Consider the following 144179-nt stretch of genomic DNA (forward strand, 5'->3'; position numbering starts at 1 on the left):
AAACACTGAGATTACCAATTTACACTGACAACAAACTTACCAATCTTACAGGATAGAAGAATCCAACTGCGTTCTGTTACATTATTAAATTAAAATACACCCAAAGGCTAAATGCAGCCATAAATTTACTAATTGGGCTTGAGACGCCGTGACCGGAAGTATCATGCGTTCCATAGCTTTGGAACGCACCTTCTGACCGGATGTAGTCATCCACAGCGCTCAAATGTACACAGTCAGTGCAGCGTATTCACAGCTGCTGCAGAACAACCCGGAAGTGCGATGCGCTCCACACTCATGGAACGCAACCCGTATATGTATGCGGATAACAACCGCTATAATATGAAATCACCATAGGCAATTTACACGATCTAATAGGTAACAACTATCATATATATCTCAAGCCATACATAGCATAGGTCAGCAGGTCACTTGCATTTACAAATTTTATTAATAAAAAACATTAATATATGAAAAAGAAAAAGAAAAAAATCAAAGAAACAGCATAAAAATGCAAAATATAGAAAAAAAGAAAAACAAAAAAGTGAATAACAATACAAATATTGCACTACCCCATAGTCCATTGATTCTCATGCTCATTTAACCCTCTAGAGAAATACATTATAGGCATTGTGCTCATTTAATCCCCTTGGGACAAGTGTCCCCAATTCAAAGATCCATCTCGCCTCCTTTCTTTGCAGCACCTTCTCCCGATCACCACCTCGTTTTAGTGGTGGAACATGGTCGATCAGCATACATTTGAGACTTGCTACAGAGTGTCCAATCTGACAGAAGTGTCTCGCAACTGGTTTGTCGGATTTTTTATTCTCCAGTGCTTGGCGTATCGATAGACGATGATTTGCCATTCTGTCTCTGAATGATCTCGTGGTTAAGCCCACGTAATAGAGTCCGCAGGGACAGATTAAAATGTAAATCACATACGATGAGGTACATGTAATCCGATGTTTAATCGGTATTTGTTTTCCACTGTGTGGATGCGAAAAGGTACGTCCCACTAACATGGAGCAACAAGTTGTGCAATCTGCACATCTCACACAATCCAATCTCTGTGTCGGTAGCCAGGTTGTAGCGGCCAATTTAGGTTGTTTAGTTGGACACATAAGGAGTTGTTTGAGGTTAGGTCCACGTCGGTAGGAGAACAGGGGTGGTTTTTTGTTTAGCCCCTTCATCTTCATATCAGACGTGATTAAGGACCAGTGTTTTTTGACAGTCCGCTCAATGTCCTTAGAGGCAGTATTGTATGTCGATGGGAAAATCATCCTCCCTGCCTCCAATCGCTTTTTTGCATTACTCTCAGTGGTATAGTGCCTTTTCTTGGCCTTATTTAGGCACCTCTCAATCGTTGCTGATGTATAACCTCTGTCAAGGAACCTGTTACGCATCTCATCGATCTGAATGATGGTATTGCTGCTAGAGGTATTGTTCCTTAGGACCCGCATAAATTGTGAAATCGGGAGGCTCTCTTTTAAAGTGCTCGGATGACGGCTGGTAGAATGTAGGAGGGAGTTCCTGTCCGTTTCTTTACGGAATAATGTAGAACACAACTGTCCATTTTCACGGTAGATTGTAACATCCAAAAAGTTAATCAAGTTTATATCCACTGTGTGGGTAAAGCGTATAGGGGTATCTAGAACATTGAGAAACTCTAGCATTGCCACAAACTCTGTCTCAGTGCCACTCCAAATAATAAAAATATCATCAATAAAACGTTTGTAACACAAAATTTTAGAACCAAACATAGGCATAATATGCTTGTTTTCGTAGTCATGCATATACAAATTAGCATATGACGGGGCCAGGGATGACCCCATTGCGGTCCCCGTCCGCTGCATAAAGAATTCATTATTATAACAAAAATGATTCTGACCCAGTACCAGCTCTGCCAGTTCCAACAAAAATTCAATCGGTGGACCTTCATGTCCGCCACCAAGGAGACCAGCCCTCATTGCACACAGCCCACCCTGAAGGGGAATGACCGTGTACAGCGAGCTGACATCCATGGTGGCAAATAGTGCGGTTTCAGGGATATCATTTAGTTCACTTAGTTTCTCCAGGAAATCAGTGGTGTCCCTGATATAACACCACATCCTCTGAACATGAATCTGCAGGAAACTATCAACATATTTCGCAATCGGTTGCAGAATATATATTTATTTACACCGCCCCAGATAACATCTGCACTTACCCACAGTCTGTGATGGTGTACCATACCTGTATTGCGCAAGGAACACATGGCGCCTTACTGCTCAGAATTTCATCGCTTTTTGGAGTTTGAGTGGAAGAGTGTAAGAAGCCTTAATGGGACATGTGAAAACATAAGATTTTTGTCTATGGAATTTCATTGCTTTTTTTTTTTTTTTTACTTTTTTAGCAAGCAGAATTGTTTATATGTTTAACTTAGGTCAAACTACTTTGTTGCCTTAAAAAAAGAAAAAGAAAAATAGCAACATATAAATTCCAATTTTTTATGCTTTTGTCTTCATATTTTACTGGGATTGGGATTCAGTTGGGATTCTAATTAAATAGGGGACTGCATAGGGGCAACACACAAGGAAATGGGCACCTTAAGGGGGTAACACACAGGGGGCAGTGACCGTAGCATCCTGTGTGTTACACCTATTCAGTCCCCTGCACCCTGTGTGTCACCACCCCCCACAGACCCTGTGTGTCACCACCTATACAGTCTCCTGCACCCTGTGTCACCCCCTACAGTTCCCTGCACCCTGTGTGTCCCCACATATACAATCCCTTACACCCTGTGTGTCACCAGCCTACAGTCACTACACCGTGCGTGCCACCCCCACCCCCACAGACCCTGTGTGTCACCACCTATACAGTCCCTTGCACCCTTTGTGTTACACCTATTCAGTCCCCTGCACCCTGTGTGTCGCACCCCTAACATACCCTGCATGTCACCACCTATATAGTCCCCTGCACCCTGTGTGTCACCCCCCTACAGTCCCTTGTACATGTCACCCCCTACACCCTGTGTGTCACCACCTATACAGTCCCCTGCACCCTGTATATCACACTCCCGCAGACCCTGCATGTCACCACCTATACAGTCCCCTGCACACTGTGTGTCACCATCTATACAGTCCCTTGTACCCTGTGTTTCACCACCTATACAGTCCCCTGCACCCTGTGTGTCACCCCCCACACAGGCAACTGCACCCTGTGTCACCACCTATACAGTCCCCTGCACCCTGTATGTCACCCCCTACAGTCACTACACCATAGTTGCCTACCCTCCTGCATTCTGCAGGAGACTCCCTGAAATAGCAGTAATCTCCCTCTTTCCCTGATTTCACTTAGCCCACATTACATTTCTTTGGGAAAAAAGGAACGAGAGATAGATACATTTGCATTGAATCATCAGTGCCATTACCTTGCACTTTACCAAGTATAGTATCTCTTACTAACTGCTTTGGGGCTCATCTATATTTCAATATAAGTCATTTTAAAAGATTCCTCTCAGATGTAGCTTCTAGGTGCCACGTTCACAATCTCTTTTCACAATCTCTCCATACATGGAACTAGACACACCCTTTAAGTAGAGCATGACACATCACCTCAATGGGGCACTGTGCAAAATTCTACTACCAACTACAATCTCTGAGGTATAGCCCCTGAAACACCATGCCCCCATCTCAGAAGTTCCCTATGGGAGAATTCTGTTTGTTCGATTCAGCCTTAAGGTGCCCATACACAGTGTGATGACCGCACCTGTTATGGGCTGGTTCGCATCGCATCCCAACGCATGCATTTTGCATGCGATTTGCGTGCGATCCGATTTTCCGGGCTGTGCCTCAGTGCCCAGTCTGGCAAGCCCGGAAAATTCTCGGGATTGCCACTGTTTAGAGCCGGGCAGTGCTGCTGAGTTTCAATCGCTGAACTCAGGCAGCTTCAACGCTGCCCGACTCCCTCCCCCTCCCCTCCGGCTTTTCTATTTAAGTCCCCGGCGCTGGCTTATGACAAGCCGGCTGCCGGGGACAGGGATGGGGTGCAGGTCCGGGCAGCGGCTGATTGACAGTTCAGCAGCGCTGCCCAGACCCAGGGAGGCAGTGGTGTTTTTTTTTTAAGGGAGCGCTCCCCACAAAAAACTCACCCAGTGGGGAGTGCTCCCCAAAAAAAAAAAAAAACACCCCTGAAGGGGTTAAACCTTAACTATTAATATGTCTCAGTTGTTTTTATGCCTAATTCAGCATTTGTTTGTTAAATATTTATTCCATCGTATATAAGTGTATGCACATATTTCAGAAAAAAATAAATATATTTTTTGTTAATAATACTGTTTTTTTATTACAGAGAAAATAGAACAACTATAAAATCATAACAAAAATACTGAGCTCGAAAAAAAAAACTCTCCGCCTAACAATGGCGTTTTCACAAAGGAACCTTTCTTCTTTTGTTATTATAATGATAGTCAAATTAATTTTAACACTCTTATTACATGTCAGTAACAGTGAGGCTTTTGTGTATTCTGCTCCTTATAAACTAATAACCTAACTGTACAGAGCCATTATGCCTTCTAACAATAACTTGGATATTGTTCTGCAAGGTGGGAAAAGCTGAGACAGAGAGAGATTGGCTGCAGTACCTCTGCCAAAAATAGGGATTTGTCCAAGGACTAATGTCAGGTGAGGCCCAAGGATTTATTTGAACTGTAATTGTGAGTGCCCGTCCTAGGAAGGAGGCTGCGAGCAATGACAGGTGAGAAGGAGCCGGGACATGGAAGCTGAGAGGTCATCCTAGGAAGGAGGCTGGCAGCAATGATAGGAGAGAAGGAGCACGGGACATGGAGGCTGAGAGGGACTGTCCTAGGAAAGAGGCTGGGAGCAATCACAGGTGACATTGAGCCTGAGACACAGAGGCTGAGAGGTCCTGATCTAGGAAGGAGGCTGGGAGCAATGACAGGTGAGAAGGAGCCCAGGACATGTAGGCTGAGACGGCACGTCCTAGGAAGGAGTCTGGGAACAATGACAGGTGAGAAAGGGACAGGGAGGCTGAGAGGGCTCATCCTAGGAAGGAGGCTGGGAGCAATTACGTTTGAGGAGCCCAGGACATGGAAGCTGAAAGGGCCATCCTAGGAAGGAAGCTGGCAGCAATGACAGGTGAGAAGGAGCAGGGACATGGAAGCTGAGAGGGCCTGTCCTAGGAAGGAGGCTGGGAGCAATCACAGGTGAGAAGGAGCCTGAGACATGGAGGCTGAGACAGCATGTCCTAGGAAGGAGGCTGGGAACAATCACAGGTGAGAAAGAGTCTGGGACAGGGAGGCGGAGAGGGCCTGTCCTCAGAAAGAGGCTGGGAACAATGAGAGGTGAGAAGGAGCCCAGGACATGGAGACTGATAGCCTAGGAAGGAGGCTGGGAACAATGACGGGTGAGAAGGAGCCAAGACATGGAGACTGAGAGGGACTGTCCTAGGAAGGAGGCTGGGGGTAATGCAGGTGAGAAGGAGCGCGGCACATGGAGGCTGAGAGAGCCCGTCCTAGGAAGGAGGCAGGGAGCAATGACGGGTGAGAAGGAGCCAAGACATGGAGACTGAGAGGGACTGTCCTAGGAAGGAGGCTGGGGGTAATGCAGGTGAGAAGGAGCGCGGCACATGGAGGCTGAGAGAGCCCGTCCTAGGAAGGAGGCAGGGAGCAATGACAGGTGAGAAGGGGCCTGGGACATGGAGGCTGAGAGGCCCATCCTAGGAAGTAGGTAATGAGCAATGCAGGTGAGAAGGTGCATGGGACATGGAGGCTGAGAGGGACCGTCCTAGGAAGGAGGCTAGGGGCAATGCAGGTGAGAAGGAGCATGGGACATGGAGGCTGAGAGTTCATTGGCTGGTGCTTTATCTTCTTTCACTTTATTTCTACTTTATCTCTTCTCCGGGCTTAATACATCTGCATATAATTTATGACCAGTTATTTATATAGCGCACACATATTCCGCAGCGCGGTACAGAGAATAGTTGACCATTCACATCAGTCCCTGTCCCAATAGAGCTTACAATCTATGGGGCTGATTCACTCCTGTTCATTTGGGTCCAAATTCGGCCCCGTTTTTGATGGTGGGGGGTCTTGTGAACATGCAAATATGGCAGTGGGCTGAAGCAGGGGAACCCCCCATAAATACACTGGGTATTTCCCTGAGAATGCAGTTGCGGCATTGCCTGCTCGGGGCGGGCGGCTGATGTCATAGAAAGTAAGTATAGACTTACAGAAGGCTGATGATATCATCTGATGGTCAGCAAACATCGAAAGATTTCGCCTCCTTTCGGCCACATGCGAGGGAATGTGGTCACATACACACCCCCTCGCATGCTAGAGATGGGATTCGAGTGCCGGGGCGGGTGTTCGGTCAGATGGCATTTACCTGCAAGTGTACACAGCCTAGTAAGCCTTGGTCTGAATCAGGCCCTATCTCCCCTCCCACATGTACACGCACACACAGACATTATAGGGTTAATTTTGTTGGGAACCAATTACCCTCCCTGTATATTTTTGGATTGTGGGAGGAAACCGGAGTACCTGGAGGAAACCCACACAAGCACGGAGAGAATATACTGCACAGTTAGTGCCATGGTGGGAATGGAACCCATGACCTCAGTGCTGTCAGGCAGTAATGCTAACCATTACACCATCCGTACTGCCCCATATATATAACACATGGGCCCTTATTCTGATCGGTGCGGATATATCCGCGTGCGTTCGGCCCGCCGATGTTTTGTGTCTGCGCATGTGCAGAGGCGTCTCTGCGCATGTGCGAGCGGGGCGTACGGCGAAATTCCGCATGATATGTGAACACTCCGAACAGGGGGTGGAGAGGGGCGTGAAGGGCTATTTGGGCTCATTACCATATGCATACGCCCCGCGTTTCATGGGAGTTCCCATGAAAACGCTGGGCGTACGCATGGTAATGCGGCCGTGACGCACGCGTAGGGGGCGGACATATGACATCGCCGGATGTCAGCTGCCCGCCCAGATTTCTGCTTTTGCACGGAAAAATGTCCGTGTGGTCTGAGGTTGCGGGAGCTGGTGGAGCACTCGGTCCTGCATTCGATGGTCTGCGACCATCGAATGATGGGGGAGGTTCCCTGAGATGGAGGAGGCGTATTCCGTGAAAAATACACGTGCGGTCCGTTCGGACAGCTTCTTACCGCATACGGACGGAGTTGGCGATCCGTATGGAAGGCGGGGTTTCGCACGCACGGTCCTGGCCGCATAATCGGCTCCGGCCGCACCGATCAGAATAAGGGCCATGGTGGGAATGGAACCCAGGAGGCAGTAATACTAACCATTACACCATCCATGCACATATGACTACAAGTAGTTAGTCCCCTCACAGACAGAAAGAAAACCTGCCGCAAGTATCATCAAATGTGAGACAGGCTGACTACAGAAGCCAATCCCGGGGCATTTTTTTTTTGGTTATGGTATGCCGTTCCGACAGTCGGGATCCCGACAGTCATTAGCCCGACGTCGGGATCTCGACTGGCTGGACTCAGATATTGTGGCCAGCACAACAACGCCCCTTGCATGCACTGTGGCTCGCCACCTATTCTATTCTCCCTCTATGGGGGTCGTGGACCCCCACAGAGTGAGAATTGCCAACGGCCGTTGGGAACCCGGCCGTCAGTGTTTTAACAGTTGGGATCCTGACGTAGGGTTAATGACTGTCGGGATCACGACTGTTGGTAGCACCGTCCGGCACCCCTTTTTTAAAAAAAAAATCCCGGAATTGAAAAATGCTTAATGCTTAATTCCCTATTCAAAAAAATGCCGGAGCGGCCAGGAGCTGTGCTGGCGGGCAGCTGTGAGGCTGGCGGAGCATCTTGTCATTCTGTAATGTGGTAACTAGTTATATAATAAAGGGGTCCGGCTATGATGTGGATCCCTCTTCTATGTGTACCAGAAGAGGGGTCCGGCTCGGATGCTGCTCTCCAGGAGATTGTGTTATGAATGAAGCGTTGATCTGTCTGGGCTGCTGATGAGGTGCGAGAGAGTCATTGCCTGCTGCTTACATCTCCCTGACAGCTCCAACACACAATACTGAGCCGTCGCCATGGCGATTGTATACAACACAGAAGATGGGGTGAGGGGGGAATTCACAGTGACCGCCAACAAGAGGATAACCCCATCACTGCCAGTGCCTTGGGCTGATGGGTAGCTCAGGAATGGCTGCTCATGATGTGCGCATGCCTATACTGCTTTCCGGATAGCGGAGGTCATTCTGATCTGTACTCCTTACCCGTGTGTTCGCATGGGGGCGCGATGTTTTGGTAGTGCGCATAAGCATTAATGCGAATGTTCAGGCTCTGTGTTGCAAACTGACGCGGGACTTGTATAGTTGCTGGCCCGTTCGCACGGAGCAGCGCGGGCCGGGGTCATGGGATGGCGGGCACGAGTCACGCCTATGGGTGTTCCCATGCTAATGGCGCGGTTCACATAGCAGAGTACCGCAAATTTGTCACCAGAGAGTGACTTAGATTTGCAAGCGCTTGATAAATCATTCGAGTGACCATCTAATGATTTCAGCCCCGCACGCAAGGCTGCGAATGGATGTTTATGCAAAACATCCATTCACAATTGCGCACGGGGGGGGGGTCTGGGGCGAGTATTCATGCAGGCGGCGTGAAACTTTTAGTTGGCTAACAAAGCTGAGAAATTTGCAGCGGGGGGGTTTCGTGAATCGCGGGAGGGGGCTTGGGTCCGCGAATCGCGGAGGGGGGGGGGGGCGCGAATCGCGGGGTTGCCGTGAATCGCGGGAGGGGGGTGTCACGTGGGGGTGTGTGTGTGTGCCGCGAATTGCGGAAGGGTCGTGGGGGGGGGTCGCAAATCTCGGGAGGGGGACAGGGACGCGGGGGGTGCTGCGAATCGCGGGAGGGGGGAGTAGCGTGGGGGCCTGCGAATCGCGGGAGGGGTCGCGGGGGGGGGCGCGAATCGCGAGAGGGGGGGGAGTTGCGTGGGTCCCGCGAATTGCGGGGGGGGGGTCATGGGGGGCCCGCGAAACGCGAGAGGGGGGGTCACGGGTGTCTGGGGGGGATGCTGGCAGAGGGGGGGGGGTGCGGGAGTAATGGTGGATGGTGGCTGTGGAGAAATGTTGGATGGTGGGAGTGTACTGTAGCCCTGACTGGGCGGGGGGAGGTGATGTCAAGGGGGTGGAGTGAGTAGAACACTGGTCTTTTCCTTAGGGGGGGCGGGTTTGTGTATCCCGCTGGGCGGAAACGTTATATACAGATCTGGCTAAGAGATTATCATAGTATTGTGATAAAATGACAGATAAAATAGGTGATATGCATAGGATAGGCAAAGGCTAGCCAGTAATAGATTTTACATAACATTGCATTGCGCCTGCAGTCCAGCCAATCGAATCTCTTAAGAGTTGAAAAAAAAATAATAATAAGTGGCCGATTTAGACTACGTTTGTTAGGTTCCGTATTCGGCCCTGTTTTCGATGGTGGGGAATATGCGCACGTTCAATCTCCCTGTGCGAACTTTGTCAAGTATCATACTCGCTGAGGAGTTCTAACTGTGAGGGGCGGGCAGGGAGCTGGAGCAGGGGAAAGCCCAGTGTTTTATGGTCATATGATCATCGGGGGGGCTCACAAGTCTTAAAAGGGGTGTGGCCTACCTGGAAGGGTGTGGCCTCATGGCATGCCCCCATTTTCATCTTAATGTAGGATGTGCAGCACTCGGGCCTGCGCATGGTAAAGCCATCTATTCTCAACTGAGGACACTGTGGACTAAAGGGTATCATCGAGCCAATATTCATCCAATAAATTCACTGAAAAGTAGTGATAACAAATATGCGGACATCTTGTGGCTTGAATGGAGCTACTGTCATAAACTGAGGCGCAGGGTGCAAGTCTCTCGGCTCTTGGGAATATATATACTGATTTTTGGTTTAGACTTCAAAATGGCTGCCTTCAGATTAAAAAAGTCTAATCTAATGTGCTTTAGGCGATCAGGGCCTGACTGGGGCTTGAAGTAGGGATGGCCACCGACCATTGATGATTTAAAATTCAATGTGGAACACTTTTGCCATTCAAGGGTGGAGAACCAAATGGTTTCCTACCATCGCGAAGTAAGGATTATTGCTGGTACACTGATTTAGCCCCGTCCCTGACACTTTTGCAAAGCTCCGCCCCCATGCTCTTATTGGCCCACAACCTACTGTACTGTAAAGCAGGGGAGACTATCGGTTGCTGAAACCATCAATCAATGGTACCATCGATGATAACCATGGATGGGTAACCCACCGATGGCCTTCCCTAGCTTGAAGAGCCCAGCAGCATGGGTCCACTGATTAGGTATGACCAGCTATTTCTATGTTGAGGCCTGGAGCTGCAGCGCCATCCATCCATTGTTAATCTGGTTCTGGCGGGAAGTACTATGACGTAACGTGATTGTGGTCCCTACTGTGTGGCGTAACGTGATTGTGGTCACTACTGTGTGACGTAACGTGATTGTGGTCACTACTGTGTGACGTAACGTGATTGTGGTCACTACTGTGTGGCGTAACGTGATTGTGGTCACTACTGTGTGATGTAACGTGATTGTGGTCACTACTGTGATGTAATGTGATTGTGTGCACTACTGTGTGACATAAAGTGATTGTGGTCACTACTGTGTGGCGTAACGTTATTGTGGTCACTACTGTGTGACGTAACAGGATTGTGGTCACTACTGTGTGGCGTAACGTTATTGTGGTCACTAGTGACGTAACGTGATTGTGGTCACTACTGTGTGGCGTAACGTGATTGTGGTCACTACTGTGTGACGTAACAGGATTGTGGTCACTACTGTGTGGTGTAACGTGATTGTGGTCACTACTGTGTGACGTAACAGGATTGTGGTCACTACTGTGTGGTGTAACGTGATTGTGGTCACTACTGTAACACGTAAAGTGATTGTGGTCACTACTGTGTGACGTAACGTGATTGTGGTCACTACTGTGTGGCGTAACGTGATTGTGGTCACTACTGTGTGACGTAACGTGATTGTGGTCACTACTGTGTGGTGTAATGTGATTGTGTGCACTACTGTGTGACGTAACGTAATTGTGGTCACTACTGTGTGGCGTAACGTTATTGTGGTCACTAGTGACGTAACGTGATTGTGGTCACTACTGTGTGGCGTAACGTGATTGTGGTCACTACTGTGTGACGTAACAGGATTGTGGTCACTACTGTGTGGTGTAACGTGATTGTGGTCACTACTGTGTGACGTAACAGGATTGTGGTCACTACTGTGTGGTGTAACGTGATTGTGGTCACTACTGTAACACGTAAAGGGATTGTGGTCACTACTGTGTGACGTAACGTGATTGTGGTCACTACTGTGTGACGTAACGTGATTGTGGTCGCTACTGTGTAGTGTAATGTGATTGTGTGCACTACTGTGTGGTGTAACGTGATTGTGGTCACTACTGTGTGGTGTAATGTGATTGTGTGCACTACAGTGTGGTGATTGTGGTCACTACTGTATCACGTAACGTGATTGTGGTCACTACTGTGTGGTGTAATGTGATTGCGTGCACTACTGTGTGGTGTAACGTGATTGTGGTCACTACTGTAACAAGTAACGTGGTTGTGGTCACTACTGTAACACGTAACGTGGTTGTGGACATCACTGTGTGATGTAAAGTGATTGGGGGAACTACTGTGTGATGTAATGTGACTGTGGGCATCACTGTGTGACGTAATGTGATTGTGGGCAGGGCCGTCAAAATAAATCTTGGGGCCCGCTACAGAGATTTATCTCAGGACCCCTCGACGAGGGGTCACTAGGTTGACAGTCAAGAGGTCGACATGCATTAGGTCAACCGCTGAAGGTAGGCCTTAGGTCGACATATGAAAAAGGTCGACATGGTTTTAGGTCAACACAAGCATTAGGTCGACATTCGGAAGGTCAACAGAAAAAAAAAAAGCATGTGTTTTTCACTGTGTTTTTGAACAGACGTGTGCCGACAGTCTGTATTCCATACCCTACCATCCACCAGGGTGTTAAGAGAGAATATAACAGTGTGCCGAGCGTAGCGAGCCATGCTAGGGGATGCAGTGCACTTCTTCAGTGTCCATGTTGACTGTGTCGACATTCGAGACAAAAAACTGAAAACCCATTTTCGACCTTTAGACTGTAGACCTTCCCAATGTTGACCTAATGCTTGTGTCGACCTAATGACCCATGTGGACCTAAAGTCATGTCGACCTTTTTCATGTGTCAACCTTCAGTGGTCGACCTAATGCATGTCAACCTTCATTTGGTCGACCTAATGACCCATACCCGCTGTCAGCAACGGGCTTCTATGCCATGGGCGACATCCAGTCTGCGCATATGCATGACAGCTCCACCCAGAAAACCCGGCAATGCCCGTAAGGGTGTGGATTATTAGGTCGACCACTTTTGGTCAACAGTGAAAAGGTCGACACTGGAAAAAGGTAGACACACACTACAAGCTATCTGAGTAGAAAAAAAATTGTAAATACCTCATGTTGACATTCATGCATTGACCAATGGAATGTCAACCTTTTGCTTGTGTCGTCCTTTTGTGTATGTCAACCTGAAAACTGGAACCAGGCCAGAAGGCTTCCCTGAAGCCAGGAAGGCAGTGCTGGGTTGCGGCCCATCACTGGCAATGGGGACCATACAGCTCTCGACAACTTAGTTTAGCGCTAAGTGACCGCCAGGCTTTGCCACCATAGCAGAATTACTAGGTTATGCGGGGTACACACCAGGACGACCCGCTCACGATGCACATCGTGAGCGGGTCGTCAGTGTCTCGTCCGACCCGCTCACGATGACGCGGGAGGGCACGACCCGCTCACGATGTGCACCGTGAGCGGGTCCGATCCGATGGCGACCCGCACCCGGTTCTATGGTCGTCATTGAGATCCTACCTGCAGCAGGTAGGATCTCAATAACGACCGACCGACCCGCGGGACCGCGCATCGGATCGGAATCGCTCCACACCAGGTCAGAAAAGGGCCCAATCAGCACACAATCTACATCCGATTGATCGGAATTGGATCTAGATTGTGCTGATCGGGCCCTAGTCGTCCTGGTGTGTACCTAGCATAACATCAATGGCATTGGCACCCCTGGAGAAATCTCTGCATGCTGGTATTAGTAGTCCCACAACAAACTGATGTACACAGGAAAAGACAGTTGGGAGACATGTGGGGCAGAGATGGGGGTACTAGATGAGTGGTACCCTGTCACATAGGTACCAGTGTTACTATGGGGGTTTGATACATGACTGTTGCTGTGAGGGGAGGGGGCGGAGTTCCCTCCTTCCCCTGTACCATGACGTCACCCTCCTCCACAGAAGCAGGTTTCCCTGGAACAGCTGAGAGCCGCACGGTGGGCGTGATCTGGGGGAGGTGTGGGCGTCGCTTTCGGCCGTCGTCGGGAGCGAGCGGCCGCATAGCCCCGCCCACCTCACTCCTCTACGGCGGCTGGGAGCCTTTTTCTTGGGGACTGCGACGCGCGCGGCCGACAGCCAGACCAGCCAGCCAGCCTCGGGAGCTCGCACCTTTCACCCATCCCGCGCTCAGTGTGTCCGGGGCCGCGCATGCGCGCTGCGGGCCTGTGGTCGCGGGAGAGACACAGAGAGAGACACCGGGCTGCGTGTAGCGGTCTAGGCGGCAGCGGCTTTGGGAGAGGAGCTGCTGCCCGGGAAGGATCTACGAGTCGGTGCTGTGATTTACCGGGAGAGTCAGTGACCCACACGGAGTGACTGGGGGAGCCGGTACCGCGCTCGGATGCCACTCCCTGTCTGCGCTCCGGTAACCGGGGAGAGGAGAGTCTCCATTCACTAGTGCAGAGGACGAGGAGAGCGGGCAACATGAGGTGAGGCGCCCCCCTATGCCCGGTGCGACTGCAGCGCCCCCCGGGATGGATCACCCATTCATTTGTTCTATATGGTGACAGACAGTGCGGCCTGCCAAGAGGTTCTGCAGCAGCTGCCGTCATGTGACTGTGTGCTAGCCCCCCTGCCTCAGCTCCTGGTGCCCCCACTACTGTAGCCCCAACCCCCTCCCCCCCCGTGTCCTAACCTTGTGCCCCCCTCCTGTTACCCTGTTACCCACTCCCCGTCCCCCCGTCCCAGCTCCTGGTGGGGGCCACCACCCCTGTTACTCTCTCCTGTCCAATCTCCTTGTGGCCCCCACTACTATTACTGCCCCCCCCCCCCATTTACTATGTCCCAGCACCCAGAGTGTCCCACTATCCCTGTTACCCAATACCCCCCCCTTCTTATCCAGCTCTCAGTTCCCCCATCCAGTTATCCACTAATACCCCATCCCCTGTCCCAGCTGCTGGTGGCCCCCAATACTGTTACCCCCCCATGTCCCAGTTCCTTGGGGCCACACTTTTCTTATCCCCCTTTACTCTTCGTATCCCAGTGTCCTACTACCAGTTACCCAATACCCCCATCCCTACCCCTATGTCCCATCTCCAATGCCCCCTCCTGTTACCCACCACACTCCCTCCCCTGTCCCTCTCCTGGTGGCCCCCAATACTGTTACACCGTCTCATTTACTGGTGGACCCCACTCCTATTAACCCCTTTATCCTCCATTTCCCAGCCCCCAATGTCCCTTTACCCCTATTATGCCCTAGTCCCCCCCCCCCCCCCCCATCAATGTCCCATGCCCTCCTTCCCCTGATGCCCCCTACTAAAGTGTCCCAGCTCCTTACGTTACCAAACTCCTGTTACCCTCCCCGTATCCCAGCTCCTGGTAACCCCTTCTCTATTACATCCCTTGGAGACCCAGCTCCCAGTGTGTCTCCTAGCTCCCAGTCTCCCCCACTCTTACCCCCTTTTGGCTTTCTCTTACACGTCCATGCTCCCATTGCCCTCCCCACTCATTTTATTCCCTACCCTGTGTCCCAGCTGCTGCTAGTGTTCCCCACTCCTGTTGCCCCCCTCCCCTGTGCCCCCTACTCCTGTTATCTCCCCCATATATCCCTGCTCTTCTGCCTCCCCACTCAGATTACCTCCTAAACGTCCCATCTCCAAGTGCCCCCTCCGGTTACCACCTAACTATCAATTGTTCCAGCTTCCACCGTTTCTTCTCCTGTTACCCCCAATCACTAAACGTCCGTCCTCCTGTTACCCTCTAATCACCAAGTGTACCAGTGTTTCCTTACACTCACCCAAGTGTTCTTTCTGTAGTCCATAACTACCCAATGTTCCCGTTCACAGTGAACCATTCCTGTAACCTCCCAATTTTCATCCATCTACCTTTGATAATTCTGTTTGGGGGTCACTCTTCTAGGTATTTTTGCACTGCAATCACTTGTTTTGTTTTGTACACCTCTTCCCAGACAAGTACCCGCTCTCCTGCATGGTGCTTCCCCCTCCTGTACCCCATATACATGATCAATTCCAGTGCTTGACCTCCAGCGACGTTCCTGTCAAGCATTTGCTCTTTCACCCTGGTGTACATCCTAATCCCCCCCCCCCCACCCAGCATTGGTTCCTCATTGTACTTACTGCATGTTCTGCCCTGTACTGCGTCGCCCAGATACTATCCAAATCCAGCACCCCAAACATTTGTACACCATCTCCCCATTGTTACACCATTGCCTTCCCCCATATATCCTGAGAGCGCTGTACTGGTGTGGACTATGGCCCATAGCGCTGTACATTGCCGCTGTCAGTGATTGCGTAGCCTGTGTACATGTGCCTTATGTGTACACACTGCCAGGTGAATCAGAAAACCCCTTTCATTTGCATTGTGCTTCTGTTAGTGTATCCCGTCAGGGCACTGGTCCCTGTACCATGTCTGGCTTAATGTGCAGCCTGAAGGAGATTTATGATTTGCAACAATGGCTATGTTGTGTTTTGCCCAGTATCCCCTTTATATAACACGTGGCCACCTCTAATACCCGCGTTCCCCTTGCAGGTTCTTGCTGAGCAGAAAGCCGTCCTCTGAGGCCTAGAGCCTCCGTATCCTGCTGCATGCTGAGCGGATGGGTAGGTGTACCTGGGCATATGGCTGCTTAGTGGCTCCCCCGAGTCCCTGCAGGCATATGTCCGGGTAATAATTGACTCATGCAGTGTGTGGAATTTGCTGTGAATGGGAAGGACAGCTGCTTCACCCCTCTTCCTCCGGCTCTGCGGTGGGCAGTGTTATTCATGGCTGTATCCATGTATAGCACTGTCTGATCAGGCTGTGTCATCGGCTTCCCCCAACACGTTTCGCTGCACTCGGAACCATGAATGGGTTAACAGGGTCTCATTCATAGGGTGGCTATGTGCTGTGCCGGCTCCAGGGAAATCCCTGTGCATTGTGCTCTCCATGTATGCAACCTGAGTGTTGTTATGGTAAACTCCTAATTTTACATGACACGTGACCCATCCGGGGTAGTTGGGGGAAGGGGGGGGTCCCTGGGGTTGGGTTGAAACGGCACGCTATGAATGGTTGTATGTCTGTAATGAGATTGTGATGTTCAGGACAGGAATTTCCTTCTGTGCTTGCTGAGCGTTGGTGACTGTGTGGTCCTTGTTGCCATCGCCGTTTGCTTATGACTGGTTGTTATGCGTTTCATTTATATTCTCTTTTAATGCACCGCTGCCCTATTTACCAGATGCATTCATTCCCCTCTTTATCCCCTATGGTTGCATGGAGACTCTGCAATTTCTACCTCGGCCAATGAGTGACCTGTGCTGGCTGCTGTCAGCTGCAAGTGAAATGCTGTTTTTTTTTTGTTTTACTTTTGCCGTCCCCTTGTTTGTTGCATTGCAGCAGATGCTGTAACACCCCCCCCCCCCCCCTTCAACGTGAGATCAATACCCCCTGAGATCATGGTAATCCCAGTAGGTCTGTATCTTATCACTCCCTGTGTTCATAGGTAATTTCTGTGGCCATCACAGGCAGCAGGCAGATGCACTGGAGTTTGTTGCTACGCTTCTTGTCTTTTTTGGTGCAGCGCTCCGTGAGAAATGAGACCTGAATGCTGATGTATTATGATGAAACGCTATCTCCCATCTTCCCGGCCTGCCCTTTAAGGTTAAACAATTGGGTAAAACAAAACTGCCTGGGCAGCGTCCCCGTGGAAGCATACAGCCTTACAGGCGGTTACTGTGCCCGTTCTGTTAAAGATTAATGACAAACAGTTGCTACAGCCTCTGTAATGTAACCTTGGAGGAGTCGCTTACAGTAATACACCATTCAGACAAAGCAGGTGACAGCACCACTAGGTAGGGAATCCTGTGTATATCATGCGGTTATGTATTCACGCGGCAATGTACTTTTTTCTGAACTGTAAAACGCAGTTGGTTGCACATAAACCATTTAGCGGCCTAGTCGCCCGCTAGGAACTATTGACGCCTTTGTGGCGTTGACTGTATGCGCACCTTAAATCTAGGCCTGCCCGCGCCCCGTGTGTAGGCCACAAACTTTTTAAGTGTTTACGTATATGCAGGTGCTGTTAATGCAGATTCAGAACAACACTGGGACGGTTTTCAAGCAGAGAGGCGGGGGAGGTAGGTGGGGGGTGCCCTGCTTGTGGTGGTAAGCCTTTAGTTTCTGTTATCAGGGGTTAGAGTGTGCAGTGCTGACTGCACAGATGTCTCTGAAGTCCCATCTCCAAGCAGCTGGATACTGTCATCATGAGATCTGCCGCAAAACTGTCCAGTCAGCACTGTGGAGGCGGGAGGCACCGTTTAATGTACGTATTGGATGTTCACATTAAGCGGCTGAACTTTAAGGGTTTGTTTTACACCACAAGGGATTTTTAGGAGGCGTTTTTATAGCTTTAAAGCTAAACTAAGGTTTGGGATCTGAACTATGGAAGAAAATGAAACCCTTACCGTCCGCTCTTTTCTCCGCTTCGTCGCTCCTGTTCAGAGCAAACGCCGTGGTAGTGTCATAATGAAGATGGCTTACCTGCGACAGGTGAATATTCGGCCTGCGGTCAGTTTGGTTTATCTGTGTGTGTTATGTCAGCATTATGGCTTCTGTCGGCCATGGTGAGCCGGGGATGAAAGGCTATAAGGAAAACCTGCGGTTCTCTGTGGATAATCGGTAAGGGCCAGTGTATTTTCCTCCTGGCTAAACTTTCTCATTCAGGTGAACCATAAAGTTGGTGGAAGGGGGAGGCTAAAGGTTTCTTTGTCTGTGCTGATTGTTTATGAACACTGTGGGTGACCTGAAACTGGGGCAGGGGTAAAGTCACGGTCCTGTGACCCAAGTTACACAATGCATTCTATAAGATGATGACTCTCACTGTTTAATGATAGCTTGGCCTGTGCTGTTTATGGCAGGGAGTGTGATTACTTGTGCAGTCTGCATGGAAGGGGGCTCCGTACCTTGAAAATCTTCCAGTGCTATGCACCCGAAGTCCGGCCCATTTTATGCATGTACAGAAGTGACCGCACTAGCGCATTATGTGACTGAGCAGCATCACTGCCAATCACTTTGCATGTATCAGAGGTGTAGGGCTGTAACCCGAGGATGGATGCAAGTAAACCACGCAGTGCTGCGCTTAGTCTGTGGTATCATACTAACCTTAAGCACCCAGTACGCTTTGAGTGTCTTTGGATGCAGCGACGATGTTAAATGGGAGTTAAATTAAGCTCCAGGTTCGAAAGCCTGAGACCCTTTTGAGCACCCCAACATCTCCTTGTTCAAAATATGCGCTTAAAATGCCAGCGTCTCTCTCATTTGTGATATAAATTCAAATAAAAAATATTGTGTAAGTAAAAATTATATTTCCTGTGTAAGGTAACATGACAGGTCATTATGGTCCGACTCATTCCGATCAAATTCACTTGGCACTCGAAGGGTTAGTGACAGCCGCCTCAGGACACACCTGTAGCGCCCGATGCGGTATTTGATGGCGGTAGTCACATTTCACACCTGGTAAATAACGACTGTATTCTCCGCTATGCAGAGTGTGACACGTCCTGCGGTGTCCCTGACCCTTATCCATACACTCAGATTGGTGCTGGTCACCGGCTGGCACTTGCACCAGCCCTGGTGCGAAGTTTGTCTGCTTACAGCCACTTGCACTTACGTGGCGCCACAGTCTGTGGACCCACCCACGCTGAGGGTTGTTTACATGAAAGTGACTTTTGCATCTGAAGCCGGGAATGTACATGTGAGCAGAAGGCAAGCCTTGTACTTCCATGTGTCCGGGCTGTACCATCGCGTGTGCTCCGATACATCCCTCCAGATACTCTCCGTCAACAGGTGTATTCTCTGCATTAGTCCCATAATCTCTTGATAGGCAGATTGTTACCGGGGGGGGGGGGGGGGGGGGGGAGGAACCTGTCATAAATATGTTTCCTATATCGCAGGGACGTTTCTGCTCATCTGTCTATGTCTGTCCCCCGGAGGCACGTCGCACAAAGGGAGCATTATGGACAAACAGCTGCCGCTTATAAATGAGCAGCAACATTACATTTTTTTTTACCAGTCACCTTTCCTGATGTCCTCTCTCTGTACAGGCGACGGCCCAGCTGTTGTCACTGTATGCTGGGGAGCTGTGCGGGGCAGACAGGTGGATTGGGCTTATTACCCCCTTCTGCCCATTGATCAGCTCCTTTTGTTCCACCAGCTATAAAACAGGAGGTTATATCAAGGGTGGGGGTGTTTGTTTTGTAAAATTCCGGTTGAAGGCGCCTCTGCTTCCAGCTCGGCCTGTGTCTTAGTGCTGTGTAAGCGCTTCTTGTTTTACTTTGTGGGTAAACTGAGTACTTAGGCCGGTATTGCTGTGCACACACGGTATCTGGCTGCTGTGTGATTAGGCTGCTAGGTTGTGGTGACAGGGTACAGCAGCACATTGCGGTTATCTGTCTCCAGGCCTGACACACGCGTCCTCACTTGGTCGGTGACACCCTTCTCGCCATGTGTGTAACTGTGCACTTGTAATGTAGATCTCTATCCCATTGGACCCCCCCCCCCTTCCCCCCCGCAGGTACCAGGGCCTAGAAGGCCTGAAGCATTGCCGTGTGATGAAGTTGTTTGATCAGACGCTTAGAACTGATCCGTGATAGGTTGTTCTGTGGTGCTTTTTTTTTATTTTTTTACTTTCTATCCACTGGGTATACACATTAGGTTGACATGGGGTTTTTAAGTTTTTGGGGGTTTTTACGTTTTTTGGGTTTTTTTTTGAGCCGACATGTGCTGACAGGCGGTCTTTCATGCCCTACCATCCACTAGAGTAGGCATGTCCAACCTGCGGACCTCCAGCTGTTGTGAAACTACACATCCCAGAAGGCCTTGCCACAGTTTTGATATTAGGGAATGCTAAAACTACGGCAAGGCATGCTGGGATGTGTAGTTTCACAACAGCTGGAGGGCCGCAGGTTGGACATGCCTGCACTAGAGCATCGAGGGAGAATAAAACAGTGTGCTAAGCCTATCGGTACATTTTGGCGGTGACCATGTCGACATCAGGGACAAAAAAGTAAGCCATGTCGACCTAATATTGGACCACTCAATGACCCATACCCCACCACTGGAGGTCAGGAACAGGCATTTCGGCTTTCTACAGTATAATTAGGATTGCCTTTTTGTTTACAATATTTATAGAACCTCAAAACCTAAAATCAAGTTACTTTTATGTAGTGTGCCTTCATGTATGCAAACTGGCAGAGATATATGGGTAGGTGTCAATCAATGGAAATAGATAAAGTATCAACCAATCAGCTGCTATCGTATTTCGAACACAGCCTGTAACGTGGCAGGAGTGGAATAGGTTGATACTTTTATCTCTCTACTCTCCAAGGTTTGTTACCTGTAAAGTACAAGCCAATCTGCTTCTGGTGGCCATTTTACAAACACTTTATCTCTCTCCGTGTTGTGCTAAAATCTCACCCAGGGCCAGATGTCCTAAGCCTTGAAAAGCGATAAACTTCCTGCCAATCGGCTCCTAATTTACATTTTTTCAAACACTGTGGTGACATGGCAGTTAGAGGCTGATTAGTTTATCTCTCTCTCTCCATATTATTGCTTTTCAAGGCTTAGTACATCTGGCCCTAGCCGCAGAAGACAGGGTGACTTCTGATACCCTATGCTCCACTGATTCTCCAATACACACAGAAACCGGAGCCTGGGTCCCTGTTATGCATCATGTATGCTGTAAGTGGAATAGCAGTGTGCGTAATGCAAGCAGATACTGTGATACAGTAGTCATTTTAGGAGCAGTAAGCTGGTGCTTCCCTGTCTTGGTCCCTCAAGGTACCCTACGGTACAGGTTCTAAGGCTATCCATGGTTGTGCATAGAAGGTCAAATCAAATTGACTTAAGTACTAAATAATATACCTGTGCTCAAGCATGGATATCCTTAAAACCAGAACTGTTAGGGTGCCTTGAGGATCACGTTTGGGAGCCTCCGCAGTAAATGGTTGTTTTGAACACGAGGTAGGCCGTGTTCTTGACAACCTACGATGATGCAAACAGCGGTGCTGCTGCATTGGAAAGTGCCAATGGTGGGTGTGGTCTATTTCATGGATAGCTCCACCTACAACTGTAGGTGGGTTCGTAGATGAATTTAAAGGGACACGAATCTGACTGCTGAAAAGGGCTGGAATTACAATGCTTTGCGAATTCCATTACCTCGGAGTACACGATAAGAGAGCACCTTCAGATATCACAAGGGGTGTGCATTACATTTTCGGATGTGAGCACTGACCGTTCTGGCAGGGTTGACCTATAAGAAGCTGTCCACCCTGTCTGCGGCGACGAGGAGCGTTTGGAAGTTGCGCTAACAAGGGAAAAGTGGCTTTAGCTGTACTGAAGCAAGTCAAAACTATTTTTAGCCGAAGCAGCGGCTTTTTAATGCTAATGTATGGAAAATGTGCCAGATTTAGTGTGTGAGTAGTTCTCGTGGAAGCCAGGAATCAGCTCAGCGCCTACAGGACTTCTGTGAAACTTGATTCAAAGTTGGCCGCAGACTATTCCTGACATATTGGCTGAAATAGACTTTTTTGTTCCCTCTCCAGTTGTTACTAATTTATGTTTCATTTTAGCTTTGGACACAATGGGACGGATTCGGAGTTGGGAGAAAGAGGGAAAAAAACAAAAATAGGAACTGTTCACTTGGACAAACCATAATGCAATATAAGGGATGTAAATATATTTACAATGTTTGCATGCAGGGTCGATACTGGCGGCTTTTGCATGTAGCCCGGGCAGCTTTGTTCTTATACTGCAGTTTAGAACTGAGAGGGGACACACTCCTCGCAGATCTAACATGCAACAGTTGCGCTCTACTGCGTACAACACCAACGTCCCCTCATTGGTGAATCAGGCCCAGAGTCACTTTCTTCCAACTCTGCATCATTACAACCGCGGGTTTTCGCTTGTTACCCCCAACTAGCGGAGAATGCTGAATGTGGGGTAACGTGCCCCAGTCCTAAAATGACCAAGTATTTGTGAGCTGATGAGTCGCCGTTGATTTTCTTGATGGCTTCCTAACAAAATGTGTTTCATTTAGAGATGAACAGATCATTTGTCATTTGAAGCCGTGCTCTTGCTAAATGTCTAAGGGGGTGATTCAGTTCTCTGCGCGGCTTACTATGGGCTTTTGGCTCAGATTTATGCAAGTAACCACCTGCGGTATCGTCCAGACAATCCCCAGTGGAATTTAGTTAACATAGATTGGAGGAGGCTGAGCTAGTTGTGGACTTATCCACGCAGTATATCACTGGGGTGTCGCTCTCTGCTGTGGTGCTTCTAACACAGCCTGGTCTGTATTTCAGCACTGATATGTTGAACAGACCTGTGCTATAAGCACCACAGCAGAGAGCAAAACTGCGGGCAGCGAAGAGGAACTGCACAGGTATTGAAAGAGGCAGGGTGCTAGAATGAACACTACCAATGTAACTAACTCATTGGCTGGAGCTCCTGTCCGTTCATACATTGTCGCTCCTTTACTGTCATGGATGGTGCAGCTGTCTGCCAGCAGTCACGTCGGCAACTCTTGGGGTGAAGATTGTCCTGTAACAGACGAGATCACCCTCCGCACTCACAGTGGTGCCCTGCACTAGACTTTTAGGCACCCAACATGGAAACTGCAGGGGGGATTTGTGAATGCAGTTGGCCTGGGTCTGTAAACCATCACTTGTGTTGTCATGGCTCTTGCTATCTATTCCTTCCTCTTGCGAGATCTATTTTTGAGCACGTCTGCGTTCCCTGGCTCCCAAATTGTCTGATTCCTCCATTCCAGTCCACAAAGAATTCAGGAGCCAGCAGTGAAATGTTACTTTCTGGACTGTTTGCTCCGGGAAAACAGCTTAAGAAGTGCGGACGCGTGAGCGTCAAACCAGCTGGTTACTGGGCTTTAGTAGAAGAAATCTGCTCTGCACTGTCCCCCCTACCCCCGAAACCGGTTCCTCCAGGATGTTTTGAATACTTTGGTGTTCTGGTAATTTGCATCTTTACTCTGTGTTTGCGTTGTGTTTATCTGCAGCACAGTTGGTGCAGTGGTTGGCACAAATGCAGCACTGAGATTCCTGACCAAGGCATGATCTGTGTGGAGCCTGTCCCATGTCCAAACTCATAGTGGTGGCTTAATACAAAGAAAGGATTGACCCCAGTTCGTGTGTCTGTGCAAGGGGATATAATGTGCAAGGGGATATAAAGTAAGTGGGTATGGCTTATTGGGTTGAGCATTGAAGGTCGACGGGTTTGGCAGGTTGACACAAGCATTAGGTCAAATGGGGGACATGAGTTTTTCGTGTTTGACCGTATCCCGAGTAAGCTCCCCTGGGGCCAGAGACTGGTGGGAGTGATCCTCTGTAAAGACCTGCGTAATGTTTGGTTTATATACCGTAATAAATAAGTACATGGCGGTGAAAGTAGTATCACACTTCAGTAAATTATGAAGCATTTTCTGGAGTTAGGAACAGAGGGCAAACAACGGTGACTCTACTGCAGGGTGGGTTCTACAAACGGATCTTGTAGTGCTATTATAGGTGCGCTAGGGAAAGCCGTACGGCTGAAATCTACAAAATGACAGGTGTGGATCATTTTATCGACCATACTTAGGTCGACAGGGTTCTAGGTCGACATGTGTGAAGGTCGACAGGTGTTTAGGTCAACATATGGGTTAGGTCGACATGGGTTTTTTCACTTTTTTTTTTACCCGAATGTCGACATGGACACAGTTGGAAGTGAACCGCAGCCCCTCGCTTCGCTCGCAATGCTTCAGGCGCGGTGCCTCGCAGTGCTCAACACACTATTTTATTCTCCCACCGCGCCCTAGTGGATGGTAGGGCATGAAATCCCACCTGTCTGCTCAAAAAACTGTGAAAAAACCCATGTCGACCTTGTCCTATGTCGACCTAGAAGCCTGTCAACCTTCACCCATGTTGACCTAGAACCCTGTCGACCTAATGAATGTCAACCTAAGTGCTGTCGACAATACGACCGTATCCCAAAATGACACCAACATCTTATGTTTAAAAAAGAAAAACTCCTGTTGACCATTTCCGTGTCATCCTTTTACTTGTGTCCACCTCTTTTTTTTTTTTTTTTTTTTTTTTTTAACCTTTCGCTTGTCAGGGTCAACTCAGATACTGATAACCTAATAACTGTCGCCCGATGATCCTCACCTGAATCTTTTACGGGGCTGCAGCATAGAGCTTACAGTTGTAGGACAATGGGATTTCAATGTCTATGTTGACAGTTACTCGGGTATACTAGGGCTAGGCTATACCTATAAATGGTTGTGCCTAGATTGATATTGACAGAAGTTTGACACTATATAGTGTCTGTCGACGTATATAGACATGGCCGCCGTATTAGTGTAGCACGTACCCTCACGTGACTCGCTGCGCTCGGCGTGCTATTCTAATGCAAAGTATGAGTGAACTCAGTCTACACAAAAAAAATAGTTCTACCCTTTTAGTGTCAACCATGTAAGTGTCGACCTATTGCTTGTGTCGATGTTGACCATTCTTAGGTGTCTAGTGACTGTTGACCCAGGGATCTGATACAGAGCTTTCCGTAATCAAATACAAAGGGATTAGTTTCTTTTTCCCCTGTATTATCTAATACTGGTGCCCTCCCCCATTCCACGGCCGCACTCTTCTCTGATATAAACCAGAGAGGTCCTTGTGAGGTGGGCTTGCTATGCAATTGTACCTGTGTTTTGTCTCCTGGTTCGGATTTGTGTTTTGGACGGCTGTAATTCATTGTCCAGTAATAGAACGGTTTGCTGGGAGTCTGGCCCAGAGGCGGCCTTACATCCTCGGCACAGTGTAATCCCTCTCAGAGACGTTCTGGATTAGTACATTCACACAATTTACCTTTTAATGATCCCTGAATGTGGAATACCAGGTTCTGAACCTTAATCCTGCACGTCCTCGCAGTGCATGCACACAACATTATGTAGTTACTGTACAACCAAGGCTTTTCTAGTGTGGTGTTCACACGGACCATTGGCAGGTTTGTGGGCGTCTGTAAGGATGTTACAGAGTCTGCCATCAGGACGCACATGACCGTTCTCCATCTTGGAATTGTGACGGTCCATTATTGGCTAAATCGCTGTCTAGACAGTTCCGTTAGCGATATACCTCATAAAAGAAGTAAAAAATTTTTTATTATTTTTTGTACGTTTGATTAAATGGGGGGAAAATGGAAATTAACCATTGTGTTCTGCTGGTTCCCCCAGTCCTCTTTCCATAGAACCCAGTGCTCAAAGCTCATCCCAGGGCCATACACACTGGGTGTATTGAGCTGAAAGCAGCTGAAACTCACCCTTCTGATCCTCTCCAAAGCACCCTCTCTACTCTACCTCCGACCTCATTTCCCTGCGCACCACCTCACTTCTCCTTGACTTCACTTGCGATAACCCTAGTCAGTGGAATGCTCTCCCTCGCGACACTGGAGAATAACACATCGTTTTTAATTACAGACTAAAGATTCCTATAAACTAGCTGATATATTGGCCTTTCGATCGAACGAACCATATATCGTTGAAACATTGTGTACCAATGACATATCTGTAAATGGCTTCATTCACAGATATATTGTGTTGGCAGTACCTTAAATGAGTGGTTTGTGCATCTGGGCGATGTGGCGATGCCAGGTGGCACATCGGTTATTGAATTGACAATTTCCTTGTGCAGGCATATTGTTTCCCAAACAGAATATTTGTGGCAAATGAGAACACGTGTTCTCTAAACACCTAAAGATGTTCCCAGGCGACTGGTCGAACATCTGGGTGGACATCCTTGTACCTGTTATACTGAAACTTTATTCCACAGCTACGATAGGGGAATATTCGATTAGCACACGGGTTTTGTGGCTGGAGCTGTTCAGTTGCGACAAGCCGGTGACCTAGGTGTGCGGGTATGAGCATAAATTCACAGTAGAGGGTGCGACTGGGTTACTCATGGGGTTCCTATTCCCCATAACGATAATTGCAGTGGGATCCAGTCCATTACCAGCTCCCTGTACTGATTTATAAAGGGCTTCCTTTACCTTCAGCCATTCAGAATACATATTCATGAGAATGTAGCCTATTGCTGAATGTAGCCTATTTTATGGGCCTTGCTGATCAATCAACGGTGGAGGTACCGGAAAAGGAATCCGAGGCAGCTGAAGGCCAGAGAGTGCCTCTTCTCTCCAGCTGTCCCAGGTTATGAGAGATCTCTCCAATAACCAACCACCAAACAATAACTTCATGTGCACTTTCCAAATTATTTTATTAAAACTTCTGTGTGCAGGCGGAATAGGGCTGTTTGGTTGCTTGATATTTTATTTTCATTAGAATGCATCTAGTGCATATCTGTATGTGTGATGTATATCTGTACTGCCATTGTTGCCCGTTTTGACAACCCTTTGTATTACAGTATGTGCATTATTTTTAATGTCTGTAAAGCGCCTTGAGTCCTGTTGGAGAAAGTGCGCTATATAAATAAAACTTACTTACTTACTTATTTTTAATCACCCAAACCCCCATTTTTTTTTTTTTTCCTTACCATTTAATGGAGATATTCGATTTTTTTTTTTCAGGAGCAAATGAACCTACCAGTATATAGTTGGAATGTGGGAGGAAACCAACGCAAGCACAGGGAAAATATACAAACTCCGCACATTTACTGTCATGGGGGGAATCTAACCCATGGCCTCAGTGCCGTGATGCTAACCATTACGCCATCCGTACTACTGTTGTTCAGTTACATCTTATATTACGCTTGAGGTTGAGTGACTGTCCCGTTGGATTGTGACCACAGTGCTTTAAATGTGTTTTACTACAGAAGGGCCCAGGAATGTTTTACACTCATGTCAACGGAAGCCTGCGTGCAAAGTCCATGTATGATTCTGTACGTCAGCCTGGCGGGCTTCTATATATGGATGTGGTTCTCCCCAGGGGTGGGCGGATTGCTTCATTGACTTCCTGGTTGTTATGAAGCCAATGGGATGCGTCCTTATAATATGATTAGCCTGTCATATTTGTAGTACGCTATATCACATGAAAGCTAGCAATACTATGATCTATACTTCATGAGAACAGGGAGGATAGTCCTTGTTGGGCTGTTTTGTGGTCATGCTAAATGTTTTGAGCTTTTCGTTCTCTTGCCGTAACTGGTCATGCCCAGAAGCCCGGTAGCCCCTTGCCACCTCTGATCTGTCCATCTGGCATGTAAAACCCCTGCCCTCAATCCATCGTCAGCGGTAACTTGTATAGAATTTTGTTATAAGCAGAAAAAATGGTTCCTCTATTCAGACTTGCACGTGTTCTATGTGAGAGGGGGCAAAGGGTACAGAGTTCTATGCTGGAACACTGGCACTTTCCTCCTGAGATACAACCACAATTGTGTACGTCATTAAGGGCCAGATTTATCAAGCTTCAAAAAGTGGTGAAGAGTGATAAACAGTCGGCCAATCAGCTCCTACCTGCCATGTTACAGGCTGGGTTTGAGAAATGACAGGTAGCAGCTGATTGGCTGGTGGAGGTATAATGTGCGATGGCGGGAATTGAAAGAGCGGCCTCGTCTGTTTACATTCCTATTTTACTTACTGCCGTATTGTACCTGGTAAATGCCAGGATTGAACATTCTGGTACAATTTCAGAACATGGCCCCCCTGGGTTACCATAACTAAACTGCTTCAGAACAGTAAGATCTGCCTTGTGGCCTCTTTGCTTGCCACGCTTTGGACACTGCTCCACCCTGATTGCCACGAGTTACTATTCCCAATAGATTTCCACGTGGATGTTGTTCTGAGGCAGTTTTGTTATGTCAGCCCATGGGGTCCCATGTTCTGAACTGGAGCCAAACCCCCCTCATCCCCACAGACACCATTTGTTTTTACCACGGTGTCTTTTCCCATTCCAATCCCCAATGCCATTCTCATGCCCCCTATGCATGTCTGACTTGGGACTGACTAGTGGAGGATTATGACATACATGGTGTAGTCCCAGCATATTCCATTGCCTTCCATATTAAACATCCAGCGGTCAGCCAGGTCTGTGTTCTACGGGCTGCCATGTATGGATTCGCTCTCATGCTTGGACACTAGGACACATTTGTGAGAGATGTCTGGTACCAGTAGCGTCGTTCAGGGACCTGCGGACTCCCTGGCGCCCTCTGTCTTGCGTCACATGGCATATTCAGGCTAAGGGAGATTTCAGTAGCCGTTTTATAATCCAGTAGTTAGAATGTTTGATTAGGCGCCTTGACGACACCTCTCCTGGGACCTGTCCTTCCCTGGCATATTCCGCTGCTGCTGTTGGCACCATCGTTGGACTCTGGCGTCTGGCTAAAAATATTCATCTATTTTTCTTTTTGTCCTCCTTCATAGACGTTATGAATGAACATTGCCCCTCCTGTATTTGGAACTCTTCTTCGTTATGCCGCCTCTAATTTAATCCCTTTGACTTCATCGTCCTGATTTATAATGCAGTCCTGTGACTGTCTCCTGTTAATGTGCCGTATCGGGTCGGACATTGTGACTTGCATATTAAAGGGCTGATGCAGAGGTGAACGGACCTGCGCGGCTCTGCTCTGCGTATGCTCGGTAGCTGAGCTCATCGAAGCGAGGACTACGCTCTGCCATCTGCAACTTGATCGCTTGCGGCTGAAACACTTGGTAATGGTGCTCACAGGCATCTAAGCTTAGCGAGGGTGTGTAAACATTATGCTGGGCTATGTATAGATTAATGGTGGAAAGGCCTATTTTATGGCAGCTTGCACCAATGAAAGGGCTGGTGCCTGTGCACATCTGCCATGATACAGAGCACAGTGTGTCTGTGTAGATGCGGGTAGCTGCCATACTGGGCAATAGTTGCATTTATTCCCCATGCACAATGTTTCCACAGCTCACCTGGTCCCAAGCTGCCATAGATCCTGTGCAACTGATACCCAACACTTCCTAAAGGTAACTAACCGGTAATGTTACCTCTATCTGTGACAGGTGAGGCGCCACTCCGGACAGATCTGGTGAGCCGTCTTGTTGCGTTTTAAATTCCAGGGCTGCAGCGTCCATCCTTATTTTCTGTGCATGCAGAAGGCCTGCTAAAGCTATCCCAATACCCCCTGCCGGGAATTCCAGTCCTGCTATGGAGAGGAAACCGAGATAATGCTGATTATATATGACATGGGGAGTGGTATCTTTAATACTTGCTACTGGGTGACCATTGAATTCCCAGTGTCGTTTTCTTCCCCTCCTCCCCTGTGTAAGTGTATTAAACCTTCATGCCCCTGAAGATGTAAATCTCCCCGATTGTTGGGTTTTGTCTATTTTAGAAGTTACCGGATCTTACTGTAATCAATACGCGGCACTAGACGTGGCTCCGTTTTGGGATGGCGGGGCCTTACCGCAGAGTAAAATTTCAGCGTTTGGTTTATTTTTGGGAATGGGCGCATTCCTCACCTCTCTGGCTGCTGCAGTATGTGGAACGAGAGGATCCTGTTTAAACATGGACCGATATAGATCCTGCTAAAATCCCGTATCTTAAAGGGGCCGTGTACTGCGGGAGTAGCGCTCAGCGCTGATTTCTGCTGCGCTCATACGCTCTTCCAGCAGGTATCACATTCACCAGGATTTAGGTTCACTGGTATATGTCGTTAGGTCGACACTTAAGGTCAACCCGCATTGGATCCACCACTATAGATTGACAGGGCTTAGATTGACAGGGTCAAAATGTCGACGCAAGCATTAGGTCGACTATGCGAAGGTCGACAGTCAAAATGTCTACATGAGCGTTTCACTTTTTTTTTCTTGAGCCAACGTGCCGACGGCCGGTGTTTCATGCCCTACCATCCACTATGGCGTGGAGGGAGAATAGAATAGTGTCCGAAGCATGGCAAGAGCAGCGGTGCACCGATTCGGTGTCCATGTCGACATTTGGGACAAACGAATGTCGACCTTCCCCTTGTTGACCTAATGCATGTGTTGACCTTTTGATCCTGTCGAACTTAGCCATGTCAATCTTTTTCATGTGTCATCTATGCACGGTCTACCTTTTTGTGGTTGACCCAATGCATGTCGACCTTAATTTGGCCGACCCAGTGACCCATATACCCGTTTCACTGAGCGGTACATTTACTAAAGCCTCTGAAAAGAAAGAGGTTGTTGCCTGTAGCAACCATCAGATTCTGTCTCAGTTTCTAGAATGCAATAGAGCAGGCCTGTCCAATGTTGGCCCTCCAGATGTTGTGAAACTACACATCCCAGCATGCTTTGCAATAGTTTTAGCATTCTCTAATAGCAAAACTGTGGCAAAGCATCCTGGGATGTGTAGTTTCAAAACATCTGGGGGGCCAACGTTGGACATGCCTGCAATAGAGGAATGATAGGATCTGGTTGCTATGGGCAACATCCTCTTTTAATTTTTAAAAACATCCGTAAGTTTACCTGTAAGACTTCAGAGGTGTAACATGAGTGTTAGGAATCCAGTGCCAGTCGCGCCGCCATTTTACTGGAGACACGTGTATATTAATGTCTGTGAGCTTCGGTTTCTTCTTTATATTCAGTGCATTCTTGGATGCTGTGGGGGAAAAAACCCTTCTCTCTGGGGTGGTTCCCTTTAAATAACAATAATTGAATAACTGGTCTAGCCGCATCACGTTTGTCACCCAGGGGGAGGGGGGGTTGTGGTGTAACAGCCATAGCTGGTACTGCGTCTGTAATAGTTCTGACTTGTGAGCATTTATGAATGTAACTTGTGTGACGAGCCTGTACGGACAGGTTAGAGGTGGGACCTCTGCAGGTTACATTGTGCAATGCAGCATGAAGCCAGCGGGAGGAGGACATGGCGTGTGTGGGTGTAATTGTCTCTCTTCCAGGAACATATTACCAGTTACTGTAGTTTGTATAGAAATAAGAGCAAGATATATTGAGATGTGCAAACTGGTAAGAGGGTGGTCAGCCCTCTAACGAGGAAACAGAAAACCTGGTATACCGGCGCTGGCTGTAATGTATAATACCACGGTTTTCTCCCTTTATACAATTTATTATCACAAAATGACTCGCATGAAAATAATCACATTAAAATACATCAAATGAAATCATGGGGCTATTGAGGAACACTGGAGTATTGGGCATATGTCCTAGGACTAGGGCCTCTTCCAGGAATGCTAGACAGCTCAGTTTATTACCAGCTCCTGATAGTCGGGTTTTCTCCAATCCTGTGGTGCTTTAGGATCATCGCTGTGGTCCCAAAAGATGGTAGCACACAAAGGGGGGGGGGGGGGTATTCGATCTGCAATGATATTTTCTGACAGGGGAAATATCTACACTTAACGACCGCATTGAAGGCTGTCAGATCCGACTTTTTAAAAAAAATTGGATCTGTTTTGCCGGAAATGGCCGCAGATTGTCGAATTCACGGCCGTTTTTCGCCAATCTGCATCCGGTTTCACCAATCCACGGACCTTCCGACACTCCACAGCCAGAACTCCGGCTGTCGAGTTACGGTTGGACCAACCTGAAAATGGCCCCGGGATTCCAACAGTCGGAATACCAGATTGAATACCTGCGGTGGAATTTCTCGTCTGACTCCTAATCTTACCGGCGACGTTTCCCCTTCTCCCAAAACACAGGTCTTGAACGTGAATGTTCTTCGAGCATGCCCGATAGTAACTACAGTGTGAGTGGTTGCTAGTTGTGGTTTCCAGTATGAGCGTCTCTGCATCCTGTTGTGGCATCGTGTCTCTGGTGATGTGGTATCGCTGTGCTTTCACTAGTGGGAAGCCTAAAAATTTCATAATCTGGTATTAACCCACAGAACACGCCGGGATGTCCATTCCCGTGTCTCCGTAGTGCCGAGCCTGGCTAAATCCAATTTCCTCTACCAATTTTATATAATGCACATTTTTTTTTTATTATGGTGTTAAATAGCCTTTGGCTTTGACCGTTGTACATGGATTCTATGATATGTTCACAAAGTGATTTTGGCTATAGGATTGCCTGACAGCAGCTTGCTGTACAAAGGGGCAGATGTATTAAGCCTGGTGAGGAGATAAAGTTGGGAGATAAAGTAGAAGGTGATAATGCACCAGCCAATCAACTCCTAACTGTCATTTTTCAAACGGTGGCGTCCACGGTATTTGCAGCAGTGCAGTTAGAGGCAGTTTCAAATTTATTTTCCCCCCAGCCTCCATATGTGGGGACTGGTGATATGATGCTGGTTCTTCACGGCCCAACTCTTTATGGCTTTTCTGATGGCCCGTATTAATTTGCAGAGACCGTTGCTAAGACGAGACGTCCCGCCTCCTCTGCGCTTTGTGCCGCATATAATCTCTGCATCGGAAGCTTGACCGCGAGTGGCTGCCGTTGATACAGCTCCGGTACATTCAGTTCACCCTGAAATAAATAGCTGCTGTACCTACTAATATGCTAAGATTGTATGCAATTGTGACATAGTGCTTGACTGCAAGGGAAAAGCTAATGAAACTAAATATAGCCTGTTTTTATGTCCTTGCAGTGAACAGAGCATCTGCCAAGCCCGGGCTGCTGTAATGGTTTACGACGATGCCAACAAAAAATGGATACCAGCCGGCGGCTCAACGGGGTTTAGCAGAGTCCATATCTATCACCACACAGGAAACAACACGTTCAGGGTCGTGGGCAGGAAAATCCAGGATCACCAGGTACGTCTGACACGCATTCACCTTCCACGTGTAGCCGCCTCACCTTCCACGCCCGCTTCCTGCTCCGTCTTGCCCAGACTGGCGTGGCCCACCTCAGGATTCTTTATACTGTAACCAATTTTAGCTTTGTATTGTTGCTTTCTAGAAAATTCTCTGGAATTAAGAGTGCTTGGTACTTGTGTATTATCACGGCGCCCGTATCAGCGTAGTGTTCCCATGGCTAGCCGGAGCTTACGTAGTTAGCGTAGTGTCCCTGTCAGAATAAGCGTAGTGGTCCCGCGGCCAGCGCAGTCAGTACGTTCGTGGCTAGCCGGAGCTTATGTAGTTAGCGTAGTGTCCCTGTCAGAAGTAGCGTAGTGTTCCCGTGGCCAGCGCAGTCAGTACGTTCTTGGCTAGCCGGAGCTTACGTAGTTAGCGTAGTGGTCCCACGGCCAGCGCAGTCAGTACGTTCGTGGCTAGCCGGAGCTTATGTAGTTAGCGTAGTGTCCCTGTCAGAATCAGCGTAGTGGTCCCGCGGCCAGCGCAGTCAGTACGTTCGTGGCTAGTTGGTGCTTACGTAGTTAGCGTAGCGGTCCCACGGCCAGCGCCGTCAGTACGTTCGTGGCTAGCCCGAGCTTCTGTAGTTAGCGTAGTGTCCCTGTCAGAAGTAGCGTAGTGTTCCCGTGGCCAGCGCAGTCAGTACGTTCGTGGCTAGCCGGAGCTTATGTAGTTAGCGTAGTGTCCCTGTCAGAATCAGCGTAGTGGTCCCGCGGCCAGCGCAGTCAGTACGTTCTTGGCTAGCCGGAGCTTACGTAGTTAGCGTAGTGGTCCCACGGCCAGCGCAGTCAGTACGTTCGTGGCTAGCAGGAGCTTACGTAGTTAGCGTAGTGTCCCTGTCAGAATCAGCGTAGTGGTCCCGCGGCCAGCGCAGTCAGTACGTTCGTGGCTAGCCGGAGCTTACGTAGTTAGCGTAGTGTTCCCGTGGCCAGCGCAGTCAGTACGTTCGTGGCTAGCCGGAGCTTACGTAGTTAGCGTAGTGGTCCCGCGGCCAGCGCAGTCAGTACATTCGTGGCTAGCTGGAGCTTACGTAGTTAGCGTAGTGTTCCCGTGGCCAGCGCAGTCAGTACATTCGTGGCTAGCCGGAGCTTACGTAGTTAGCGTAGTGTTCCCGTGGCCAGCGCAGTCAGTATGTTCGTGGCTAGCCGGAGCTTACGTAGTTAGCGTAGTGGTCCCGCGGCCAGCGCAGTCAGTACATTCGTGGCTAGCTGGAGCTTACGTAGTTAGCGTAGTGGTCCCGCGGCCAGCGCAGTCAGTACATTCGTGGCTAGCTGGAGCTTGCGTAGTTAGCGTAGTGTTCCCGTGGCCAGCGCAGTCAGTACATTCGTGGCTAGCCGGAGCTTACGTAGTTAGCGTAGTGTTCCCGTGGCCAGCGCAGTCAGTACGTTCGTGGCTAGCCGGAGCTTACGTAGTTAGCGTAGTGTCCCTGTCAGAATCAGCGCAGTCAGTACGTTCGTGGCTAGCTGGAGCTTACGTAGTTAGCGTAGTGTTCCCGTGGCCAGCGCAGTCAGTACATTCGTGGCTAGCCGGAGCTTACGTAGTTAGCGTAGTGTTCCCGTGGCCAGCGCAGTCAGTACATTCGTGGCTAGCCGGAGCTTACGTAGTTAGCGTTGTGTGGGAACCATTGACCATTTTTAACCTGCCTGACATGACAGGTGTGAATGTGTTCCTGACGCACCCCCCACTATCCATGCCAGCCCGAAGCGGCGTGGAGTTGACTTTATAAAGTGTGACGAGCGCAGCGACCCACTGAGCCTGATGAATCGCGAGCGGACGCGGATTACACGTCACATAATCCGTGTCCCCTCGCGGGGCTCGCTACGCTGGTCACGCTTCGGGCTCGGTGGCTCGCTGTGCTCGCCACACTTTATAAAGTCAACTCCACGTCGACGTGGATAGTGGGGTATGAACAGGTCGGGAGGACGCGTACCGCTGCCCCTCGCCACGCTTCGGGCTGGCGTGGATCGTGGGGGTTTGAAATGGAGGCATTTGCCAGTATGTATCATGGAGCACTGGCAAATGCCTCCTTTATTGTGCATGAGACGCATGTGCTAACAAACCCCTAACCCTGACCGTCTCCCTGAAGCGGACACGGGCAGGGTTGCTGTATCCTGCCGCAAGAATTACTTAGACACACAAGCGTATGAGATGCTCGTTCGTCTCAGGCAGATGGAGCGCCTCTCCGCCGGCGCCCACATGATCATCCCTCTGCCCGCGTTCGCCAGCGCAGGGGATCTGGCAGTTACTGGCATTGTGTGTGAGAGGCGCTCACTAGGCTTGCCAGGGATGCCGGGGACAGTACGGTGACTACGCTGCCTGACTGGGACACTACACTGACTATGCAGGGCTGTCGCGGGGACACTATGCTGACTACGCTAGGCAGCCATTGGGCTACACTGACTACTGACGCTGAAAACGTAGCATAGGGTGGCACCGTGATAATACAGAAGTACTGAGTTTTTTTTTTATAGGTTTTAGTTTGTCCGCCAATTCCCCACCCAACCCCCCGGACGTAAACGCCCTCCTTGTTTTTCATCCGCCTCCTGTATGTATTGTGATACACAGCAGGCGGTTACTCCGCACAGTCAGGTGCTGCGGAGAGAGAATGAAATGTGCTTCCTCCTTTATACAATAATAATAATAACGGAACATGTAACTTCAAATGGCTTAAACGTGTATACGGTTATGGAGCGGTGATCACCTGATCCCCTCTAACAGGAGGAAAGTGCTGCTATTTATTATACTCATTCACAGAAGGCGTTCTAAGTGGATTACACAAATACATTGATAGTTGTGCTTTAATAGAAGATATTATTAATTTATATAATGTTATACAAGCAATGTGTGATCAACTGCAACACTTCCTGCCCGCCTGCCGCGGGGGAGCTTACAATCTAATTCTCTACGGCACAAACGTCAACACTAGCGGAATACGGGTCTAAGGTTCAACTGTTGGGAGAGGACTGTAAAACGTGGTGAGGACATACAAACTCCACACTGTTTTGTAGCATTTTGTGTTGGTTGCCGATAGACCAAACTAAAACCGTGTAAATGCCTCTTCTGTCATTCTAGGGGGTTAAGCAGTGGTTTACGGGCTTCTCAAAAGGGCAATCAAAGGGTTTAAATAGCAATAATGTGAGACCCTTAAATCCTGGATTGTGGAAACCCTTCTCTACTAGGTGCAGAAGGTTCTGGGGGATATTCAATCCGCCGCCGCTATTTCCTCCGTCGGAAATAGTGGCGAGAGCCTAATCAATGCGGTCTTCCCGGCAAAACAAGTCCGACATTAGAACAGTTGGGCTTATTTTGCAGAGAACGGGCAGGAAGTGTCGAGCTCACGGCCGCAGCTCGTCTATTTCCATCCGCTTCTCGCTGCCACGCCCCCTTCTCGGCGCTTGGCAGACGGGACATTGAATCCCGCCTGCAAAATGAGAGGCGAGCCGACCGAGCATGGGACAGGGTGACATGACCGGACATCGAATACCCTCCTCTGTCTCTGCAGAGGACACACCCTCGCAGAACTCCGCTAATGTGAGTGTCTCGTCACACCCCAGTTCTATGTTTTCCACCCAAACTGTAGATGGGACTGCAATGGGTAAGACTCCGTTACTTGTCAAGTGCTCACTGTGCGAATCTAGGCAATGCAAGCTCTGCAGATGGACGGAACGTCTACTCTGTATCGGCCACCATACTGTTAATCGGATTCAGCAGAGAGGGAATAGAAACGCTGCACATGTTACTTTCTCCTCCGTGTAGCCCGTACTGGGGACATGGGTTTCAGCACATGTATAGCTGCCATGTGGGTCCTGCTGTGGCTCTCTGCAGAACCTGAGGGCTCATGCTTGCTGTGGTGTGAGTGTGGATGTGTTCCCACACTCTGCGTGTAAAGGTGCGGTTATCACACAGTGAGTTATGAGAGGCATTTGTGTGTAAAGTGTGAAGCTGTTTTGTCAGCTGTGAGAATGTGGTCAAGGTAAGTTCAAGGTTGTAACTCGCAGTGCGGAACAGTAATGGGGGGGACGGATGATTGAGCTGCAGGAGAGATTACGAATGTTCACATTGTTCTGATCCTAAATTTAAACGGACAGTATCCTAAAAATATTCCACACCTCTGATTACTGCTGTGGGTACGAAAAGTTTGTGCGATAGTTCTCAGTGGTTTATTTACTAAGATGGGAATTCTATTGAAGATGGACAACCAATGCTATGGGCAACCGATCAAAACCTGCTCATTTATTAAGCACCATCTAGAAATTAGTAGATGGGATGTTGCTAAGGGCAACCAATTAGAACCCATCTGTTATCTTCTAGAGCAGGGATGGGGACCCTTCGGTGGAGAGTACTCACCCCGGGTTGCTGGTCCTCGGTGCAGGCCGGGGATCCACACAGGCGGCGGGAGCAGATGACGCAGCTCACTGGCTGCAGTGAGGGCGCCAGCGAGCTGCATCATCTACATACGCCGCCTGTTCTGTCATCTGCGCTATTTACATCCAATCGGTCATTTGACGCGTTGAAATTGGTGGAATTAAGCCTAAACCGTTCTGCTGCGTACCCAGCATTACACAGCCCAAGACTATAAAGCCCTGTACACACTGTGAGATTTTGGCAGGAGATTTTGACTAGCTAGTCAAAATCTCCTACAAGGTGGGACCTTTCCCCAGTTAAAACGGATTTGTTTCGTTACCATCTTGCAATCCAAACACAAGTCTGTTGGGGGAATTCAGTTGTTTGCACCATTGGCTGTCTGTGGCGGAAACACCATGGAGCCATTCAATTGTTGCTCTGTTCAGGAGGAAACGGCTGCCGGTGCTGGCAGTTTTGCTCGCAGACACTTTTGTGGCACACATTAAAAGAACATTGACTCACCCCTTGTTATGTAAACCTAGTCCTTATAGGTCTCGTCTTAAATTCCTGTGAAATGTCCAGCCTGGCAGCTTGACCAGTGCCGTAACTAGATATTTGTAGGCCCCATAGCAAAATATTGTAAGGGCCCCCATGTATCACCCTGTGGTGAAAATTGTATGCAACACCTGTAGCTTTGGCAGAGAAGGTGGCCCCTTTCTTCTCTGGGCCCCATAGCAGCAGAACTCAATGCACCTATGGTAGCTACACCCCTGTATATAACACATGTAACTGTGACAGGGAAGGTGGCCCCTCTCAGCTCTGGGCCCCATAGCAGCTACACTCCCTGCACCTATGGTAGCTACACCCTGTATATAACACATGTAACTGTGACAGGGAAGGTGGCCCCTCTCAGCTCTGGGCCCCATAGCAGCTGCACTCCCTGCACCTATGGTAGCTACACCCCTGTATATAACACATGTAACTGTGACAGGGAAGGTGGCCCCTCTCAGCTCTGGCCCCATAGCAGCTGCACTCCCTGCACCTATGGTAGCTACATCCCTGTATATAATACATGTAACTGTGACAGGGAAGGTGGCCCCCCTCAGCTCTGGGCCCCATAGCAGCTGCACTCCCTGCACCTATGGTAGCTACATCCCTGTATATAACACATGTTACTGTGACAGGGAAGGTGGCCCCTCTCAGCTCTGGCCCCATAGCAGCTGCACTCCCTGCACCTATGGTAGCTACACCCCTGTATATAACACGTGTAACTGTGACAGGGATGTGGCCCCTCTCAGCTCTGTGTCCCATAGCAGCTGCACCCCCTGCACCTATGGTAGCTACACCCTGTATATAACACATGTAACTGTGACAGGGAAGGTGGCCCCCCTCAGCTCTGGGCCCCATAGCAGCTGCACTCCCTGCACCTATGGTAGCTACATCCCTGTATATAACACATGTGACAGGGAAGGTGGCCCCTCTCAGCTCTGGGCCCATATCAGCTGCACTCCCTGCACCTATGGTAGCTACACCCCTGTATATAACACATGTAACTGTGACAGGGAAGGTGGCCCCTCTCAGCTCTGGGCCCCATAGCAGCTGCACCCCTGCACCTATGGTAGCTACACCCCTGTATATAACACATGTAACTGTGACAGGGAAGGTGGCCCCTCTCAGCTCTGGGCCCCATAGCAGCTGCACCCCCTGCACCTATGGTAGCTACACCCTGTATATAACACATGTAACTGTGACAGGGAAGGTGGCCCCTCTCAGCTCTGGGCCCCATAGCAGCTGCACCCCCTGCACCTATGGTAGCTACATCCCTGTATATAACACATGTAACTGTGACAGGGAAGGTGGCCCCTCTCAGCTCTGGGCCCCATAGCAGCTGCACCCCCTGCTCCTATGGTAGCTACACCCTGTATATAACACATGTAACTGTGACAGGGAAGGTGGCCGCTCTCAGCTCTGGGCCCCATAGCAGCTGCACCTATGGTAGCTACCCCTGTATATAACACATGTAACTGTGACAGGGAAGGTGGCCCCTCTCAGCTCTGGCCCCATAGCAGCTGCACTCCCTGCACCTATGGTAGTTACACCCTTGAGCTTTGCTGCCCGGATGCTGGGGGGAATACGGTCACTAGGTCGACATGAGGTTTTTTACGTTTTCTATGGAACAGACATGTGCTGACAGGCGGTATTTCATTCCCTACCACCCACTAGGGCATGGTGGGAGAATAAAATATTGTGCCCGAAGCATGGCGTGCACATTTCTAAGTTTTGTTTCCATGTCAACTGTTGACATTCGGGACTAAAAAAAAAAACCATGTCGACCTTCATGAATGTCGACCTAGTGTTGTCAACCTCGTTGCTGTCTATCCAATCTATCCAATGATCCATGCTGGGATGTCACCGGATATGTTTGCTGACTTACAGCTATGTCGTGACCCCCACATTTTTCATTTTTAGTGACTTTTGTGTCACCCCTATGGTTAATGATTGTAAACCGGTGTAGTGCTCCCTGGACTTGTGCTACGGTCCCTGCCATGGATTAAGCGGTTTCTTCCTGCTGGTCGTTCAGTGATTAACTTGTTATCTCCCTTGTTTAAATTTAAACACATTCCCTGTGGGAGCTGGAAGATATGAACATTCCACAGACAGTAGCGACACTGAAGATGTGATGAGTGCAGTAGAAACACACCCACCCCCCCCCCCCCCCCCCCCTCAGTCACATTCACTTTACCAAACACTTCAGCTTCTGCCAGATCCAAATGGTTCCTATGTGTTATATAAAGTGTGTGACGGGATTCAATCTGTGTATGGATGTAACCGTAGGTCAATTGGAACCGCTCATGTGGATAAAAGAAAGAAATAGTGCAGAGATGGGTTGTAATTATTGCAGATACAACATTCATTAATGACTAGGATAGTTCTAAATGTATAAAATGTGTTCTATACATATATACAGGACTTAAGTCAATTTTTATAATGTTGCCAGTAAGCACTTTCGAGGTTTTGTTTCTACCCCCACTCAGTGTTCAGTGCAGTTGCCGTTGTTTCTCCTCTCCTCCTCTACTCTTCTCCTTTCGGTCCTGGATCTGTACACTTTAAGGTGGCCATACATCAGAAAGCAATCATACAATCTCAATGGATTGTAAAATGGATTGTATGCAGATTGTTTGCACACAATCATACAGTGCCAGCCCCGGGAGGTTGGAGGATTGGTCCGCTGATCTGGCGTGCTGCCTGTCAAATCAGTTGGGATTGGGAGCAGATTGCATGTACTTTTAAGCACATGCAATCTGTCTTTAGATGGCTCATACAACCAGAGTCATGTGACACCCCCTCCCTGACTAGCAGAGAATTGAGGTGCAGCTTCCGGGCGGCCTGTGGCAGTGAAGATGCCGGGAGCCGCAGAAGTTTCCAAGTGGCAGACGGGCGGGTGGCTGAAGAGCGGTGGATGTCCTTTTACAGACCGTTTCAGAGGATTGCTTCATTAGGGCTATTTAATAATGGCATAACACAGCAGATGTGAGCAGATTGGTAGTTGCTGGCAGCCTGTAAATTTAAATAAAAAAAAAATGGATTTTTGGTACTCCTATCCTTTTGATCCTAGTAGGCCAGCCCCCCTATTTAAATGAAGCTTCAATCCTACAATCATGCAGCAGATGGATTGTATGACTGATTGTATGACAGATTATAAGTACATTGTGTGTCCAAAAACCACCAAGGACTGCCAGGGAGTTGAAGGGAAATTGGACACAATCATGATTGTAAAGACCGGTCTTCCTGATGTATGGCCACCTTTACAGTACTGTGTATGTCTATTATATTGCTTTCTGTCATAGTGTGGAATTTATTTCACTGATGGTAATGCACTTGTGTACCATATGACAGCTGCGTGCGGACCACTGAGAGAAAAGTCAAAGTAGAATATCTACTATAAATGTATTGTTACTGTACAGCACATCCAGCTGTTGTGAAACTACACACACATGCCTTGTCATAGTTTTAGCATTCCCTAATAGCAAAACAGTGGCAAGGCATGCTGGGACTTGTAGTTTCACAATTGCTGGAGGGCCAAAGTTTGGCCATGCCGGCTGTACAGTATCCTGCAGCATTAGTGCACAGGGGTTATCTGGTTGTCTGTGTTTCGGTACAATTTCTGTCACTTTCATTAGTATAGAAGATAATTACCTAAGAATTAAAAAAAATTAATTGAACTGAAAATAAATCTGCATTTTTTTTTATGTCCGAGAACCAACATTTACCTGTGATCTGCAGACAATTTATTTTATTGGTGTGGCCTATTAGAGAAATGTTCCTGGTCTGGTTGTTCCTTCTGGGTCCGGGGGTGTATAGCGATACTAACCAGCTTCCATTACGGAGCTGAGGGTTATGTAGGGTACACACCAGGGCGACCCGCTCACGATGCACATCGTGAGCGGGTCATCAGTGTCTCGTCCGACCCGCTCACGGTGACGCGCGGGTCCGATCCGATGGCGACCCGCACCCGGCTGTATGGTCGTCATTGAGATCCTACCTGCAGCAGGTAGGATCTCAATAACGAACGACCGACCGACCCGCGGGACCGCGCATCGGATCGGTATCGGTCCACACCAGAACAGAAAAGGGCCCAATCAGCACACAATCTACATCCAATTGGTCGGAATTAGATCTAGATTGAGGGGATCGGGCCCTAGTCGTCCTGGTGAGTACCCAGCATTACTCTGTTGTCGCTTTCACCAAGGGGAACCTGACGTTCTGCATTGTGTCACTGGGTGGAGCTGTGTGCGTGTGGTTTTACCTGTGTTCTAATCCTATTGTTTGTGTGGTTTAGGTGGTGATCAACTGTGCCATTCCTAAGGGGCTGAAGTACAACCAAGCCACCCAGACCTTTCACCAGTGGCGGGACGCAAGGCAGGTGTACGGGCTCAATTTTGGGAGCAAAGAAGATGCCAATGTATTTGCAAGTGCCATGATGCACGCGCTCGAGGTGCTGAACTCCCAGGACTCGGGTGAGCAAAGTGCGCACTATATATATTACTTACTGACTACTGCACCCTTTACACCTCCTCAGTATCCCGCTCGAGCCGATTTACATAGAAACCAGTACGATTGTGTTCTGATATGTCCGCGCAGTGAGGTTTGTCGTTTGTCAGGTTGGCGTTAATGCATTACGTTTGGTTGTACCGACCAGTCATCCATTTAGCCAAGCTGGGTACACACCTATACAGTAATCAGGCAGGTTTTCCAGTTCCCGACCTGTTATGAGATGTCTTGGGTTTATACAAACCTACGATCTTGTGTTATCAAAAGAGAACTGATGGCCGACCTAGTATTCATCAGCTGTGATGGTTCCGTGTGGGACAGGACCTGGAAGTGTCTGTGCACACAATCATTGTGCCCAATGCTGCTGCGGTCACACCCGTTTCAGCTGACGGTTTCAAGAGATGAGGATTGCAGAACGAATGGTGGATTGTACTGGTGTGTGAGCGTGAATCTGCATGTACTTCTGTAATTGTCGGAAGAATCGGATATTAGGCCCGATTTCTGGTTCACTTGCAAAAGCAAATTCTCTAATGGACAAAACCATGCTGCACTGCAGGTAGGCAGATGTAACCTCTGCAGAGAAAGTTATATATGGGTGGGGTTTGTCCTTCAAACGGATATCTTTATTGCAGTGTAAACATAAAGCAGACAGTATACCCTGTATAGAAACCAAATAACTAACCCAAATATAACTGTCTGCACATGTTACATCTGCCCCATCTGCAGTGCAGCATGGTGTTGTCCATTAGAGAGAGAATTTGCTTTTGCGAGTGAACCAGAATCAGGGCCCTTGTGTATGATTGTGCAACCATGAAAAGTGACAGTTGGACAGAGAGAGGCTGCCGCGGGGTCTACAGTAGGACGTTCCTGCATTGTTCTCTGTAGATTCACTGTGCTCTCTCCCCTCACCAAACTTAAAACCTCACGTATGAGGAAAGGCAGAGCTGGCGTGTCCTGGCTCCGAGCTGGGTGTTAGATGTGGTTGGGAGCTGCCAGCTTGTCCCCTGCCAGAGGAATGCTTGGTCACAAGCCCTCCACTGTCTGATGCCGTCACGCTCGGATGGAGATGGGACGTCCACTGATGCTGTCTCTGCCGTTTCCTCTCTCCTGCAGATAGCAAACACTCTCATACAGTTCTTACCCTAGGCTTATAGTCCTGTTGTGGGCTAGACCTAATATTCAGCCTATTGCCTCACTAGTGACCTCACAGAGGCACAGTGGCTCGTGCCTCAAGTGAGGTTTATAGCAAACTCATTGCCAATATTGTCAAGTGGTTGCTGCTAATGTTACCATAGACTAAAGGTGTATACACACTATGCAATTACGCCCAGTTTGTACGCTGTTAACAATACTCGCTCCCGTGGGTCACTCACCCTGATCTGTACCTGCAGCTCGTCAGCATGTATGGAGTGGGGACCCGATGACATCACTGATCACTGTCGCTCAGTGTATATGCACCGTATCGCTCACCCGGCAGTTTAAGGGGATCGCTCGCGGAGCGTATTGTACGGCGTGTCTAAAGTTAGGTAATACGCAGATAATTAGTCAGCAAATTACTTGCTTTACATTGTAATTGCCTTATACTAGAATTTCCCAGTTGGGTATATGGTTGTTACAGCAATCGGTCATTCTTTAATGTATACCATTATTATTGTGAGCGTTTCCTCAGGGTGTTTGTCTTCCTGCAAAGAATTGTATCCTTCTTTGTGTCCATGTGGTGAGGAATGTGGATTGTAGGCTCCACTGGGCCATAGGCGTAATGTGAACCACCGACCGAATATTCTGTTTAGAATTAAGAATTATATAAATAGAGACAATGCTGCAAAGTGAATGGCCGTATTGCGTAACCGCAAAGGGTTTTCTGGCGCACACTTAGAGGCAGGCATATTCCACTGCAGTACCTATATGGGAAGGGTTTCCTGGTGCACTGCGTGTCCGTACGGATCCGGGAAGGGTTTCCTGGCACACTGCGTGTCCGTACGGATCCGGGAAGGGTTTCCTGGCGCACTGCGTGTCCGTACGGATCCGGGAAGGGTTTCCTGGCGCACTGCGTGTCCGTACGGATCAGGGAAGGGTTTCCTGGCGCACTGCGTGTCCGTACGGATCAGGGAAGGGTTTCCTGGCGCACTGCGTGTCCGTACGGATCCGGGAAGGGTTTCCTGGCGCACTGCGTGTCCGTACGGATCAGGGAAGGGTTTCCTGGCGCACTGCGTGTCCGTACGGATCCGGGAAGGGTTTCCTGGCGCACTGCGTGTCCGTACGGATCCGGGAAGGGTTTCCTGGCGCACTGCGTGTCCGTATGTATCAGGGAAGGGTTTCCTGGCGCACTGTGTGTCCGTACGTATCCTGGAAGGGTTTCCTGGCGCACTGTGTGTCCGTACGTATCGGGGAAGGGTTTCCTGGTGTACTGAGTGTCCGTGCGTATCCGGGAAGGGTTTCCTGGTGCACTGTGCGCGGCAGTTGTCCATCACACTTGCGCGTATTGGAGCCATTGGTCAGGATGAGTCCACTGGAGCTGATTTCCTAACCCGCAACCAAACTGGAATAATCCCGCTGTGCGATTGCAGGTGGACCTTCTATAAATAGATATTTATGTTGGCGCAGGGGTGTAATGTCTGTAACAGTATGACTTGATGCAGGCCTCCAGTTTATATAGTGAGGGGATTTAAGGTCAAGATGAAAGAAGGGCGAATTCTGAAAAATTGTGATATTTTTTTTTTTGTAATTGCTTCCAGTTCTATGCAGTAAGCTTGGGAGACCCATTTGCTGCTCTCATGCTGCCCTCTTGTGGCCATTTATAGGACAGACGCCTGTGTAAACAGAAACCATTTTCCTGTGTGTTTAGCGTGATCTTGCTGGATATTGGCCAAGGTCTTACGTTATCCAACTATGCTGCAGCCAGACCTGGATGTTGCTAATCCTGTAGTGTGACTCTGGGCCGCGTGTTATCGAGTGCAGAAAGGCACAATTAAAAACAACAAACTTTAAAAATGCACAAAAATCTAATTTCTGTGGTCACTTCCTGCCTCATTGATGTAGACCTTAGAGCAGGCTTGTCCAACCTGCGGCCCTCCAGCTGTTGTGAAACTACAAGTCCCATCATGCCTTGCCACAGTTCTGCTATTAGGTAATGCTAAAAATATGGCAAGGCATGCTGGGATCTGTAGTTTCACAACAGCTGGAGGGCCGCAGGTTGGACATACCTACATTAGAGGATCTTCCGGCCTGTTCAACCAGTTTTGGTTTGTCTGTGGCAAATATAAATCATTTGGTACAATTTATAAACCCATAAAATAGAGGATGAATGTTAATATCTTGTACCAGACAGTCTATCCAGCTCAAGAACACCGTACCCATTCCTTACATTGGCGCTGCCCTCTGCAGGAAGTAACGCCTTACCGTTGTGTCAGAGAGTCTCATCTTTAGGACTGTGCCACCAGATATGGTGAAATGTTCCTGCAAATGCACATGGTCTCCTAGGATCCTTCCAGGAGCTGGGATAGATTTTTGTGTAGCCGGGCGAGTACCAAATACCACCTGCAGGAAAGATGCCAGGCAGTGGCTTTTATGTCTTTGGCACAAGATGCCCTCTTTGCAGTCTCCGCTATTATGTTAGACCACTGGTCTGCCTATAAGAATTCCTCTGTGTCTCCTATGTTTGGGCGTCAGAATGAGCAGCGCAGGGAAGTACTGAGCACCAGATCAGAGGGCATTCCAGTCATCAGAAGGGCTGGTGCGGAGAGCTGGTATACGGCCATTAGGCAGACACATTATGTCAACATGCATTGCGTCAACCACTGAAGCTCAACACCATGAAATAGGTTGACATGGCTAAGGTTGATAGGGTTGGATGGTCACCACAAGCATTAGGTTGACTATGGCATGGTCGACAGTCAAAAAGTCAACATGGTTTTTTTTTTTGTGTGCTGACAGGCGGCGGTATTTCATGCCATACCATCCCCTAGGGCAGGCATGTCCAAACTATGGCCCTCCAGCTGTTGTGAAACTACAAGTCCCATCATTCCCTTATCCCCTTGTGGCCACTGTACCCCCCCCCCCCCCCCCCCACATTCCTGTCCACTGACATGTTTTTTTGTATCCATATATTGTTTGATTGACAGCCACTAGCGATGTGATACTTCACCACCAACCTGTGGCAGCCCTGCAAGTGACCCAGTTTGGGGACCACTGCACTGTGGGCGCTGGAGATGAACATCTATTCCTATATGCGGTAATATACGGCAGAGCATAAATTATATTTTAAGAATAGCGCTATTGATTTATTTAGCTAAATGGATGTCAGCGTTGTCTGCTTTGGCCCAGAGCCGGTCCCCCCACCCCCGTGTGCTGCTGACACTGTTGCTCTCTAATGGATCTGTCTGAAGGACGCAGCCACTTTCTCGACGGAGGTTAATGAATCGATATTTGCAAACTTCACGTAATGTTTGCTAATATGCTGAAGCTCTTCCTTTTCTCTGAGAGCCCCGGGTTTACATTAGCCCCTGTCGGAGTTAGAAAGCGGTTAGGATTATGGATATAGAAGCATCAATAATTCAGTCGTTTCAGGGAGGTGCAGACCGGAATCTGACTTCACAGTCTGAGCTGAGCAGATACAACAAGCGGCTGGCCAAGGCGAGCCTCCGCTCCCATCGCTATGTGCTCCCCAGCCTAGGGAAGCATCCTCCTTACAATGGTCCTGTTTCTGCACACCAACGGGCGCCGCGAGGTGAACCCACACCCTGCCCATCATGAGCCAGACCCTCAAGCTTCCCGCGATGGGATGTGGAAGTACCTCTGCTGTCATAAAGGAGACCATGCCCATATATTCGCCTGTAAGTATCTGTGCGGCGTTCCTTCAGTACAGTACTTGTAGCCCAGGCTATTGGCGAATACAGCGCCTTGTTTACCGCATTACCCTGTGTACTTCTGCGCTGATGTCATTGCGTTCTGTAATATTTGCAGAACTGGGGTTTCTTGTTGCAGCCCGTTTGGATTTTGGCAGCATATGGAAAAGTTAGGTTTCAATGATTAAAGATTTGCTGTTCGGTCATCTGGCCGGTACTATGCAGATGTGTCTCTGTATTTGAATATGCACAGAGAGACCCCGCTTCCACTGTATGTGTGTCATTAGCTGTGTCCCATTGTCTTGTCTTCAGTTATAGAATTATTATATGAATTCAATGGTAGCTCACTGGGGTCTGACCATTGTGCAATGGAAATAAGATTATTCTTTCTTATAAATAACGGTGATAATTTGTGGCCTGGCATAAAGTCGTTCTGTAGTTGTATTGTCCGATATTAGTTCTGCGGTTCTGCTTTAGCAATAAATGTACAGACTTGAGCTGCACAGAAGCTTTTACATTAGAAAGCTGGTTTCTGGTGTTGTGTGTCTCGCTCCAGGCAGGACCATGGATCCCAAAGCAAAGGTTTCATAGTAACACCTAGAATAATCATTTCCTGGGCGGCTCTACTGCTGCGTCGGCGCATGTAAGCCAGCGTTATGGCACCATAGAGTCCGATCTTGGAGCAGAGGTCACTCACAGTGCGCACAGAATATAGAATAAGGATAAAAGAAAGTTTAAACAAAAGTTGACAATCTGGAACGGTTCCCAAGGTGCAATTACACAGGAGTGAGGGTGCGGTGATGCCGCCATTACTGTAAATCGTAGTATCGTTTGCGGTCACCAGGGGGGGCTGATACAGCTGAAGGCTCGTGCTCAGTAATAAGTAGGGGGTGCGGGATTCAGATTGCAGATTATCCTAATGAGCACAAAGTATTGGTGACAGGAGTCAGTGCAGTTATTACTGGGACTTGTGTATACATATTAGAACTAGTAAGCCCACGCAAAGCAAATGCTTCGAAAGCTAACCTGCCATCTTGTGATCAATGCCATGAGGTGCAGCATACACCATCAGAATAGTGCCTGCCTGAGTCCACCTGGATATTTGGTCCCATACAGTTTCCCACTGTTGTATTGAGGGACTCCAGCATGACAGGTGTATCAGGAAATTGGGTTTGCTTTCTGTTTACCTACAGTAACTTCATTTTACAGATCTGATCTATTTTAATTTTCTTTTTTTTATTCCCAGTGTTTCTTTTAGGTGAGTCATATCACTGTTCTCTTAGTCTGTTAGATGGCGCCTTTGTTTGGTGATTATGTACTGTCGGTGCCTAGAACTCTGGGCTTAACCGAAAAGCATGCTTACTGTCCGTGCCCTGTAGCTTCCCCTAAAGGTGCCCATACACGTTACAATTATTGTATACAATATTGTATACAATATCGCATCTCATCCGATCTCGGTTTTGTGATGAGCTCCGATGAGATGAGATCTAGTACAAAAAGCATGTGCAGCACATACTTTTTGTACTAGATCTCATCTCATCTGATTTCATCGCAAAACCGAGATGCGATGAGATGCGATATTGTATACAATATTGTATACAATAATTGTAACGTGTATGGGCACCTTAACTCTGTGTGTAATCGAAATGTATGCATACTGTCGGTGCCCTGTAACTACCTGGAACTCTGGGCATAACTGATGCTTATGCTTACTGTCGGTACCCTGTAGCTGCCCCTAACTCTGGGTGTAACCGGAACATATGCAGTTTCGTTTAGTGTAGATTATTAGCCATGCTGTATCAGCTGCCGTATAATTGTTTTGATTTAAAAAAAAAAAGTGAATCTTTTATTTTTTATGTATAATCCAGACTAATGATTCCCAATCGATGACTGATTGCGCTTCAGACACCGGGTATAGTTTTGCTGTTTTAAATTGTCCTCATTTGTTTCCAGGTCCAACGTTGTCCCGACAGAACTCTCATATACCCCAACAAGTGCAGAATGGGCCATCGCAGGAAGAACTGGAGATCCAGAGGAGGTACCGGAACCGTTTCGCTAAACACTGATATTTCTTTTGTTGGTTAAAGAGAGAACTTGGTGTGTAGCCCAGAGGTTCCCGAATCCCGTTCTCAAGACACTCTAACAGTCCAGGTTTAAAGTATAAGCACAGATTAAACCACCTTACCTGAGGTACTAATTAAGTCACCTGTGGCCAAACCTGGATATACTTAAAAGCTTGGGGTGCCTTGCGGACCTCGTATTGGGAACCTCTAGTGTAATCTTTGTCACGGTCGGTGATGGTGCTCGTAGCAATGGGAAGTGGGTCAAGCGGGTGATTGTTGCCCCCACTCACCCACTTTGTAGTTCTCTCCATGTCTTCTGTACGGATTGTCTAAATAGCTGGATTATCTGGGTTAATAAACTGTAGAACTACAGTGGTCGACACAATGACTCATACCCATTTTTGTATGCAGCTGTAATACCCACAGAAGTAGTGCTCGCTGTTGAATGTTATGAGCAGTTAGGAGGTGATGGTGGTATGAGGGGCATAGGGATGGAGGGCCCTGCTCATGTGACAGCAGACAGATGGGTCACACAGAGGAGACACCATATACACCTCGTGCGCACACAGAGTTGGGAAGATCCCATGCTAGATCACCCCCGTCCTGGTCGGGCAAAGAGAGACCTCTATCATCTCTATCATGTGATCGTATGTAATGTTCTGTCATTGGAGAAACAGCTCGTGCCCTAGCCAATCACATTCCTGGTTACTTGCACCATAGACTGTTGATAGGTTACATTTCTTTCATTGATTTTATAACTGTAAAAAAAAAAAAGTTGTTAAAGGTCCAGTGAAGCCACTAAGAGGTTAATTTACTTAACCCTTTGAGTGCCAAGGTTGCTGTGAGAGACCCTCAAAATATCCACTAGAAATGCCGCTCACAGCGACTGTTAAGCCCCGTACACACGGGGGGAGATATATTGCTCAGGAATCTATTGCTAGCAATAGATTCCTGAGCAATATATTGCCCAGTGTCTCCTTTGCATCAGCGACCAGTGATGGTCGCTGATGAAAAGGAACCTCTGCTGGGGGAGCCGCAGAGGTAATTAGCTGGTCGCAGGAGCAAGCTCCTGCGACCAGTGAATGGAAAGGGGCTGAAAACGGGAGCGCGCACCCGGCGATTTATCGCTGGTGCGCACTCCAATCACTGGCAATATGGTCGCCTGCGACCATATTCCCAGCGATTATAGCCCCTATCGCCCCCGTGTGTACACAGCTTTATTTCCATATAAATAAATACAAATACAGACAAGTCAATTTAAGTTTAGTTAAATATTGTATCAAATAAAAGAACCGTCGCTGTGAGTGGCTAGGGTTAGGCTGCGGGTTGGCATAGGTTTTGACGACAGGGGTGGTACAGCGGTTGGGTTACTCTGTTGGGATTCTCAGTATGAGGTATTTTTTATATATCCCCCATTATCTAGCACTTTCTGTAAAATGATAGTGTGGTTGCTATGGGCAACACTCTTCCTTGCCCTTGTTAGTTTTAATAGAATGAAAGTATTATTTCTAAAAAAACAAACAAAAAAAAAAACCTATTTGAAAGGGTGGCGCTGGGCTATCTGGCATTACTCTAAGGCAGAACATGATCCTGAGTCTCTGACAGTCTCCTAGGTAACAGAAATGCTTTGCACACATTGGGGCTAGGGAAGCCAATCCCGGAGCATTTTTTCAATCCCGGATTTCGGGATTGAAAAATGCCCAATCCCGGGATTCCCGGAATCCCGGGATTGGCTTCCCTAATTTAAGAAACGCACCCCAGCCGCCCGCATATTTACTTACATGTGGGCAGGGGTGCGGTGCGGCCGGGTGTGTGGGTGGGCAGCCGGCCAGCCGGCCGGGTGTCTGTGGAGCCAGGCAGCCGGGTGGGTTGGCGGGCGTCAGGGGAGCCGGCGGGTGGATGGGCGGGGAGCCGGCCGGATGGGCGGGGAGCCGGCCTGGAGGGTGGGTGGATGGGCGGGTAGCGGCTAGCGGGGCGGGCAGCGAGCCGGGGGTGGGCTTCTGGGGAGCCAGCCGGGTTGGTGGGCAGGGGCAAACGCATGCTGCACAGAGCCACACTGGCTCTGTGCAGCTGCTTGGCCTGCGCAGCGTGACCTCTGTACTCGTCACGCTGCGCAGGGATGTACTACCGGGAAAGGGAGAAGCCGGGCAGTGTCTGAGCACACGCTCAGACGCTGGCCGGCATTAGACTGCGCATGCGCAGTCTAATCCCGAAATCCCGGGATTGGAAACTCCAATCCCGGGATTGAAATCCCGGTGTTTTAGGGGCCAAATCCCGGGATCCCGCCGATCCCGATCCCGGGATTGGCCACCCTAATTGGGGCAGATGTATTAATCCTTAACAAGAGAGAAATGCAAGGGTGATAGGGGGAGATAAACGTCCAGCCAATCAGCTCCTTACTGACCTTTTTTCAAACACAGCCTGTAACATGGCAGTTAGCAGGTGATTGGCTGGACGTTTATCTCTCCTGATCACCCTTGCATTTATCTCTTGTTAAGGCTGAATACATCTGCCCCATTGTCGGAGTCCCAATTTAGTGTGCGTCACTTGTAATGGTCATCCATAACTGATAGGCTGCCTCCGTAACAGAAGCCTGTGTCTCCATAGGCATGGAACGTGGTGTTTGTAATCACAGGAAGACTGACAACCACCGGGGTCTGCCAGAGATCTATAGAACGTGTCGGCAGCTGTACAGTTTGTGTGTGGTGGGATATTTATAGCGTACGCTGTCACTGCTATTTATAGTGCACTGGAGGCAATAGCTCTCAGGCATTCCTCATAGCACTACACATAATCTATGTAGAAGTTGAGCCGAAATGTATTTTGTGCTAGTGATGTAATTGCCCGGGATTACATCAGGACACGCGGAAGCGGATCCTGGCCTTCGAGCGAAGCGCACAGCTGCGGGTCAGCGGTGACTTTGGTGCCGCACATAAGGGGTCAGACTGGATAAGATCCAACATCATTTAGTTGTACGCTTCCCAGTGCCGGATGGTTCATGACAGATGCACACATATTACTCAGTGCCACCAAATACATACAGACGAGGCTGCCGACACCATACAGAAGACCGAGATGGTTGATCCTGAGAACTCATTTCTAGGAATTTTTTAGGGTAGGGAGCCGACCACCGGGCAGGGCATTTTTATTTTTTTTAATCGGGAAGGCACACTTTTTATATTAGAAATTTCCATTAGAAACAAACATATATAAAACAATTACACACTGCACTTGGATTATGCCCATTAAACTTTATCATACTCTGCTATACCCATTACATATTCTATCGTAATGATAATTACACATTATACCACACACTGTAATGCCTCTTACACATTATACCACACCCCGTAATACACATTACACATGAAGGCACACACCGAAAGTTCTCAGCGTCATGTCAGCACATTGGGGGGTGGCGTAAGGGCACGCACCGTGCCACACACAAAAAGGGCAGGGTACATTTTGAGGTTTTAAAAACGGGCAGGGTGTGGCACCCTGCAAATAAGCTTAGAGGGAACACTTAGAGAGTACAATACACTTAGAGAGTACAATACAAATCATCCTGAAACATAGATCATACTGTAGATCTCCTTTACACGTCGGATTTTGTCACCACCTCAGGAACCCTTTGTGTAAATGTTTTTATCACCACCTCACAAGCATTACACGTGCTGAACTAGGCCCAAAACTGTCCGTCCTTCATACAAACATTGTCAGCCAACAATATGGCAGCTGAGTGGTTTGTAGACAACTGGAGCATTATGAAATGAGAATGTAGTTCCGTCTGTCAGTGACCTCAGTGCTTCCCTCTGTCAGGGGCCAATCTGTTGCTCCTGTGTAATCCCCCCACGGCTGGCTTTGGCCAGGAACACATTGCGGGGATGGCATCAGCGTGACACAGCGCAGCACTGGCTATTTATAGCCTGGAAGTCACAGCTGAGGCTAAACCTGCTTATAAAGAGAAAGTGGTGGCCGCGAGGCAGGAGTTACCCGGTTCGCCTCCAGTATGAAGCCCTATGGCTGCTACATTGTGCTTCAGAACGGAAATGGACCAAAGGTGGACCGACTCCTGCTGTAAGTACGACTGGAGAATAACGGAGCACAGACTGGGGTGTCCCGAAGAGATCTGCTAAAAATAACCCCCTCAGCCATCCCTTCACATGGCTAAAATAACACTGAATGTAGTGGTCTATTTACTAAGCCAGAGAGAGAGAATCAGCCAATTACCTCTTACCTGTCCATTTTCAAACACCGGGGGAGGTGTATTAAGCCTGGTAAAGAGATAAAGGTGGAAGATAACACACCAGCCAATCGTCTAGGTTTGAAAATGACAGTTGGGGGCTGATTGGCTGGTGCTTTAATACATCTGCCCCACAGCCTGTAATGTGACAAGATTGGCTTGGCATTTAACACTCTCAGCTTAATCTCTCTCCCAGTCTTAGTACATAGACCCCTATTCTCTGCTCGGAGACATTATTAGCAGCCAGCTTAGCGTCCGGGACTTGGTACGTCATCGCAGTCTGTTGTGACCACAGCATTAAGTCACGCACCTGCCTTTACATACCAGCAATGCTAATAATAGCCGGACAGAGCGAAGCCCTCAGCTCTGACGTCCTCCCGGGCCCGTCTTCTATAATAGGTGAATAGGGGAAGATGACAGGAATCTGTACCTGTTCTACAGTGATTGGATTGTGATCACCGTGGTCACTGGCCTAATATGGTTTCCTGTATGGAAGCAGCGGATAGACCCGAAGATGACCCCTGGGGGGGATTGTTGCTCACAGCAGTCAAATAGATACTGTGTGTTGTTGCAGCCTTGAAAATGATAGACAGGATCTGATTGGTTGCTGTAGGCAACATCCTCTCGTTTTCATTTTTAAAAGCTTTAGTAAATGTATTGCTAGAAGGAGTTTGCTAGATGCTCCATCTCCTTACTTGAATGAGACTATCAGAGTGGGATACGGTCATTGGGTCACCAACATGTTGGTCGAAAGTCAAAAGGTCGACATGGGGTATTTTTACTTTTTTTTTTTTTGTGCCGACAGGCGGTATTTCATGCACTACCCTCCACTAGGGCATGGTGGAAGAATAAAATAGGCGAGCCATGCGAGGGGACACCGTGCTATGTTTCAGTGGCTATGTCGATTCTGTTGACATTCGGGACAAAAAAAAACGCATGTCGACCTTTTGACTATCGACCTAGACTCATGTCGACCTAAATGCTGGATATGGAGAGAGGGAGCCGCAAAGACAGAGATTTTAGGTAGGAGCAGATAGGGACTGGGGGTGGGGTGCAGTTTGTGGACTAAAAACTGTCACAGCTCTCAAAGTGACAGTACATTGCAGAAGCCATCATTTTTATGGCCTTTTAACTAGTCACACATAAATGGCACAAGGCCGTCCATCGGAGCCTGTAATTCCAATATTACCTTGAATCCATTAAGGGGAATAGGAGCCAGCTCTGTGCGAGTGTTACAGATGGCTGGAATAAGCAATCAGCAGTATATACATAGTGTGTACAGGATCTGTTTTCCATATATAAACATCACATGTGCATTATAGGAGGTGCGCCCCTGATTATCCCGGCTGCTGCCGGGTAAGTGTCTGGACGGGAGCTCTGTGCCGTCCCCGTGCGGCCCTGACAAAGAGAACTGATTGTTTTCCTTCTAAAATATTAATGGAAGTTGAGCTGAGCATTTATCCAGTCACCATGGTTCCCTTTATTCCCGAATAACGCTTCTTCTCCTCTCCGTCTGTACTCAGGCAGCTTCAGGAACAGCAGCGGCAGAAGGAGCTGGAACGCGAGCGGATGGAACGTGAGCGAGTGGATCGCGAGAGGCTGGATCGCGAGCGCTTAGAGCGCGAGAGGCTGGATCGCGAGAGGCTGGAGCGTGAGCGCATAGAGCGCGAGCGGCAGGAGCGGGACAGGCTGGAGAGGGAAAGACTGGAAAGAGAACGCCTGGAGCGTGAGCGCTTGGAGCAAGAGCAACTGGAAAGAGAGCGAGAGAGACTGGAGAGGGAGCGCCAGGAGCAGCTGGAGCTTGAGCTGCAGGAACAGGAGCGATTGGAGCAGGAGCGACAAGAGAGGGAGCTGCAGGAGCAGCTGGAGAAGGAGCAGCTGCAGTGGGAGCGGGAGAGGAGAGTGTCCAACACTGGTAAGTGCCGCTCCGCAACTGAGCATCTCATACACCTACACAGGGGTGCATCGTGCCGGAACACTGGGGATGAGGCACACAGAGACCTTTAGTCGTTGTGGGGTCATGTTAGGTCATGCCAATCTTTGGCACTGGTGGTTCCGTTACATGCCACAGGTTGATTTTTTTTGGGCTGCGAAGTAAATGGATGATTTCAGGAAACCCTGGTCAGAGTGAACGTTTCAGTGACCTGTTACAGTGATGTCATCTGCGGTGTAATTTCTGTGATGTCACTGCACTCCCCCAGCTTGTTTATTTTGTTATAGATCAGACAAGCCTGGCCAACTGTTGTTAAACTACCCATCCCAGCATACCCTGGCGAAATGTAAGCATTCCATAACAGCAAAGCCGTGGCAGTGCATGCTGGGACATTGTAGTTCCAAAATATCAGCAAAGCCTCCGTTTGATTAGGCCTGCTGTAGAATATGGGGTTGGGCACCTTTCCTATTAAGGTGGCCATACACACGCAGATTTATCTTCAGATCTGGCTGGTTGGAACAAACACATGGTTATGGATGAGAGCAAATGACAGTTGACCATTTGCTTGGAAATGCTGGAAAACTGCCAAACTGTCACTCATCCATAACCATGTTTTTATTCCAACCAGCCACATCTGAAGAAAAATCTTACTAGTGTATGGGCACCTTTACTCTCTTGCTGACTTTTCTCATTAATCAAAAAATATTGAGATTGGGATATTTCTGCTGGAAATTCCTGTAGAACTTGCATGATGTTCACCTGGGAGTTACCATGGTAAGCGAGGGGTGGAAGTCTCACTGTGCACTACATGCGCAGTTTCCAGTCTGTGGGGTCATTTCATTGGAACATACCAAATTATTTATTTAAAAAGGTTCCCTACGGAATTGCTCTTATACTTTATGCAAAGGGATCTTTCAGACTCTTGCCGGCAGGGTGCTCCCGCTGATGCTGTAGATGGGTTGTATTGGCGGGGGCGTGCAAATAGGAGAGGAATTAGTATTCATACTTGTAGACACTGAGACACCATCTGACCAGGGTTTCCTACATTATTGCCTTCGGATGCCGGTTGTGGTTAAACGTTTGTCTGACCGTTCTGATGACTTGGTAAAGTGCTAACCTACTAATGCTGTGCTCTAATGATGTGCGGATGCGTCCTGTTACCCCCACACACACATTGCTGTCTGCAATATAATACACGTCAGCCTTCTAATAACTTGCTTAATTAGGAACTTACTACCCGTGATACCAAGACCCCTGGGGTGGGATGTGGTTACAAACAGCTGCCTCCTTACCCCCAACTGGCTTCAGGGTAATGTGCAGCCCTATGGGGCCACCCATACAGTCACTATCATGCCACAATGACTGTATCGTTAGCCCTGTAGCCTTGAAAAGGGCTGCACGCTACCCTGAAGCCAGTTTGGGGGGGGCGGGAGCCAGCTGTTATGCTCAAGTGTTAAGGACAGAATCTTCCGATTTGAGATTTCCTGTCGTCTGGTCACTCAGCTGGCTGACGGCAGATGCAGCACTGGGCCCTCAATGTATGCACGCTCCGACCACATGCGAATCGGGCCCCCTGTGCATTTTGTTGTGGAATAACTCACAGCTTGGTAATATGATGCTGTGGCGTACTGGTCAATGAAACGCGTCGGGACACTACGTTGGTTCTACCACTGGACTGATCTTTACACAATCACCAGATTTTTAATAACTGATCAGAAGGCATGTAGGCATGCGTCACAGGTGTCACAAATAAATGAAGGGGGGGGGGGGGGAGACAGGTGAAGCCTCTGAGGGGTGATGTGGTCCTTGCTCATATTGTCCACCACAAATTTTGCCCAATAATGGCTGGTATTTATGCTTTGGTAGATCCTGTAGCCAGATGTGGCTAGACTGGGAGTGGCTAGACTGGGAGTGGCTAGACTGGGAGTGGCTAGACTGGGAGTGGCTAGACTGGGAGTGGCTAGACTGGGAGTGGCTAGACTGGGAGTGGCTAGACTGGGAGTGGCTAGACTGGGAGTGGCTAGACTGGGAGTGGCTAGACTGGGAGTTTTATATCACGAAAAACACCAGGTCACAAATTCCAGCTTTTAAAGTGCAGTCCTCGTCTGTATATCATGAGCCAGCAAAGCCAGTTACTTGATTATAAACAAGGTGCGAGAAGCTCTCACGCACAACTAGCTACCGCCAGACCAGCTGATTATTATTCACAGCTCTGATTGGGCTGCATGGAATAAATGTGCTAGTTCTGCTCTGGAATGGTCCATGAGGGGGGACAGTTGGGGTACAGCTTACGTGGCACCGCAATAGTAACTCGTTCTCCCTGTGAACTGCTGGAACCTAGCTGGATGGCACCCTAAGAATTATAAATGATTTCTATTTAGGGGCAATGTGGGACCCATCAGATTCCGCATGTCGGGGCTCCAATGTATAATGGTGAAATGTGGTGAATTCTGCAATAACATCTTCTTTATCTAATCTTATACTATCTAATCTTATACTAACCGTAGATCTCATTATAACTTTCTTTGAATGCTGGTTTGGTTGCTTCATTAGCTCCTTTTTTTTCTCTTTCTTTTTTCTTTATTTTCTCTTTTCGTCCTGTCTGTCGCTGTTTTTTTACTCATGCATCCACACCAGACTCATCGTTCGACAGTTCTTTATATAACGCTCAAAATCTCGATTTCTCGAGCTGTCCGCCTCACTCGGCATCCCCCATTTCTTACGCTAAAGCCATGTCCATCCCCATCTCCTCTATATGTACAGACTCCATTGCCGACTACGTCATTGTGACCTCTCAGTCCATTAACTCCACGCCGCCCACACCTCCTCTCCGACACTCTGCATCACGTTTCGCCACATCTCTAGGCTCCGCCTTCCATCCTGTCCTTCCCCATTATGCAACGGTTCCCCGACCCATAAATAAGGTCGCCCGACCACCTTCTCCGGTGAACCCTGCCCCGCCACCACCCCCGCCTCCTCCTCCTGTGAAGCCTATCTCCTGGTCCGCTTCTAATTTTGCCCCGCTACCTCCATCCCCGCCTGTAATGATTAGCAGCCCTCCTGGGAAGGCAACTGGCCCACGTGCAGTCCACCTAGTCTCTGCTTCTCAGCTGGCCCTCATAACCGCGGCGCCTAACGGGCATGCAGATATGTCCTCATTTGAATTGTCGTGTGCTGCCACGCCACCTCCCCCACCTCCATTGCCATCGTTTCCACCTTTTTCCCTGTCTTCATCTCAAGCTGTCGCTCCGTCTCCAAACACTCCTATTGTCTCAGCTTCTTCATCCCAGCCTAGTGTTGTCCCTTCTCCTTCTGCAGCCTCCCCCGCCTCTGTTGAAAATTCTTTAAACTCTGTGCTGGGAGACCCCTGTGCATCTCAGCCAGACCTCACCGCCACCTCTCAGCTGATTGACCCCGCGTCCCATCCGGGTAAGGCTTTCTGTCGCTGCGATTAACTGACTAACCTTGACTTGACTTCGTTAAGCTTGTGTTTTATAGAGGTCCGAAACTACACCCACGTCAAATAATTCAAAGGCACATGTGAATGGCGTATACACAGCTATATATGCAACCCTAGAGCACTGCCTATTCCCCCAAACACATGCAGTAGGTTTAGAACCTATTGTGTTCCTATAACCTCTGAAGGGGGTTTCAGCAAACCCTTCTGCCACCTTATCTGTCCACAATTAAGTCCGTAGAAATTTGTTAGTCTTCAATAAGGATGTTTTTTACCTACCTGTACATTACACAATAGTATCTTAGCAACAGCGCCAATTCTCCCCAATGGGGTGGCATGAAATGCTAATGGGTGGTATTGCAAATACCATGGTTTCCAAAATAGATACACTAACCCCTTATGCCAGGACTACACTGGTAGGTTGTTTTTTTATTATGCCAATGTCTTTCTGTGGTGCCAAATACAGATGTAGTTGTTTTGCAGTGAGTTAAATATGATGCATTTTGCAGTATGACTTCAGTGGTGTGTGAGCGCTTCCAGTGTAATCCTGCCTTAACCAACCAGTGCCCTCTTGTGGTTTCTTAGCAATTTGCACACTTTAAATTTTGTAGTCCTAGTTCCTTTTTTTTTCTGCTCAATTATGTTTCTAATTTAAGAACAGACAATATTATTATTTTATTACTGTTCTGTTTAAGACCAGTGAACCACTACAAAGCCAAAACAAAAAGACGTTTATAGATGGCGGAGAAGGATGTGTAATGTGTGCGTACCTGCTCTGACGGTAATTTATTTCCTATAGGTGTGCTACCGGGACCTCCATCACCGCCTCCTCCACCCCCTCTGCCTTCAGGTTCAAGCTTGTCTCAAGTTATTGCACCCCCACCTCCTCCTGCTCCCCCTCTTCCCCCTTCAGGTCCCGCACCCCCTCCACCACCTGGGCCTCCACCACCCCCTGGGCCTCCACCACCAGCGCCAATGGCTGCACCTCCTCCGCCGGCTCCACCTCCTGCACCGCCACTTCCATTCTCTGCGGCTTCCATGGGCTCAGACGAGAACCGTCCATTATCGGGCCTGGCCGCTGCGCTGGCTGGAGCCAAGCTTAGAAAAGTCTCCCGGGTAATTACATTGTAGCGTACTGTGTACCTAAATATTAGTCCGTGCATTTACATTTTCCATTAACCCGTTATGTTGTTATTAATAGACTGAAGAAGCTGCCAGTCAGAGCAGTGCAAGTTCTGTAGCTGCCGCTCCGAGTCCCGCTAAAACGGAACCCAGCCGCGGGAACGGTCCCCTTCCAATGGGGGGTAGCGGTGGACTGATGGAAGAGATGAGTGCGTTACTAGCAAGGAGGTGAGTTGTACTAGAACAATTGTTGCGCATTAAACTTTATTAGTGCGGTGTATGCTCGTTTTGTGCACCAATAGCCAGTGGCGATGGGGGGGGGGGGGCTAAACATTAGAGGGGAAGGGAGTTCCAAAAACAAAATGTTTCGCTACAGATTCTACTTAAATCATTGTTTCAAGTATTCTTGTATTTGTTATTTGGGAATTGGTGTCCATTCTATGTATGTGCGCCTTCATGTGAGACTACAACCATTCTGCTGGTCTGCTGGAAGATCTGGCTGTTTTCACACCAGTAGTCCTGTACAGTCCAGCAGTCACGGTGCAGCTACAGATACTACTCAGCACAGGGCGGTGGTGTACGGGAGGCTGAGAGGGTAACGCCACAGATTACAGCTGCAAGATCACATAGGACAGATAGTAATAGATGGATGATATCGTAGTAAGAATTGAGGCCACTATACAGCGACCATCATATTTCTGTCTTTTGCAGCTTTAAGGTTACAGCGCCATAGGTGAAATTGTCCTTTGTTCTTTGTGTACCACTATACAGCGACCCATACAAAGCCGATAACAGCCATAGCTTGTGATCCGGAATGGACAGATTTGTTCATAGTTGTATGGCGCCAGCATATTTCACTGCGCTGTACAAGTGGGAACAAACAAACGTAATAAAACGGAGTAATAAAGGGCAAACAAAGCAGTAAGAGGGCCTGCTTACAGGCTTACACGCTATTGAATTTGATGGCACCTTTAATTCCTATTGGATAAGCTGTATTAACGCATTATTTCTGCTTGTGTTAGGAGGAGAATTGTGGAGAAGGCGCCAACAATAGAACCGGACGTAAAAGAAGAGAAAGTGGTAAGTGAGAGTCCGCGCCGTACTCCGCTGCATGCGGCTGCGTCCTCCCTGGTGCGGCTGGGTGACGCCGATCCGCGATGAAGTGGCTGAAATCTATGCCTGGCTATATACAGTGTGAGCAAGTAATAATGGAGTCACCGCCTTCTTCAAACCCCCGGCGGTTCACATGAAGGCCGTAACACCTGGCAAATGTAACCTAGAATGACGGGAATGTCAACCTTCCCGTGATTCCTCTTTACCACTTATAGACATTGGTAGGACTTAGATGATGTCCTTATTCTAGAGTTACTATATGCCTATGTCCCTGCATGTTCTGGATTAAAGGGTCAACGGTGTCTAGATAGACAGTCAATAGGTTGACAACAAATGGGTAGACACATGAAAAAGGTTGACGTGAATTTTTCAACGTCGACATCTGGACCCCTAATTAGTGGAAGCAGGTACAATGTTAAAGTATGGAATCAATTCTAAAAATCATCATCCACTTGTGTCGACCATGTGCATATGTGTCTATGTGCATATGTGTCTTTGGGTGTCTATGTAGACACTGTCGACCCATCATCTGGAGAATAGTGAGGGCCCAATCTACCTAAAATGTCTTGTCATACAATAAAGCTATTAATGGTCTCATATCTCAGATATAATATATGATTATGTTATATATGGTACAAGAAGACTAGCTTTCGAAGCATTAGCTTCAAGCAGGCTTGCTACCTTGTGATTGCTTCAGTGTTTGTGCATGTGAGAGAAATAGATGTAGTTACACTCGCTGCCAACAGATGGCAGTGTTTCGGAGACAGACACTAGATACATACCAGAGACCTTGTATAACTACATCGCTGGGTGGGGATTGTTTTTAATACTATTTAAAGTGCATCATTGCGTACCTGCTTCTCATTAATGCTTTGTTGTCGTCCCGGTAATGCAGGAGGAGTCGGAGCCCGCACCTATAAAAGCGCCTTCTGCTGGCACACCTGGTAAGCACTAACAAGCCATAATTCATCCCGTGTCATCTCACGGTTACCGCCGACCCCATGGCTGCTATGTTATCACCCAGCAGGCACACGCGGGAAATTCCCCAGTGTCTGTAGAAAAGATCATTGATACAAATACGGGTTTGTTAAACGTTTGCGGTCAGTAACTTCCTTGCTCTTTATCTCCTACAGAACCCACGCGGAAGCCTTGGGAAAGAACGAACACAATAAATGGTAGCAAATCACCTGTTATCTCCAGGTACACATCTGTGGATGTCATTGTTTGTGTGGTATGCACGCTTGGCTTTGTATCTGTGCACTTAGTCTGCCAGTCCCGGCTGGTGCATATTATGACGTATCTCATTCCACCGCTCTCCCGTATACTAACACTTACTAGTCTCAAAAGTGACTGTTTCTGAATTCTGAAAACAAAATCTCTTTCCAGACCAAAGTCTACACCAACGGGGCAGCCCAGTGCCAATGGGGTTCAGTCAGAAGCCTTGGACTACGACCGATTGAAACAGGTACAGTAAAGGGCTGTGTTCTGGTCTCGTACAGTTTTCATCCACCCTGCGTGTTTAGGAAAGTATCGCACTATCTTCAGATGAGGATATCGTGGAACAACCGTCCAGTGGCACCACAAATGCTGATTGCTGTAGCCACTAACCTAAACCGTTATTTGTGCTTGGCATAAATTGCTACATATGAGATTGGGCACTGCTGGCGCAGGACTGCTCCAGGGTGCAGTCCTAATGTTGGCTGGGCTATTCCACATACGGCCCTGCAGTTACTGTGAAACTACACATCCCAGCATGCTCTGCCAGTGTGCAAGTAAAACTGTGGCAGGGCATGCGGGGATGTGTAGTCCTGCAGCAGCTGGCAGGCTGAATACCTCTGCCCTAAACTCCATACTTGTTTGTTACCTACATTACTGTTGCACAGTGTTTAATTTCCGTCGGGTTCTGATATCTCTCAGCCCCCCGTGACAGTGTGTCATTCTGGCAGCAACATTAGGGCAACGGACCGTTATCTGTTGCTGACACTTCACATGTGTCTGTCTGCAGGCTGCATGGGAGTCTGTGTTCTAGATAAGGGAGGGAGACAGGAGACCGTACCATGTCCTCTACTCAAAGCGTTACAGTACCCAAGGATTAGTGCACCTCTCGCTCTTTCTGTAATCGCTTTATAGATCAGTAGAATTTGTTATTCAGTCTGTAATCTGCTAGATTCCCTGTTACCAGGCGACTTGCATCCTGCGGTCACTGACAGATGTGCATTTCATCCTGAGTCAGTTGTGAACCCGTGATGTCACTATTCCACAAGCATGACCTCACTCCTCTCCATTATTTAAGAATGAATTTGATGGCATGTTTTACACCTGTTCATGGTGGCTTTGTGTATATCCCTCAGTGATCGCGAAAACCCCCCAAAATTATGGGTCCCTGGGACCCCTCACTTACAAAAATCGGTGTCCTACTTGACATTTTCTGGGTCCCAACAGAATAAAGCCTCCTCTCCCCTTCCCCAGCATGGCACATACAGAAGCCTCCTCCTCTCCTCCATATGGCATATACCCTAAACCAAGGGCCAGCCTGAGCCTATTATTTTTTTGGTATGCAAACATAGATTTGGGCACCCCAAAACTGTGGCTATTGTGGGTTGGGGGGGGGGGGGGTCAATTGGCAATTTACCCACTCACATAAAGCAGGATACACATATACTAGAAAAAGGCATGTTGGAATAGAGACACCTGTGCTGCACCAATCAGGATTCTGCCACCGTCCATTGTTTCTAGAACAAAATTAAAAGTAATGGCAGCAGGAACAGGAGGGATAGGGTGAGTGAAATCCCAGCAGAGTCTATAGGCTCCTCTCCTACAGGCAGCTCTGCCTGTTAAGAGTTAATTGGTGAGCTGCAGCCTCTCTGCCAGCCTTGCAGTGAGGGGAGGAGGGGACAACTGGGCCAATAACAGCCAGCACTCAGAGCCTGGAGGATGTGACAGTGACACACACGCGATAAATCCCCTTACATGACACAGCGAAGCAGCCTGCTAAATGGACCACGCACCACTCTTACCTCTACTTCCTGCCCGGGTCTGCTCCATCCTCACTGTCACACCTCCCTGGTTCTGGCCCCCAATTCTGGTTTCAGTTCCTCGTGCTCCGTCCTCACACCAGCCGCAGCTCTGTTCCCCTGCTGAGCAGCTGCTTCTGGTGTTGGCTCCAGCCGTCTGTTGTTGAGGCGCAGTGCAGGAGCTAGCTTACGTGGCTTCCATGCACTGCTGCTTATGACTCTGCAGTGACAGGGACACTTTCATTTTCACGCCCAGCAGATGTGTGAAGCGGCAGTCACACTGTGTCTTCACCACGGTCGCATCACAACTGAGGGGGAAACAGATCCCTCCGCCCTTGTCACACATATTAACATGGCATGCATGCTGAAATGGGCGGAGCGAGTCCCAGGGGACCCAGCCATCCATAAAAAATGAGTCCCTGGTGCCCAAAAGTGGGTAAAATACTCGCTATAGCGAGTATTTGCGAACCCTGTCCCTGCATGGTTCTGCTTATGGGGAAAGAGTTTGTTTAGCAATGATAATGTGTAAACCTAGAACTCTGTTATGGCTTTTGTATCTTGCTTTTCACAACGACGAGAGCTGCAGGGGGCTCATATTTGTTCTCTGGTCAGCTTTGAATATTCATGAGCGTTAATGAGGGGGGTGGGGTACTGGCGATAACATGATCAGTGTGCCCGCTAAGCTACTTTATTGTCTTTAAACTGCCAGCTTTTAGGACATTGGCTCTGAGTGGTCACATGATCTCTGTATCACCGGAACACTCTCAAGACACCGCCAGAGGTGTCCTGACATTTATATATTCTGTGATATTAATGCTAGAATTGGCAGAGCTGTATTTGGGGTACACTTTTTTTTAAATGACTTGTTTGTGTATATAGTAGGTGAAGGCTTTACTTGTAATAATGATTTTATTTCTCTTCATCTTCAACAATTAGGACATTTTAGAAGAAATGAGGAAAGAATTAACAAAACTAAAAGAAGAACTTATTGATGGTGAGAAATATAAATGCATTTACTGGGGATGGTTTTACCAGAGAGAGAGAATGTTTGTGGCCTCTACTTACGCAGTGACCACCACAGTATCTGCTCCATAGGTCAACAGGCAGTGGTCAATGTCAACCCATGAAAAATGTTGACATGAGGAGTGTTTGTTTCCTTTTAAACTTTACCATCCATGTGGGCTTAAGTTGGCAACGGTAAAGGCTGGCGAGCGCAGCAGTAGTGGTGTGGATCATGAAATGGGGCGTTGGTGCACTAATTTGGGGTATGCGTTCTGAAATCTGCAAATGGACACACAAAAAGTGACCTTATATCGACCTTTACATGCGTCAACCATTCCCTTGACAACATTTTGCTTGTCGACCTATACACTGTCATCCCTTTCTACAATTAGAGATGGCCACACACTACTGCTTTGTACAGGTCTGGGTTCTATGAAGGCCTTACAAGGCCGCCACTGGGTGAAGGAGACAACTGTGTGAATCAGGGTTTCTTTATTGTAGTTCACATTAAGATCTCTGGCCCCGTGTGTAACAGCGGGAGATGGGATTCCCATGAGTTTTCAGGTTTGGGGGCAAGTCTGACTACGTGGTGGGGTAGGTTTAAAGATCTAAAGACAGCATGTAAAAAGTCCTGCAGATGGGGAGTTTGGTGATGTAGGGGAGGAGAGCAGAAGGTTATTGCCCAAATGGAGAGGACTAGTAAGGGGCCTTACTGCTTGGCGAGGTTTGTGAATTCAGAACAGGAGGTTTCACAGGTCTATTACAGGGTGAGTGAGCTTGAATTGCATCCTTTAGGGCATGGGTAGCCAATGGAAAGCTTTGTGGAGTGTCACAAAGAGAGAGGAAGCTTGCATTCTCGGTAGATAGCAGGAGTCAGGCATAGGCCAGAGAGATCTTGCTGTGGATGTGATGTGATTGGACAAAGCAGTAGTCATGATGGGTGGAGTAAAGTTCTCCTATTTAAGCAAACTTTTGGGCACTGAAGGTGTATGGAGTAGCGATGGGAGTTACGATGAAGATGTGACCAAGAGAAGATCCGGGGTCCTGCTTGGCAAGTTAGATATCAATAAAACATGGTGGTCTGTTCATGTTCTAGTCCTAGTGGCTATATATATATATATATTGCGTTGTATCATTGCGATATGTAGGAATACACGCTTACTTACCTTTCTGGAGAAGCAATCTGTACAGGGAGAGGTGGTTGTGGTCAGAAAGCAATATGGAGGAGTTGGAGAATTTGGAGGCATCACAAAGGTTTAAAGAACACATTGTCAAGGTTATAGGCACTACAGTTGGTAGAAGAGGTCGTTGGTTTGTAGGCAGACTGGTTATGTCAATGTCTAGATCCAAACGGCAATGATGAGGATGAGCGAGGTGGGGCGGTAATCTGACAACATTTAAAATAACACTGCAGCTGCCGCCATGATGTTTGCATCTCTAACCACTTTCTCTTTCTTTCAGCCATCAGGCAAGAGCTGGGGAAATCAAACAGTGCGTAGAGGGGAGGGACAAGCATCTGCTCCCATGTTCTAATTAGTAAGAACTCCTTTTTCTAAGCTGTTTTAAAGGCATACTCTACACCCGGGGAACAGCATAAAAAGAACTTATAGAGACTTCACTTTGGATGTATACAAAATGATCTCCTGGTTTTTCTGCATCATTTCTTTTTTTTTTTTTCTGCGCTTCGAGAGCCAAGGGGAAAATGGTCTTAAAGTTTCGAAACAATTTTGCAGAAGTTACTTTATTTTCCCGTCCTATGAGCTTGTAGCGCATAAACCAGATCGCAATTACGCGGAAACACGAACGGCAAGCGTTGCACATAACTCCAATATGTAATCAGCAAGCGGTCCAGCAGGTGATACAGTTGTGTGCTGCAAGTGTAACTCAGGTTTGTCTTCCTATAATGTTTGATATTTCCACGTAGTAAGATAACACACTCGTACACGTATGTTGTAGAATGTATGATCTGGAGGTATGTCCTGGGCACATGAAGACGTGTAGTCACAGCGCAATATTTGGGAGAAGTTTCGGAAGTGTTTCCACATCGAGAGGGTTTTAATTTTATACATATTTTTTGATACTCTGACAAAGATGCCTCTTGGGAATTTTTTTTTTTATAGTTTAATTTAAGATAACATAAATGCCTTCATAACTTGTTAAAATGCTTTACCAAAACAAAAACCTATTTTACGAAAGAGAGATCTGCATTAAGTCAAAGGTATGGTTTTTAAGGACTCCCTTAATCCTGCGTAGGGACAGACTCTGTCAACCTAGTAACACGATGGAAGGAACGTCCGTTTCATGACGGACTCTATGACTGTCCTTTTTTGTTTCCCCAAAACGTTTCTCTCAAATCTCGCAAACATGGGTTTGAGCTTCCCGTCGGGCTGAGTGAACAGCGGCCAACTTGTGACTTCTCCCTGTCTTCATGATCAACGTACCAAACAAGCAGTTTTGTAGGTTCTTGTTTTTGACCCTTTATTATGGCATTTGATAATGGGAGTGGGTGATGCTAAGGATTGGCATGTCAGAGGAAAGATTCATTTTTTAAAACAAAGCTGGTCTATTTGCACGATGACCGGTTATGGGGGGAAAAAAATTCAACGTCTAACTCTTTCGCCGGAGAAGTTTCAAAAGGCATTCAGTTAAGAATGGCGCTGGTGAGTTATGTTGTAATGTAAGGTTCTGAAGGACGTGTTAGAAGAAGTTTGCAATCTTAGCCTTGTTTGGAGCCGTGCCATATGGAAATTCTACTCGGAGAACAGATTTCACTGCAGCTCAGGAGAAAGGAAAATGGAAAACTGACCCCCCAGTAAGTTCTAGCCGCCAAAGCGAAACGCGTCAACAGGAAGCTTTTCACCATGGACATCAATCGCTTTCACTGCTCATCTGGTACTTGGCAAACACAGAGGCCCGGACTCTATATACAAAAAGAAAAAAAATATTTATACCAATATCACAATGTACGAAGCCGCTTTTTCATTATCCCCAAAAACATTTGTGCATGGTACGACGTGAAGGCATTGTTGACTAATGCAACAAGCTTATCCAGGACTGGCTCGCCCCAAAATGCGTTTGAGTCGTCACCATCTTTTTAATAACCGTTTACTTCTGTTACTGCAGACTTTTTCAACAATTAGAGTTCAGCCATGTTATGTAATGCTATATCCATGTGTCCTTTATTTTCTACTTAATAAGCAAGACTAAGCCAACTCATAAATATGACACATGACTCAGAGCAGTCCAAAGTCAGACAGTCCATGGGTTATAATGCCCCCCCCCTTCGCGTATTGAATGAAACCAGTTTATGCACTAAACGTTTTTGTGCCTTGGTCTAAAATGAACATGATTTCAGTTGTAGAGTAATCCACTGTCTTCATCTCGTGTTCACATCTCGTGTTCACATCTTGTCTTGCATATCCGTTTCATTTTATTAAATCTCCCCCTTGCCCAAGTTCCCTCCAACCCCTAAGATTTTAGGGGGGTTATTTTTTTGGTGTTCTTTCAACGATTTCACAAATACATTAAGTTTAACAGTTACCCGCTGGTTATTGGATCATTAGAGATTTCAGTGATTCAGGCTGTTACCGATTCATCTGGGGAAACATATTGTTTTGTCTTTTTAGATGTCTTAACCCGAGGACGATTTTAGATGTCCTTTCCACTTTTTCTTTTTTCGCAACACTGTGACCTAAGCTGTGATTAAAATAACCAAGGGTTTTAAAATAAAAAAATAATTCGAATAACCATAGAACTGAATGTACAAATCAGGTGCTGATGCTGAAATATCTCGTCCCCTCCTATATTTTAGGTGTCTCATTTGAAACCGGAGTCAGAACACTTAAACGAATGTCACCTTTTTTTTTGCTTTCCACTTCTAGTTTGTTTTTTGTTTCTGTCATCTTTGCTATTTTTTACCATTATGTTGTTGTTGTTTTTTTGTTTTTTCTTGTTTTAAATTTACTACATGCTAACTTTTTTGTTTTTATGTTGAGCAAATTAAATAAAATTGCAATATATGTGTTTCCACTGTTGGTCTGATGAAGGCTTCTAATCTTTGGACTGCTGTAAAAAAAAAAAAAAAAAAAAAGGTTTCCGCCAGGTATACTGAATGTGATAAAAAAAAAAATAACAAAAAAATGAATGCCCTATAGATAACTATATGGTATCTCTTCTATGAGGTTTACATATTGCTATTATTATTTTTCTAACTTTGAAGATACATTTTACCAGAATTGACTATGCTCCGATAATGTTAAGACTGTAATATGTATAAATGAAAACTGTATATAAACAATGCTGTGTGTGCTTATCTTGAATAGGTGGAATATAGGTGAAACACGCGTGGTTGCAGGATCTTTTGGGAACAAATGGTATTCCAGTGAATTAGTAGTGTGACCTGCGTTGTTTGTCCTGGTGCAGAGTTTCTATTTAATTTGAGTGCCATCGTTGCTGTGAGAGCTCCTCAAAATATCCGCTTAAAATACTAGCGCCGCTCACAGAAGCTGATCTTATACTGTGTTTTCCCGATAATAAGACACTGTCTTATTTTTTTTCAACCCACAAAAAACACCATAGGCCTTATTTTCAGGGGAGGTCTTATTTTAATGCATGCCCCTGTCCTCCTTTTAAACATGCCCCCAGTGCTCCTTGTAAACACGCCCCAGTGCTCCTTGTAAACATGCCCCAGTGCTCCTTGTAAACATGCCCCAGTGCTCCTTGTAAACATGCCCCCAGTTAAAGAGAGGGAACGTACCGTAGCCTCCTTTACACACCTCTCCTCCTCTCTTGTCTCATCAACGCCAGCGCTCCGTGCTCTGCTGCAGCCGCTCTGCTGCAGCCGCGTGATGTGCGCGGCGACGTCACGCGGCTCACGCAATGCATCCCTGGGACCGGCAGCAAAGCGGCATCTGTAGAAGCCAGAGGTCTCTAAATACCTCAGAGGTGATTGAAGATCACCTGGAGGTTAGCGGGGTCTAGTATTTGTTTGCAATCCACAGGATTGAAATTTGAATCGGCCTTATTTTCGGAGGAGGTCTTATTTTGGACACATGTCCAAAATCTGGGGGAGGTCTTATTTTCGGGGGATGTCTTATTATCGGGGAAACACGGTAGTATAAATAAATATAAATACAGCCGAGTCAATTAATTGAAGTTGGCTGTATTTGAAAAAAAAAAAAAACTCATAGGGTTAAGGATACGTAAAGAACTTATTGAGCATGTATTTGGGTTCCATGTGCTCTAGAATTAAGCGCATGCAAGTATGGGCCATGCTGATGTGGCCAGTGAGCGTGCATAAGCCTTTGGTGGCAAGAGTAGGGCTATAGTGAAAGGGATGACGGCTTTCGAACCAAACGTGCAGAGATGGAACCCTGCTGCGTAAGGGTAAAAGTTACAATCAATCGTATATGGGTCGTTAGTCTTCCTGGGTTCTCTACCAGTAAGAACCAAATTCAAAATGCACCAACAATAGTACAATCAGCTGTTTTAGGTCATGTTGAAGGTCAAAACAGGGAACACTAACCAATGCGTTTAGTCTCGCAGAGACTTTATCAGGGGTTATAGACCCCATAAGAAAGTAATCTTAACTCACAAAACTTCATATAAAGTTTGTTTCAATACAAAATTAAAAAAAAAAACACTTTTATATGCCGTCAGAGTGAATTTGACTTACAGGATCTCATGTAAATAGTCTCAAATGTCCGTAACAAACTGAATTCAAATATACCCAGTTATTTCCACACATGTGCACTTTAGAAAGTGGTAAGCCTATTCCCATCTGTCCGCTGTTTCCATGGTCCACAGCAAGCCCTTACTCCTAATGACCTGTGCCAGATTGCTTCCTGCAATAAAATTCTGAAGGCCAACATTTCCCAAACCACCTGCAATTTAACTTTGGCTTTCTTCCTTCACTGTCCTAAGTCCACGCACATATAGGTCGTGTCTCAACCAGGAGCTGGACAAAGACCAAAGTAAGTAATTAAAGCCTGGACATTGGCCCTGGCTGCAATGAGTGGCCTTGTTACCCTTCAAAATAGCAGAAACGTTTTAAAAGAATACATTGAGGGCGAGATGCACTAAGCTCGAAAAGTGATAAACCACCAGCCAATCAGCTGCTAACTGCTATGTCACAGGCTGGGTTTGAAAAATTACAGGTAGGAGCTGATTGGTTGGTGGTTTATCACTCTCCTTTTGATCAATTTTCAAGACTTAGTACATCTGGTCCAGTATAAATTTGGCTGCTTCTGCTATGATCCCCTCATATGCATGGGCTGGAGGGATACGGTCCAGAAGTTATCCAGTCATCAGATATACCGTGGCTAGGTTGACAGACAAAGGGTCAACAAGTATTGGTCGACATTGGCAAAAGAGTGACACATTAGGGTGGGGGGGGGTGCACTCATGCAAGAATTTTAAAGGAAGTGCAGAAACAGAGAGGAGATTGGTGCTTGGATCATTCTCCCATCCATATACTAAGTGCAGGGAAGCAAGTTACTACTTAGCGCTGGTTACCCCCTCCCCCCCCCCCCCCCTTTCAATATGTCTTATGTACGTGTTTTTGTAGAGGTTGATGGTTTCTAGGGATAAACTAGCAGCTTGTCTGTTTCAAAAGCGCCCGGATCAAGTGCCATTCATTTCTAAGACCAAAAGGGTGTCATTAGTTTTTCATGATTTTTTATTTTGTAAAACGCTTTGTTCATATCCGCGTGGGAATAGAGTTAGATTACAATGGTGTGCTAAGTGCAGAGAATCACCGTGCCCGACACATGGCAAGCAGAGCGGTACAGTTACACGGTGTCCGTGTTGTCGACAGGCACAAAAAAAAAACAACATGAAAAACGCATGTTGAGCTTTTGTCCATGTCGACCCAATGTATACTGACGTTTTTGTCCATGTCAACCTTTTGTATGTAGGTCATAACCAGTCCAGATGTGCTCTGAAGAATGAGGCGAGTTTAGGGGTTTGTTTGCTTCCAGCAGGTGGCGTACTATGATCATGAATGTCTAAAAATATGCAAAAACAAAACCGCTTTGTTATATCCTTAAGCATACTGGTACAATTTAGACTTTCATTCATAAAACAAATAGATAAAACAAAACTGTGTGTGTTTTATATATATAATAAATATATTTCATATCAAGTTGAGGTACACTAAGTTCGGATATAAGGCCCAGACCCAGGTCCAGGTGACATGAATCCCAGTACAAGTGCAATAGCTGAGTTGCAGCCTGTTCCACCCAGACGCTATAACAGCCCCTAACACCGTAAAAAAATAAATACATTGAATTTCCTACAGACCCCATTACTGTACAGCACAGAGAGTAAAGACAGAGGAAAACAAAGTGTCTAATACATTGTACCAGGTGAATTCATTATTAACAATTTTAATAAACAATAAAAAAAAAAACCTGAAATAAAAGCAATGGTTTGAATATCCAGATCAAGTGCTAAACTGTAGTGGGCCCAGTTGGAAAGCATGTAACTAACCTGCACTGTGCCAATAGCAGCAGTCCCGAATAGATTGAGTTCACACATCAATAAGAGTGCTGGGTGTCGCTGGAGGGATCGGTCCTATGGTGGACCAATCTGTACTGCACACTAGTAAACAACCAATTCATCCAGGGTAAAACGCCAAAGACATCCAATACGTGGGACAAGATGGTCAGATCAAAGGAAAAAGTCTAGCTGGGGTGGCACTGATTCGGAATAGGAGTAACGTGTTTCGTTGGTCCAAAGGCCAGCTTTACCCAGTGCCACCTGGTAACAGGCAAAACGCGTGGGAGGAGTCTTTATCATCACCACCCTATGAACTGATTACCTCCCAACATAGAACCATCTGTCAGAGGTTTACATATCCAGGTACTGTAATCAATGTCTATCACAGTTGTCGGAGCCATTGCTAAATAAATGCAGATTTCTCCTTTATTTATATTTAATTATTCTGCTCTTTTAATGTTTCATTCTATTATTTTAATAGATATTTATAGATACCTAAATGTTTGTGTGTGTATATGTAATAATTATAAATAGTCCTGATACAAATTTGTTTCTGCGATGTCAGATGTATGATCTTATTTATTAGTTTGGTACTTGTTTCCTAGAACGGCCACACCGATTTCCATCGGGGTGGTCGTGTCGGAAAAATCGCGTCGGTCGCATCGCATGCGATGCGACCGACCCGATTTTTAAATTGAATCAAATGTGAATAGGGTCCCAGGGACCCGATTTTACATTGGATTCAATGTAAAATATTCCCTAGACCCCCAATTTTACACCCTGAACCCCACGCCACGATTGACGCCAACCCGAAGCGTGGCGGTGCGCGTCCTCCGACCTTTTCATTCCCCTACTATCCACGTCAGCGTGGAGTTGAGAATATAAAGTGTGGCGAGCCCCACGAGGGGACGCGTATAACTTCACACTTTATATTCTCAACTCCACGCCGACATGGATAGTAGGGGAATGAAAAGGTCGGAGGACGCGCACCGCTGGGCTCGCCATGCTTCGGGTTTGCGCCAATCGTGGGGTGATGACGGGGCCATATATAATGTGAAATGGGTCATATTGGCCCATTTTACATTGTTTCCTATGTGAGATGGACTTAATCAAGTCCATCTCATCTTGTGCCATTATAATGGCACAAGACCGACGCGATGCTCCCGATTTCAATGTTAAAAATTATTTTAGCATTGAAGCCTATGGAAAAATCGCGGGCATCGCGTCGGGGGCAATGTTAATGGTCGCGACCGACGCGATGCCCGCGATTTCGCCTTTGCCGGCAAAATGGACCTGATTAAGAAGGAAATCGGGTCCATCGCGGGCATCGTGTACCTTAACTTTAAGGTACACGATGCCCGCGATTGTGGCCGTGCTAGGAAACAAGTACCATTAGTTTAGTGCTTTAATTATTAAGTTTTTTTGGGAGGGGGGGGGGGGGGGTTGTGTTTTTTAGTCACACATTGGGATTTGTCTTGTGTGACTACCTTAAAAGTTATGTCTGCTTATTTATGTAACAAATTATGCTCCAGAGCACTGGTGAAAATGCCAAATGCACTTTGGAATGATAAGAAATCTCACATGAAATACATTAGAGTTTCTGCATGCAGGGGGGGATTAGCTTCTATTCCTCTGGAAAAACGCAGCAAGCACCAGAACTGGACAGTGGAAGGGATTCTTGTTAGACACACCGACTGCCCACAGGATACAGAATCCTACAGTCCAAGTACAGAGGAGGGACTCCAACTCCACAGAGACCTCAAGGGGCTAAACTCAGGGAGAAGACAGAGGACACAGTCACACATACAAAACATTCATCCAGAGAAAACAAAGGTAAAGCACTTGTGGGAATGTATAGTTTCTCTAGGTGTGTGGTCAAACAGTACCCCTGTTCAAATTATACCACACATAGTGCCCCTAATTCATATTACACCACATAGTGATGCCCATTATATTACACAGTAGTACCACTTTCGCTACACAGTAATAGCCCTTATTCACAATGCCCACACTAGTAGTGCCGCTTTTACACATATTGCCCACAGACGTAGTGCCCCTTACACATAGGGGGTTATTCAGACCAAATCGATGGGCTACGAATTCTCAGTCTGGCCAATTATTGATTGACTAGGTGATTCATCGCGCCCTACGATCGCTCATCACACCGCCGTAAGGGGCTGCGTCCCCTTAATTTGTGAACATTTGTATATGAGAAATATGGTTAGAATTGTATGAAAGATGCCTGTATTGCAACTTGAGTTATAGGTGAAATGTGTTAAATAGAGAGCATATGATGTGGAAGGGGGTGTGTATTGTTTTGTTTAATTAAAAAGCGGTTACAGAGTAAGATGTACATTGATAGTGTGGATGGTACAGTGACATTTGTGGGTGTGGGGGGGGGGGGCTGTGTGTGCATGTTGTTTAGTGTGTGTGTGCAATAGTATAGTAGGGTGTTTCTGAGTCAGCAGCTCCCCACTGGCGGAGGTCACGACACAGGAAAACAGGAGGCTGGGTAGTGATAGGGGTGTGTGGGCATAAGGGGGACTAAAGAGGAGGGTGGGAGATACTGCAGGGTTGCCGACTTTCAAAAAATCTTCTGGGAGCAGCCCGGAGAGGAATCTTGCATTACGCGTTTTGGGGGCAGGGCTTAACAGTGCCGTCATTAAGCCCGGGCTAAAATGACACGATTGTACCGTTTTAGCTCCGCCCCCTCCCCTGAGAGCCGCGGATTGCGGCATATAAATGCTGCGATCGGGGGGGGGGGGGGCTCAGTGGGGGTCCCCCTGATTCCGGGAGGGTTGCCCACCCTTCCGGGGGCCGGGAGGAAGGACTCGATTTTCGGGAGACTCCCGCAAATTCCGGGAGGGTCGGCAACCGTGAGATACTGTGCAGCTTCTGCCAGTGGGTGAGGGTCCAGCGTGGGAGTACAGGATGGTGGCCCTTAGTCAGTGTCTCCTCCTACTGGGTGGGAGTTTGGGTGCATGAGAGCAGGAGGCTGGGCTATGAGGCATGATAGGGGCATGTGGGCAAAACAGCGTCAGCGACTCCCCAGTGGTGGAAGTTACGGTTTAGGAGAGCAGGAAGCTGGGTAGTGATAGGGGTGTGTGAGTATACGGGGGACTAAAGAGGGGCTTAGGGGTGCCGTGAATTGCGGGAGGGGCGCGGGGGGTGCCGTGAATCAAGGGAGGGAGGGGGCGCAGGTGTCTGCGAATCACGGGAGAGGGCGGGGGCGTGCACAGACTGGAAAAATCATTCTATGGTGAGTTACCAATAGATTTGCAGCTAGTCGCAGACCTGCAATTTTTTTGCAGGCCTTTCCGCAGGCTTGCACATGGCAGGGCGGCGGATATCTGATTGCAGGGCTCTGTAAATTAACAGGGAAGCAATCGGGCCTAAGTAACCCTCAGTTCCCACAGTGTGGGTCCTGTTTCCTTTTTAGAGTGCCAGTGGCTCCTCGTTCCAGAGGCCAGCACCATCAGAGGATGACTGGAGGAGGTGGGCTAAGGGAGTCCCTGTCTAGCACTCGCCGCCTCTAATAATGCTGGAGCTGCATTGGAGTCCAGTGACCAGGCAAGGTTCCAGCTCAAAGTAGTGTGGCCTGATAATGAGTGTAGAATTCAGTGTAGGGATTGCCATTGCTGGGTTACCATTGATGGTAACCAGTGATGTTTAACCTTGATGGTGTCTGTATGGGAACAAGCAATGGTTTCACCCACCAATGGACATCCCTGCTTTATTATTCACTGGGCTGTGAGCCAATCAAAGACTAGGGGCGGGGCTAGACTCCATATCCTGGTACCTTGTAGTTAAATAAAAACATTGGGTGCTTCTGCATCATCAATGGTGGGAAACAATCTGGCTATCCCGCATCGATGGTAAAAGTGTTCAACATTAGACATAGGCAACCAATTATTCTTATTCTGACTGTACACCGCTATATATGGAGCCAATGTTAGCAATCAGAATAATACGTTCTTATTAAGCCAGTTGTACTGACAGTGTGTAGTAATAGGTTAAAGGTCACTTGCAAAAATAGTGATAAATATAATCTCATATTTAGTCAATATATTTAACAAATAAATGAAAGTCAGTAAATTAACATTAGTAGCATAGTTTGTGCGGAATAATGAGCATTATCTATACTTTTGGGGCATAGACAATTGAAATAACACTTTGAACAAAATGTTATAGTATCGAAGGTCTGCAATTGCTCTACGGTTTAACGAAGACTTAGTCGCAGGACAAATTTGTTCTCATGGGCAAAACCCATGGGCACTGCCGGTGGGGTCAAATGGAATATGCAGAGAGAGTAAGATTTGGGGGAGTTCTATTGTTTCTGAGTAGGGTACATACTGGCTGCTTTACTTTTACACTGCAATGTAGGTTTCCATTTTTCAATTCACACCCCACCCAACCCAAATCTAAAGGCCCCCTTACACTTGTCCGATTTGAGCTTGCTTTCACCCGATTCTGAGGAATCAGGGCCATATCAGGTGAAATTAACCCAAATCGGAAGTGTTTGGCATCTGATTCACTGTCCCATGCCCATCGGAGTCTGAGGTCAGATGGGTAGACCGTAAGATGGGTCAGAATTGGACCTCTCAGTGGTACATCAGGTCTGTCCACTCATTTGAATGGGAGTTTTGAAATCTCCTGGCCGCCCGCAGCAACCAATATTCCCATTCAAATTCTGTGCTCTGTCAGCCAATCAGTGGCCACCCATTTGTTTGAACATTCAACTTCCCCCGGCAGCATCCCTGTGGGGCGCTTTTTACATGCGATAAATCACATGCAATTTATTGCATGTTTAACTGCACATCAACCAGGGATCTGCTATCTGCCTACTGGATCACAGCTGCAAATAGTATACAAATAGACCCATTGTCTGCGCACTCAGTTAAGCTGTTGAATAAATTTAGAGACTTTCCCACAAATGTGGCAGTGTGCAGTGACAACCTCGTTACATCACTTTTTTTTATTTTTTATTTAGATAGCTTAAAAAAAAAAAAAAAAAAAGTTTTGATGCATATTAAGGCTTGTCATGAATTAGAAAAATAAGCGAAAAGGATTAGGGAGGTGACATTTCCTTTCAGTAACAATGGGGGATGCTGGCTCAGGGTGACCAGGAATTTGTTTCCTGGTTTGCACCCAGAGAACGGCTTTCTTCTTCCAGATTTTTTTGTTTTTAAAAACAACTTTTTATTAAGTCAAAGCTCTTCTTCCAGATTTGATATTTAGAGCAACTTGTACTGGATTTAATGTCGGAATGGACTAATAATGACAATAAATCTACAATATTCAAAATAACGGGAACAACAAAAACAGGTATGCACAATTCACATAAATATAATTTGTGATATAATAGGGGAGGTGTGGGAGGGGTTGCGGAATACAGAACTGGAACGCAAAATGCCATTGTGATTTATTATTGTATAGGCATGTGAGAGAATACGTTCCACTACCTGTGTCTGAGGGATTACATCATCTGTTCCCAACCTGGGGTACTAGCACTATTGGGGGCACTCTGCAGACCAGTTGGGGGTACTTGGAAAATAATATTGGTAATGACAAAGGAAGTCTTCCGATAACAGAAGTCTCCCGTTGCCATGGAGACGAACCATGTTGCGTCACTTGCGGTTCCGTCTCCAACATCACCAGCGTCTTCTTGTGCTCTTGTCTGACCTGCAATCCACTGGGAAATACCTGCGCTGCCCTCTGACATCAGCGATTATCTGCCCTGTGCTGACCCTGGTGGAGAAGCAGCAGCATTATTCCTAGAGGTGTTAGCGGGAAACCCGGTTCCGTATACAGCCAGCGGACAGACACAGAGGCACCCGATTCCTGACTGCACACTAGTCCGCTACCGGAGACAGGATGCAGCCAGCAGCCAGACACAGAGGACCTGATTCCTGACCGCACACTAGTCCGCTACCGGAGACAGGATGCAGCCAGACACAGAGGACCTGATTCCTGACCGCACACTGCTCCTCCGCTACTCCTTAATATAATGACTCTCGTAATGCTCACGTCCACTCCACTCATTATTACTGTGGATATTTTAAATTGATAGGAAGGGGTATTCCTAAATAAGAAGACTAATCCAGGGTTACGGGAGAGAAAAAAAGGTTGTGAGCTGCTGGATTAGAGTAAAGCTGGCTATATACTAGTGATTTGGGTACTTTTCATCGGGTTCCGACAAATCGGATGAAAAATAGCAAATCGTATGTGTTTTGCTATGATTCGGATCAGATGCGTGATCGGAGCTGGAGATCCCAAATGCTGCACATATGATTTGTTGGTGCATGCAGCGATTGCTGGGATTGCATACGATCCGGTCGCCGGGGAAGGTGCCAGCGAGTTCAAGGTAGATCATATGCAACTACTCCATACCCTCCAACATGACCCATCCCATTAGGTACAAAATGCTCTGTTCCTGGACTTCCCTGCCAGTGCCAGTTACAGATGTGAGCCTACAGCACAGTCCAATATTTAAAGAGGGGGGGTCACATCAACTCTCCGTGATGTTTGGGATGGCAGCTGGTGTGGCTCCCCTTTTTGAATATTGGACTGTGCTGCAGGCTCACATCTGTAACTGCCACTGGCAGGGAAGTCCAGGAACAGAGCATTTTGTACCTAATGGAATGGGTCATGTTGGAGGGTATGCTACTCCTCTTGGATAAGTCACACAAGTGTATGGGGGCTTAAGGGGAAAACACTTCAGACTTCTCTTTGACTACTTTTATAAAATTTCACAGGGTAGATTAAGGAATAGGTGGCAGTTTTGGGGCTCACACATACTATTGTATCAATGACTTTCACCGATAACAAGGGCCACGTTAAAAAAAAAAAAAACATATCATGCCCCTCTGTGGTCCTGCACTGTCTCTGCACATTGACGCATACCGTGATTGGCTAATCTGACTCTGGTTGATGTCCTGATCTATCCACCAATCAGCATGTTGACAGACACTGCTGCAGGCTCAGAGGCAAGTAGCTGTTGGGCTGCTCGGATTGAGTGACCAGCACCTGCCCCTAAACTTACGGGCCCCCTGGTCAGTTTCCTTCTGTGTCTATACATTATGATGGCTCTGATCATTTGTAGACCATTGTATAATGGTACACATGCCAGTTTACCATGGCTGATCCTTATTCCATCCCTACCTTCTCAGATTATATCTGGGTGGCTCCCGAACCTGTCAGAGCATTCTGCCCCACTATTATTGCAAAAATAAGTAAAAGCTTCTATTTTTTATATGAATGCTAAAAGTGAAAGTAGATTTATATACAGGTCAAAAGGCCGTTCCTCAATTTAACCCTTTAAGCCAGTTGGAGACTAATCATGAACACTGATTGGATGTCTACAATCTAAGAACTCCTGAGAGGTTTCATACCAGAAGCAAAACATAAGGTGCGGAGAAACGCGTCAGCGACCTTCAAAACAACTTCCTGATTGCTGGATCCAAGTTATTGATTAAGCAGTTCTGCTACGTAGTACATTGTTTCGGATTATATTAATATTAGCGCCACTCTTTATGTTCTCATTTCCTTTGGGACTACAGAAGGCCTCATTTTTAAGACCAAGCAACCACCAAATAAAGTGACTTTTATTATTCTCTGTTACATATACATAGCCTATTATCACTTGTAGGGTTACTTAGACCATTCCTGCCATATTCACATTCATTTATTACCAGGGCTATTTTTGTGCAGGCTTCCAGCAGGAACTGTGGCCCTTATTCTAGTTCACTCTTTCTGACAAATATTTCTTAGATGGACAAAACCATGTGCACTGCAGGTGAGGCAGGAGTAAAACCCCACCCAAATCTAATTATCTCTGCACAAGTAACATCTGCCTCACCTGCAGTGCACATGGTTTTGTCCATCTGAGAAATATTTTGTTAGAAAGAGTGAACTAGAATAAGGGCCACAGTTCCTGCTGGAGCCTGCACAAAAATAGCCCTGTTTATCACCCAAATAATAATTTTAGTGGATTATAGTAAAGTAATACCTTGAGCGGACAGGAAGCTGGGCCATGGATTGGAAAGGATATTTTATCTGTTTGCAGCAATATCACCATTGTCACATTTTTTTATTCATCTTTATTATTTATTTTTAACAATACAATGCATGCACAATTCTTTTTTAAATATTTTGTTGCAATCATATTGTTTTTGTGCACGCTAAGAACACATACATCATACATTTAACACATACATTATACCATATAATTCTTAATACACATATATATATAAAATGTAAACTTCATTGCAGTTCGGCGTTTAAGCTATCAATCCCCGGTTCCAGTTACTGGTACATCTAGGGCAGGCATGTCCAAACTATGGCCCTCCAGCTGTTGTGAAACTATAAGTCCCATCATGCCTTGCCACCGTTTTGCTATAAGGGACTACTAAAACTATGGCAAGGCATGCTGGGATGTGTAGTTTCACAACACCTGGAGGGCCACAGTTTGGACGTGCCTGATCTAGGGTGTGGCATTTCCTCATCTATGTCCCCATTCTTTCTTCCATTTTTATTTTTACTGTCTTTTTTCACATATTTTGTAAATCATGAAGTTACCCTTATCCAACCCTTTCCTTACTAACTCTGTGCACTTTTATAACCTGTTTCTATATTCTATTTTACAAATTTTTGCTATATTTTGACCTATTCCATTTATACCAAATTTTTTGTGTTTATCTTTTGTGTTCTGCTAATTTGCAGATATTTTTCATGTAACACAATGTACTTTACTAATGCTAATCAGTTGTTAATGTCAGGACCCTACACTCGACATCCAACATCTGGCGACCATCACCTTTGCTAATGAACGTAAGCTAATAATATATGTTTTTTCATCAGGGCCCATTTTTTCCTCAATTATATTTAATATACAACATTTTGGAGTTAGAACTTCCCTGTGTATTCCTGTAGCTATCGTTATCTGTTTGACCCCATCCCAAAATTTTTGGGCCACATGACATCCCTAAAGCAGATGCCAAAAAGAGCCTTGCTCCATATTGCATTTGGGGCATATTATAGATGCAAATGTTACCAATCTATTCATGGATAAATAAGCTCTGTGCATAATGAATAATTGCACGTGTTGTGTACGCATCGAATGGATACGGTCGTATTGTCGACACGACTTAGGTCGACACCGTTGGGTCGACAGGCAACAAGGTCGACAGGCAACAAGGTCGTAGGGTTACCACCTAGTCCCTTTAATTCCGGACACATGTTAATTACACAGGTTCTGTGGCAGTTTAAAATCAGGTGAAGTGAAGTCTTGAAGTCAGCAAACATAAGAACCTGTATAATTAATGTGTCCGGAATTAAAGGGACTAGGTGGTAACCCTACAAGGTCGACAGGGTTCTAGGTTGACATGGGACAAGGTCGACATGGTTTTAGCTTGACAAATGCGTTAGATCGACATGAGCCGACATATGGCCAAACAGAGGTACTGCAAGGTGAACATAACAACAGCAGCACCTCTGTGTAACCAGAGGCACTGCAGACCAAACAAAATAAATGGCAGTCCTGACAAACGGTCAGCTCTGAAGTAGTATTTTCACATCCATGTTTCTACGTACAGTACCTGTAAATCGGCATTAAATGATAGTACTTTCAGGACCGCTTCCCTCATCACCAGTGACAGCATCCAGTGCTCAGCAGTCACCCTGTCCGCCTCCATTGCTCCTGGCCACAAGCATGGCAGATACAAACATACTTTCCCGCCGTAGCCTGACATGGGGGTTGCCATGTTTTCTTGGTCACATGTCTGTCTCAGCCAATGCTAGCCTGGTTTGATCTCCCAGGATACCTGCCCAGCCAATCACGGCTACCCTGTGGGTATAAGCAGAGGCGTAGCTAGGGTGGAGCCGGCGGAGCACCTGCTCCGGGCGCAGACATGACACCTGGCGCCGGAGCTCTGCCGCCAGCTCCCTTGCCCTGCTCGCCCGCTCCCCGGCATCAGTCAGTGAGAGAGGCTTCCTGTTTGCGTCTCTCTGCTGACCTCCGTAGCCAGACTGGGGAGAGTGAGACCAACATGATTTACTGTATGACAACTACCACGGAGCATAAGTATTATCTTTGTCTAAATCTCTATATATTAACACAGCGCTGTTTTAAAATGTCATGTATGGATGGTCAGTTACATCCAGCATTTACTACTTGGAGAGAGCATGGTGTGGGTGTTTGTTAAGATTTTATGGCTGCAGGATCAAATTTAAGAGACTATCTTCAAGGCTGATTTACTAACACACTGCTGCCTAATAATTAACCCATTCTCCGCCAGCATAATTTTATTAAAACTTTAACCAAAAGTGCTTCTATTGCTGGAAAAAGCACAAAGTTGCTGGGAAACTGTATGACCTGTATTAACCCACTGCTGACTGAATCAAATTTACTAACCAATATACTGTATGGTATCAGAATGGATTTCTAATTCAGCATACTGTATTTCTTTTCTTAGTTTGCTTTCATAACCATGCTACTGTACATGCCTGAGACTAATAGAGTTTGCAGTCCAGCAGCCAATCAGAAGCAGCATTGGCTGCTGGACTGCGAGCGTTTATTGGTTAGCAGTCCAGCGGGAGACTTGAGCTCTGGCTCAGGCGGGCACAGCGGGGAGCTGGGCAGGCTTGGCAACGAGCAAGGTCAGTCCCCCTTGGCAACGAGCATGAAGCCCTGGCATAGAGCATGAAGTTCCTAGCAATGAGCATTTAGGGAAGTGGCACTTATGTGACAAATGTGTAATGGGCATTACGGTGTGTTATATAGTATGTAATGGGCATTACGGTGTGTTATATAGTATGTAATGGGCATCATGTGTGGCCTTATGTGTAATTGGCATTACGGCATGTGGCTTTATGTGTAATGGGTATTACAGAGTTTGCTAAAAAGTGCAATGGGCATTACGGTGTGTGGTATAATGTCAGGCCGCGCCCCCTTTTCGCCGCACAAGGGTCCCACCTGCTACAAATGGGGGGGCGACATGCCCTTGCTCCAGGCACCGTGGAACCTAGCTACACCACTGGGTATAAGTATCCTGGGAGCTCTCACTCCAGTGCTAGTGCTTCAATTGTCATTTGTTATGAAAGTGTTGCCTGCTGGTGTTGTCTCTCTGCTGCAGTGTTTCCTCCTGGTCTTCAAGTCCTGAACCTGTCCGGGCTCACCATTGCCTGTGAATATCGAAGTTCACCTTCGCCTGTGTCCAACCAGGATTCCATTACCTGTGTCCTTCCAGGCTCACCTGTGCTCCGTTTCCAGCTGTCTCCCATCCGTCCTCCGGATTCCACAGCTACTCACCTGGTCCAATACTCCGGACATCTTAACTCCATTCCTCATCCGATGTTCCACCATCGATGCTCCATCAGTACAAGTTGTAAAGTATTCCATCTCAGTGACTGTTCCATTTCCTTACCATCGCATCATTCACTGCTTGTACCACTATCAACCGTCTGTCAATAAATCGGTTGTATTGTACACTTGTCTGGTTTTTCCTCTGGGTGCACTGTCGTGCAATACATGCACAAGGGTCTCCTCCGACCTGCCAGGTTCCGGTACCAGTCCAGACCCCCACCAGAGGTTTTAGTCTGTCCGACTCAGACCCCTGGTGTGACAAGAAGCTGTTTACATCTCTAATGGAACATTATGACCCCACTATGTGTTTGGACAAGGATATCAAATGTGGATTCAAACCCAGGGCACAATTCTATTAGTATGGAACAGCGGTGCATTCTGTTGCTGCAGCCTGTTGCGATTCCAGCTGCACCTGATGTTCTGGTCTGTGATTGGGAATTGTGCCTGGGGGAAGCACCTGGCTCTCATCTGCTTGGAGGACCAAGCCGAACCATCGTACAGCTGTTCTTTGCCTTGAGAGTAAACAATGCATATCAAAAATGTATTTCAAATAAAAAAATACAAGAAAGAATGTCATAGGGGAGAAACACTTGAATTCCCCTCTATGGGTTCAATGGCCTAAATAAGGGCAAGGTACAATCTTTATTAGACCTTTATGCAGTTATGCTCCTTTGTTCATTCTTATGGGGGCAGCATGTAGCCCCAGAGGTCTGCACGGCTATGGCATTCTCCCACATTCCTGAACCCAGCCAGTGGCCCGGCCTGGGTAATTTGTATTCACCCGTCATCGGCGCTTCAGTTTGTAGTTTTATGATGCCAATTATATACACATGGAGCCTTATTTAGTGCACCAGAGGAAGCTGCTGTATCCCATAGCAACATGAGAGTTTACTAAATTAGGCAAGTCCAAACTGTGGCCTTCCAGCTGGTCAGTGAAAAATAAAAGCCAACCCCATTTTGTACGTCCCCATTTAAACAAATTTTTACTCTCTCCTCCTATCTTCCCCATTCTCTGCTGCTCCCATCTACAATATGTTCACTGTGCTCTGAGCTACCTCCTCCTCCGAGACAGGGCCTGGGCTGGGCGTGCTGCGCAGCTAGCTGGAGCTTGGACTCGGAGCCGCAGGTTGCTGCTGCTGCTGCGGACGTACAGGTGTGCGCAGTTGCTCCCATGTGGCTTATATATTGTGGCCGCGTACGGTGCTTCTGCGCATGTACAGAAGCTACTGTTTGAACCTGAGAAAGGAAAAGCACTGCTCGATCAGAGAGGTCAGATCACAGAAGCCGCCGCCGCCACAATGTTATTAAGGGCAATAAAGGAGGACACTTTTCGAGGTAGGACAGAACTTACAAAAGAATGACTGTCCTCCCTAAAGAAGGACGGTTGGTCACCTTACTAATAGCAAACTGTGGCAAGGCATGATGGGATTTGTAGTTTCACAACAGCTGGAGGGCCATTGTTTGGACATGCCTGGTCTAAATGGTTCCTGAAAAATGGCATCCAGAACCAGCTTGGTTGATTTTTCCTGTGCACCAGTTTCTGTAGCGTCCTATATCCAGCACATTGGAAGCTAATAAAGTGCACAATGGCCGGAGGGAGAATAATTGGAATACTTGTATAGTGTGGAAGGATAAATTATAATGACTTAAATTCCATGACGTCTCTGCAGATGGACGCTTTGTGCACAGAGAGAAGTAAAACAGATTTTTAGAAGTAAGAAGAGGTGAAGTCTGGAAAAGTTTATACGAAGCCTTAAGAACAGGAACGTGGGGAATACGAGATGCTGGTTACTCACACGGGTGATGGTCAGCAGTAAAGCAGACCGTTTTTATTTCAGACTGTATTACGCTGAAACATTATATATTTTCTCAGTAATAATTGTTTTGTTTAAACCAGGCATGTCCAACGTTGGCCCTCCAGATGTTTTGAAACTACACATCCCAGCATGCTTTGCAATAGTTTTAGCATTCTCTAATAGCAAAACTGTGGCAAAGCGTGCTGGGATGTGTCGTTTCACAACATCTGGAGGGCCAACGTTGGACATGCCTGGTTTAAACCATACCTGAGAGATTCCAGCCTACACCAGAATTCACATATAAACTTGTCCACTAGGGGCACTGTAGAAATATGCTGTATTTGGATGGTGGAAGCTTCATCATTGACAGATACTTGTTGTTATACCTGATGAGGTTGTTATTCAGGAAGTGCCTGTGCAGCTAATGTTGAGCGCGACTGCAGTTATTAGAGACACACTTCTGCAGTTCCGCAGATTCCTGTGGTGATTTACACACTTTTAATCTTGTGGGACTTTTCACACTTTTAATACAGCAGACACATTTGTCTTTTTGAAGAGGGAGGATCAGAAAGTGTCCCCCTCAGATGCTGCCGGACTCAAACTACTAGCAATGAAATGGGATTGCTTATATTGTCTTTCTCAGCTAATTACACAACTGCCGCCATCAAGGGTAAATTCAGTGCAGGCCCAACAAGAGCACTCTGGGCATGATGCACTATACTCCAGGCAAAGGATGCACTGCTGGCATTGAGCGGGTTGTCTCTGCTTGTGCCCCTGCAATGCTTTATGGTGATGCCATCTTGCCCAAAAATGCTCAAACTCCACGAGGTTCCTTACCTCAGTTGGTCAATTGTTGCCGGAGACCTTTTTAAATGGAGGGGAGGAAGAACACTTTGTTGTAGTGGATGCTTATGCAAGAAGGTCCAATGGCCTGGTGGGCTGGTGACCTGTGGCCACACCCCTTTTTCATCAGCAGCCTGTTTGGACACTACAGTGCCAGTGTTCTCATTCAGCTCCAGTACGTTCCTGTATGTTTGTAAAACAATCTGTGAGGCGCGATATTTCATCATACAGTATTACTAATTATACATATAAAGATGATGCAAGCGGTGGATATAGATGAAACAGGAAATCTCTGCAGTAACGGAAGTGGCAGCTCATTGTGCAGGTACCTGCCAGCTGTAATCGTGGAGGAACCCAGCAGAGACCTTCTGTTGTGGCTGCACCATGCATCTGTGTTGCACAGCGGTGTAGCTAGGTGCCATGGTGCCCGGAGCAAGGGCATATTTCGTGCCCCCCCTACCCCGGCAATGAATTGGGGGCGTGGCTAACATGTGTTTGCATGTTACATTTGAAAAAAAAAAACTTAAAAAATAAGACACTATATAAGACACTGTAACGGAATCTGCTGCGCTATATAAGACGCTGTAACGGAATCTGCTGCACTATATAAGACGCTGTAACGGAATCTGCTGCGCTATATAAGACACTGTAACGGAATCTGCTGCGCTATATAAGACACTGTAACGGAATCTGCTGCGCTATATAAGAAACTGTAACGGAATCTGCTGCGCTATATAAGAAACTGTAACGGAATCTGCTGCGCTATATAAGGTGCCGTAACGGAATCTGCTGCGCTGTATAAGACACTGTAACGGAATCTGCTGCGCTATATAAGACACTGTAACGGAACCTGCTGCGCTATATAAGACGCTGTAACGGAATCTGCTGCGCTATATAAGACATTGTAACGGAATCTGCTGCGCTATATAAGACATTGTAACGGAATCTGCTGCGCTATATAAGACGCTGTAACGGAATCTGCTGTGCTATATAAGACACTGTAACGGAATCTGCTGCGCTATATAAGACACTGTAACGGAATCTGCTGCGCTATATAAGACACTGTAACGGAATCTGCTGCGCTATATAACATGCTGACAGCTGTAAATAAATAAATATATATACAGCAGGCAGCAGCAGATGCCAGAGAGATTCAGTGTCTTATATATCTGCGCTATATAAGACACTGTAACGGAATCTGCTGCGCTATATAACATGCTGACAGCTGTAAATAAATAAATATATATACAGCAGGGCAGCAGCAGATGCCAGAGAGATTCACTTCCCCCCCCCCCCCCCCCCCCCCCGGACCCACAAATCCCCCAAACCCCAAGTGTAGTATTAATCTTATTACATCATTAATTAGCTGTAAAAAAAAAAAGAAATCCACCTTGAATAATGATAGCAGGGCGGCACGGGCGGCAGCAGAAACTCTCCTCACCAGCGCTTGGGATGGCTGTGGCTGATGACGGAGTGAGAGGCAGGTGACTGTGTGGGAGGAATCTGAGTGCTGCTGCGCTGCGCTGCCCGGAAGCGGTCTGAGCAGCAGCGGCAGCAGCACGAATTTACATGAGTGAGTCACCAAGCGTCACGGACAGGGCAGGCGCCGGGCAGGGCAGACGCCGGCGCACGCTGCCCGTATTGTCTTTCTTGTGCAGGGATGATTTTTGCGGAGGGGGGGCGGGCCGGCGGCGCCATCTGACCAATCGGCGCCCGGAGCATGAGCTCCGGTGGCTCCGCCCTCCCTACGCCTCTGGTGTTGCAGAAGGAATGGCTGCAATCAGCTTCTAGAGCGCACAAGATCATGGTGCCACAAAGGTTCCACAGCGCCTGACAATAAATACACAGAAGAGCAAAAACTAAAAAAAAACAAAAAAAAACTATTTACAGTATAAAGCAAATTAGGACAAGTACATGGTAAATAAAGACAGTTGCAGCAGCGGACACTGACACAACTATAAAAGTGGCAGAGATATACAGTTGTGCTCATAAGTTTACATACCCTAACAGAAGTTGGTATTTTCTGGCCATTTGTCAGAAAATATGAATGATAACTCACAAACTTTTCTTTCACTCATGGTTAGTGGTTGAGTGAAGCCATTTATAATGCTTTCACACTGACAAAACGTTTTAAAAACCAGAATTTTTAAACGGTATTTAAAACGGGTCTGAGCCTTCACATTGCAGTAGATTACCATTTTTAATACCGTCTAAGTACCATTCACATCAGTCAACCCATTTAATCCCCTGAACACGTTTCAAGACAAAATGCACGGGACGGGATGCAGTCAAAATCCTGACAAGGGCAAAATCCTGACAAGGTCAAAATCCCGAATGGGTCATAATACCGACAAGGACAAAATCCCGAGACGGACAAAATCCCGACATTTAAAATCCCGACAAGGACAAAATCCAGACATTTAAAATCCTGGCAGGGTCAAAATACCGACATATAGAATGTACAGCTGAAACAGTGAACATGACTTACCGTCGACAGGTCGCGAGGTCGACTTGGGTTTTTTCACTGCTTTTTGACCCGATATGTGCCGACAGGCGGTATTTCATGCCCTACCATCCACTAGGGCGTGGTGGGAGAATAAAATAGTGTGCCCGAAGCATTGCGAGCGAAGCGAGGGGCTGCGGTTCACTTCCAACTGTGTTCATGTCGACTGTGTCGACATTCGGGTAAAAAAAAAGTGAAAAAAACCATGTCGACCTCGCGACCTGTCGACGGTAAGTCATGTTGACTGTTTCACCTGTACATTCTATATGTTGGTATTTTGAGCCTGTCGGGATTTTATATGTCGGGATTTTGACCCTGTTGGGATTTCGACCGTCGGGATTTCATACCGAATACCACGGGACAGCCTATCACAGGTCTGTAATCTTTTTTTTTACTAAATACCGTTTCAGAGCCATTCTCACTGCATAAAAACGGCTCTGAAACGTGTAGGACTCTGCTTTTTAAACGTTTTGAAATACCGGTTATCTTTAACCGGTAAATCAACTCTGGCACTTTCCCACTGCAGCCTTAAACGTTTTGAAAGGGGGAAAAAACGGCAATATACCGTTAAACAAGTGCAGTGTGAAAGGGGTATTATTGTCAAACAACTGTGTTTACTCTTTAAATCATAATGACAACAGCAAATACCCAAATGACACTGATCAAAAGTTTACATACCCCAGTTCTTAATACCGTGTATTGCCCCCTTTAACATCAATGACAGCTTGAAGTCTGTTGTGGTAGTTGTGGATGAGGCTATTTATTTTCTCAGATGGTAAAGCTGCCCATTCTTTTTGGCAAAAAGCCTCCAGTTCCATGGCCAGAAAATCACAAATTCTGCTAGGGAATGTAAACGTATGAGCACAACTTAATATATTCTAAGAAAAGCACATGAGGAGAGAGGGCCATGCTCGTGAGAGCTTACATTCTAAAGCAGGCATGTACAAACTGTGGCCCGCCAGCTGTTGTGAAACTACACATCCCAGCATGCCTTGCCATAGTTTTAGCATTCCCCTAGATGCAAAACTATGGCAAGGCATGATGGAACTTGTATTTCACAACAGCTGGAGGGCCATAGTTTGGACAAACCTGTTCTAAAGGGAAGGGGGCAGACAGACAAAAGATGGCCATTGACCATCAATGATTTTAAATCATCGATGGTTTATGGCCAAGGTCAAATACTTTTCCCATCGATGTGTGAGAACCAGATGGTTTGCCTACATCGATGCCCAGCAAAACCAATGTTTTGCGTGATTTTTCTCTCTCAAAGTGCCGCCCCCCGTCAGGTCAGTCAGTCAAATAAAATGGATGACCATCGATAGGTAAAAATATTGATGGTCATCCATTGCATAGTTTAACACTATCGATGGCCAGTTGCACTATAGCCATCGATGGCAACTATCGATGGTAATGGCAACGATGACTATCCCTAGACAGACATGGGTAACACAGCAGGTATAGCAGTTTTATGGCGGATGTTCTGAGGTAAAATTATGCCACAAGGCTTAAATTGCCTTCTTATTTGGACAGCTTATTTGAGCTCTAGCTTCTTATTCAGAAAATGTTACTATTAAAAAAAATAATTAAGCAGGATCATTAAATTATTACAAACAAAACAATATCCATGGCACAAATCTCAATTGTATTTTGCCTGTGCCAATGAGATTGTAGTCATGAAATAGGCTGGCAGAGGGGCATGGGTCCCAGATTTCATCATATTGAATAAGTAGCTGGTGTCCTGCAAGGGTTATATAGCGTTAGTCAAACAATGGTCCTTATTCTGATCGGTGCGGCCGGATCCGATTATGCGGCCAGGACCGTGCGTGCGAAACCCCGCCTTCCATACGGATCGCCAACTCCGTCCGTACGCGGTAAGAAGCTGGCCGAACGGACCGCACGTGTATTTTTCACCTCCTCCATCTCAGGGAACCTCCCCCATCATTCGATGGTCGCAGACCATCGAATGCAGGACCGAGTGGTCCACCAGCTCCCGCAACCTCAGACCACACGGACATTTTTCCGTACAAAAGCAGGGATCTGGGCGGGCAGCTGACATCCGGCGATGTCATATGTCCGCCCCCTACACGTGCGTCACGGCCGCATTACCATACGTACGCCCAGCGTTTGCATGGGAACGCCCATGAAACGCGGGGCGTATGCATATGGTAATGAGCCCCGCTCGCACATGCGCAGAGACGCCTCTGCACATGCGCAGACACAAAACATCGGCGTCCCGAACGCATGCGGATATATCCGCACCGACCAGAATAAGGGCCAATATGACACTTGAAACCCACATAGTGGGGGTCACTTACACAGGGCCGGTGTATGGCTTCTCAGCACCCTAGCCAAAACTTCAACCTACTGCCGCCATCACCCCCCCCCCCATACTGCCACCAATAACCATTTTACAACCCCTTAATGCATACTTGCCTAATATTCTGGAATGGCAGAGAGCCTCCCAAAATTGAGTGGTCCTTCCTGCCCCCCAGGTAGGTGGGCAAGACCCCTGCTTTCTCTGGAAGCCCCCAGCACCCTCCCCTTTGCCACCCACAACAGAGTACAGGAAGAGAGGGCAGCAAAATAGGGAAGTATGCCTCAAGAGAAAGTATGGAGGTGAGTTTGTAGAGGTTCCACAGCATTAAGTACAAGGATCCTCACAGACATCCTTGATTTTTTGATAGGCAGACTTGGTGGCACCCCCTAGATCCCAGCGCCCTAGGCAGCTGCCTAAAGCAGCCTAGTGGTAGAGGAGGCCCTGCACTTGCATATGACCCACCTGCAAATTACTTTGACCAACAAGGATTTTTTCACGGGCTACTTATTCAAAAAGATTAAATCTGGTACCTATGCCCACTTTAGTGCCTGATTTCTGCCCAAATCCTTGTTGGTCAAAGTAATTTGCAGGTGGGTCATATGTAAGTGACCCCCACTGTGTGGGTTTCAAGTGTCATGTTGTTTGACCAACACTGTATAAACCTTGCAGGATACCAGCTACTTATTCAATATGATGACATCTGGGACCTATGCCCCTCTGCCAGCCTATTTCATGACTAAAATCGCATTGGCACAGGCAAACTACAATTGAGATTTCTGTCATGGATATTGTTTTGTTTGTACACTAATAATTTAATGATTCTGCTTCATTTCATTGTTTTAATATTATTTTCTGAATAAGAAGCCGGATCACGAATAAGAAGCCAACTTCAGCCTCCTCATTATGGCAGGGCATATAATGGTGCTTATAACATGAAGTTTTGGTAAAGTTGTCCCCTCCTGACTCACAGAGGGCCTTATTCTAGTTCACTCTTTCTGACAAAATCCTTCTTAGATGGACAAAACCATGTGCGCTGCAGGTGGGGCAGATGTAAAATGTGCAGAGAGAATTAGATTTGGGTGAGTCATTTTGTTTCTGTGCAGGATAAATACTGGCTGTTTTATTTTTACACTGCAATATAGATCTCACTTTGAAGTAAAACCCCACCCACATCTAATTCTCTCTGCACAAGTTACATCTGCCCTCCTGCAGTGCACATGTCAGAAAGATTGGCCTGGCCTCAGACATGGGTCACAGGCAGCCAGTCCCCCGTCCGCCGCCTCCATTAGAGCAGCAACAGAACAGGGGTGTGGTCGACACCTCCCATACCACCTGCTTCGACCAATCGCCTCCAGGGGGTAGGTTTCAAATCCCCCCCAGCAGCCAATCAGATCCCTTCGCGCCTGAGAGTTACTTTTCCGAAGTCGTCGTTGCCGGGGACCGTGACGGGAGCCGTTAACAGGCGGAAACTATCCGAGGTAACGGGCTGTACCGGGGAGAGTGCTGCGGCTGCAGGTATCGCCCTTCTGTGACACCGATCAGCAGGTGAGCGCCCGGGGGGAGGGGTTGTGTATTTCGGGTGCGCGGACATGATGGCGCCGGCGTCGGACGGTTGCTGACCGGAGAGTGTGTCCGGCGCTGGTGCCCCGGGTATAACCTGTAACGTATGTACTGGGGGGCTGCCTGGTTACCAGGCTCCCGGGTGATGTCTCTGTATCTTGCATGTGATCCCCCAGCAGCCGAGGTCTGTCAGGGGCAGGGTACTATGAGCTACAGTACTCCCCAGTGCTGGGTGCTGCGCCCTGCTGCTGGCTGTAGTGTGTCCCACCAGTGCTGCGCCCTGCTGCCGGCTATAGCGGTTCCCCCCAGTGCTGCGCCCTGCTGCTGACTGTAGCGGTGCCCCCCAGTGCTGGGTGCTGCGCCCTTCTGCCGGCTATAGCGGTGCCCACCAGTGCTGGGTGCTACGTCTTGCTGCAGGTTATAGCAGTGAACACCACTGCTGGGTGCTGCGTTCTGCCGCAGGTTATAGTGGTGTGCTGGGTACTGCGCCCTGCTGCTGGCTATAGCGGTGCCCACCAGTGCTGGGTGCTGTGCCCTGCTGCTGGCTATAGTGGTGCTCCCCAGCGCAGGGTGCTGAGCCCTACTGCCAGCTACAGCGGTGCCTCCTGGTGCTGGGTGCTGCTGTTGGCTGTAGCGGTGCCCCCCAGTGCTGGATACTGTGCCCTGCTGCTGGCTGTAGCGGTGCCCCCAGTGCTGGTTACTGCGCTCTGCTGCTGGCTATAGTAGTGCCCTCCAGTGCTGGGTGCTGCGACCTGCTGGCTATAGCGGTGCCCCCCAGTGCTGGGTGCTGTGCCCTGCTGCTGGCTATAGCGGTGCCCCCCAGTGCTGGGTGCTGTGCCCTGCTGCTGGCTATAGCGGTGCCCCCCAGTGCTGGGTGCTGTGCCCTGCTGCTGGCTATAGCGGTGCCCTCCAGTGCTGGGTGCTGCGACCTGCTGGCTATAGCGGTGCCCCCCAGTGCTGGGTGCTGTGCCCTGCTGCTGGCTATAGCGGTGCCCCCCAGTGCTGGGTGCTGTGCCCTGCTGCTGGCTATAGCGGTGCCCTCCAGTGCTGGGTGCTGCGACCTGCTGGCTATAGCGGTGCCCCCCAGTGCTGGGTGCTGTGCCCTGCTGCTGGCTATAGCGGTGCCCCCCAGTGCTGGGTGCTGTGCCCTGCTGCTGGCTATAGCGGTGCCCTCCAGTGCTGGGTGCTGCGACCTGCTGGCTATAGCGGTGCCCTCCAGTGCTGGGTGCTGCGACCAGCTGGCTATAGCAGTGCCCCCCAGTGCTGGGTGCTGTGCCCTGCTGCTGGCTATAGCAGTGCCCCCCAGTGCTGGGTGCTGCGACCTGCTGCTGGCTATAGTAGTGCCCTCCAGTGCTGGGTGCTGCGACCTGCTGGCTATAGCGGTGCCCCCCAGTGCTGGGTGCTGTGCCCTGCTGCTGGCTATAGCGGTGCCCCCCAGTGCTGGGTGCTGTGCCCTGCTGCTGGCTATAGCGGTGCCCTCCAGTGCTGGGTGCTGCGACCTGCTGGCTATAGCGGTGCCCCCCAGTGCTGGGTGCTGTGCCCTGCTGCTGGCTATAGCGGTGCCTCCCAGTGCTGGGTGCTGTGCCCTGCTGCTGGCTATAGCGGTGCCCTCCAGTGCTGGGTGCTGCGACCTGCTGGCTATAGCGGTGCCCCCCAGTGCTGGGTGCTGTGCCCTGCTGCTGGCTATAGCGGTGCCCCCCAGTGCTGGGTGCTGTGCCCTGCTGCTGGCTATAGCGGTGCCCTCCAGTGCTGGGTGCTGCGACCTGCTGGCTATAGCGGTGCCCTCCAGTGCTGGGTGCTGCGACCAGCTGGCTATAGCAGTGCCCCCCAGTGCTGGGTGCTGTGCCCTGCTGCTGGCTATAGCAGTGCCCCCCAGTGCTGGGTGCTGCGACCTGCTGCTGGCTATAGCAGTGCCCTCCAGTGCTGGGTGCTGCGACCTGCTGGCTATAGCGGTGCCCCCCAGTGCTGGGTGCTGTGCCCTGCTGCTGGCTATAGCGGTGCCCCCCAGTGCTGGGTGCTGTGCCCTGCTGCTGGCTATAGCGGTGCCCCCCAGTGCTGGGTGCTGTGCCCTGCTGCTGGCTATAGCGGTGCCCTCCAGTGCTGGGTGCTGCGACCTGCTGGCTATAGCGGTGCCCCCCAGTGCTTGGTGCTGCGACCTAAGGTTATAATAAAAAAGAGCCAATAAATCCACATCACAAGGTTCTGGACTTGAGGAGACTCCAAAAACTCAAATCCTAATAGTTTTGTATGGAATCGGTGAACATCCTTAGGGGCAGTACGGACGGTGTAATGTTTAGCATTACTGCCTCACAGCACTGGGGTCATGGGATTGATTCCCACCATGGCCCTAACTGTGCAGAGTTTGTATATTCTCCCCGTGCTTGTGTGGTTTTCCTCCGGTTACTCTGGTGTCATCCCACAATCCAAAAATATACTTGTATGTTAATTGGTTCCCAACAAAATTAACCCTAGAATGTCTGTGTGTGCGTGTACATGTGGTAGAGAATATAGATTGTAAGCTCCACTCTGGCAGGGACTGATGTGAATGTTGAAATATTCTCTGTAAAGTGCTGCGGAATATGTGTGCGCTATATAAGAAACTGTTAATAAATAGATAAATATCTTCAGGACACTTGCTTTCATATCCCTGCTCCGCACAGAAGGCTTCTATGGTTCTAGGTCATGCTACAACACATCACCCAGAACCTTTATTCCAGAGCTGACATTAATTGTGCATGTATGGAGGCAGGGTCCTAGGTGTTGGAAAGTGAGCGCAAACTGCACAGCCTGGGTGACTTCTGCAAAGACAACAATGTCTTCAGGTCACAAACACCACTCAACAAGGTTGCTGACAGTATGGAGAGACTTCCAGCATCACTAAATGGCAGAGGGATGGACTGCCACTATACAGACATGTGCTGACACAAGGATGACACAAAAAGACAGCTTTGTCTGCTGAATGCTACGTGTGTGTTTTGTGGTCCATGGAGTGAGACAAAACACACAAACAATGCAATTACTGCAGGGATCAGCGAGCCTTCTGTGCACTTGGTAAATGCTGGATCCGCAGAAAGGTACATGGCCGTGTGCCGTTTGTGTAGCCGGGCCTTGCACACAAACTTGTGTCGTTGAGTCAGAAGCTCTCCTACAGCCCTGATCCAGCATTACCTTATAATTAATGTTAAAAATACTTTACTTTGGGAACAATATTATCTAGGCTGGCTTTTGTTGCCAAATAAGTGATTAATGGCATTCAGACCATCTCATTCTAAAGCATGGATTCAATTTGATGTGATGAGGAAAAACCCTGTTGCATCCTGCTGCATTGTACAGTATGTTTCACCTCGCACCCTATAGAGGTGAGCAGGAATACATACGATGTCCGGTGGTGCTGTAACTGGACAGTATGTGTCACCTCGCACCCCATAGAGGTGAGCAGGAATATGTACGATGTCCGGTGGTGCTGTAACTGGACAGTATGTTTCACCTCGCACCACATAGAGGTGAGCAGGAATATGTACGATGTCCGGTGGTGCTGTAACTGGACAGTATGTTTCACCTCGCACCCCATAGAGGTGAGCAGGAATACGTATGATGGTACTTGTGTACTTTCACGGCTCCCATCGCATGCCATATGTGATGGGATGCGATTTTTGCAGTTTTGTAAGCATTTTTTTTTTAAATCGCATGCGATTTTTAACAGAAATGCATTGAAATTAGTATCAAACATGTTCAATGGCCCCCAAATGTCATTTTTCAGGCTGTACCACCCCCACTATCAACGCGAACCCGAAGCGTGGCGAGCCCGCGAGGGGCGGCGGTACGCGTCCTACGACCTTTTCATACCCCCACTATCCACGTCGGCATGGAGTTGAGAATAGAAAGTGTGGCAAGCCCCGCGGACACCTGTGAAGCCCGCGAGGGGACGCGTATACCTGTGAAGGTATCCGTGTCCCCTCGCGGGGCTCGCCACACTTTCTATTCTCAACTCCACGCAGACGTGGATAGTGGGGGTATGAAAAGGTCGTAGGACGCGTACCGCCGCCCCTCGCGGGCTCGCTGCGCTCGCCACACTTCGGGTTTGTGTTGATAGTGGGGGTGGTACAACCTCAAAAATGACATTTGGGGGCAATTTAACATGTTTGATACTAATTTCAATGCATTTGGATGCATTTCTGTTAAAAATCGCATGCGATGGATATCGTGGGAGCCGTGATTGTACACAAGTACCCGTATGATGTCTGGTGGTGCTGTAACTGGACAGTATGTGTCACCTCACACCCCATAGTGGTGAGCAGGAATACGTACGATGTCTGGTGGTGCTGTAACTGGACAGTATGTGTGCAGCCGTAGCTAGCTGGCTCATTCATTAAATTCAGCCCTAAGATTATAATGGTGGATTTAGAACGACTTGGCATGCAACACATTCTGATTCCCATAGGTTAACTACACCATCCGTACTTGCGTTCGGGATCTTGACCGTTGCTTTACCGGCACCGGCATCCTAATAGATGTTAGGTTTCCAGTGCTGTATGTGTCCTGGTTTTATACTAACACATTCTTCTTTCTTTGATGCAGTGAAGCATTTGCACAATGCCAGGCCGAAGGTTTGCTGATGGAGAGACGGTCATGGGCAAATGGCCTGGGAGTAGCCTCTACTATGAAGTAGAGGTGGTGACGTTCAATGGGCCCACTCAGCTTTATACAGTGCGCTATAAAGACGGAACAGAGCTGGAACTCAAAGACGGCGATATCCGGGTGAGTCACGGTACAGCGCCCGCTCTCTTACAGGGATGGGACAACTCAAAGTTCATGTTTTCCTGCCCGCCCTGGCTGGTTATTTAGCACAATGGGGCTGATTCAAATGTTGTGCGTTAATGGAGCTATTCAATTGTTTCTCCAGTGCGACTCCCATTGCCCACAGCACGCACATTTTTTTCTCATAGCTTCTGGAGGTGCAAGAAAACATTTGCACGTAGTTTGGGCACCCAGATCGCACCAAACCTGGCCTTATAGATGCCCAGTCAGCAACTTTACACGGGTTTAGTTGCTTTGCGAGACCAAACCTGGATCTATCACTAAAATCATAATGTGCGTCTGATTGGACCAACAGTTGAACAACTTCGGCATGCATTACTGTAGATGGCCAGTAGGGGGGTGCAAGCAACATTTTAAACAGCCCCATTGCTTCAAAACTGCCACTTTCTGAAGATCCCCGATGACCGTGTTTGGCCACCCCTGCTCTATTCGTGTTTGTATAACTTTGTCTTTAGTATTAGTTGCATTTGGTAAGCTGTAACCATTAATTCTTTATGGCCATGTATAATATATTAGAACTAGATGGCTAACAATGCAGAGTGAGCTCAGTACATGTCCATCCTCTGGGAATACTATTGCAGGTGTTACATAGGAGTCCTGCAGTTGTATATTCCAATATTAAATGGCTCGCATAGATAGGCACTTTGCATTCCAGATGTAAGGACAGCTCTCAGTGCATGGTGCCAGTGTCCAGACTGTTGGGCTGTTCCAGCTGCTGTTCGTGGTGCCCCCCCTGAGCTCTAGTTTGTCTCTGATGGTCCCTCATTGGTTGCTCGGATGCACAGTCAGTTGCAAGTCTCTTGTGCTCGCCATATTGGACAACCTCATGCAGTAAAGGATCTGCCACTTTGGAGGTGACTGAGGAATTGCTTCACTGACGGCTGCCTCCACATTATTGCCATCGCTTGGGGCCATGTGGAGCTTTCAAACAAGGGGTTCCCCATCTTTATGGGTGCCAGGGTTTAGGAGAAAGTGTTATCTGTCCCAATCTGTTTATCCAAAATGTTTTGTTTAAGCAAGTAACACCTTTTATAATGATCTATTTGCTCATGAAGTTTGTAATATTCCTGCACACCTGCGTCGTTTGTCTGTGTCCCTTTGCAGATGGAATTGGTGACTTAATATACATTAGAAAAAAATGTAAATGAATTTTAGCAATACATTGTATGATCCTGAATATTAAGAAATAACAAATGGGATCTGACTTCCTTGCTCATTCTGACATATTTACTCTTCTAGTCTATGAATAATTTTCGAACCAAGAAAAGAACTTCCATTTCCCCCTCGAGAAGGAGGAGCCGGTCAAGGTCTCGTTCACCCGCACGTGTCCGCTCTCCAGGGCGCCCCCGATCACCGGCACGTGTCCCAACTTCAGGGTTTATAGGAACGCCTCAGCGCAAACCTTCTCCGGAACGTTCCCAGGATGTACCTGAGCAGCCGACGAGTGCAGGCAGAGACAGCCGGAAAGGGGATTATTTAAAGGTTCATCTGACACCACTGGTAAGTTTTAGCTTTTTGCGTCTGTTTTGTTTGCAAACTGCTTTTTTTTATTTTGCATGCATTCGGAGGACATAGGTGCCTTTTTCAGTATAGAAGTCCACCCAGGAGCTTGGCCACTGTCTGAGCCTACAGACCTCTTTTTTGAGACTTCCTGACCTTTCCCCCACAGAGAAGCCTTGTGCCCTTGTTCTAGCTATCTCTGCTGAAGGCTCACTGATGGTTTCCCCTCTGTTGGAGACCATGTCAGACTCCTCCGTCTCTCCTGCTTGACCTAAATAGATGGAAACCTATAACACTCCATATTAACGATTACCCAGCGCTGGTGCAACGCTCTAGTCATGACGTAATACGCTTTTCTTTCAGAAACTCCAAGATTATAATATTGTAAGAAGAAATGGTGAAGCGTCGGGCGTTCAGACAAATACTGAGTATAACAGAGAGCCAATACGCAAAGTGTTAGCACCGGTGGAGAAAGAGGTAAGAGGGCACAACCATCAGCTTTCCCCCCCTAAACTACAGGGACTTCCATAAGGTGCTACTGTTAATGGGGTAAAGTTTAATGATCAATGTATTGTGGTTCTCAGATTTCCTTCTTTGTGTAGTGATGCTCTATTTAAAGGGACCATTATCAATTCTTGCTTAGTGTTTTGTACTATTACCTCTTATAACAAGCGTAATTAGCCATTTGTTATATCTTTTTATTCTTTGTTTCATAGGTTCTGGTGGAAGAAGAGTATATTAAAAGAGAGAAGGTGTTGCGGTATAACCCCAAAAGAAACAATCTAGAAAAAAAAGATGACGATGCAGTTGTGACTACACAGCCGGCTGAGAGCTGTGTTTTGGAGTTTGGAGGGGCGATAGGCAAGTTCCTGCTAGTTGCAGCATTATTAATTCTAGTTAAAGGATGAATTATTATATTAGGGTTCCAGGCAGCTGACGGACAATGTGTAGTCAGACAATCAGCAGGTTGACACCAAAAGTTAGACATTGGCAAAAGTTAGTCATGCAGTAGTTAGACAGTGACAAAAGTTGTGGGGTATACACAAGGGGAGATTATAGCCCCATTTCTAACCATCTGTCTAGATCTTAGAAATAAAGCACAGATATCTCCGTGTGTATGGGTGACATTAATCCGCGGCCCTGTGCATCTATATCGCCTGACAAGATTTATACTGCATGCAGCCGTGTTCTGTCTGACTTTTGGTCAGTTTCTGTCTAATGCAGGCTGGGCAATAGCGGCCCCCCAGATGTTGATGAACTACACATACCAGCATGCCTTGCTTCAGTTTCAGCATGGCTACATAGCAAAAGTAATGCAAAGCATCCTGGGATGTGTAGTTCATCAACAGCTGGAGGGCCTCTATTGCCCAGCCCTGGTCTAATGCATGTCTAACTTGTGTCAGTGTCTGTCTAATGCAGGCATGTCCAACGTTGGCCCTCCAGATGTTTTGAAACTACACATCCCAGCATGCTTTGCAATAGTTTTAGCATTCTGTGGCAAAGCATGCTGGGATGTGTAGTTTCATAACATCTGGAGGAATAACGTTGGACATGCCTGGTCTAATGCATGTCTAACTTGTGTCAGTGTCTGACTTGTGGTGTCGACCTATTGACTTTCTGACTAGACACTGTGTGTGAGCCATAGCAGACTCATTAAATTCCGCCAATTGAGCTGCAGTATTCAGCCTGGTGCTCTTACACCTCTGCATATTGTGTTAAGGTGCCCACAGACGCTACAATTGTACTGTGCTATGCGTTTTTGTCTGTACAATGGTTCTATACAATTTTTCTTCCAGCTTGCGATGCAATGTGCACTTAAAAGCATGCGATGCGATGTGATGAACCCATGTTTGTAATGTTAAATTTCAGATGTAGTCTAAAAAGTACGTGCAGCACGTACTTTTTTAGACATACAATATTGGGCTCCCGGGAACGCGCATCGCATCGCACAAGCCCATAAACACCCCTAAAGTCCAAACCAATGGACTTCTCACATGCAGTGTGGTTGGTAATACATCGGTTTTATTGGTCTTCCAGGGTATGGACCATAGGTCGACACAAACATAGGTTTTTCAAATTTTTTGGTGCCTGTGTTTCAACAACACAGCATGTGAAACCCCAATTTGAGTACACTATCCCCTTGCATGGCTTGCTTCACTCGCCATGCTTTGGACCAGGTGCCTCCCTCCTGTGAAATCTGTACACCTAAACATTGTAATTGTAGTACATGTGGATGGTTAAGTGTGAAAAAAGTCAAAAGATGGGAGGAAAACCGTGTGTCGGACTTTTGTTTGTGTCAACATGTTGCCTATGTAGACCTTGTACATGTCGACCTATCATCCAGATCCCAGTCTTCTGGAGCTCTGTCATGCTGAGGTGTAGGGGTGTGTTTGGTGCGCGCGCCATCTAGTGGCCGCCGGTGCACTGTAGAGGTGAGCAGCAGCATTAAGTGTTTATTATCTGGGATTTGCTTGGTGGTGACCTATATTGATGTGCACAGCTAATACATTACATGAATGGTCTTGTTGTTCTCTAGGTGTTTCTTGCATGGTTCTGTCTATGCCGCTCTGCCTGTACTACTTGCAGTGCATGTGTGTCCAGGAGGACGCACGCCTCTTCTATTTCTACCCTCGACTGAAAATGATGGACTTGTGGGACACGACCGTCTTTGGCTACTTCCTGCTGTGGATTGGTCTGCAGGCGGTGTTCTACCTCCTTCCCATTGGAAAGGTAACATAGTTATGTGTTATTTATAGGGGCACATTCAGCTGTGACCATCACTGATAATCAAGAGGTTGTTAATTTTAATGCTCTGATTTGTCATGATGTGCCCCCCCCGCTAACAGCACCCCCACCTTTAACAGTGGCAGATAGTATAGAAAATACGGGAATTGGCACCAGAAAATCCTTTATGCTTCAGCCTATTAGACACAATTTTATGTGAGGGAGGGGGCACCTACGGGTCACTGCAGTTGGTGATGCCGCACGCATATTGGCCCATTTTGGTAACCACCACTGTTTACCCGAGGACCTCAATGGACGCAAGGCCAAATTAGTGATATCCTGGTCCAACCATGTAAGAGACTAATCATTGTGGTTCACCAGCATTCTAGTGATCGGTCGTGGAATTATGGGGTCACCTACTGTAGTGTTGGAAATAGCCAGGACAGTTCTCCTTGTGAGAGTAACATTTCATCTGTAAGCTTTCATTTATTTTTCTTTTGTTTTTAGCTTGCACAAGGCGTAATACTTGCAAACGGGAATAGGCTGAACTACAGACTCAACGGTATGTTGCTGACATTAGTCCCCTCCCCCCCTATGCGCAGAGCGTCCCTGTAACCGGTGTGTGTTCCTTTCCTTCCATCACAGGATTCCATGCTTTGGTGCTGACGATTGCGGTGGTGGCTCTGCTGCGGTACTACGAGATCAGCTTCGTTTTCATATACGAACACCTTCATCAGTTTGCCGCCTCGGCTACCATCGTATCTGTTCTATTAAGTGTTTATGTGTGGATACGTTCCTATAGAGCTCCACGAGAAGAACTCTCGGTGGCAGGAAAATCAGGTAGGTGGGTTCTAAAGAAAACGACGTGAACGTGAGACCAACCAGACATTTGTTATACTCTGCAATGTAAATATTAAATGATTGAACATGAGATTCTAGATTTAGGATATAACCTAGTATAATGGTTCTAGTTTATTTGCAGCATGTACTAGTTGGTTCTATTTGGTTGGCTGCTTTCTTTTCCCTAGAATTACTGTGTTCTCCTGTGAATCAATTCAGGGTTAATCTTTCAAATACAGTAGTTTGGGGGTGATGCAGCGATAACTTTGTACATTGTCCAAGGCATTGTATGTTGTGGAAGGAGAACTGGGTTCTATTCAGAGATTGGTTAATGGAAAATGAACTTTTAAATGTAAGGTTTAAAGTTCCATTTACAGTGTAGGAAGATTATATAAACTGCTGAGATTGACGCTTGATTCTTATTGCTACATAACTAGTTTCCCGATGCTACAGACTTGGGACACTATAATGGAGATCATGTTCTATGTAGAAGTGCGCATATGTATGTAGTCAAGGACTTTATTTGTAAAATAACTTACTTTCCATATCAATTAAAAGAAAAACAAAAAAAAAACCTCTTTACATTATCTTGTGGGACTGTGAATAGAAGTAACTATGTCATTGTGATGATAAAGGGTCTTTGTAATGCGTGCTGTTTTCTGTAGCAATCTTTGTATGCAACCAGGGGAGGGGGTAGGGAGGAGGAGAGTACATAACATAAGTTCTGGTTTTATTTATGCAAATTGCATGTAAATCACCTCTGATTTTCTAGCACTGTAACCCTAATACCCTGTACACACTGTTCAATTTGGTCTACTTCTCTATTCGATTTCTAAGCAGAATCAAATAGACATCGAACGGTCTTCAGCCGCATTCAATGTCTATTCGATCCCAATGCGTGGCCCCGCAGCTTCGAAATCAAATGGGAAAAATAGACTGCAAGCAAGACTGTACACATCTCTACTATATAGTCCGAATCAAAAGCATTTGGCTTGAAAATCACAGTGTGAACACCCCTTAAGTTTTTTTTTTTTTTTTAAATTAAGTGGTCATCCTGAAAACATGATTTACATTTGAATACGATAAGTCACTCTCCATTGTGTCCGTCTTTTCAGGAAATTTCATCTACACATTCTTCATGGGTCGGGAGTTAAACCCTCACATTGGCAATTTTGATCTCAAATATTTCAGCGCAGTTCATGTGGCACTGATTGGCTGGGTAATGTGCAAATCCTTATTTTAATTGTTGTTATTTTATCGTTTAGTCATTTGTTTTTAGTATTACTAGTCTGTGCTTTCATAGAAAGTAATATAAATGATGTCAGCCTCGTGTGTGTGTGTGTGTGTGTGTGTGTGTGTGTGTGTGCGTGTGTGTGTGTGTGAAGGGCTTGGCGGTTTTTGGTGCAGTATAAATTCTCCTGTTTTTATATGATCAGGACCCTCTAGTCCTCTATGTTGCCCACAAGACATTGCTTACCCCCTGGGCAGTCATTTGTAATATGGATCACTTTAGTTAGTTAGTGCCCAAACTCCTGCCTGAACCCCAATGTTCCAGTATCTCCCAATGGATTCAGAGAATTTGATTTAACATACGGTACTTTCATAACCAAACTTAGTGATCTATTGATCATTAAATATATATTTCAGTTGTGCATTCAAAAACTGCGCTCCCATTCGGTTCCCTTTATTCTATGGGACCACTGATGCCAATGTGCAGGGGCAATGCTGTGTCATAGTAGCTGGATATTGGGAGCACTGTAATTCTATGACTGTAGCGGAATGTTTCTTCTGCACAGCTGAGGTTTACACCAGGAATTTGGTATTCATGCAGTTGGTCAGTCATGTCTGTTCCAGATGTACGCACCATAAGTAACGTGATTGGCTTGTGTTTTCCTGTCATCACCGGTGATTAACTCCACCTACAATTCCCTCCCCAGGTTTTCATTAACTTCACAATGCTGTTAGCTGAGATAAGCATGCCGTGGAATCCTCATTACCCTTCCGCGTCGATGATCATGGTAAACAGTTTCCAGCTGTTGTATGTGGGCCACGCTCTTTGGAATGAGGTAATTGGCACTGGGCGGTTTGTGTCCCACATGACTGAAATGACGCTCCATTGCATGTTGTTAGTAATACGGAAATGATAGATACATGCAGCCGTGTAACACTGGGTATATTATACCGGGTGATGCTATTGGTAACCTAACTCAGGTGGTAATTCATATAGTCTCAGGACGTACCGTGAGCTTATAGCCTCCTGGGTTTAGAGCTCTGAGGTATTCAGGCACTACCCACAGTATGCCCCATGGATGTCCAAAAATGGCAGTGGAGGGATCTATTTGCCCCCCCTGGGGCATCTCTTAATCCATTGGGTGGGAAGTATTTTACAACCCCAGGAATATTTTTCTTATCAATGAAATCTTTAGATAGGGATTTAAAACCTGTTCCAAACTTAATACAATAAACAAATCAAACGAATTCCGAAGACGTTTGTGGAATATATGGTGAAAGTATAAGGGTCCTACATTGTTTTTTGTACGATCAAATCATTCTCCCTAGAAATGTTTTGGCGCTGTCCTCAAACCCATTGGTGTCTTATGACCGTTTCACGAGATGGATATAAAATGGCGATAATGTCACAAATTGAGATTCTCGACGCTTTAAATCCTGCAGCCGAAACCTCTGCAGAAGCCGCAGCAGTGAAATACGCTGCATTGAAAATTTACCCCATAAGCACATTTTAATACAGCAGGAACCTATTCACCCTATAATCTGTGTTATTAATGCTGAGACTATGGGGCTATTGCAGTGGGAGTGTGTTATGGTTTGGAAGCTTCTACGGATGTGTTACACGATTACTTAACTATGTGTCATTGTGTTGTAGGAAGCCATTTTATTCTCTCTGGATATTGCGTACGATGGCTTTGGTTTTATGCTGGCGTTTGGAAACCTGGTGTGGGTTCCGTTCACTTACACCCTGCAAGCGGTGTATCTGGTGTCGCACGCGGTGGAGCTTTCTTGGGCCCTTACTGCAGCCATTGTTGCTCTGAACAGTAAGAATCTTTTATTACTATACTCTCAGGGCTTCTCCCACCAACACGCGGCAGTAAAAGTAATGGGCAAGAGCGATGTCTGCAGCACAACGCAATCGCCTAAATTGTTGCCACAAGCTTCACGTTCTTTATGAGTGTGCACTAACGTTTGGGGTCTGTCTGTTTAGCTCTTGGGTACATCATATTCCGGAGGGCAAACAACCAAAAGTATGCTTTTAGGAAGAACCCAGACAGCGCCAGTCTTTCCCGTGAGTACCCCCTCATCGCCATACTTGTTGTCACTTTATGCTGATGTGCATAGCAGTGTGTAACTGTTCTCTTCCATCTCCAGATCTGAAATCCATGCCGACTGCTGCTGGCAATAGGCTCCTAATCTCTGGGCTTTGGGGATTTGTGCGGCATCCCAACTATTTGGGTGACCTTATTATGGCCTGGTCCTGGTGCCTGCCATGTGGTGAGTATCTGCAGCCTCCGGCTTTCCATGATGATCCCATATGTTCTGTTTCTGAAAGGCATCAACACCTTCTCTAACTGCATCGTTCCTGCTGGGGAATTGCATAATTGTGTGATAAATGAACAATTACCTCCATAGAGAGAAGGCTGGGCCACCTCTGTATAGAGGGTTTGTTTTTTTAGCTCCTGAATCCGTTACTTCCACAGTTAGTTTCAACAGGATCCATTATGTTCTCCAGCTTTTACAAATAGTTGTTATTGGTGAATGTGAGTCACGCTTTCACTATATTACACACAGGCTGTTCCTGCAATGCTCCAAAAAACTATCTACAGTAGTGTTCCTTCTAGGAACTGGCCAGGGCAGGGTGGTGTTGTACGGGGACATCATGAAGGGGGCATACCTATGTCACCATTGTGGGTGGGCCCGGCCAGCAACCTCACCGAAGGGGACTGGCCCGGCAGCAGGCTGTTCCAGCAGTGCGCATTTTGCCCTTTAAAAATCTGTCAGGGCGCGGCACCCTCCTAAAACAGCCTAGTGTGAACACTACACCTTGCCTGAGTGGGCACCGGAGCTATGTTACGTACTCCTGATTACTGTAGCTATCAGACCCATTATCCTGATCTAAAATGCACTAGAAATTTTGAATGGGGGTAAAGTGTATAAAACTGTTGATAAACGATAATAAAGGACTGTTTTTTTTTTTCTTTTTTCCCCCTATAGGTTTCACTGTTGCCTTGCCGTACTTCTATGGATTCTTTCTCACCGTCCTCCTCATCCATCGGGTTAGCAGAGTTGAGCACCAGTGTACAATAAAATACGGGCTGGACTGGGAGAAGTATTGCCAGCTAGTGCCATACCGTATATTCCCCTACATCTACTAGCACAAGCACCGCATTATATAACCCAAACCTTATAAGGTGTTCCAATCAGCCACAGAAGAAGTATATTTTTTGGTAAAGAGCCCGATGTAAATGTTTTTATGTTTTGTATATAATGTGTATTTTAAAGTTTTATTACATGTTGGGTATTAACGTAGCTGAGGAGCCTTACAGGGGCTTCCTGTTTTGCTATTGCACTGTGCAATGTCTTCCGTTCGATATAAAGCTAAGGCGCAAGTTTGGTACCGTTCAGCTGTTGGAGGCAAAGATTGTTCTTGGTGATCAATCATGACTGTCCGTTCATGATGTGAGATAATGGGGGATATTCAATCGCCGTTGAGCATCTCCCGTGGGCCCTATTCAATGCTGTCTTCCCCGACAGCATTTAACAGGGTTTCCTGGCAGACCGAGCCCGACATCTCTAGCTGTCGGGCTCGTTCTGCCGAGAACAGCCGGGAAGTGACGAGCTGCCGGCTGCATCTCGTCACTTCCCGGCCGCAACTCTCGGCCACGCCCCCTTCTCGACCCGCTGCAGGCGGGACATTGAATCCCGCCTGCATGTTCTCGGTCGAGCTGACCGAGAACGGGACTGGGTCACGGCGGGCGAGCAAGCTCGTCTGCCGTGACCCGAAGATTGAATACCTCCCAATACCTCTGCATTATCATTGTTCATAGTGTCTTGAGACCAGTTCCTGTACACACAGATTAGAAGGACACAGCAGATACGTTCTCAAAAGGCAGCCAGCAATTCCAAGCAGTCATTCCAAGTTTCTCAAATCGAGAAACCATTCCCGTCTACGTCTCTCGGCATAGATTTTACACCATACTGGGTCCGTTACCTTCAGGTACACAATCCAAATGAAAATTCCTTCAAATATTGAACAGATTTTTTACGTTCCTTGGTAAATCACAGCTTTGGGTGTTTTTGCACAAATATAGTCTTAATATGAAATATTAAGCAATATGAAGCGCGATTCCTTGGAGGAAACTATTTTGTGCTGAACTATTTGGGCCTGTGCCCGAAAAGCCTGTAGGATACTTGTAATATACCGCGGGCTGTTCGAGCCTCTCGCTTGCTGTTACAGATGGGAGCCCAGCTGGATATAGCCAGAAGCTGCCTCTGAATGCCATAGGAAACCCCATATAATTGGAACCTAATATCCGCTAATGCTCATAAGCTACTTGCAGGTATATATGTTTCAGTTTATGTATTGGTATTAAGGCATTGCCCCTTACAGCTTAACCCCTGCTGTGTTCTGTGTAGTTCGTAAAAAAAAAAAAAAAAATTCCATTCCGATTTCAAAAAGGTGCACTACTACATAGTAAGCATTGTGAGCCCGGTCCAGTAATATCTTTAGACAAAATGTCTACGGACATAGAGTTCCATAGAGTGCTAGCCTTTGTCTCCATGAGCGTGATCTGCAGGCTTTAGTGATCTCATGCTGGCGGTGTACTCGGGACCCTGTAATGTTCCTGGGTTGTTAGAGTGGATATCTGGGTCACAGATATTTCTACCGTAGCAGGAGAAATGCCGGTAGGTGAATTTGTGTTGCGCCACCAAAGAAGTTGTTATAAATAAAATGTTATAAAGTTTTGATATATAAATATATATGTATATATATTTTTTTCCCACCCTCATATGTTTTAAAAGCACCAGTCACCTGCCTGCAGCCTGCCCGGTACCTTGTGCGCGGAACCGTTATTGATACGGTCCGTTCCTTGCTAGCGAGTGGGTGCTTGGTGCACTGCTTTTCTCTGTGTACTTTGTTTAAAGCTTTAGTGTGTGTTTGTCAGACTTGTTTAATATCTTGTTGTGAAACATTCTTGCTCAGGACTTTTTATTTTTGTAACTTTTTTTTGCTACTGAATCAAAGTGTAAAGAAATAGTTGTGCATCTAATTGTATAAGGGTTTTCTGTGATATTAATCCAATGATAGGTCTTGCATTCTACCTCCTAATCACAATTTCACAAGACGATACCACTTAATTGTTTCATTGTTCCATAACCCAAATTTTGAGGATAACCAGGGCATATATTTTATTTTCTATGTATGTTGTTGCTAAGAATTATCAGCGACAGTTGTTTACGATGCAAACGCACTTCCAAGCTTCACGCAAAGCGCGACAATCTCCCCACACCAGGCGTATACGCACCGTGAATCCTGGCTTTGTACAAAAGTGTTTTATATACAATGTTATTTTCTAATCATGTTTTATAACGTGATAGGTTTAAAAGAGAAAATATATAACGTTTTTATATTTTGGAATGTTGTTGCTTTTCCTGTTTTTATAGAGCGATACTTTTAAACTGTTGAATGAATGCGTTCTGCGTTAGTTTTTCACAAATGTTTTTATTAAACCGTTGCAAATGTTTTCAGTCTGTTCTTATTCAATTCTTCGTATATGATCCATTGGGAATGCGTTGTCTGATTCCTCTACATACCGCCACTGGGTCTTGTATACTGATGGCTCAGAGTTTAGTTGCCTGGGCGGAAGAAAAGAGTTGGTCTAAAACATGGGTCTTCAAACTGTGGCCCTCCAGATGTTGTGAAACTACATGTCCCAGCATGCATTGCCACATTTTTTCCTATAAGAGCATGCCAAAACGGTCAGGGCATGCTGGGACATGTAGTTCCACAACATCTGGAGGGCCACAGGTTGAAGACCCATGGTCTAAATGATCAATCCTGAATTAGTATCTGTGAGCCTGGTAGCTGGCTCCAAAAATGATTTTGTTATGGACCACCAATCCCCGAGGCCCCCCTGTAAAGGTAGCCATACACAGGCAGATTTATCTTCAGATCTGGCTGGTTGGAACAAAAACCTGGTTATGGATGAGAGCAAATGACAGTTGACCATTTGCTTGGAAATGCTGGAAAACTGCCAAACTCATCCATAACCATGTTTTTGTTCCAACCAGCCAGATCTGAAGATAAATCTTACTAGTCTATGGGCACCTTAAGAGTTTCATGGCACTTAGCTTGGGAACCATTGCTTTAACCTTCGGGTCAAGTGATCTGTACTGTATAATTATTGTAGCGGCTTACGTAAATATTTTACTTGATGGCCATATATGTATGTATGTGTATATATATATATATATATATATATAATTGGCAATTCCCCAATGCTGTTCAGAAAAATTCCTGACTCGCTGGTTGCGATCATATTTGGGATTGAATTGATGATTTCCAGTATGTTGAAGTTTGCAGATGCCCCAAACCAGCCATTGACAATAATGAATGTAGTAACAGATTTATATGGGTCCCATAAGTCTACTGTTTAGTTATTAGAAGCTAAGAACAATGCACTTTGTACTGGAAAAGGAAAGTTGGCAATAGTTATGGATGGTAGGTAGGAGAACGTGCTTCAGGTAAAAGGTTCCTGGTTAATATACATAGGGGGAGGTAAGCTTTCAATATTTTATCTACGTACTCTGCATAGAATCTCTGTACTGTAACTAGGGAGTAGAACTTGCTGCAATTATGTCTCAGCTGAATGCACCATTGTGGCCAATTTGTAATGGAAAATTATTTATGTTCAGGATTAGTATGTACCAACCACACATGTCTTTTCTTACTGAGGCAGGCGCATGGGGACAAGAAGTTGGACAAACTTCTAGGTTACAATTAGTAATCGTTTTATTGCATTTGTAGAGTAAATGAGTACAAACCGTCCACATCCCCTGAGTGATATCATGTGTATATAGTGTAGGAAAGCTTCCTCAGCCTGTTACTTGGCAGAGCAGGGTCACCCCTCTCTGGATCCAATGGCTGGGTCTGACCAGTGTCGGTAAGCTCACTGCTGTCACAAAGTTAGTGGATTGTCCATTTGAGGATAATGTTCCAGCGCGTTGTGGCGTCATGTACAGCGGACACTCGTACATGTATAATGATTGGTGATCACTGGACCTGTTCATCTCGGAAGCTGCCTGGATCTGAGGAGGAACGGAAATGAGTTGACCTGGAAACCTTGCTCATCCCTAATGGGTAACCCCACGAATAGAGATCAGATATGTAATTCAGTAGCTCTATATGCACATGTAACGCGCTGTTCAGAGAGTAGATGTTTGCTTTGCGCCATTATACCGGATGACTGGTGCATATATCTTTACACCAGCATCTCTTTCCCTTGTGGAATACTCTGCTTGGGATGATAACTGATTATATTGTACTTCTGGTGCCCAACATGGACAGGTCTGTCAGAACCTGATTACTGTTGGTCTCTAAGGCTGACAATTGCCAACGCCAGGCAAGTAAAGTAGCAAAGTGCAGTATTGCACCATCTGCTTGTATGCAGCAGAGTTGTCCCATTCCTCAGGTCTAGTTGGAAGGGAAGCTACTGGGCAATGCTGCCTACACCGAAGCAAAATGACTTCTGCCACAGAGTGTTCATGCCACTGATCTACCTGGCTTTAGGAACATTGCGTACCATCTACATACTTCATGTGACTGACTGCCTCAGGACTGTGCTATAAGTACCGAGACCTGTTATAAGGCATCTAGATCATGTGCTACTTGTACATTAGTCCCTGATGTGAGCTGGTGCCTGCAGCTCTACCACTTACCGTCTGTGGGATGAAGTGTATCTGTGGCAGTGGGTAAAATCTGTCCTGATCACATTCCTCCAAGACTTGTGTTTCAGGGTTCCATCGCCCATTGTCCAGGAAGAGTCCAAACGCCAGAATCCCATCTGCGGGTGGACGCTGCTCCTAGACAAGATGTGTGCATTATTATACGTCGATGTACAGCATTGTGTCTGTACAGTCCACTGATCCAGCCCTTGTCTGTGCTTTAGGACCGGCGTCTTATGGTTATAGTAAACTTGTAAATGTGAAGTTTGATCATTCTACCATCTGTACTTGTAGCCTCTATGTTGTATACAGAGCACTCAGTGTGTTAGAAAATAGGCTGATGTACCAAACACTTCCCTCGTTTTCTGCATTTTAACTGTATGAATTATTTGCACAGGTGAGTCTTGCATGGATTGAGTGGATGACTTTGCACCTGTTGTCATACGATTATCTCGTGATGTTGGTCTATTGCCCCTTATGAGACGAGGTGTCCCATATTCCCTCTCCACAGCTGCAGGGAACGCAGATACAACTTAGAGTCCCGATGACCAATTACTTACTGTAAAAGCCAATTCAGTAATACTGAGGTTCTGGTCCGCAGCCTGGTTCTCTATGGGCTGCACTTGGTGAGTGAAGGTAAGCGAGTCCACCGATAGATGCCTCATCCGAGCATAGTTCTGCAGCACAGCCATCAAGAATCCTACAGGACGTGAATATATATACAGAGACATTGAGCATCATTGTCTTCAGCAATAATCTGACTTCCCTGCATAGAACAGTATATATACAGCTCAGTGCCCAATGGTCGTTAATGTACAAAGTCGGGCAAATGTTGCTGTGGGTGCTACAGCTTTGTCCACACCTACTTTCTGACAGTCGACAGCTGGAACATTGATTCCGGCTGTTTCAGTTGAGCTGAGCGAAAAAGGCGCAGGATTCCAACGGTCTGGATATTCCGACTGCCCAATCCGGGATTGAGTACTGCCCTAAGTCTCCTTGTAAAGGCCTCATATACTAAGTCGATTTTCACCTGTTCCCGAGGGAACGGGACAAGCAATCGATCCCTTCACGCTCATTGGACCTGAGTTGGAGGCCCGAACACGGATTTCCCTCCCGGCCGCGGGGAACAGGGGTTGCATGTGATCCATCACAAGTATAAAAGGGCCGCATGTGATGGATGGACCATTCCGGGCGACTCGTAGGTGATTGGCTGGGTATACAATCAGCTTTCAGTAAGCCCATTCTATAAATATATACGTAGCAGCTGAATGGATCGTCTCTGCTTCATACATCTCCCCGGTTGTGTTCTAGTAAATACACCAATAACAGCAGTCGTTGCAGCTGTAACATTGATGCCTGTTCTCACCTTGTGGGAAGAAGAAGGCTGGAAGCCAGTAACTGTGCGGGTCCCTGAGCTGGGCCACAGCGCTGTTCCGGCTGGACATTTGGGAAAAATTCGGGTGGGACTGTGTAAACGGCTTCCGGAATCCCAGTTGCTGACCAAACCTGAATAAAATAATGTCCAATAATAATGTCCAACAACATCCAATATTCCCTGACATTGTCTACAGCCTTAACATGGGGGCAGAGAAGGGAACTTAGAGGAAGCTTCACTACAACAGGCAAAATCATTCCACTATCTACCAAGCGCTGTGTAATAATGGTGAATGTACTGGATCATCTCTCTCATTCTCTCACCTTTCCTGTACACACGTAACCACATGACGGGACCACGTGGCAAAGAAATCCAGTCGCTGTCCCAGATCGTCCACCCAGGAGCCCAGCAGCTTGCAGGATTCATAGGAACATCTCTGGAACATAGAATATTACTCACATTGCTCTATGCAGCATTATAGATTATGGAGAAAGACTATTAGCGTATGTTCCCATGCATATGACATGGTCATCCTGGAGCAAAGTATAAAACATATAATCCTAACGTCCCTTCCAGAGTATTGCAATTAGGCAATGCGAATTCTGTGACCGGGCATGCTGACACGTGATGCATCACACCAGCTGGAGGGCTGCAGGTTGGCCAGACCTGACTCAATAGTATGGAGTAGCAGATATTGGGGGATTCAGGTTGGCTCGCAAATCATATTTGGTTTGCTAATGGATAAAACCATGTGCACTGCAGGTGGGGCGGATGTAACATGTGCAGAGAGAGTTCGATTTGTGTGAGTTATTTTGTTTCTGTGCAGGGTAAATACTGGCTGCTTTATTCTTACGCTGCCATATAGAGATCAGTTTGAAGTACAAACCCCACCCAAATCTAACTCTCTGCACATGTTACATCAGCCTAGTGAGGGCAATCCCGGGATCAGTGGGATCCTGGATTATGGCAAAAATCACCGGGATTTTAATCCAAGGATTTGGGCATCCAGTGCGCAGATTTTTTTTATTTTTGTTTTAAATGCTGGGCAGCACTGAGTAGCAGATGGTGCAGGTGCTGCCCTACTGCTCCTTGGCTGTGTGCAGCAGAGGTCACGCTGCGCAGCCCGACAGCCGAGTCTCCAGCCAGCTCAAAAGGAGCCAGTTCAAGACAACTGACTAGGAAAGAGCCAGCGGCGTCCACCCGACTGATTGCTGCGCCGGGTCTCCAGCCAGATGGGTTATACGTGAGATCCAGCCAGCAGTACACCTGCCAGCTAACAGCACACATGTAGAGGATGACAGGGGGGAGGAGGGAGAGAGAGACATGGATAAGGTCTGAGAGGAGAGAGAGAGGACTGGGGAAGATAAGGGGGATATCAGAAGTTAGGGACCGGGGATAGAGCGAAGGAGGAATATTCAGTGTAGCTGAAGCCCTGCTGCTACCTGTTTTGCCACCATTAAGTCAATCCCGGGATTGGTATCCTTATATCAGCCCCAACCTGCAGTGCGCATAGTTTTGTCCATTAGGAAACCAATTGTGCCTTGCGGGCCAACTTGAATCAACCGCCCGACGCCCGCCTGCCCCCCCCCCCCCCCCCCCAAATCATAGTCTGCTTTGCTCCACGGCATTGCTATACAAGAGCGTCTCCGAACCCTCCTCTAGGCAAGTGTCAAAGCCAACAGTAGTGCTTGAACTGATACATTACTTATCAGTGAAGGCAATGGCTGACTGGATCTAATTGTATTTAGATTTCTAACAAAAACTTATTGTGGCAGTATCCACTTGTAAATAACAATAGAGAAATAGGAGAACCCACCTGAGCCGCTCACTTACCTGCCATAACTGGGGCACTTTGAGGCTCACCAGAGAATCATAGACCTCCTCCAGCCCTCTGTTCAGTATGATCTCTCCCCGGACAGCCTGCTGCAGTGCACGGAGGGAGCTGTGTATGACGGACAGCAGGTGATCAAACCGATCAGTCTCCTGATGCAGGACGGTCAGTAATGCGGAATTCAGCAGGGGATCGTAGCCTGCAAACAGGTTATACATCTGTAATGTACTGCTTCAGTTTAGCTCAATGATCGGGTATATGCAGTATTATGCCTTAGATTGCGCTAATATAGATAGATACACACATGTAGTGGCTACGTTTAGGTATGCCAGCTGGTTAATATACAATAAGCCAAACATGTAGACATGGTCAAAAGGTTCAGTTGTTGTTCAGAGCAAATCGAATAGGGGCTAATCTTATTGAGTGCAATGTGCTGTTGCCACGGTATTTAAATGCCGGAAATGACAGACACCCTTCAAGTGCCAAAATCAGCACAACTTTGCACAAAAGTGTTCAAAGCCCTTTGGGGATAACCAGCACTTTTGTGCTATTCTGGGCTTCCTTAAAGTGTATCCGCAATGACTCGCGCCTGCAATATTATTGCGGCTAATTGGATTGACCCCATTGTCTGCATGACAAAATGCTGCCATACTCGATGGAGTAAGCCCATGTGTACCCCCATACAGACCGGTGTGCACACGGACAGCAATGGGAACATGGCATCACAAACACATGCACAGGGTCAAAGGTTTTGTAGCTTTAGCTGTGAGCATTTACCTCCAGCTGTGAACACCGCTGATTAGACCCCCAGGGGACCAGGCTGCATGGCATACAGGCACGTACAGCCGTCCCAAAGGCCAACCGATCATATCCTACATGTGACCTGGTTCCCCTTGCCTCTCTGATGTGTTTTACAATAAATGAGGCTGTTTCCCTGCATCTAAGTAGATGTTTTATTTATTTATTGTCTCACTTCTTTGTAGACCCACTAGATGGCAGTGCTGGATTTATAGTGCTTTATGCTACAATGGAATTCTTTATTTCAGCATACATCCCAACTTTTAGGGATACAGAGGAGGGACACAGAAGCGCGCTGATAATTTCGGTGGGCATGGCCTAATGAAAGGGGACGTGGCCTATACTCGCGGCTCTCCTGCGCGGCCACACCCTCATTTTGACGCAATGGGGGCATGTCTCCCAGATCTGCATCTCTCATCCACACGTATTATACGTACTGTCGATCAATAGTGGTCAACTGATTGACTGTAAACCTGATTTTTCCCAGAGCCCCCCGGAAGTGGGCAGGATCGAGTGGTAATCGCATGCATAAAACTGGAAATATACCAAATGCTTGAAATATCATGACCATTTTGCTGTGGTCACACCTCAGGCTCGGGGGAAATAAAACCCTTCAGGAAACACGAATGTGACAGACGCAGATTATTCCTGTGTGATGATAATCGAATGAGCACTTACTAGAATAGAGGATATACCTACCTGTAACCGTTGTCACCAGCGCGTCCCAGGCCGGGAGAGCAAACAATTTTCCGAGAGTAAATGTATCATCTGACCGCTCCGTCTCCGCCACCGACCTGTTCCCTTCGACCAATGCCGGCAGTTTCCTGAGGATACCGGTGCTCAGCTCCAGGACCATCTGATCCTGACGGTATTCCCCACTGCAGAACATTGTGCGACATTAATGCTCATTTCTGACAACTTCATGAGTGCGTCGTGCTGCAATGGTCTAACATAATACTGACTGCGTTACACAACCCATTCGCCCAATAAGACAAACAACAAATTCAATTTACAGTCCGAAACATTTCTGTGTATTTTTATGTTTTCGTACAATCTGAGTCGGCAGTCAGTAGGACGACACGTCAAAAGGTTGACAGAATAGGTTGACACAAGGTTTTTTTTTTTTAGCTATTTTACACCATGGGACCATCAGTGTACTGCTTCGCGCGCCGTGTTTTGGGAAAGGAGCCACGATCTCCTAACACAATCGGCCATGTGGATGTTGACCTTTAAACCTGTCGACCTATAATGAGTTTGACCTAATAACTGTCGAACCTATCCTCCGGGACCCCTATGTAAAACGATACAGCCCAGCGATGTCATTTATTACCTGTGTGTTCCGCGCTGCACGTTGATTCGGGGCTGCATGCTGAGTACGGTGTCTAGGAAGGCCTGCGTCTGAGATCTGAGGTACGCTCTTTCAGCGTTGGGGTGCATGCCGAAGATCTCGGGGGTGTCCTCCTCTGGCAGGGAATTCACATAATCCCTGCAGTCCTGCAGACTTGCGTCATCTGACAGCGGGTGATAAACCTGGGAGAGGGCACAGACTGGGGTCATTCATTTCATGGACAGAGAACATCTCAGCGAATATCACAGCGAGTATCACAATGTTAATTGGTTGGTGATAACGTGGGAAATGCTTGGGGGTCACACAAGACATTCTGTTTTGAAACTGCTCAACTGCTATACACACATACAGTATACACACACAGAGTATACATACATACATACAGCATACACACACAGAGTATACATACATACATACATACAGCATACACACACAGAGTATACATACATACAGTATACACACACAGAGTATACATACATACATACAGCATACACACACAGAGTATACATACATACATACAGCATACACACAGAGTATACATACATACAGTATACACACACAGAGTATACATACATACAGTATACACACACAGAGTATACATACATACAGTATACACACACAGAGTATACATACATACAGTATACACACACATACATACATACATACATACATACATACAGTATACACACACAGAGTATACATACATACAGTATACACACACATACATACATACATACATACAGTATACACACACAGACACATTTTTCTTCAGATCATTTTTACATATAAAATGATTATAATAAATAGTGCCTAACCCCCTCAATTTGCCGCCTAATCTTAACCTATCCCCTCCCCCCACAGCCTAGCCCTAATCTATCCCCTCCCCCTGCAGCCTAGCTCTAACCTATTCCCCCCCCACAGCCTAGACTTAGCCTATCCCCTCCCCCCTGCAGCCTAGCCCTAACCTATCTGCTCCCCCTGCAGCCTAGCCCTAACCTATCTCCCCCCACAGCCTAGCCCTAACCTATCTCCTCCCCCCGCAGCCTAGCCCTAACCTATCTCCTCCCCCCGCAGCCGAGCCCTAACCTATCTCCTCCCCCCGCAGCCTAGCTCTAACCTATCTCCTCCCCCCGCAGCCTAGACTTAGCATATCCCCTCCCCCTGCAGCCTAGCCCTAACCTATCTCCTCCCCCCGCAGCCTAGCCCTAACCTATCTCCTCCCCCCGCAGCCTAGCCCTAACCTATCTCCTCCCCCCGCAGCCTAGCCCTAACCTATCTCCTCCCCCCGCAACCTAGCCCTAACCTATCTCCTCCCCCCGCAGCCTAGACAACCTATCCCTTGACCCGCAGCCTAGACTTAGCCTATCCTCTCCCCCCGCAGCCTAGCCCTAACCTATCCCCTCCCCCCACAGCCTAGACTTAACCTATCCCCTCCCCCCACAGCCTAGACTTAACCTATCCCCTCCCCTGCAACCTAGACTTAACCTTTCCCCTTCCCCCACAGCCTAAACTTAACCTATCCCCCCTGCAACCTAGACTTAACCTATCCCTCCCCCCACAGCCTAGACTTAACCTATCCCCTCCCTCCGCAACCTAACCATAACCCATCCCCTCCCCCCGCAACCTAGCCCTATGTCCCTCCTTAGTGCCTTACTTTACTGGGATATTTATGTTTGGCATCCCAGAAGTCAGGATTCCAGAGCTGGCATCCTAATTTATGTCAGAATTCCGGCACTGGTATAGCGTACACTGGCATCCTGATCAACGGGTGCTAAACGCTTCCCAACAAAAGGACAAGCACACTGGAGATGCCGGAGATTGAACCCGGGGCCTCATACATGCAAAGCATGCGCTCTACCACTGAGCTACATCCCCTGGTGGTGACTGCAGTGCATAGAAGTAGGTGACTAGGAACGTGGGATCTAATCGTAACATAAATAATTACATCTAAAAGGTAATCACACGCGGTACGGTTTGATCGCATTCAAAGTTCAAATCACATTCAATGCGCTACAACAATGTGCGATTTGAACTAGATGCGATCTAGAACAGAAAGCGTTGCCTGCACATACTTTTTGCAATATGCAAAAACATCACATGACAATATGCAACACATCACAAGTCTACAGAAACACGTTGCATTGTGAACTACATGTGATGTGGTTTGAACTAAAAAGTTCAGACCATCGCACCGTGTGACACACACTGTATTGTACAACTGACCTGTATGACAGAGGATTAATGAACTGCAGTGTATAACATACCTACAATATAATTGTGCTCTACCGTGTTATATGTATAATGTATTGCACGGTGTGACATTTGAAGGTACTTGTGGAGTATCACGGCTCCCACGACCTTGATCGTATGCTGATTGTATGCTAAAAAATCGCACCCGATTTTGCACTGAAATGCATCAAAATGCATTGAAATGTGTAGTAAACTTGTGAAATGCCCCCAAATGCCATTTTTCATAGTGTACCACCCCCACTATCAACGTCAACCCGAAGCGTGGCGAGCGCAGCGAGCCCGCGAGGGGCGTCGGTATGTGTCCTACGACCTTTTCATACCCCCACTATCCACGTCGGCGTGGAGTTGAGAATAGAAAATGTGGCGAGCGCAGCGAGCCACCGAGCCCGAAGCGTGGCGAGCGGACGCGGATACCTTCACAGCTATACGCGTCCCCTCACGGGCTTCACAGGTATCCGCGTCCCCTCGCCACGCTTCGGGCTCGCCACACTTTCTATTCTCAACTCCACGCCGACGTGGGTAGTGGGGGTATGAAAAGGTCGTAGGATGCATACCGCCGCCCCTCGCGGGCTTGCTGCGCTCGCCACGCTTCGGGTTGGCGTTGATATTGGGGGTGGTACACAGTGAAAAATTAAATTTGGGGGCCAATTAACATGTTTCATACTAATTTTAATGCATTTGGATGCATTTAAAATTAAAAACGTATGCCATTGCATCGCATCGTATGCCATCGTATGGCATCCGATGCGATCGCATATGATTTTTGACCAAAAATGCTCAAAAATCAGTAAAAATCGCATCGCATCGTATACCATCGTATGCCACTACATATGGCATACGATGCCATACGATGGGAGCCGTGATACTCCACAAGTACCCATTTGAATATATTACAATGTAATTTAAAAACAAAAAAGACACACTGGAGATGCCGGGGATTGAACCCGGGGCCTCATACATGCAAAGCATGCGCTCTACCACTGAGCTACATCCCCTGGTGGAGGATGTAGCATACAGAAAAGGAGACAGTAGGTGACTCATGGTCATGTGATGTAAAAGAAAAATAAATAATGAAATGTTATTTATTTATTATTTATTTGCAGTTTCTTTTATAGCGCAGCAGATTCCGTTGCGCTTTACAATAGTAGACAGTAAATCTTATGGACAGGGCACCAAACAATGGGCAGCCCAGGCTCCTCCTCCCCCTATACCCCACCCCCACCTCAGGCAGTCAGTTTCAGTTTGGTGTCGGCAGCGGCTGAAGCACCTTATGCAGCCTAAAGGGCCCCATCCACTACGATGATACAGTATGTCTGATCCTGAAGGCAGATGACTTGAACTCCCCCTGGACCTTCCCGGAAGTGATTTCATCTGATTTTGCATTAGATATATCTGATGCAATTGATCAAGACAAGATCTATCGCATGAGATATATATTGTATACAATTGTACCATGATATATATCCGATGGGCTAGATTAGGGGGACTGGAAATGTCAGTCAAACTTCCTGCATGATACATTGCATGCACAAGAAGCACAACTTTTCCCCTCCGATTCCATGCGATTTTGATAAATGGCGCAGTACGAGCGATCTAGGGGCTCCTATCTGACGCCTTAACTTTTTATTTTTTTATTTTATTTTACTTTTGCTTGAGTGTGCAGCACTGGGTGTCCCATTGGACGCCTGTTCACCCCCGGCACCAGTGGGTGCAGCACTGCGAATGGGCGTGTGACCTTGGCCTGCACACCAGGGACCACAGCCGGACAAACAAGGTAAGTTGTTCTCAGCTTCCATTACTGGGGGTTGTCTGGTTGCATGATTGGTAGGTGGCCGGGTCGCCCACAGCCCCGTTGGACCACCATGGTGTAGGCATCAGGGACATTGTGCCGGTAGCGGGGACGCAAGCAGGGATCCCCAGAGCAATACTGGCACTGTAAGCATCCATTTCCATGGGGGATGGAAAGAGTCAGCAGGAAGAGATAGCCCCTCCGCTGGCCAATGGCGCGATTCCTCCTAGCAAGCTTCCCGCCACTGGGTTTCTCCTCCTTCTCTCCCTCCCTGCAGAGATGCGGAGCGGCCGTAGCTGCAGCCAACTGGGGCTTGGTGAGTTGAACTTATTTGCCCACTTATATCTGCACTTGTTAAAAGTCCGTAAAAATGACTGCTTCTGCAATGCACTTTGAGCTGTGACAGTTATGGGGATGCGCAGCGGGAGGTCCCCATGGCAGCATCTAGCCAGGACTCTGCATGGGCGGCTTCTCTTACGCAGGTCTTGGCACAGCTGGTGGATCACCTAGCAGCCACTACCCCTGCACAGTCTGCATTCGCTACACAGCCTGCTGCACCTTTCTGCTTCCGTATAGGGCTAACAGTAGATTATACACAAGAAGGGCTCCAAACGGGGTGCATTGGATAAAGATAGGAGTCCTTCTGCGCTCCTGTGTTGGATTCCTTTTTGGACCAGGAGGAGACTGGTTCCATTTCATTTCATGGTGGCCTCTTCAGCCCAGGATGACACTCCATCCTGTATGGATGTGGAGGCCCTCGTCAGGGCTGTGATGGATGTCTTGGCCATAGAGGAAGTCGATCTGCCGCTGAAATCTAAGGCGCCGGTTTTCTAGAGCAGGAAGAAGGTTTTTTTCCCCACTGGTTTGCCGAGGGATCCGGAAAATCAAGGGTTTTACAAGAAGCCATTCATTCTCTCCTGATTTCCAAGGTCATCAATCCTGTGCTCAGGGGCAGGAGTTTCTATACAAGCCTTTTCTTCTTCCAGGAGCCCAGCAGGGCATTTCGCCTCCTCAACCCTCAAGTCCCTACTTTGGATTACAAAGTTCTGCATGGAATCTCTTCATTTTATTATTTTGCTGCTGGAAACTGGATATTTCACGGCCACCCTGGAAATCCAGGAACCTATCTCCATGTATCCATGGAGCATCAGCGGTTTCTCCGCTTCCCTGTACGAGAGGATCAGGAGCTTCCTTTTGGCCTCTCCATCGCTTCTCGTGTCTTCATGAAGGTTATGGTTGAAATTCGGCTCAGCTCCGGTGGCAGGGGGTTAGGATTCTGCCATACCTAGACAATCTGCTTCTAATGACCCAGTCCCCGGAGTTCCTCAAATCTCATCTTTGGTTATGGATCTTCAAGCACACAGCTGAGTCATCAATTGACCCAAGTGATCATTGGTCCCCACACAGGAGAAGCTCCACTTGGGGGTCCTGTTGGATACTCAGTGGCAGCGGCTCTTCCTACCGGAGGACAAGCATTGGAATCTTTAGGCCAGGATCCAGGGTCTGCTGAGCCAACAGAGTGTGTCCATCCACTCACGCATGCAGATTCTAGAGTCGCTGGTGTCCAGCATACCTACATTATTATTGTACTATACAGTGTAATACTGTATAATTGCACGGTGTGACATTTACATATTTTATGATAAATTACAATGTAATAAAAAAAACACACTGGAGATGCCGGGGATTGAACCCGGGGCCTCATACATGCAAAGCATGCGCTCTACCACTGAGCTACATCCCCTGGTGGAGACTGCATTGCACAGAGGAGCAGCTAGTAGGTGCCTTATGGTCATGTGATGTAATAGCATAAATAATGAAATCTTATAGAACCAGGGAATATGAATATATTATTATTCTTTCACTCCATAGGAGACACAGGGCTTGATGCTGGGTATAGTGCTGGTTGGTAGGACTGGGCACCAAACAGTTAAAACTTTGGTACTTATGTAATATCTGGGCTCCCGTTTTTCTTATGAGACCGCGTCCCCTCGCCACGCTTCGGGCACGGTGGCTCGCTGCGCTCGCCACACTATATAAAATCAACTCCATGCGTAGTTGGATAGTGGGGGTATGAAAAAATGGGGTGCATTTAACATGGGAGCCCAGATAATACATAAGTACCAAAACTTTTGCTTCTGGGCTAGGGATGGCCATCGACCATCGATGATTTTAAATCATCAATGGTTTATGGCCGATGTTGAATACTTTTGCCATCGATGGGGGGAGACCAGATGGCACAGCAAAACCGATGTTTTGCTTTTATTACTTTTTTCAAAATGCTGGGACACAGAGCATAGCGCTGCCCCCAGCACCTGTGAAGCCCGCCCTCACATTCTCATTGGCCCACGGGCCAGTCAGTTAAAGAAAATGGATGACCATTTATAGATAAAACTATCAATGGTCATCCATCACATAGTTTATTACTATCGATGGCCAGTTGTAGTATCGCCATTGATGGCAACTGCACGGATGGCCATCTCTACTCTGGGCAGCCCAGACTCCTCCTCCCCCTATTTCCCATCCCCACCTCAGGCAGTCAGTTTCAGTTTGGTGTCGGCAGGAGCTGGAGCACCCTATCTAACAGGGGCTGTCTTATGCAGCCTTAACATTTATTTCTTTGTTTTCTCTTAAAGTGGCCATACACATGCAAATTTATCTTCAGATCTGGCTGGTTGGAACAAAAACATGGTTATGGATGAGAGCAAATGACAATTGACTATTTGCTTGGAAATCCTGGAAAACTGACAAACTGTCACTCATCCATAACCATGTTTTTGTTCCAACCAGCCAGATCTGAAGATAAATCTTACTAGTGTATGGGCACCTTCACTTTTGTTTTAGAGTGCAGCGCTGGCTGTGATGCCACTCCATAACCCCCGGTGCCGGTGGGCTCAGGCCCTTGTCTGGGACTAGAACTGCACACCAGGAACCACAGCTGCAGTCGGACGAACAAGGTACTCCATGCTCGCAGCTCCCGCTGTGGGGACTGGGTAGCCCACCAGGGTGCAGGCATACAAAACAAAACTGGAGATGCCGGGGATTGAACCCGGGGCCTCATACATGCGAAGCATGCGCTCTACCACTGAGCTACATCCCCTGGTGGTGACTGCAGCGCACAGAAGAGACAGTAGGTGACTTATGGACATGTGATGTAATAGTAACATAAATAATTACATCTGATAGAACCAGGGAATATGAATATATTATATATAGAGAGATGCAAACTGTATTGTATACATTAATACTCAGTAAAACTGAACTGCATCATATAGGATTGGATTGGTGAACTGCAATATATAATCTACTTAGAGTGAAGTTATGCTCATATGTATACTGTATAATTGCACTGTGTGACAGATTCATTGTAATTTATTAGAACATATAGAATAATAAAATAAAATAACCCTGGAGATGCCGGGGATTGAACCCGGGGCCTCATACATGCAAAGCATGCGCTCTACCACTGAGCTACATCCCCTGGTGGTGAGTGCAGAGCCCACAGAGGGGAGTAGCTGACTAATGCTGCTTCTAGTTCATAGATCTACAGTGTCTATAATAGGTTTACCCCAAAGGTCAACATGCAATAAGTTGACAGGGTCAAAATGTTGACATGAAAAAGGTAGACACATGACTGGGTCGAGTTTTTCATGAAATTTTTTTAAATCGCCTTGTTGTCATTTTACCAACCATTTCGGCAAACAGTGAGAATAAAACAGTGCCCAAAGCATGATGAGCGCAGCGAGCCTTGTGAGGGTATGTGTTGTACTAATTGGGGGTCTATGTCGACAGTTGTCAACATTGACACCAAAAAAAGGTGAAAACTTCAGTTTTACTTTTTCACATGTCCACTGCCACTGGTTGTGTCATATTGTGTGTGTATAAGATGCAGCACAGATACAGTGTGTCAGCACAGTTGTGTCATATTGTGTGTCATACTGTGTCAGGATTAGCAGTACGTCACTCACTACCTCCCTCCTGCCGGAACGCTGCAGTCACCACCAGGGGATGTAGCTCAGTGGTAGAGCGCATGCTTTGCATGTATGAGGCCCCGGGTTCAATCCCCGGCATCTCCAGTGTGGTCTTTTTCTTACATATGTTCTGATGAATTACAATAAATCTGTAACGCCGTATAATTATACTGTAGGTATATAATATATTGCAGTTCAGCAATCCTGTGTGATACAGTTCAGTTGTACTAGGTGTGAATGTATACAATACAGTGTGTGGGTATATGGTCGTATTATCGACTACACTTAGGTCGACACCATTGGGTCAACATGGTTAAAGGTCGACAGGTGTCTAGGTTGACATGGAACAAGATCGACATGGGTTAGGTCGACAGGTCACTGTTTTTTTACCCGAATGTCGACACAGTGGACATGGACACAGTTGGAAGTCAACCACAGCCCCTTTCATCGCTCGCAATGATTCGGGCATGGTACCTCGCTGTGCTCGGCACACAATTTTATTCTCCCACCATGCCCTAGTGCAGGGCTGGGCAACACCGGCCCTCCAGATGTTCGTGAACTACACATCCCAGGATGCTTTGCATTAGTTTTGCTATGTGGCCATGCTGAAACTGATGCAAGGCATGCTGGGATGTATAGTTCATCAACATCTGGGGGGCCGGTGTTGCCCAGCCCTGCCCTAGTGGATGGTAGGGCATGAAATACCGCCTGTCGGCACGTCGGCTCAAAGAACAGTGAAAAACCCATGTCGACCTAACGCTATGTCGACCTAAACCCATGTCGACCTTGTCCCACGTCGACCTTCAACCATGTCAACCTAGAACCTTGTCGACCTAGTTGCATGTCGATCTAATGACTGGTAAATAAAGTGTGGTCGATAATTCGACCATATACCCACACACTGTATTGTATACATTCACACCCAGTACAACTGAACTGTATCACACAGGATTGCTGAACTGCAATATATTATATACCTACAGTATAATTATACGGTGTGACAGATTTATTGTGATTTATCTGAACATATGTAAGAAAAAAGACCACACTGGAGATGCCGGGGATTGAACCCGGGGCCTCATACATGCAAAGCATGCGCTCTACCACTGAGCTACATCCCCTGGTGGTGACTGCAGTGATCTGGCAGGAGGGAGGTAGTGAGTGACGTACTGCTATTACTGACACAGTATGACACAACTGTTCTCTGTCTATGAGACTGCTCTGGCTTCACTGTGACTGGCAGTGACTTCCTATTGGAAGTCTGACCTGCCAGTCACCTGAGGCAGTCCCATTGGGAGGTGTTCCCTCTCTCCAGGTTATGGTATAAAACATAGACTGACTCATTATAGACCGTCATATGGTCGAGCACTAATGGTCGACAGTCACAAGGTCAACAGGGTCTAAAGGTCGACATGGTTAAAAGGTCGACATGGTCAAAAGGTCAACATGGAAAAAGGTTGACATGAGTTTTTAATGTTTTTTTAGGGTGTCTATGTCGACATAGGTCGACATGGACACTGTCTAAGTGTACAGCGTCCCCTCGCATGGCTCCCTCCACGCCCTAGTGGATGGTAGGGCATGAAATACCACCTGACGGCACATGTCGGCTGAAAATGTTGTAAAAAATGCATGTCTACCTTTTCCACGTCGAAGTTTTGACCATGTCGACCTTTAGTGGTCGACCATATGACTGTCTATCATGAGTCAGTCTATGATCAGTCCGGATACCCTCTTCGGAATGCATCTACATAGGGATCAATCATAGGATAGACAGCAACTAGGTCGACAAGCATTAGGTCAACACTACTAGGTCGACATGCAGGAAGGTCAACATGACTGAAGGTGGACATGGCTTAGGTCGACAGGGCCATTAGGTCGACACAAGCATTAGGTCGACATGGGTAAGGTCGACATGGGGTTTTTCAATTTTAATTTCCTATTTTTGGACTTTTTTATACCTTAACATTCACGTGGACTCTGATTGGGAAGGACGAAGTGCCGAGTGCAGCAGCAGTGGAATGAGGCACCATGCTTGCACTAATTCGGGGTCCATGTCAACAGGCATAGACACTGACACCAAAAAAAACTTAAAAACACTCATATCTACCTTTTCATGTGTATACCTAATTAACATGTCGACTTTTTTGCTTGTGCCAATCTTTTTTCAATGTCAACATGTTTTATGTCGACATTTTGTCAATGTCGACCTTTTGGTGTTGACCTATTGATTGTTTCCCTAGTCAGCGCAGACTTTTCCATCCACACCCTTATATTCAAACAACGTATTTCATGGAGCTAAAGAAAATGGCACGAAGTTTGTGACCCCTGCGCAGTGGGGCGGGAAGCCCCAGGATAACAGAGTGTAAGACGCAGCCACTCACCCCGTCAGCAGAGAAGGTGTAGCTGTCCCGCAGCGCAGCAGGGCTGTAGAAGTTGTCCAGGATGCTCAGCAGGCAGCGGCGGTCCCAGAAATCCGTCACACGACCGCCGTACACCACCTCCCCTGTCAGGTAATGAGCCGCCTTCCAGGGGATCTCTCTGCGTCCGTCAGTGAGCTTCCCCAGTATCTGCACAGCCACCTGCAGAACATATTACACAAAGAGTGACCACAGTGACACAAGTCTCCTTCTATAACTCCATATAACCAGGGAGGGATACACTGTATGGAAATGATACCTTAATGCAATAACAATGGCGTAACAATGGAGGATGCAGGGGATGCAGTTGATATGGGTCTCAGCGGGTGGGGAGCCCGAGACCAAGCTAGCAATCCCCTGAACCATTTTATATTTTTAAATAACGCTGCTGTCACAGTGTCCCGTGCCCCCAGTGAAGTCTTCTGTACAAGAATGGAATGAAGGGGCTTGCAGCAGAATTGAAATGCAGCGCTGGAGGAGGTGGTCCATTCTCTAGTGACCAGCCAGCATCGGTGCGAAATAGAGGAGCGCCTGACCTGTCTGTCCAGCTGCCGGCACTGATGACATGAGATCTAGCTCGGCGGTGTGCAAGTGGAGACCCGGTGCAGCATTGCAGAGATCTGGCGGAGAAGTGCGGAGACCCAGCGGTGTGCAGTGGAGACAGGCGCAGCAGTGCGTAGACCGGCAGTGCGGGGACCCAGTGTCGTGGAGTGGAGACCCGACAGTTTGGGGAGGTACACATTAGCACCTTTACCGGGAGAGTCAGGTTAACTGGGAGGTACATAGTGCCATCTACACTAGGGGGTGTCTATCCTGCCTTCCCTCTTTTCTCCCCTGCCACCGCTCTTTCACTCCAACTCTCTCACCTCTTTATCTTTCTCTTTCCTCCCTACTTCTTTCCCCAGGTCCTGCTCTTTCCTCCCTCTCTGACAATTTCCCATCCCTCTCTCTACCTGCGCTCTCCCTCCTGACCCCTCTCTAGCCCTTTCTCTCGTTGACACCTTCTCTCTCCCCATCTCTCACTGACACTCTCTCTCATTGACACTTTCTCTCTCCCCCTGTCTCTTGCTGACAGTCTATCTCTCTCCCCCTGTCTCGTCTAAGAATCTCTCTCTCCTTGTCTCTCGCTGACAATCTCTCTGCCCTGTCTCTCGCTCACATGTTCTCTCTCTTCCCCGTCTCTCGCTGACACACTATCTCTCTCTCCCTGTCTCTCGCTGACCCTCTCTCCCCTGTCTCTTGCTGACACTATCCCCTTGTCTCTCGCTGACACTCTCTCCCCCCTTTCTCTCGCTGTCACTCTCTCCCCGTTTCTAGCTGACACTCTCTCTCCTTGTCTCTCGCTGACACGCTTACTCTCTTCCCCGTCTCTCGCTGACACACTATCTCTCTCTCTCTCCCCCTGTCTCTCGTTGACACTCTCTCCCCGTATCTCATTGACACTCTCTCTCTCTCCCTGTCTCTCGCTGACACTCTCTCCCCTGTCTCTTGCTGACACTCTCTCTCTCCCCCTGTGTCTCGCTGACACTCTCTCTCCTTGTCTTTTGCTGACACTCTCTCCCTGTCTCTCGCTGACACTCTCTCCCCATCTCTCGCTGACACTCTCTCCCCTGTCTCTTGCTGACACTCTCTCTCCCCTTTCTCTCGATGACACTCTCTCCCCGTTTCTAGCTGACACTATCTCACTCCTATTCACTTGTTCTCTCCCTCTTTTTCCATAAAGCCCCATCCCCTTTCTCTATCTCCAACACCCTTTGTCTCTAATACGGCCTACACACACATGCCGATATTAAGGCATTTTCTAAGCGATTTTGCTTAGTTTGGCAAAGTCGCTCAGAAAATGCCCTCACATTGGTGTGTGTGTGTGGGGGGGCTATATCGACAGCAATGTGCGTCCCCGCGCGTCTTTGTTGCTGGCCGAGATTGATGAACAGTGTCCATCAATATCGGCATTGGCAGGGTTCTCCCACCGGAGAACACTGGCGCTGTCTGCTCGCTTAGCACACAGAGCTGACAGCGCGCTCTGTGTGTGGGCTGTCAGCTCTGTGTGCTGAGCAGAACGGCCCGACATAGCACAGCTAGGTCGCCCTACACACATCGGCATGTGTGTAGGGCCCATTACTCTATTACTCTTTCTTCTGCACCCCCCTCCCCCAAATGTGGGCATTATAGTGACAATGAAGGGGGGCTTCCAAGATTTTGCTATGGGTCCCACATCCTTCTAGTAACGCCCCTGGTGTCACTGCTCAGCTGGTGTCTGTGCAGGGTATACTGTCAGGGGGAGGGGGGGGTGTCTGTGTACAGTAGGGATGGCCATAGGTGCAGTTGCCATCAATGCTTGCTACTGGTGATGACGACTCTGCAACCAGCCATCGATAGTATTAACCTATTTGATGTATAACCCTCAATAGCTAAAACTATTGATGGTCATCCAATATTTTTGAGTAAATGACCTGTGGGCCTATCAGAACTTGGAGACGGGGCTTCTGGTTGTCAGGGGGGCGGAGCTATGCTCTGTGTACTAGCACCTTGAAAAGAAAAAAAAAAGAAACATTGGTTCTCCTTTGCCATCGATATAGGGAAACCATCTGGTTCCCCTACATTGATGGTAAAAGTATTCAACATCGGCCATAAACCATTGATTTAAAATCATCAATGGTCGATGGGCATCTCTAGTGTATAGTGATGCTAAATATGTGCAGAAATCTGACATGATGCACTCCGACAGCAGTCACTTGCCTCTTCCTGGTGTAAGTCTGTGCGTCCGAATGTGCAAAGGCTGAGACACCCATTGTCAGCATCCACTAAGGCCAAGACTCCTACTGTCATAATCCACTAAGGCCAAGACTCCCACTGTCAGCATTCACTAAGACCAAGACTCCCACTGTCAGCATCCACTAAGACCAAGACTCCCACTGTCAGCATCCATTAAGGCCAAGACTCCCACTGTCAGCATCTACTAAGACCAAGACTCCCACTGTCAGCATCCACTAAGGCCAAGACACCCACTATCAGCATCCACTAAAGCCAAGACTCCCACTGTCAGCATCCACTAAGACCAAGACTCCCACTGTCAGCATCCACTAAGGCCAAGACTCCCACTGTCAGCATCCACTAAGGCCAAGACTCCCACTGTCAGCATCCACTAAGACCAAGACTCCCACTGTCAGCATCCACTAAGGCCAAGACTCCCACTGTCAGCATCCACTAAGGCCAAGACTCCCACTGTCAGCATCCACTAAGGCCAAGACTCCCACTGTCAGCATCCACTAAGGCCAAGACTCCCACTGTCAGCATCCACTAAGGCCAAGACTCCCACTGTCAGCATCCACTAAGGCCGAGACTCCTACTGTCAGCATCCACTAAGGCCAAGACTCCCACTGTCAGCATCCACTAAGGCCGAGACTCCTACTGTCAGCATCCACTAAAGCCAAGACTCCCACTGTCAGCATCCACTAAGGCCGAGACTCCTACTGTCAGCATCCACTAAGGCCAAGACTCCCACTGTCAGCATCCACTAAGGCCAAGACTCCCACTGTCAGCATCCACTAAGGCCAAGACTCCCACTGTCAGCATCCACTAAGACCAAGACTCCCACTGTCAGCATCCACTAAGGCCAAGACTCCCACTGTCAGCATCCACTAAGGCCAAGACTCCCACTGTCAGCATCCACTAAGGCCAAGACTCCCACTGTCAGCATCCACTAAGGCCAAGACTCCCACTGTCAGCATCCACGAGGACCGAGACACCCATTGTCAGTGTTCGCATGGGCAGAGAGACGCCAATTAGCAGCTTCCGCGTGGCCCGAGGCGCCAACTGTCAGAATCCATGAGGGCTGATTTGCCACTGTCAGCATCCATGGGGGCTGTGATGCCCACTATCAGCATCCACTAAGGGCAAGATGCCCACTGGCAGATTCCACTAAGGCCGACACGCCCACTAGCAGCGCCCACATGGGCCAAGATGCCCACTGGCAGCATCCACATGGGACAAGATGCCCACTGGCAGTATCCACATGGGCCAAGCTGCCCACTGGCAGCGTCCACATGGGCCGAGATGCCCACTGGCAGCGTCCGCTCCACTGTTTTAGCGTCTCACAATCATTAAGGTTTAGTCCTTGTTTTACAGCACTGACACTATTTGGCCTATTTCATGCCACTGAGAATCCCCCATAAGCAGCCCCCACAAACCTCCAGGTCAGAGGCAGTGAACTCGTAGGGGACGGTCCAGCCCAGAGCCCCATACTTCCTTCTCTCATTCACCACGGCGTTAAACAGGCACAGGCTGAACAGCAGCTTCTTCCAGGGCAACCCGTTGTTTTCCTTCTCGAAGATTCTCTCTGTGATCAGCCCGGCACCACCGCTATCAAACGTCTCCAGCAATTTCCCCTTCAGTCCCCTAGGGGGTTCCACCGCCATCTACAAGGTGAAATGGCAATAAATCAGTGTACACATGGTGATAATAACCAGTGGGGTGTTTTCATTTCAACAGATTATTTTAAAGACATATTGGGGGAAATTTACTAAGATGTGTATTTAACGTTACATGTGATGTTGCTATAGGCAACCAATCAGATCCTGTCTACTATCTTCTAGAGGGTGCTAAATAAATATGAAGTAGATTCTGATTGGTTGCCCATAGCAACATCACATGTGAAGTAGAATACACATCTTAGTAAATTTCCCCCATTGGACCTGATTCCCAGTCACAGACACCGCCAATGTTGGACGCAGCTGACCTATTTTTACGTTTAGTGCCTGCTTCTATGCCACGCTTTCCACACATGAAGATTGCAGGCGCACACAGTTGGTGCAGCAACACAGGTCAACAGAAATCCTGATATATGCTGACATGTAGTGGGCGTGCCTAAGCGGGGACAGGGAGGTGTCTTATGGGCGTGCCTGGGTGGTGACAGGTAGGTGGTATATGGGCGTGCCTGGGTGGTGACAGGTAGGTGGTATATGGGTGTGTCTGGGCGGTGACAGGTAGGAGGTATATGGGTGTGTCTGGGTAGTGCCAGGGAGGTGTCTTATGGGTGTGTCTGGGCGGTGACAGGTAGGTGGTATATGGGTGTGTCTGGGCAGTGACAGGGAGGTGTCTTATGGGTGTGTCTGGGTAGTGCCAGGGAGGTGTCTTATGGGTGTGTCTGGGCGGTGACAGGTAGGTGGTATATGGGTGTGTCTGGGCAGTGACAGGGAGGTGTCTTATGGGTGTTTCTGGCCAGTAACAGGTAGGTAGAATATGGGTGTGTCTGGGCGGTGACCGGTAGGTGGTATATGGGTGTGTCTGGGCGGTGACCGATAGGTGGTATATGGGTGTGTTTGGGCAGTGACAGGGAGGTGTCTTATGGGTGTGTCTGGGCGCTGACAAGTAGGTGGTATATGGGTGTGTCTGGGCGGTGACCGGTAGGTGGTATATGGGTGTGTCTGGGCGGTGACCGGTAGGTGGTATATGGGTGTGTCTGGGCGGTGACCGGTAGGTGGTATATGGGTGTGTCTGGGCAGTGACAGGGAGGTGTCTTCTGGGTGTTTCTGGACAGTAACAGGTAGGTGGTATATGGGTGTGTCTGGGCGGTGACAGGTAGGAGGTATATGGGTGTGTCTGGGCGGTGACCGGTAGGTGGTATATGGGTGTGTCTGGGCAGTGACAGGGAGGTGTCTTCTGGGTGTTTCTGGACAGTAGCAGGTAGGTGGTATATGGGTGTGTCTGGATGGTAACAGGCAGGTGGTATATGGGTGTGTCCGGATAGCAACAGGTAGGTGGTATATGGGTGTGTCTGGGCGGTGACAGGTAGGAGGTATATGGGTGTGTTTGGGTGGTGACAGGGAGGTGTCTTATGGGTGTTTCTAGGTGGGGACAGGGATATGTTATATGGCTGTGCCTAGGTGGGGACAGGGAGATGTATTATAAGCATGCCGCAGGCACCTCCCTGTGCATACACACTTACCAATCCCCACCCAATGTGTCATGTCTGATATCACAACTGGGCGGGTATTTAATTGCGACAGCCAATTCTGTCAGTCACCAGCGATCCCTGCGGGAAGTGTATGGGCGGTTGGAGCCCACCTGTATACACAGCCACATGTGCCGATATCTCTGTAGATGTACGATATTTGTGTGAATGACATCATACACAGACATATCAGGGATACACGCGATATATCGGACTTGCAGTTGAATGGCCAATATATGGCTCAGTGTGTGCCCAGCGTAACACTCCTCGCACAGCCACAACATGAGACTAGCCGCTGTCTGTAGCGTAATGGGATTGTTATGCAAAAGCCCCATTACTGGATGTGGATAGAATATATTCTATAAACCATTATATCAGCGGAACGGGGATTTCTGTAGCACATATCTAAGTGACACCAAAACTACTCTTTAGCTAATTTTGCCCATTGTGTCCATTGAAGCTTAGACATTGGGCTGAGAGCAGCAGCAGGAGTAACCATTGGGGCCATGATAACAAGGAAGCAGAGGAGAAGCGAGGTGTCACTAATCTTCATGGGCTTCGCATCCTCTCACCTTGAGGCCTTTCTGCAGGATGGAGACTGGGAAGCATCGATCGGACTTGGAGCTCAGCCAGAGCCTAAACTGGGGGTCCACGGAACTGCGCTGCTGCTCAAAGCTGAAATAAATCCACAACCTCAATGTTTCTTTGCATACAAGCAATAAGACAACTGCTGCAGAGCGCACTATGGGAACTGGACTTACCCGTCCACAATTTCCCTGAGTCTGGGCATGAAGGAGGCGGCCAGGTGGCAGTTCTGCAGGAAGACCCAGTGTCCTTTCATTCGCTTTGCTTTATTGATCAGCTCCTCTGCCTTCACCCCCTGGCCCCGGCCCAGAGAGACCATGTCTAGGTGCAGGGTGCTCCCTCTGCTCTCCAGGGCCAGCCGCTCCAGCTGACCGACCGGGTCAGTACCTATGGGATACACGTGGAACACACGAGTCATTAAACAACTTCATCTCCATTTCCCACTTGCTATCAATTACTTGGTGGACTGAACCAATATCCAGCCTATCAGTTCAGTATGGAAGAGATATCTGTGTGCCTTGGTGATGTCACTGGGAACAAGACCATCATAGATAGGAGCTATGAAGTGTTCAGTGATGTCACCAGGAACCAGTCCCTTACAGTTAAAGGTCATGAAGTGCCTCGGTGATGTCACTGGAAACCACTTACGAGTCATGAAGTGACACAGTGATGTCACCATGAAAGTCTCCCACATTAACGGGTCATGAAGTGCCACAGTGATGTCACCAGGAACCAGTCTCTCACGCTAAGGAGTCTAGAAGTGCCACAGTGATGTCACCAGATAACAGTTTCTCACGCTAAGGAGCCATGAAGTGCCACAGTGATGTTACCAGATAACAGTCTCTCACACTAAGGAGTCATGAAGTGCGTCAGTGATGTCACCAGGAAACAGTCTCTTACACTAATGAGTCATGAAGTGCTTCAGTGAATTCATCAGGAAACAGTCTGTTACACTAATGATTCATGAAGAGCCTTAGCAATGTCACCAGGAAACAGTCTGTTACACTAACGAGTCATGAAGTGCCACAGTGATGTCACCAGAAAACAGTCTGTTACACTAACGAGTCATGAAGTGCCACAGTGATGTCACCAGAAAACAGTCTGTTACACTAACGAGTCATGAAGTGCCACAGTGATGTCACCAGGAAACAGTCTGTTACACTAACGAGTCATGAAGTGCCACAGTGATGTCACCAGGAAACAGTCTGTTACACTAACGAGTCATGAAGTGCCACAGTGATGTCACCAGGAAACAGTCTGTTACACTAACGAGTCATGAAGTGCCACGGTGGTGCTGTTGGTTCACATAATAGCCGCCACCCCTCTGCATGGGCCAGTGCTATTTATCATAACTTCCATCCAGAGGCGTACCCAGATATTAGTAGGCCCCATAGCAAAAGTTTGTAAGGGCCCCCCATTTAGCAACTGATGGTGATAAATGAATGTAAAACATATTAGTTAGACAGCATAACGGGCCCCCTTCAGCTCTGGGCCCCATAGCAGCTGCACCCTTGCACCTATGGTAGTTACGCCCTTGCTTCCATCTCCAACTTGTCCCTATGACCCTGGCCCATCCTGCGTACTGTACTACCGCAGTGGCACCAACCGTGTTACGTAATATGAGTAATGTTCTAGTGACTGACCAGAAGACAGTATAAATATAAGAGGGGAGGTCGCTTCGGAATCCTCCAGAGCCTGCTTCAGATTTACTGCGCTGATTCCAACATATTCTGCGCCCAGATTCTCAGCTATGAAGTCCCGGATGCCGCTCGTTAAACATTCAGGTCGAAGAACCTTTATCTAAAAAGTAAATAAAATAAGACACACGATCACATCGCCCCCATGTGGCCAAATGCTTCAGCACTTTCTTTGGCATTACTAACAGCAATAAAACAATAAAACCGTAAGGAATAAAGTCAGAGTTCAGTAATTGGACCAATAACACAATGATGAAAGTTATCACGTTACCAATATAAGTTTCTGGAAGGAAGTCAGCATCTCCCATTGAAATCCAGCTTCAGGTGTTGGTTCTCTATGACGAGCACCCTCCTCCGGGTCTGGCCGCTGTGCCATGTCTGTGCAATATACAATGTAAGAACCGCTTATATATATATATATATATATACAGAATTCCCAGTGGCACTGAGGTGTCACTGTAAATGTATATACAACACCTGTTATGTTCTACAACAGTGCATCATGTTCTGTCCTGCCAGTGATTAGCGCTCCCAGAATGGGACTAATACCCCTTTCCCTGCATTTTCTGGTGTGAGAGGGAGACGGCGCACGGAGGGCGAATATGTGTAGCAGCGGGTCCGGGCAGCGGCGGCTGGGAGCTTGTAGCACTGTTTGCCAGGTGGCGGGGTGGGAAGCGTTGCTGAATATGAAAACATTTTGAAAAGACTGGCCAGTAGCTGATTGGCTGAGAGCGTCCGGCCAGTCTTTCAAATATGTTTTCAAATTCAGCAGCACTTCCCACCCTGCCGCCCAGCAAATAGCACTACAAGCTCCCTGCCGCCGCTGCCCAGATCCCCGCTGCCCAGGTCAGTAGCTTTCATACCAGCCAGTAACCCGGACTGGTCACGGGAGCATTTCTGCTAGCTAGTAGGGTTGAAATCCCGGCAATTTTTCCTGCCAATTTTGGCTAGTGTAAAAAGGGTATTAGTAAAAACCGGACCCGGGAATGTTGGACCAGACTCTGCATTCCCGGAGCTTGTAGTGTCCGATCCAGGGGGGTGTCTTGTCCAGGGAATGGCTGTGATGGCTTTCACCAGAGACATGGGGAAGGGGAGATTCCAGCCTCCCCGTGTGGTGTGGTCCGGACTGTTCCGGTTTTTGCTACATACAGGGAGGGATAATTATAATGTGATTCATTTGGCGTGTTTCTCCAATAGGGCCCTTATGGCACAGGAATGTGGGTATAGGGGCACGGCTGGATGCCCACGAGGTGCCAGCGACACACTATACAGGAGAGGTCATCAGGTGACAGCATGTTCTCTGCAGCCAATAAACATTTGTTTGGAAGGTATATCGTTGTTTGGTCGAAAGACATGTGAGGTCGACATGCATTGTGTTGAACACTAAAGGTCGACATGCCTAAGGTCGACATGGTTGGACAGTCGACAAAAGCATTAAGTCAACAGTGAAAAGGTTGACATAGGTTTTTCCCTTTTTTTTTGAGCCGACGTGCCAACAGGCGGCATTTCAGGTGGTAGTGCCCAAAGCATGCCAAGTGGACGTGGTACATTTTGACGGTGTCCATGTCGACTATGTCAACATTCGGGCCAAAAAATTTGAAAAACCCACGTCGACCTTTTCACTGCCAACCTAGCTATTGTCGCCCTTCCAACCATCTCGATCTTAGGCATGTTGACTTATTTCATGTGTCGACCTAAGCCATGTCAACCTTCAGTGGTCGACCCAATGCATGTCGACCTAATATTGACCCATGCCTGTTTGGAAAGATGGAAATGAGTGTAATTCCTGGAGGAGCCAGAAGGTGGGGATGTAGAGAAAGTTAAAGGTCGACAGTGTCTAGATAGACAGTCAACAGGACAACACCAAAAAGGTTGACATGTGCAAGGTCTACATTGCAAAGCAAGCAAAAGTTCTACATGGAAAGATCGACACATGAAAAGGTCAATATGCGGTTTTTATTGGTGTCAATCATTGCACAGCACCCAGCGGGGAACAGCATGGTTGACATGCACTGAATGTCGACATGGCTATATGCATAGGTATATGCTTTGTCACTCATCACATTGTCGAATGTGATTATATCGACATCATGATGTCATCAAGTTCAGAATGCCGACAGCCAGTGAATGACAGTGATAGAGGTAATCTGATAACCCAATCAGATCGCACCTAATTACCGGGGTCATGCCGGTTTAACCCAGTAATAGGTGAGATCTGAAAGGGCTTACCAGCTCCAGCAACCCGGCATTAAGAACCAGTAAAAAAGCAGGGCTCTTACCGGTTCATTGCCAGGTTGCTGTGTTCAGTGTTGCCTCCTCCCCCGCCCCTGATGACGCTCTGCCCCCGCATGATGCCAGCGAACCGGCGATATTGCTGGGTCTCATCCAGTGATTTACAAGAAGTGTTTTTACATTTGTGGAGTTTTATTTCAGCACATTTCTGTATTTTCCTGACATATTATTGATTTTTCTCCCCCAGAAAAATGTAAATCAGAATGACTGGAGTCCTTGGGGAGTGGATGTGTTTTTGCGGCTCCCTCTTCACGGTGGTTCCAGCCATGGTGTTGTGGTGAGGGGCATAGACTTGCAGCACATACTGACCATGGATATACTGTATGCGGAACACTTAGCAAATGTAAAGAGGTTCCATGTATTTTAATCATGTTCTATAATGGTGGTTGTCCTGCGTATATGTCCCCATTCCCCGAGGGGAGAATCTCCTTCAACTGAAGATCACATGTGATATATCATAGGATATCTCACATGCGATCCCAGCAAGGTCTGCGGATCCGATAAATCTATACTGTAGCCCTTGCAATTTCCGGCTCGGATGTGCACGGGACCGCGCATCGGATCGGAATCGGAGCTGAAACATGTGCGATTTACACTTTTCATCTAATTTATCGACACGATCTGTTGGATTAGAATATAAACAGCCCAAATCGCACCAGCGTGTGGGGGCCTTTAGTCTTGCCCCAGAACAAGAACAGGGGGAGCTGCCAGAGACCGGGACAGGTTGGATAGTCATTGGATGGGCCCGTATGTATTAGGTTGACAGGGTTGAAAGGTAGACGGTCAAAAGGCTAACCCCCCCCCAAAAAAATGATGTCCACCATTTGTGTGTGTCGACCATTGTTCTGTAGACATTTTGACCATGTCAACCTTTTGCAAGCGCTGTCTACCTTACATTTGTCTACCATGCACTGCCGACCTGTACGATGGAATCCATGTTTGCACATGAGCGCTGTGTAGTGATTGGCTGCCTGACTGCATCCTATCTGCATGGGCAGCGCCGCTCACCGGTCTGTGATGGGGACCCTGGACTTGCACACGGCTTGCTGAGGAAGTCGTACAGGTTCCCGGCGTTCCGGAAGTCTCCCCACTGCTGTGCGCCAAGTGACAGAGAGTCACAGAGAGCGGAGAAGGGCTCCAGGTGCTGGCTCAGGTACTGGCATTGCCTCCACGCATCCTCCGACAGCCAGCCGGGTACTCCGCGTCTGAGAGCCGCAGCCGTGGCACCTACACACAGGGAGACAGGATGCTGATAAGGCGACGTATCTATCTCATCGCAGGAGGTCACACGGGATGTACTAATATTAATGACAGTGGAATGACAGTCTGGTCTGCTGATAAGGAATGCCAATTCACTATAATGGGAGACAATGTCATTTATTTGTATATTTCTGAAATTATTCAACATATCAACTTTATTTTTGGTACACATCTTGCTAAGACCATTACACATATGTTACATGCAGAATGACGCGGAATGACGGCTGCCTCCTATGGAATGAGGACCATTTAATTTGCCATCCTGAAACAAAAATAGCGGTACTTATGTAGTATCTGGGCTGCCGATTTTTTGATTGTATGCCTTAAGTTAAGGCATACAATCAGATGCGATGCGATGCGATATCGCATCGCATACGATGCGATGCGATGCGATGCGATGACCCAATTTTTCCATAGGATTCAATGTTAAAATGGACTGAGTCCATTTTAACATGAAATTCAATGGGAAAAAGGGGTCCTTTTCATACCCCTACTATCCAAGTGGGCATGGAGTTGGATATAAACCTGTGGCGAGCGTAGCGAGCCACCGAGCCCGAAGCGTGGCGAGCGAAGCGAGCCCCGCGAGGGGACGGTATTCTGTGTCCCCTCGCGGGGCTCGCTACGCTCGCCACGCTTCGGGCTCGGTGGCTCGCTACGCTCGCCACAGGTTTATATCCAACTCCATGCCCACTTGGATAGTAGGGGTATGAAAAGGACCCCTTTTTCCCATTGAATTCCATGTTAAAATGGACTCAGTCCATTTTAACATTGAATCCTATGGAAAAATCGGGTCCATCGCATCGCATCGCATGCGATTTGGTCGGGTGCGATGCGATGCGATGGACCCGATTTCAAAATCGGCAGCCCAGTTACTACATAAGTACCAAAATAGCATTAAAGCAGCTCCGTTATGCGATATTAAGACCCCGATGTTACGGTAATCCCCATAGCGCACGCAGGAGGCAGCCGTCATTCCGCGTCAGGTGACATGTTTACGAGAGTAGGGGTGTAGGCGGGCATATTTGGAAAAGGATGAGCGCGTGCGCTATGGGGATCACCGTAACATTGGGGTCTTAATATCGCATAACGGAGCTGCTTTAATGCTATTTTGGCTTCAGGGTGGCGAATTAAAAGGCCGTCATTCCTTAGGAGGCAGCCGTCATTCATGTAAAATATGTGTGATGTGTACCAAAAATATAGTTGATATGTGCAATAATTTCAGAAATATTAATATAAATGTCATTTTTTCCCATTATAGTCAATTGGCATTCCTTATCTGCAGACCAGACTGTCATTCCACTGTCATTCCTTTTAGTATGTCCCGGTCACACACCCACTGACAATATGGGCTGCAAGGTCACCTATTAGGGCACTGATGGCAAAATGGTTCTCGGACCTCCAGGATGGATGTGGGCCGCTCATTGGGTTATAAGGAGTAGTGGCCATTCCTCCATGAACACTGGCCAGTAAAGGGAATGATTACTCGTTTCTTGTTTGCAGATGATTGGCTGACCTTTATATAAATCTACAGAGAAAGCGCTTAGCTCTGTATTGCAACTCACAGGCTACACTATCATAGGACATCTCTGAAGGTAATCGCCAAAAATATCAATTGCAATACCAATCATGCCCACATGAGGGAGGTAGAGTTTTATCAATGATCATTAAAGACAAGGACAGGACTTCTACTGGCAGGTGTGTGCTGTATCTCTTGCCCTCTCCCCCCCTGGGCGGGATGTACTAAAAAATAAATGCGGTAAAAAAATCCGTTTTTGGGGGGTCTTTTTCAAATGCACTAAAGCCCTCCCGGTGGGGCTTCGCTGTGGGGGTTGCCTATGGGCTTCTCTTTGCATCGCTGCTGTGTGAGGGATGCAACACAGATCTCTCCCAGCATGCCTCTGCGCCCGCCTGCGTCTCTGTGCATGTGCAGATATATATATATATATATCAGTAGGCTTTAATCCACAGCACTCAGCCATCTGCGGTGCCAAATTACCCAGGCCCAGGCTTGCTGGAGGGGCCTGGCGGGGGCCCTGGTCCGATCCCCCCCTTCCCCCTCCATCTCTCCCGAGCAGCAGCACACACCTACAGCATGTGCTGTGCTGACAGCAGGCTCAGCATGAGTGTCCCACTGACAGCATGAGAGCTCATGCTGAGCCTGCTGTCAGCACAGCACATGCTGTAGGTGTGTGCTGCTGCTGAGGGGGTGTGACAATAACACTCCCTACTCCACTTTAAAGTGGATTTCCACCCCCCTAAATGTCTGGGGGTGTGGCCTAATCGCAGGAGGTGGTCACGCCTCCCACAATTAGGCCATGCCCCCAACATTTTACCGGGGCCAGGCATACCTCTCGGCTGCCTTGCTTGCCACCACCATTATGCAGACATAATATCTCCCAACTTTGGCCTTTAGGGAATCGGGACCTGCAGCGCAAAAGGTGCATCCGGAAAAGTGGCGAGGCATTGGGAGGGGTGGGCGGGACCTTGGCAGGAGGAGTAAGCCTATCGATCCGATCCCTGGTTCTGTCATTTTGGAGGTGTGACCAGTGGTCCCTGGCTCCTGCTAAATGCGGGGCACCTATTCAGTGATCACCGACTCCCCCACCGTGCCCCATGCCTGGGGGTACCTTCATTTTGCTCCTTCTTGTCGGAGTTTAATGCGTTCTCTGACACATCAGCCAATCCTGAAAGACAGAATATAGGATTTATTACACATTTCTTGTCCTGCGCTGATACAAATATATAATAATCTAATATATGCAGAAACACAGAGAATATCAGGATGGTGTCAGTTTATTTCCTAATGCCTGACAAGTGACAAGGCTTCCAGAGCGTCCTCCTTACACCTCCCCTGTAACAGCCATCTGTCCCCTCCATGGCCTCAGGAGTCAGGACAATTACACCAAGTGGTCAATCCTAGTAGCCGCAACGGGGGCGTAGAACCGCCCACAACAGCACGTTATCTCGCCCCCCTTATGGCCCCATCTCACCCGGGCTCCTGTGTACACAAAAAGCCACAAGTCTGGGGTACTGTAATACAGCCACACTTACCCATACAACGAGGGAACTCGCAGCTAATAGGACTGACCCCCAAGTAGGGGGGGGGGGGGGCGCTTATTTTTACCCAGGGGATGCCGTAGCTTATAGGTGGGCAGAACATCAATTAGGTCATTATTGGACCTTTTCATCTGATAAATAAAGCAGATATTCTAAAGGCCCCTTCATACATTAGGCCGCCTTGTCCTGAGGCCATTACGGCCCCGATTTTCCCTGAGCTCCCCTGGCAGCTCACTAAGATTCAGCACTTGATGGCATGCAAATTATCACGTTAGCCCGGGGAGTTCCAGACAGGGGGTGTCGGAATTGAAAAATCCTATTCAAAAGACTGGATGGCTGCTGATTGGCTGACAGAGCTCTCTCAGCCAATCAGCGGCCACCCAGTCTTTTGAATAGGATTTTTCAATTCTCCACACCGAATCGGATACGATACATCGCTGGTGCTTAGTACCCGCGATGTGCCGCTGATTTATCTTATGTGCAGCCCGTCTGACCTCTGAAGTGCTCTTAGTGTAAATCTCATTGCATCTCATTGCCTAAATCGCAATGCATCTCATAGAAGTGTATAGTAAAGTCAGTGGCATCGCACCCTATAAAATCATGCAATCCCATGCAATTTTTGCGTGCGATTACATCGCACCGCCCACGGCCAGGGAGCGGTAAATAAATTACATAGGAAAATCGCATCGCACGCGATCGCATTGCATGTAAAAATCGCATGCGATGCGATTTTTTACGCAGAATCGCCCACTAATTTGCTAATACACAAGTACAGGCCTTTTTTACGTCTCTCAGCAAAGCCTTTATGCTCTGGGGCTTTGTGTTTCTTAGATTGAAAAATAATAGACAGTGAGGTTGGGATGAAATGTATCGGTGATGAGACCATGTATATATCCATGGGGTGTTCTCCCAGGTGGGGTGTGGACTCAAAGTGTTACCGAATAAATACAAATTGCCCATTTCTACTGTGTAGTGAAGAGTTTGGTGACCACGTGTGGTGTATGGCGAAGGCTCTGACGCTGGTATAGGAGTGCCTTATATAGGTACCCGTATTTCCTGCCGGGGCGCCTGCATCCATTAGGTTGCTTAGCAGCAATGAGTGCAGGAAGAAGTCCCACTCGCGCTCAGTCGGAGGCCCCGGAGAAGCGGATTCCTGCCCGATTCGGTTTCGCATGATGCTTACAGTCAGCATGAAGGAGAAGCAAAGCTTGTGCTCAGTGAATAAGGCCGAGGATACGATCTATAGGAGAATGATGACAACAAAAAGGACACATTAAGGCTTATTTTATAACATTCTGCGACATGCACAAGTATGCTGTAACCCATAGCAACCAAACATACTTTTATTGTAATTGCTAGGACAGTTTTATTATCAAATTTGTTGGGAAAAAAAACTTGGGGCAAAAAAGTAGATAAAAGCCGTCAAACAAAACAGCTGCTTCCGGCCAGGCGCTGACGCCATCCGCTCTTCCCCAGCAGGCATAAACACACCTGCGTTTTCCTGGACATTCCTAGCGTTTCCCACAGGGCCGGATTAAGGTCTGTGGG

The 144179-nt window shown here is 47.5% G+C and overlaps 3 protein-coding genes and 7 non-coding genes across 17 annotated transcripts in view; 3 read left to right on the forward strand and 7 right to left on the reverse strand.

Annotated features, from left to right (window-relative positions):
• Window positions 1-13457: 13457 nt before the first annotated feature.
• ENAH (ENAH actin regulator) lies at window positions 13458-69324 on the forward strand. Of its 6 annotated transcripts, none has more exons than XM_083175553.1 (14): window positions 13458-13858; window positions 32902-33067; window positions 42288-42474; window positions 49297-49381; window positions 55173-55564; window positions 58220-59011; window positions 59839-60155; window positions 60241-60389; window positions 61184-61241; window positions 62170-62218; window positions 62408-62474; window positions 62661-62739; window positions 65225-65282; window positions 66752-69324. In XM_083175553.1, the coding sequence occupies exons 1-14, from the start codon at window positions 13854-13856 to the stop codon at window positions 66787-66789; spliced, it is 2442 nt and encodes an 813-aa protein (XP_083031679.1). In that variant the 5' UTR covers window positions 13458-13853; the 3' UTR covers window positions 66790-69324. The 6 variants fall into 6 exon arrangements, with proteins under 6 accessions (XP_083031679.1, XP_083031680.1, XP_083031682.1 ...); XM_083175554.1 differs by having other exon boundaries at window positions 13461-13858; window positions 42288-42465; XM_083175556.1 differs by having other exon boundaries at window positions 13468-13858; window positions 58901-59011.
• Window positions 69325-92992: 23668 nt separating this feature from the next.
• LBR (lamin B receptor) lies at window positions 92993-109808 on the forward strand. 3 transcript variants are annotated; one of them, XR_014471564.1, is made up of 15 exons: window positions 92993-93153; window positions 97747-97926; window positions 99226-99486; window positions 99850-99963; window positions 100203-100347; window positions 102023-102216; window positions 102718-102772; window positions 102856-103050; window positions 104166-104269; window positions 104988-105116; window positions 105935-106103; window positions 106271-106351; window positions 106435-106557; window positions 107278-108280; window positions 109087-109808. XR_014471564.1 is itself a non-coding variant. In XM_083175562.1 (14 exons), the coding sequence occupies exons 2-14, from the start codon at window positions 97762-97764 to the stop codon at window positions 107436-107438; spliced, it is 1896 nt and encodes a 631-aa protein (XP_083031688.1). In that variant the 5' UTR covers window positions 92993-93153; window positions 97747-97761; the 3' UTR covers window positions 107439-109808. The 3 variants fall into 3 exon arrangements, 1 of the variants encoding a protein (XP_083031688.1); XR_014471565.1 differs by having other exon boundaries at window positions 107278-107510; XM_083175562.1 differs by having other exon boundaries at window positions 107278-109808.
• The window catches only part of DNAH14 (dynein axonemal heavy chain 14), a 217272-nt gene continuing 182871 nt past the window's right edge, over window positions 109779-144179 (reverse strand). The window contains exons 69-86 of the mRNA XM_083174857.1: window positions 143679-143871; window positions 142202-142258; window positions 139323-139541; window positions 136294-136400; window positions 135969-136125; window positions 134502-134712; window positions 134313-134415; window positions 131978-132205; window positions 127752-127949; window positions 117343-117542; window positions 116712-116890; window positions 115217-115413; window positions 113707-113819; window positions 113375-113514; window positions 112569-112708; window positions 112003-112146; window positions 111109-111372; window positions 109779-109920 (exon numbers count right to left, since the gene is read on the reverse strand). Of these exons, the coding sequence (XP_083030983.1) occupies window positions 111160-111372; window positions 112003-112146; window positions 112569-112708; window positions 113375-113514; window positions 113707-113819; window positions 115217-115413; window positions 116712-116890; window positions 117343-117542; window positions 127752-127949; window positions 131978-132205; window positions 134313-134415; window positions 134502-134712; window positions 135969-136125; window positions 136294-136400; window positions 139323-139541; window positions 142202-142258; window positions 143679-143871 (2799 nt within the window). The 3' untranslated portion in view covers window positions 109779-109920; window positions 111109-111159. The remainder of the gene's footprint in view (window positions 109921-111108; window positions 111373-112002; window positions 112147-112568; window positions 112709-113374; window positions 113515-113706; window positions 113820-115216; window positions 115414-116711; window positions 116891-117342; window positions 117543-127751; window positions 127950-131977; window positions 132206-134312; window positions 134416-134501; window positions 134713-135968; window positions 136126-136293; window positions 136401-139322; window positions 139542-142201; window positions 142259-143678; window positions 143872-144179) is intronic.
• TRNAA-UGC (transfer RNA alanine (anticodon UGC)) lies at window positions 119164-119235 on the reverse strand. The gene has a single exon. It is a non-coding gene; the product is annotated as a tRNA-Ala (tRNA).
• TRNAA-UGC (transfer RNA alanine (anticodon UGC)) lies at window positions 120534-120605 on the reverse strand. The gene has a single exon. It is a non-coding gene; the product is annotated as a tRNA-Ala (tRNA).
• On the reverse strand, window positions 123072-123143 carry TRNAA-UGC (transfer RNA alanine (anticodon UGC)). The gene has a single exon. It is a non-coding gene; the product is annotated as a tRNA-Ala (tRNA).
• On the reverse strand, window positions 124428-124499 carry TRNAA-CGC (transfer RNA alanine (anticodon CGC)). Its single transcript has one exon. It is a non-coding gene; the product is annotated as a tRNA-Ala (tRNA).
• TRNAA-UGC (transfer RNA alanine (anticodon UGC)) lies at window positions 124809-124880 on the reverse strand. Its single transcript has one exon. It is a non-coding gene; the product is annotated as a tRNA-Ala (tRNA).
• TRNAA-UGC (transfer RNA alanine (anticodon UGC)) lies at window positions 125404-125475 on the forward strand. Its single transcript has one exon. It is a non-coding gene; the product is annotated as a tRNA-Ala (tRNA).
• Window positions 126420-126491, reverse strand: TRNAA-UGC (transfer RNA alanine (anticodon UGC)). Its single transcript has one exon. It is a non-coding gene; the product is annotated as a tRNA-Ala (tRNA).

Source organism: Crinia signifera, chromosome 3 (assembly GCF_055691185.1).
Source record: "Crinia signifera chromosome 3, ASM5569118v1, whole genome shotgun sequence".
Classification (NCBI taxonomy): Eukaryota; Metazoa; Chordata; class Amphibia; order Anura; family Myobatrachidae; genus Crinia; species Crinia signifera.

What these genes read in the sequence shown, in the direction of transcription:
- LBR (XM_083175562.1), top strand. Translation starts at nt 97,762, where the DNA reads ATGCCAGGCCGAAGGTTTGCTGATGGAGAGACGGTCATGGGCAAATGG. An exon ending in GCTGAACTACAGACTCAACG is followed by an intron (nt 102,773 to 102,855) that starts GTATGTTGCTGA and finishes CTTCCATCACAG; the next exon opens with GATTCCATGCTTTGGTGCTG. An exon ending in CTCGGTGGCAGGAAAATCAG is followed by an intron (nt 103,051 to 104,165) that starts GTAGGTGGGTTC and finishes CCGTCTTTTCAG; the next exon opens with GAAATTTCATCTACACATTC.
- ENAH (XM_083175553.1), top strand. An exon ending in TGACCCCGCGTCCCATCCGG is followed by an intron (nt 59,012 to 59,838) that starts GTAAGGCTTTCT and finishes TATTTCCTATAG; the next exon opens with GTGTGCTACCGGGACCTCCA. An exon ending in AAATCACCTGTTATCTCCAG is followed by an intron (nt 62,475 to 62,660) that starts GTACACATCTGT and finishes ATCTCTTTCCAG; the next exon opens with ACCAAAGTCTACACCAACGG.